Source organism: Sturnira hondurensis, unplaced genomic scaffold (assembly GCF_014824575.4).
Source record: "Sturnira hondurensis isolate 20B ecotype Veracruz unplaced genomic scaffold, ASM1482457v3 Scaffold0024805, whole genome shotgun sequence".
Lineage (NCBI taxonomy): Eukaryota > Metazoa > Chordata > Mammalia > Chiroptera > Phyllostomidae > Sturnira > Sturnira hondurensis.
Window position 1 is genome coordinate 7861518 of NW_028097436.1, and position 144179 is coordinate 8005696.

The 144179-nt window shown below is 34.1% G+C and overlaps 1 pseudogene; it reads left to right on the forward strand.

Annotated features, from left to right (window-relative positions):
• Positions 1-30931: 30931 nt before the first annotated feature.
• On the forward strand, positions 30932-104822 carry LOC118981870 (tropomyosin alpha-3 chain-like; annotated as a pseudogene).
• Positions 104823-144179: the final 39357 nt, after the last annotated feature.

Sequence of the window (144179 nt, forward strand, 5' to 3'; positions counted from 1 at the left end):
TTAAATGAGAGCATTCTAAACAAAGCAGGTTTCGCAGGATTTTTACATATTCTTTCTTAGGCCTGATCACCCTGGGAACCCGCCCTTTCTAGCACAGGGCTGCACTGCCTTTCCAGTCATAGGTTTTTAGGCTTAAGTGGATTAGAGCCAAGAAGAGCTTTTCCCAGACAGAAACGGGGACTCAGGCTATGTCAGAATAGCTGGGGGGCAAGGGTCCATTGCTACCTCTTTGTCACAGCCTCCTCGGTCCTTCCATAATGGCTTCCCAAGTGATTCAGTCTGGCTTAGGTTGCCCCTCCTGTGAGGAGTCTTATCTGTCATGGACGTGGACCATGCTTTGGGGGCAGGGGGTTGAAGCAGAACCAGCATTTGCTGCCAGAGACAAGCTTTGTTTCCTAAGTGGCTCACAGTCCAGAGGTTGCTCACTCAGGCTTAGCCATGGGGGGCAGTTACAATTCCTGAAACCAGGCAGAGTGGTTCCCAACAATTTTCCATAAGAATAATTGTAAATCTACTCTGCCCCATCCTGTATATATTATAGAAGGGCAAGTCCTAAAATTTGGAAAATAGTAGACATTGTAATAAATCATAGTGTGAGTGTGTTAATAAATGAAAATGGATCCTTGTCTCAGCTGATAAAGTAGATCACTTTCACATTAATCAATTACCTCGTTGTAAAAGATAAAACCATAGGGCATTAAAGATATACCATAAGATACTATCTTATGAAATCATGATAGTGAAAGAGGACTTTAATACAAATCTTAAAGTCATACTAACTTTTTGAATTTTATTTTTATTTTTGATTTTAAACAGAAGGGGAGGGAGGACAAAAGAGAGGGAGAGAAATATTGATGTGAGAAGGAAATATCAATTAGGTAAGGCTGCCTTTTATACATGCCCAACAGGGCATGTTCCCTTGGCTGGAACTGAAACACCAACATTTTGGTTCCTGGGATGACACCCAACAAACTGAGTCACTCTAGACAGGGTGGAATACTAATCTTTAAAACTGATAAGTAGAACTTTAAATTTAAGAGTTCAGATAATCACAAGATACCAAAAAGATAATAGAAATGAGACAGTGTTGTGGAAAAAAAATGTGAAGACAAAATGTGGAAGTGAGAAAGCCACAGTGTTTAAGATGGCATTTTCAACGTGTATATTACAACCCATGTAACTAACACAAGATAAACATCTAAACTAGACACAGAACTGTATATGAATCAATTAAAAATTAATTCTATTAACAATGGCCATTCTGACAGGTGTAAAGTAAGATCTCATTGTGGTTTAAATTTGCATCTCTGATGGCTTGTGATGTTGAGCATCTTTTCATATATCTGTGGGCCATCTGTACCCTCCTTGGAGAATTGGCTAATGAGATCCCTTTTCTATTTTTTAATTAGACTGTTTTTCTTCCCAGTTTCGAGTTATATGAGTTCTTTATGTATGTTGGAGATCAAACCTTTGTCCAATGTATCATTGGCAAACATGTTTTCTAAAATAATTGGTTCCTTTTTCATTTTGATGATGTTTTCTTTACCCGTGCAGAAGATTTTTAGTCTGATGTAGTCCTGTTTGTTTGTTTTTTTACTTTTATTTCCCTTGACCTAGGAGATACATTGGCAAAAATATTGTCATGTGGGATAAGTGGTATTTTCCTTCCTAGGTTTTCCTCTAGGACTTTTATGGTGTCATAGCTTATACTTAAGTCTTTTATCCATTTTGAGTTTATTTTAGTGTATGGTGTAAGTTAGTGGTCTAGTTTCAGTTCTTTTTAAAAGATTTTATTTATTTATTTACCTTTAGAGGGGAAGGAGAGAGAGAGAAACATCAGTGTATGGTTGCCTTTCGTGTGTCCCCTGCTGGGAGTTGGCCTGCAGGGAACCTGCCTGCAACCCAGGCAATGTGCCCTGACTGGGAATTGAACCGAGATAGTTTCAGTTTTTTGCATGTACCATTCCAGATCTCTCAACACCATTTATAAAAGAGGTATCTTTATTATAGGCTCATGCCCCCTTTGTCAAATTTGATTGACCATAGTGACTTGGGTTTATTTCTTGGCTCTCTATTTTGCTTCATTGATTATGTGTCTGTTTTTATGCCAGAATCACACTGTTTGATTACATAGGCCTTGTAATATAGTCTGATATTGGGTATTGTGATCTCTCCTACTTTGCTCTTCTTTCTCAAGTTTCCTGAGGCTATTTGAGGTCTTTTTTGGTTTCATATAAATTTTTGCATTATTTGTTCTAGATCTATGAAGTATGCCATTGGAATTTTAATAAGAATTGTGTTGAATCTATATATTGTTTTGGGTAGTATGGACATTTTAATGATGTTAATGCTTCTAATCCATGAGCATGTTATATATCTCCATTTATTTGTATCTTCCTTAATATATTTCTTCAGTGTTGTACAATTTTCCCAGTACAGGTCTTTTACTTCCTTGGTTAAATTTATTCCTAAGTACTTTATTTTTCTTGTTGCTGTCGTAAATGGGATTCTTTCCCTAGTTTCTCTTTCTGATACTTCATTTTTGGTGTACAAATCAGGCATTGATTTCTGAATACTAACTTTGTATCCTGCTATTTCTTCCAAATTCTTATTAGATGGACTAGTTTTTTGGTGGCATCTGTAGGATTTTCTATGTACACTATCATGTTGTCTGCAAATAATGACAGTTTTACTTCCCTCTTTCCAATTTGGATGCCTTTTCTTTCCTTTTTTGTCTTGTCACTGTGGCTAGCCAGTACTATGTTGAATAAGAGTGGTGAAAGTGAACACCCTTGTCTTGTTCCTGATCTTAAGGGGAAATTTTTTACTTTTTGCCTGTTGGGTATAATGTTGGTTCTAGGTTTCCTGTATACGACTTTTAATATGTTGAGGTATGCTCCCCCTATGCCCATTTTCCTGACTGTGTTCATCATTATTGGATTTTATCAAATGCTTTTTCAGCATCTATTGATATAATCATGTGATTTTTATCCATTTCATGTATGTGGTATATTATATTTATTGATATGCAAATATTGTACCATCCTTAGATTCCTTAGATGAATCCCACTTGATCATGGTGTATGATCTCTTTAATGTATTTCTGAATCCAGATTGCCAATATTTTTTGAGGATTTAGCATCTTTGTTCACCAGAGACATTGTCCTGTAGTTTTCTTTCTTTGCTTCGTCTTTACCTTGTTGGGGAATAAGGGTAATACATTATTAATAAATCAACAAACAACAAGTGCAGGTGAAGAAGAGGAGAACAGGGAACCCTAGTGCACTGTTGGTGGGAATGCAGACTGGTGCAGCCACTGTGGAAAACAATATGGAATTTTCTTAAAAAAATATAAATGGAACTGCATTTTGACCCAGCTGTTGTGCTGCTGCAAATACATTCTAAGAATCCAAAATCACCAATTCAAAAAAATGTATGCACCCCAATGTTCATAGCAGTGCTATTTACAATAGCCAAGTACTGGAAACAGCCTAAGTGCTCATCAGTCGATGAGTGGATCAAAAACCTGTGGAACATTTACACAGTGGAATGCTATGCAGCAGAAAGAAAGAGGGAATCCCTATTTTTTTTTTATAACATTGATGGAACTGGAGACTCTTATGCTAAGTGAAATAAGCCAGGTGTTGAAAGACAGATACCATATGATGTCACCTATAAGAGGAATATGATAAACAAAATAATGACAAACAAAATATAACTACAGACACGAAAACATGGAACAGATTGAAAGTGACTAGAGGGAAGGGGGAGGAGGATAATGGTGGTAAGAAGGGAAAGGGTATAGACAAAAAACATGTATGAATGACCCATGGACAGGGACAACAGTGTAGGAATTAACTGTGAAAGCAGGCATTGAGATGGGTGGAAGATGGCAAAGGGGAAAAATGGGACAAATGTAATGGAATAACAATGAAAGTGATTTAAAAATAAAAAATAAATGAAAATAAACTTGAAAAAAATGGGCAAGTGACTTGAAAAGCTACTATAGAAAGTGTGAATTCAAATTCCAATGATTATTTTAAAAATGATTAATGCCATTAATTCTACAAAAAATGAGTGTCAAAATGCAAAATGTATGGCTATGTTATGTACTTTAAAAATTTTTTAAAAATCTGATGATTTCAAGGTGAGTATGTAGACCAAATACAACTCTCAAAATTAATTAATTAATTACTACTATAAATTAATTTATTTGGATACAATGAAACATTATCTAGATAAGTAAACATATCTAAAACCTATGACTGACTCTTAAGAAAATACCTTGAAAAAACTCAAGTATTTGTGCAGTTAAAATATGTGTTCCAAAATGTTTATACCAACCTCCTGTAATGTTTCCAAACCAAAAAAATATATACCAATGTCAAAATAAATTCAAAATAAAATACAGTCTCTACATTCAATGGGATACTATTGAATAATAAAAAAATGAACAAATCCCAGGTGCAGAAGACAACCATGAAAAATAACATACCCACACACAAGAAAAAACTGAGGAAAAGACACAACACAAAAAATAAAACATACTGTAAAATTGAGATACAAGCTAAGCTAAACTATATTGTTTATGGTGGTCCATAAACATAATTGGTAAAGTTATCATTGAGAGCAAAGAAATGATTATTATGAAAGACAGAAAAAATGATTATTTCTATTACACTATTTTAAAATTTTATTTCATTCTATTTAATTTGTCTTCTTTACATTTTTTTATTTTCCAGTTCTTTCCTTATATTCACTACAGCTTCCGTCAATAAAGCATCACAATTACAATTAAGGAATATATGCCATCAGCCCATTGTCACTTCCTTTTAAGCAAAAAGTGTTTGTTGGATGAAAGTTATTTTGAAAGGGCCTGACACGAGTAAGGTCTCTTACTTGTGTGAGTCTAATTTGATTTACAATTTTCTCTGTCAAATAAATGAAACTACTTTGGTGCTTTCTGTTTACAGGATAAAGTCAAAAGCATTTTCCAGATAAAAGTAGCACACCATGAACCAGAGGCTAAATTTGCTTGCTCCAGGAAAAAGCCAATCTGGAAATGCAGTTGCAGAGGAAGACTCACCCGGGATTTAAACCCAGGTGCGGCAGCCATGAGGGGCTAACCAATTTGTTTTGGGGGCAGAGAGAGGGCTCTCTTTACCATGTGGCTTAGAAAGCAGGAGAGCAAGATGTAGCCACCACACAGAGCTCTGTTTTAGCAGTTTGAAAGAATGCAGGAGAAGCCTTGCAGGGAAGGAAAGGGGTGAAAGCTCTCTCACTGGTGGGCCCTGACAAGGTGACACATGGTTTGGGATTAAGAACTGGAGATCAAGGTGGCTATACAGCTAGTGGTGCTGGGAACCGAGGGAAGCCTGCCAGCCAAGCACAGATTACTGGGAGGAACCAGGAGCTAGCTGAGCCACAGAATTCTATTTTTTCCTGAGCTATGTACCCCTGACTGGCCTGACTGGGCAACGGGAGGGAAGGAAGGACTGTTTGAGTTTGTGGGTATTTTAAGGGACTTTGGGATTTTAACTAAGACATTAAGTCAGTACTCTAAATCTATACAACCTTTGAATAAATAGTCCCTTTCCTTTTCACCAAAGTCTGGCATTGAGAGCCATAATTCCAATTCCCCAGTGGTGGGTAAAGCGAATCAAGTACAGAGGGACCCCAGGGGATTGGGGGCCCATTCAGTAACAGTATCTTGCCTCCCGTAATAGTTGTAGTTCTTGTAGTAATTGTAGTTCTTGTAGTAATAGTAGTTGTAGTTCTTGTAGTAATTGTAATAGTTCTGGTTTGCCTGTCAAAGGGTGAAGGTTATGTTTAGGTTACTCCTGAGTCAAATGATGCTGACATGGAGGAATACAGTAAGAGTAGATGGACCCTTGCTGGGCAGCACATGCTTGCTTCTTGTTGTATGGATGTCATAGCTGCTCAACAATTTTGAGGCTTAACAGTACAAAGAGTACTCTGGACTCTGCAAACCTGAGTCATTGTTTTATTTTGGAAACAAATGTCCCTGCTTTTCAAACAGAAAAACAGAGAAGATAAAGATGCCAAGGTTTTGCAAATAAGTTTAATCAATGAATCCCCTAGATAGTTACTCCTGGGCAACACTGTATTTTGTGTCTCTATCAATTTTTTTTCTAGAGCTATTGTAGCACCAGGACCGAACTTTTCAGAATGAGTCTTTCTTGAGTTATCTTCTGAACTTATATTTATAAATTTGTTTTCCAGTGAATATGTTCCTATCAGGTTCCTATACTTCCTAGGGAATCTTCTTAACTTTTTGTTGATTGTAGCCACCTGAAGAATAAACTGGTTGTGAAACTTTATGTACAGTAGTATGCACACACACATATATTGTGCACTGAAAAACTAACTAACCTTGGCCCTCAGCTTCTGGAATGTAATTTCTAATCTCTTAAAATGTCACATCTGATTGAAATATCTTTGCTTGCTTGAGATTCGGGTCACAGTGAATAGTGTTGTACTGTTTTTTAGAATGGGTGCTGGACACTTCAGATAGACTAGGAGGGAGCTGGCCACACCACATAGTAACTGTGACTTAGCAATAGGCTCTGGGTCACAGAGATCACTGGACTCTCTTGAAGAACTAGAGGTTGCGATTAGGCACATGGGAAATCACATGACTTCCTAATGGCAGAGACTACCTGATGGAGCCACAGTAAACCTCTGATTGCTGGGCCCTGGGTAAACTTCCTTGGTTGGCAATAATTCATGCATAGTGTCATACAATGATGCAGGATCACTGGTTTAAAAACATAATGTGGATGTTGTAAGAAGTGTTATATTTTTTTGAAAGAAGAACTAAGGTGATTTGCTGAGAGAGTGAGTATAAGGCACAGAGAAGGTCAATTATAGCACAGTGTTTTGCAAAGAACAATTGAGAGAATAATGGTGCCATTTACATAGCTGAAGGATTTGGGAAAAGAAGTATAATTTGTTTTTTTTGTTATAATATATGTGGATGCCTATTAGGCTTGCTAGGGAAGCTATTGTGAGAAGGCAGTTGAACATATCAGTTTAAAGTTTAAGCCAAAGTTTCTACCATTGATTTTTAAGTTTTCATGAAAAAAAGGGCTTTGAGCTATGAGAATAAATGAGTTCACCAAGTAGTAAAAAAGATTAGAAATCGTTTAGAGACTAGATCATAGTAACCAGCAAAGGAACCTGATAAGCAGCAAGTGAGAATTAGGGCAATATCTAGTAGAGTGTGGTATTCTGGAAGCCAAGTGATATTAGTACTTCAGGGGGAAAAAAAAGCATGATCAATGGTTTCTAATGATGCTGATACATCAAATAAGATAAAGGCCAAGAGGTCTGGCCTGGTGGCTCAGTTATAGTTAGCTTTAGGTTTTACTACAGTTTAATCATTTCTTATATAAGAGGTTACAATATTTCAGTAATTTAACAGAGATTTCTTCTATATTTAGTGATAATTACGGTGTTATGATATTTCTATTGTTCATTTGTATATTTTCATTTGCTACTTTCTAATGAAATGCAAGAATTTCACAACACAAACTCTGTTTGAGGTGTTTGAAACTTTTCTTGAATAATCACCTATCTATTATTACAAGAGATCACTGACGTACAGATGTTACATTCAATATCATATTGTTTTGGTTGTGTCCCTAGCAATTGCATACATGGAAATAAATAACTTCTGAATTTTACGAAAAATGGATAATTTGTCCTAATGCAGGTAGTAAAATTTGTAATAGTAATAGCAAAAGTACTGTAGGACAAGAATAGAACTTGTCCCAAAGAATGTCCCCAAAGAATGATATTCTCAAGGTTCATCCACGTTATCACAAATGGCAGTATTTCATCTTTTGTTATGGCTGAGTAGTACCCCATTGTATACTTGTAAATACCACGCCTCTTTGTTTAAATCACTTAGCGAAGGACATTTTGGTTGTTTTCATGTTAAGCAAAATCAATCAGGCAGAAAAGTGAAGAACCATATGATTTCACTTACATGTGAGATATAAAACTAAAAGAAACAATTGAACAGAGCAGATGAATAAAGATATAAAACCTCATAGACATATACAACAGAACAGTGGTTACCAGAGGGAAGTGGGTGTCTGGTAGTAAAGGGAGTCAAATACATGGTGACTGGAGATAATTTGTCTTTAAGTTGTTGGCACACAGTGCAATGTGAAGATAATGTATCGTGGAAATGTATGCTTGAAACCTATATGTTCTTATTAACCAATGTCACCCCAATATATTTAATAAATATAAGGAATGAGATATAAACTTCTTTAAGTTGTTTGGGTTAACTCATGGCTGTTAACACAGTTAGGACAAATTTCCCATGATCAAGGTTAAGGGAAGTTTATACCAAGATTTCCTTTGTGGTCTTTTTATTCTTATGGTTTTTAACATAAAGCTTTAAGATTAGTGTATATGATTATCACCTCGGCACTAATATTTTGAGTAAGTTAATTGCTCATGGATGACCTTTGACAACGTTATCCAGGATGATTTATAAAAACACAGGTCCTGAAACCTCCCAAGATTCTTGATAGTTCCAACCCGCATTTTAACAAGCTCCCCAGGTGATGCTTCTACTCCCAAAATTAGAGAATAAATGGTAAAAACATTCTGTGACATATTTGCAAACTTAATTATGTTAGAGACTGTGAGAATATGGCAAACAATCTTTTATTTCTCTGAGCAGTGTTGTCAACATGAACACGGATATTCATTGAGATGGAAAGTTAAAAATAAAAGTCTCAGTAAACCACATATACATCATATGTTAGTAGCTCTCCATTAACATGAAACAAACATGCCAGATGGTAAATGCCCTACTTACAAAACACTGGGAATTGACTGATCCCCAAGCAGAGATCCCTGGAAAGTAATTTGTGTCACTCAGTGCAACAAAACATATTGATAAATTGTGCACAGTGTTCCTGAAAATGATTGGATTCCAACTGAGGTGCTGGAACATGTGGCCTTGTGCAGCAAACAGCATGTTGGTTAAATAAAATGCCTCTCACCGAAGTCTTGAGCCAGAGAGCCAAAATAAAAGTAGTGGTATCATGACTTTCTAAGATTAGTAAGTATGAAACTTAACATTTGGATATGTATCATGATTACAACCATTATAATATTAATATAATATATACTGTTTATATATATACAGAATATTTTTAGCTACTATAAGTGACTTGAGTGAGAAAACATTTGTGCTCAAAATCTCCTTATATGTTTAGATATTTCTTGGAACTAATGTAACTTTCCTTACAAACTTTATTAGGTCTTCAGGTGGCTCAGGTATCACCACTTAAATTATTTTAATTCTGAATGGTGAATGTACGTTTCCTTTAAAAAAATAATTCCAAATTGTAGGTGTGTATTTTTAAAGATCTGTAACAATCTTACCAGTAAAATGTGATATTAAATCAGAAATAATACTTATTAAGCATTTGCCTGGACATTTACATGGATTTTTCTCTCACTTCTCATAGACTCATGAACCAACTGACTTAGGAGTGAATTGTCAAATAAGGGGATAAAACACCAAGCAGGAGAAGGCTTAAATAATTCAAACCCATGTTTGTCTGAGTGAATCCAAACCGAAAACTTTATATTTGACACTAAAATGTCATATATTGCCAATAAAATTTATTTTGTATTCGATTTATACAATACAGACAGTTACATACTCTTTCTGGATTTAAACTTAATACTATTATGGTAGAAATTTGCTAGATGCAGAGGCATTCTCAAGCCACTATCCAAAAATAATCAATTATAAATCTTGATGTGTGTACATGCACGTGTGGAGATATTTTCTCCATGCTTACCTATGTATCCATCTATATATACCTATGTCTCTACTGTGTATCTGCTATCTGTCTGTCTGTTATCTATCTATCTCACCCTCGCTCTGTGGTTGCATTTCTCTTTTGTTTTGTTTTTGTTTTTAAGCATCCTTCTTTCTTTTGGAAATAATCCTTGTTTTTTTGAGGTTCTGCAGGCTCTTCTTTAAAGATGTTTTCATGAGAGTTCTAAGTTCTCATCTGGTTGATTGGTGCAGGGGTAGGCAACTGAAACTTTCCAACAATCCTTCAGATTGAATTAAGCAGAAAAGTTCTTTATGCTGTTATAAATTATAAAATATAACATGGAGCATCTGTCAATAAATATTTGTTGTACAACTTGGAGAAAGGCAAGATGTAATAAAAATAATGAAATCAGGTAAAATAAAATTTGACTAATACTAAATATACAATATTTAAAATTTTTTGCATTTCACTCTGAATTTAATGTTGTAAAATTAATATTTAGATGTCATAAACAATTGAAAACTTTTGATATGGGGGAATATTTGAAATTAACAAAAATAATAAATAAATATTACTTTTAAATTATAATAAATTCTTATAGTATGACCAAAAATCAGCAGTTGACAGAGTTTACCTAGAAAACATTGGATATTTCAAGTATCTCATTTTGTAGAGAGGGAGAGAGAAAGAAAGCAGCTTTTCTTAACACACTATTCCTGCAGATGGCAGAGACTTTCCGACACCATATATCAGAAGTGACAGAAAGACAGAACACACCTGTTCCCAGAGAGGGTCGTTACTCTTTACCTTAAAACCTCCAAAATGGTTTTACAGATTCTACTCAGTGGCATATAACAAGGAAAAATGGCAATAACATCTCCGCTTTTATTATTGTTTTGTACAATAAAATTCCCTTTCTTCTCATTTCATTATATCCTAGGTGAATTACATACCATCCTGGACCCTTTTACTCCACAAAAGTTATGTTCAGTTTGTTTTTAATTTTGTATTTATTAATTGTTACTAGTTTTGTTAATACCATTTCATTTCACAAGAATAAATACATGTATTAGTTTATTCGCTATCCTCCCAAACCTATTGTATGACAAGCATTAATTTTGCCCATTTTTTCACACTAGTATGCTATACACTGGTTTTTATTTGCGTATATTTTTGGAAAAACAACTTTTAGACTAAATTAAAAACTACTTTATTCTTTTAAAGGATGCAAATTATTTTATTAATGAATAAACCATGTAATCTCACTAGTTTTCTATTATTGGACATTTAGGTTTTAAAAAATATTTTACTATTAAAATAATGTTGTAAGATACAGTGATTAACTCTGCAGATGTAATTATATATTTATTTCAATAAATGAGTAGAATACTTTTCTAGAAGGATAAATTTTAGAATGTTTATTTTTATTTTGACAGATATTGCAAACTTACCTTTCATAGAGATTGCAAACATTATAGTCCAATCAGAAATTGCTGAACTATGTTTTCTTTATATACTCATAAACCTAATACTTTATATAACTTCTGGACCTCTGTTAATATCATAGGTAAAACTGGTGTGTCTATACAATTTTAAATTTATTTGGCTTATCAGGAAATATTTTTATTTTGTATGATTATAGATCACTGTCAATTATTTTTCTGAAATTGTCAATTCATATTCTTTACTTGATTGTTTATTTCAGTATTTCACTGGCCAGTGGGAATTTGATATTAAGAAAATTAGGACTATTTCTTGATATTAAGTTTAAATATTTAGAAATAATTTTGGACTTTGTTTTTAATTATATAATTTTATGCAAAATCTTTTAATATATATTTTTATCTATTAATAATTTGTTATATTACTTCAGAGGTTTTATGTTCTACCTAAAAAAGGGAACTTTTTTAATGCTGAAGTTGTAAAGGAGTTACTCCATGGTTTCTTTTAGTATATTTATGATTTGCTTTCTTAAAATTTATACATGTGGTTTATGTGGAATTTAAATTTTGTGAGTTAGAGGTAAAACTTTTATTTAAAATATTTAGATTGTTGTTGCTTTAAAAAGTAAACATTTTCTTATACATTTGAAATATTAATATTTAAATATATCAACATTATTTTGTTTATTTCTAGACTTTAAGTTATTGTCATATATATATATATGTATATATATATGTATATATATATATATAGTCACATGCCAGTACTACACTGTTTAATATAGTGATGCTCTGCAGTATATTTTAATATATTATAAGAGAATGCATCATTGATTTTTTAAAACATTTTCTCTTTGTACTTTTTTATATCTATATGAACTATAGATTCTTCTTTTTAGTTCCAAAACATTCTATTCACATTTTTGTTTAGACCATCTTAAAATTATACTCAAGCTTAAGGAGGTTTGCCTATGTGCTAAGTTGTGTAACTTCCTATTTAAACAAGTTTTGCTTTTTCATTTGTGTAAGTTTCCTTCAGAACTTTTGAAAACATTCGTTAACAATTACTCCAATATAGACTTTTTCATTACTTTAATTATTTTTGCCCTAAATAGTATTTTTATACATATTATAAAATTCTTCCACTGTGCTTCCTTGAGTTAGTTGTTTAAATATGTAAACTTCATTTCTGCATGTTAATTAGATATCCTACAAAATCTTAATTAAGTTCCTGATCCTTTGATGTTTTCCAGGTAGAAAATTATAATATGTGATGCTTTTAATTCATCCTTTTAAAACTTACAGTACCATATACATTCTTTGACATTTTCCATATTTATCTTTTTTTATGCTTCTTAGCACATTTACCATGCATTTTATCTTGCTCCCTGCTGTCATGTTTATTCACCAGACCTCCAGTACTGCGTTTCTCCTTGCATCCTTGATTTTGCACATTACTGATAATAGACTGTGGCTAATAAATTCACATAGCCTATTCCCAATACACATAAATATGCAACAGTTCTTGAAATTTGTTTTTGTCTCCAGAAATGTATAAAAGCACCAACAAGTTGTTAAGAATGATTGTTTTGGCCTTCTGAAATTAGAATGTTATATAATATAGTTTATTCTATGTATTAGTTTTACATCTCTGCAGTAGTCATTTACAACAAACACAATGATTTAAAACACACAAATGTATTATCTTATAGTTTTGTTGCCAGAAATTTAACACGAATCTCACTGGGCTAAAATTCATGTCAGCAAGGCTGCAGATTTAAGGGGAAAACCCATTTTCTTGTGTTTTCCAGCTCTTAAGAGAAGCCTGGTTCTTGCACCTGATGCCCTACATTTTAGAATCTGAGTGAGCGATGAATCCTCACGCTGATCTCTCTTTCTCTGTCTCTGTCTCTGTCTCTCTCTAACTCAGCTGGGCCAGGTTTCCATTGTTTAGAGATTGATATGATTAGATGGAGCCTCAGTGGGTAGTCTAGGATGATTTGCCCATCTCAATGTTCTTAATCTCAGTAACACCTGCAAAATACGTTTTGCCATGTAAAAATAACACATTCATAGTTTCTGGGATTAGGATGTCAACATTCGTGCTGGCGGAGTTGGTTAGGGCAGTTGGGAATCATTCATCTGGACCATTTTGTCACTGCAGATCCAGAGCTCAGTTATGTGGTTCATCGAGTCACATGCTGTTCCTTAACATTCTCAAGATGAGAGCAAACAGTACAATAATTATATGGTGCTCTAAGTATATAATTAACAATAGAACAAGCAAACTATTACATAAAATAGATTTTATCCTCTTACTATGGTAGTTATATTTTTGCAATGCTATGGAAGACTAATGTCATGGAAGACCAGGTTTGAAGTTCTAATTTTGGTTACCTCCAAATTTCAAAGTGCAATGTGAAGCATCAGAGGGCGCTAGCTACCAATCACTTGCCTCCAGCTATGGCCCACTTCTTTTTCTCGTTTCTAACTACCTAGGGATAGCCCAGCTCACACATCCAAACTCTGGCTACTCCTCCTTCCAAAGAACCACCACTGCGTCAGTCCTCAGAGCAGTATAACTCAACAGGGATGGTTTGGCCACCCAGGAAGACAGTTAGCAATATCTGGTGACATTTTTGGTGGTTATAGTTTCTTGGAAGGGAAATACTACTGGTATCTGGTGGGTGAAAGTTATGGATGCTGCTGAATAGTCAATGCACAAGAAAGTCTCCCGTAACAATATATTATCTGGTCCAAATGTCATTAGTGCCACAATTTATAAACCCTCAGATACAAAGTGTCAGATATAGAGGTTTTAACCCAGGTGGAGTTGTCTAATATTTGGCGCATGTACCAAGGACAGAATCTCAAAAAGGCCCTGGAAGTGGGCTCAAATTTTTTTGACTGGGTATACTGGCTTCCTAGTTATCTAGGATGCATTTGTGTTGGAAGCAGGGTGCAACGAGATCTAGGTGAGCATTTCACCTGCAGAGTAGCATTTGCCCCACAGATTCACTCCTTTAGTGTCTTTATGAAGGCTAGATCAATGTCCTCTACAATTATGCACCCAGGGTAGAGAATCCTATTGTCCAGATTTAAGAGTGGTACCAACCACTTAAAATCCTAAGCATACACTCTTGAAACTGGAATACTTACTATTGAAAACACAAAGAAATTCTGCCCAATCACTTGCCTTATGTCTTTGAAGGAAAGACTACTTGGTTTCACAGTAGAGACTGTGTAGGCTGAGTTGCTCCTGATACGGAGATAAATATTTCTTTAGAAGGTAAGGATTGGTAGAAGCACTTAGGTAAGAGAAAAGACAAATTAATTATTTTCCCAAGTTGTTCCACTTAGATTCTTATAAAGTGAAAGATAATTTCCTAGTAGTATGAAAAAACTAATTTTTATACACACTTTGTGTTAATATTTATGTATCCAAACATTATTTATGTTGGATACATATTTATGATGGACAACATTATTTATGTTGTCCATCAGCCCCGGGTTGGTAGTGGTTGTATATGGTGTCTGAGGAACAAATTGCAATATTAAATAATTTATATTACACTTACACATATAAACATATATGTATATTTATGACTATATTGGCAACAAAATTGGATAAATGTGTGAGAGACTTGTAAATTTTTTAAAGTATTTAATGTTATTTAATAAGTAATGAATATATTAGAAGATAAATAAAATCCCTGATTGAATTCAATATTTTTGATGAGTAATTCTGATATTTATAATTATAATATAAATTTATATCTTAAATTCATATTGAAAATTGATTTTTAAATTTATTTAATTATTTTTCAAGTACAGTTTTCTGTCTATTACTCCCATCCCATTCCATTAAAGTCCCATTCCACTCCCCTATGCTCCCCCCTCCCTCCCATTTCCACCCTTCTTAGTTGTTGTCCATGTATCCTTTATATTTGTTCCTCTAAATCCCTCCCCTATTTCCCCTGAAATTCCCTCCCCTCTCTCCTCTGGTCACTGTCAGCCTGTTCTCTATTTCAGTGTCTTTGGTTATATTTTGCTTGCTTGTTTGTTTTGTTGTTTAGCTTCCTGTTAAAGGTGAGATCATATGGTATTTGTCCCTCAACACCTGGCTTATTTCACTCAGCATAATGCTTTCCAGTTCCATCCATGATGTTGCAAAAGGTAGGAGCTCCTTCTTTCTTTCTGCAGCATAAAATTCCATTGTGTATATGTACCATAGTTTTTTGATCCATTCATTTACTGACGGGCACCTAGGTTGCTTCCAACTCTTGGCTATTGTAAATTGTGCTGCTATGAACATTGGGGTGCATAGGTTCTTTGGGATTGGTGTTTTAGGGTTCTTAGGATACAATCCCAGCAGTGGAATTGCTGGGTCAAAAGGCAAGTCCAATTTTAGTTTTCTGAGAAAATTCCATACTGTTTTCCATAATGGTTGTACCAGTCTGCAATCCCACCAACAGTGGACCAGAGTCCCCTTTTCCCCACACCCTCTCCAACATTTGTTGTTTATTGCTTTGTTTATAATAGCCATTCTCACCAGTGTAAAGTGGTATCTCATTGTGGTTTTAATTTGCATCTCTCTGATAGCAAATGATATTGAGCATTTTGAAAGTGATTGATTTTCAAAAGTGATTTTGAAAATTTTTGGAGATAACTGATATTTTAAACATCATGAAAATTTATTTTACTTTATATATTTACATTTATTATATTGTTTACTATTGAATTATAAAGAATAATAATATAAATATGTTGCACAAGAATAAATATAAAATATGTATTGAAATAGCTGAATAAATAAACAAAAACTCTAAAAACAGTTTTATTCTTCTATTTTATAAAAGCTGGGAAAGTGACAGACTTTTCTGTAGCATTACATACATAATATTTCCAAAAGGGACATTACATCTTATTTGTTTAGTGAATATTTATTTGCTAATTATAGTAATGAATATTTGACAAAACTGTGTCATCAAGTATACAACTGAAAAAATTTGATTAAAGTGTTCAATTTCAAATTCTTTGTTTAATGAAGATTTAACTTATAAAAGTTACTTATAAAAATGATGAGAATGCACACCAATATTCTTCCTATTATATGCATAACTTAGGTGCAAAATATGCAACTTTGAATTGCCCTGTAGAATATGAACATTTTTAGATTTATGAAATTGTTATTTTTAAACCAAAGACACTGAAATAGATAACAGGCTGACAGTTTCCAGAGGGGAGACAGGAGGGAATTCAGGGGAAAAGGGGAAGGGTTTACAGGAACAAGTATAAAGAACACATGGACAAAAACTAGGGGGCATGGAAATGGGAGGCAGGGGGAAAGGCTGGGTGGGTGAGCTAGGATGGGAGTAAAAGACATAAAACAGTACTTAAACAACAATTAAAATGAAAAAATAAATAAAGTTAAAAAAAGAAACTGTTATTTTTAGGTGGCAAATTTCAAACTTCTTGTCCTGGGTGGTGTAACTCAGTTGGTTGGATTGTCCTCCTATAGGTGAAAAGGTCAAAGGTTGTGGATTCGATTCCACATTGTGGTACACACAAGAAGGCAAGCGATTAATCTCGCCCTCTCTCTCCTTTGCTATTTTGAATGTAATGTGTGTTTATGGGTGTGCTTTCTTATTTTAACTTTTTGTTTTTTAATTTAAAAGTTTTGTTACTATGATGAGGCATGATTTTTTTCTGTTCTTTCTTCACATTTCTAGTGCTCTTTAAAATTATGTTTTGTTATCTCTGAACAATTTTGAAATAACTAAAAGCATTCAATCTTCAAAAATTGCTTCTGTGTCAGTATCCCTTTACTTTCCCTCTGGACTTTGTGTATGTGTGTATTTCAAAATGCTCCATATGCCTCTTATAATCTTCATTTTCCTTTTTTTATTTCTCAGTGTTTTAATCTGAATATATTTTTGTGATCTCTCTCCCAATTCATTTAGAATCTCTTTTGGTGCATAGATTAGTATCTGCCATCAATTAAACCATCATATGAATTCTAAATTTTATTCTTGTCTTTTTTTAATTTTAAAATTTGTATTTGCAGTAGCCCCCCTTATCCATGCTTTCACTTTCTCTAGTTTCAGTTACCCACAGTCAAACATGGTCTGAAAATATTAAATGGAACACTTTATAAGTAAACAATTTATACATTTAAATTGAGTTTTAAATTCTAAGTAAAACGAGCTCTTACACTTCCCATTCTATTTTTCATTGAATGATCCCTTTGTCCAGAGTATCCACACTGTGTACTCTTTCTTCTATTAGCCACTTGGTAGCCATGGCAGTTCCACAGTCCTTGTGTTCAAGTAACACTTATTTTACTTAACCATGGTCCTAAAGTGCAGGAGTGGGTTAAACTTTGTCACAGATAGGTGTGTATCAGAGGAAAAACACAGTATATGTACAGTTCAGTGCCATCCATGGCTTCAGGCATCTACTCAAGGAGGAGGAAAGAATCCTTCTCTTGGATAATGGGGGAGGGGGCATGACATCCTCTATATGGTTTTCCAGTTTATCTTGAAATTCTTCTTTATCTTGACTTCTCAACTCTAGAGTAAATTAATTATATCTAATACAAGACACCACAGTACTGTCTGTATTGTATGTGAACATTCATCTAATGTCTGCTTGTCTCTAACTGAGAAATCATTTGGTCTTTTTTCCTGGTGTCTTGAGTAATGTTTTACTACTTATAAGGCATTGTATAAAAATTTTTAGAGCAGTATATGTGATTTTGAAGGATATTAACTTCTTCTAGTGGGGAATTTTTTGTTCCTTCAGGCAGAAAATTAGCATGGGTGAAAGATCATCTCATTTCTATTACAGATTCAGCTGTTTCAATACTAGTATTTAATCTTTGTGAGAGTTTGTCTCTGTATGTTTTATTCCCCCTCTTAGAGGGTGGACCTTTGTAATTCTGAAATGAAAATGTGTGGAGTTGAGCAGTTCCTCCCCTTACTGGTGCACTCTGAACTCCAGTATTTTCCTCATTATCTCCATACAATGGCTGCTTAACGTAAACTCATGGCCATAAGTGGGGATCCACAAATTCCTCAAGGAGAGAGTAGAAATTTCCAGACTCATCTCTCTTTGATTTCTTTCTTCATTGGATCTTGATTCTGTGAGTTCTCACTTTCTTGATAGGATTCTGATGTTTTTTTAGGTGTCCTGTTACATATTTGGTTGTGCTTTCCCTGTCGGTGAGTTGTTCAGTAGCAGACTATTCCACCATTATTGGAGACACATATCTTCAGTGAACTTTGGACAAATATCAACTCCCTCTTCACTCAAACTTGGCTGTAATGGTTAACCAGAGTCGCATAGATAGATACATCTCTGCTGGGATCTATAGTAATGATCAGTTTTTGTTGATTTCCTTTGCTTAAAATATGCAATATTTTGATTAATGCAGGAGGCTCTATGACAAACTATCTGGCTTTGTAGCTTAGCTCCTGCATTTGTTCACATGTAGCTGTGACACATTGCTTTATCTCTCTCTCCTGTTTTCTTTACTAAAGGAAGTAATATAATCTTAATACAAAAGTTGGTTTTCATTATGAAATAGTTACTTGTATAAAATTCTTGGAAGATACATATTCTTAATGATTTAGTTTCTAATTATTTAAAACCATATGAAACATCTCTCAATGTTTGCATCTCCAAATGCTTCCACTTCCCTAGAGATATAATCTTTAGCATTTCATTACTTAGAAAGATTGCCTCATGCAACAGTATCTGCAAAATGTAAGCCTCATGTATAATTAATATGAAATGGTCATTCAATGGTGTGCTTATGGACTCCCTGTAATTCTCATGAAATAGTGTGCAAAATTTTGTGTGCGTGCACAAATTTACATTAAAGTTTTGTGGAAGAGGGTTATAGCAGTCATCAAATGTTTAACGACATTGGATGTGTGTAAACTGAAAGTGTTCCAGGCACAATTCACTGTATCCTCTGTGAACTACAATAAAAGGAGGATTGCTTTAAACATGGTTGTTGTTGCTGTTGTGTTTGTTGTTATTTGGGAGAAAAAATGTTTAAATAGGCTTTAAACATATTTTTTCTCCATTGCATGATACTAAGCCCCATTTCAGTGTTATGTCAGAAAACACCTCTCCAGCTGCAGAAATCAAAGAATATTTCCATCTATTTTTCTCCTATCTAATTATGTATGGATTCTATTTGTGAATAATATTATTTCTGTCTGTCATTACATCTTTCCTCTCCATCTAACTAAATTTTACCGTAAAGGCCTCTCTATAATGTAGTCCTATCTCTAAGATTTGGCCTACTTAAGGCATAATTAATTTGTGACTATTTAAGTTATGTGGACAAGGGCTGTTATCTTCTTTATCCTAGTTTTTTTTGAACTTCGTACATAGTGGGCATGCATAAAATATTATTGGACATGGTAAACTTCATTTGGAATATATGATCCTTGAATATCAGCCATTTCAAGTAGCCAAGTGGCCTTTTATATGACAGATTGTGGGGCAAATTTTGCCAGCAAGTCCCCCCCATCCACCAAGGATAAAAATGATACTCCCAAGACATGATGTGCTTGTGGAGGAAAGGTAGTCAATCTCTCAGAGGGGAAAGACCAAGAGCCCCTTGCTTAAGGGGCTTTTATTGGATTTGTTTGCACAAGAATACAGGTAAGGATCAAACAATAGATAGCATTCAAAGAACTACGAGGGCTTATTCTGAGTCAAGGTCAGACAGTTAGTGAGCCATAAAACTTTGAGGAGCAAACTTCTTGCTTGGACCCTTATCATTTAAATGAGGGCATTTTAAACAAAGCAGGTTTCACAAAGATTTTACGTATTCTTTCTTAGGCCTGAACATGGAACCCGCTCTAGCCCGCAAAGAGCTGCACCACCTTCCCGGTTAGAGGTTTTTAGGCTTAAGTGGATTAGAGCCAGGAAGCACTTCTCCCAGAGGGAAATGGGGACTCAGGCTATGTCAGAATAGCCGGGGGATGGGGGGTGGTCTATAACTCCCTCTTTGTTGTAGCCCCGAGTCCTTCCTTGAGGGCCTCCCAAGTGATCGTGTCTGAATTAGGTTGCCCCCCTCTGAGGGGTCTTACCGGTCTCTGACTAACCAACCAAATGTTGGGGGCAGGGGATGAAGCAGAAGCAGTGCTGCTGCCAGAGACAAGCTTTGTCTCCTTAGTGGCTCACAGTCTGGAGGTCGCTGACTCAGCCTTCAGGAGTTACAACTCCTGAAAAGGCAGAGCGGTTCCCAACAACAGATGTTACTCGAAGAAGTGATGTTTATTTTGAATGTACAGTGTAATTGTTTGGATAACTTATGCTTCATAACTCATGATTCAACATCCTCTCATTTCCATATAAAAACCAGCATTGTTTTTCTAAAATTCCATAGCAAGTTAAGCAGCCATTCATAAGTAATGTCATTTTTAATCAATAAATATTTGTGGATTACATTACAGGTATTAGACATTTTGTAAACTCTGGGATTTTGGCAATAAAGGAAAGAGACCAGGTGCCCATGATACTCCTGAGTATGATGAGTACCTAGGTACTCATGATATCACTGCATGTATGGCAGAGAAATATGAAAAAACAAAAAAAAGTTTCCTTAATATCAAGTTATATTTAATGTTACTTCCCTTTGTTACATAGGTGTACTATTTTTTTTAATCATTTGGATGCTCTCTTCTACATCTAGACTGCACTTCCTGTCTTCAGAATTCGCAGCACGTCCTACCTCCAATTTTGAGTATAAATCTTTAAAAGAGTTGTCTTTATTTCTTTCTCTCTTAGCTCTACTCTCTTTCCTGTTGTATCATAAATGTTATCGCTGTAGTTTAAGCCATCATTTCTCTCTTGGATTATTGCAGTACCCTTCAAATTCTTTTCATTTCTACCAATTTCACCTCACCTAAGGAGTATTTTAACACATTTGCCTGGATGATGCTGTGAAAATGTATACCAGCTTATGTCTTTTCCTGCCTTAACATGCTTCAATAGCTTTATATTTCACTCAGAATAAATGCTGAGTTTCCCTAATATCCTGAGAGGTTCCATATGATCTGCCATAATGCCTCTGACTTCATCTCTTAACTGTCTTCCCTTACTACAACCTGTGCTCCCCCTCAGCATGAGTATATCTAATAAGTGGATTTGGCAAAACAGCGGGGTACAAAGTCAGTATTCAGAAATTGAAGGCATTTTTGTACACCAACAATAAAATATGAAAACATAAATAAGGAAAAAACCCCATTTGCTATAGCCACAAGAAAAATAAAGTACTTAGGAATAAGTACTGAGGAAAAGTACAGTGGAAAAGTACTGTAGGAAAATAAGTACTTAGGAAAAGTACAGTGGTCTGTACTTTCCTGTACTCAGAAAAGTAGAGACCACTGAAGAAATACATTAAGGAAGACACAAATAAATGAAAGTGTATACTGTGTTCATGGACTGGAAGAATTAACATCATCAAAATGTCCATACTAAATGTCCATACTAAAGCAATTTATAGATTCAATGCAATCCCTATTGCATTGAAGTTAGTCTGGTACTGGCATAAGAATGGACACCTAGATCAATGGAACAGGATAGAGAGCACAGAAAAAAACCTTATCTCTATGGATAATTAATATTTGACAAAGCAGGTAGGAGGATAAAATGGAATACAAATAACTTCTTCAACAAACGGTGTTGGGTGATATGAACAGCTACAGGCAAAAAAAAAATGGAACTTGATCACCAAGTTACACCATATACAAAAATAAACTTAAGATTGATAAAAGGCTTAAATATAAGAAATAACATCATAAAAGTCCTAGAAGAGAACATAGGTAGGAAAATTTCAAATATTCCAAGCAGCAGTACTTTCACCATTATGTCCCCTAGAGCAAGGGATATAAGGGACAAAACAAACAAATGGTACTACATCAGTTAAAAAGCTTCTGCACAACTAAAAAAAAAAAATCAACAAGATGAAAAGGGAACCAACCCATATAGGGAAAATATATGAGAAAATATATTTGCCATTGATACCTGGGACAAGTGCTTGATCTCCAAAATATATAAATAACTTACAAGGAAGACAAACAATCCAATTTAAAAAATGGGCAGAAATAAGTCCGTTTAACATTTCATATAATATTGCTTGGTGATGATACATCTTTAACTTAACTTTATTGGGGAAGAGCTTTATCTGCCCTTCCATTTGAAATGATAGCTTTGCTGGATAGAATAATCGTGGATGTAGGTCCTAGCCTTTTATAACTTTGAATACTTCTTTTTAGTCTCTTTTTGCCTGTAAGGTTTTTTTGAGAAGTCAGCTGATAGTCCTATGAAAAAACAAAAACAAAATGAGCAAATAACTAGAAGAGAAACAAAAATGGAAATCACATGGGGGGTTATCAGTGAAGAAGTGGAGCGGAAAGAATGGGGAATAAAGGTACAGAGAATAAGAAGCATAATTAGTAGGTACAAAGTAGATAGGAGGAGGTTAAGAATAGTATAGGAAGTGGAGAAGACAAAGAACTTTTATGTATGACCCATGGGCATGAACTAAGTGAGGGGATGCTGGAGGAAGGGGGTTATAGGACAGAGGGGGACAAAGGGAAAGAAAGAAACTGGACAACTGTAATAGCATAATCAATAAAATATACTTAAGAAACAAAAAAAAATGGATAAAGGACCCACACAGAAATTTCTCCAGGGAGGACATACACAGGAATCGTAGACACATGAAAGGATTCTCATCATTACTAGCCATCAGAGAAATGCAAATTAAAACCACAATGAGATGCCACTTCACATGGGTCAGAATGGCCATCATAAAGAAATCAACAAACAAGTGCTGGTGAGGTTGTGGAGAAAAGGGAACCCTCATACACTGCTGGTGGGAATGAAAACTGATGCAGCCACTGTGGGAAAAAGTATGTAATTTCCTGAAAAAACTAAAAATAAAATTCACTTTTTCCCTGGCAATTCCATTGCTGGAATTGTACCCTACGAATCCTGAAGCACCAATTCAAAAGAACCTATCCACCCCAATGTTCATAGCAACACAATTTGCAATAGCCAACTGCTGGAAGCAACCAAGTGCCCATCGGTAAATGAATAGATAAAAAATTGTGGTATGCAACAAGGAAAGAAGGAGCTCCTACCCTTCATGAAAGCATGGATGGAGCTGGAGAGCATTATGCTAAGTGAAAGAAGCCAGGCAGTGAAAGACAAATACCACATGATCTCACCTATGAGGGGAATCTAATGAGCAAAGCAAACTAATGTACAAAATAGAACCATAGGCATTGAAACATAAAGCAGATTGAAAGTGACCAAAGGAAAGAGGAGAGGGGGGTTAATGGTGGAAAGAAGGGAAAGAGTCAAGCCAAGGAACATATGTATAAAAGACCCATGGGACAAGACAACAGTGAGGGAGGATTGAATGTGGAATCTGGGGTGTGGGTAGGGCAAGGGAGAGTAACGGGGGAAAAATGAAGACAAGTATAATTGAACAACAGTAAATAAAATCAGTAATAAGACTCCAATTTTATTGTGTCATTTATCTCCATGTAAGAGAAAACAAATAGAGTTTAATCATACTGTAGGCTATCCTTCTGATACAAGGATGTCCATCTTGGACATGAGATTCTTTAAATACTCTACAGAAAGATATATCATTTTCAATTTATTTCTGCAGGTGCTTTTTTTCTTTATTAAAATGTATTTGCTATTTTTTCAATTATAATTGATATTTGATTTTATTTCATAGTATTTTTAGGTGTACAGCATAGTGGTTAGATATTTACATAATTTACAAAATATCCTCCTGATAAACCTAGTACTTATCTAACACTGTACATTGTTACTACAATATATTGACTGTATTTCCTATATTTTGACTATGATACTGACTATATTATAATATTGACTATATTTCTGCTTTATATGTCCTTGACTATGTTGCAACTACCAATTTGTACTTTTTAATTCTTATTTTTCTTCAGAGAGCTTCTTAAATATATCTTCATATGGAGACCTGTCATAACATCTATGCTTAATATTGCAATACTTCTTAGACAATATCTTCAGTTCCTCTTAGAAATCTCTTGGTTAGTCCCAACATTGTTTTTTTCTGTTTCTCAAATAGAAAGTTTGTATGGAAATATGTGCCTATTTATACATTGTTGTCAGAGAAAAGATCAAGGTTGGGTTGACATATAAATGGAGAACTGAGGTGAGTGCGTCCTCGGGTGTGGGGTAGGGGGAAGTTCTACGCATGGAAACAAGCCAGAGCATGGCCCTCTGGCATGAGAATCCTTAGTATGTTACAGGAACTGCAATAGACTGATCTGTCTGGAGCCCAGGCACTGGGGAGAAGAGCAGGAGGTAAGACTAGAGAGGAAATGAGGACAGATCATATCAGCTTTCATGTCATTCAAATATGATTGGAATGCCATTAAAGGGTTGGAGCAGAGGACTGGCATAATCTGATTAATACTTTTAAAGCATATTTTTGGCTAAAGAGAAGAAGTTTTTAAGGATAGAAGAGGGAATCTAATGAGAAAGCTTAAAAACAGATGAGGGATATAATGGTCAGTGGTTGACAGAGACTGGTCAGGTTACAATTTCAAGATGGAGCTAACAATATTTTCTAATTGATTGAATATGGGAATATAGAGAAAGTTGTTAATCAAAGATGATTTCAAAGTTTTGATGTAATTGGAAGGACAGAGAGGCCATTAATTAAGATTGGCAATATATGAAAAAATTTAGTGAAGATATGAAATTTAATGTTGGAAAGATCCTTCTAACATTCAAATCTAAAGAAGAAAAGTTTAGGATAGAGAAGAATATTTGTGAAAGTGTAATTTCCATTTGATTCATGTCAAGTTTAAAAGTAATAGCAAAGAAGAAGAAAAATAGTTGGTTTATGAAAAAGATAAGAAACCAATAGAAAGTATTGTCCTGATATGATAGTCAAGCAAAGAAACTGTTTAAGAAGTGAGTGCTCAACTATCCTAAATGAGAGTGATGATTAACGTGACAAGAAGATAAAAAGTAGTTGCTCATTTTAGGAGTATAAAGATCACTGGAGACCAAGTCACAAGTCATTAGCTGACTAAGAGAAAATACAGCCTGCAGAATTTCAGAATGTCCTGTATCTACAGTGAAATAGCAGCAGTTCTGGAAGAACAGCTATCGCAGTCGTGACCTCTGTCCACAGTGCTCCATCAATTGACAAGACATACCTTAGAACCCCAAGATGAACTTGCAATTAAGGGATGTAAACATAATAATATTCAAACTTTGATATTTTAATTGAGAGTTATTAAGTAGAAAATAGGATGTTTTGAACCTATAAATTTATATGGGGAATATTGTGAAAACTGAAAATATTTTTAAGCCTATACACAAAGGTCCAATATTTTAAAGGCACAATCTTACTTCTTAGGTTGTTTTATTTTGTCAAGCTACTGAGAAAAAATAATAAAGAAAAAACCTTAAGTGTCTGAATCCTATAAGTCCTTTACCTTGTTTTTACTGTTGAAATTTATAGGGCCTGTCAGGAGAAATCATTTGATTCAGCTATACTATTAGGTCTGAAATGTCATAAATGCTTTCTACCCTAAGAAATTTAGTGAGACCATAATCTATTTCATAAATATGTCTCTTTGATTGTTTCAGGATATTAGTGGGAAGACAGGTTAGATACAGTACAGAACTATACAAAAATCAAGAATACTCATTTCTATTGAGTTTATTTTTTACCATACTCTAATCTGTGTTAAATTTTCAGATAAAGTTTTATAAAATTAAGCCAAACTTAAGATATTATAGAAGAAGAATAATTTCAGCAATATAGGTTTCATGCAATAAAATATGGTGTAATATCATTTTGCAAGCAGTAAGATATAATATAAAATCAGAAATTAATTAGAAATATATGTTATATCAATCATTTACTTTGTCATTTTTAGCTTTCTTTTAAATCAAATTGTCTAAAACTAAGTTATCCTAAATATCTTAGATGAATGATCTATCCCTCTGGTAGAATTAATATAAAAAATAAAAATGATTTGCAAAGGAAAAGGTTTGAAAAGTTTAATAACCTATATTTAAAATGTAGCAAGACTTTTAGTACTTCCATCAATTTTGGTATTAAAGTCTTCCTAGTCATTTCTAGGCTATAATGTGGCCTTAAATAATGAATTCCAAACTTTAAAATGTTGTTGGTGATCTTTGTATGAGAGCAAGTGTATACTTTTATTGACTATAATTAATTACTCAATGAAATGTCTTGAATGTTTAGAGTTATTTACTTTATAAGTTACTCTCTCACATATACTGAAAAGTCAAAGATGTCTTTTCTACAAGTCAGATATAGCATACCTTGACTTGTAGGTCAACAGTTTGTGGTATTACAGACAGCCAAATTAAATTCAATTTAATTAAGTGGTTTCTAAGTAGCTAATTTTTATAAGAATTATTTATCTTGTTGATATTATGAAGTAGACATTTTATGTATTATTATAAATTTAATTTCTTTTCTATCTTTCCAACAATCAGAACCTTTTAGAAACCATCTTCAGCCCTGGCTGGTATAGCTCAGTGGACTGAGAGTGGGCCTGTGAACCAAGGGATCCCAGTTCGATTCCCAGTCAGGGCACATGCCTGGGTTGCAAGACAGTTCCCAGCAGGGGACCCACAACGGGCTGTTCCCATACATTGCTGTTTCTCTTCTTCTCTCTTCTCTCCTTCCCTTCCCCTCTAAAGATAAATAAATAAAAATCTTAAAAAAAAATTTGACATACCTTAAAAAAAAGAAATCATCTTTGCATTTAACTGAATTACAGTTTAAATTAAAAATTGTATATAAGTAGTTTTTTGTTTATTATTTTTCAATGGTAATGACTTCAAAATATTCTGCATAATAATATGCAAAGACCCATGTCTGATATTTAAGTAGTAATATTACATTATTTCCATAAGTTATACTTACTTTTCACCTGAATGAAATATAATTAATTTGATTTCAACCATAAATGAAACTTTATGGCAAAAAGATGATATCTAATTTGTTATTAATGCCAGTTCATTGAAAAAAGGTGAGAATACCTGAAGCATTCAAAAAATAATATTTTAATTCAACTTCTAAATTAATATACCAGAAAAAGAATTATGTGCCTTTATGGCAAATATAAAATAACTATATAATTTATGCAAAATAAATATGCTAATTAAAAGGTACTCTAATTCCAAGAACATTTGAAATAAACTGCATAATATTTAACTAGTTTATGTCTTATATTATTTTTAAGTATCTTATTTATTTACTTTTAGAGAGAGGGGAAAGGAGGGAGAAAGAGAAGGAGAGAAACATCAATGTATGGTTGCCCTTCAAATGCACCCTACTGGGGACCTGGCCCACAATCCAGGCATGTGCCCTGACTGGGAATCAAATGAGCAGCTCTTTATTTCACAGGTCAGCACTCAGTCCACTGAGTCATACCAGCCAGGGATAAATTATATTATTTTTAATAATAGATAACATATTTTTTTCATTTGATACTTTATCATTATATTTACACCACTTTTCGCTACATGAAAATTTATTATGTAATATTTTCTTAGGAAAATCAAAACAGTAAATTTACTTTTTACTATACCGTATGGGCTGGATATATACCTATTTGTAAAAATAATTTAAATTAAGTTAGAAATGGTTTGTCTACTACATATGGTGCTTCAAGCCTATAAAGTTTCACCAGAGAATTTCAAATATATTTTGTCTGTATAGGGGTAAGATTTATAGCTTCATAAAAGTTATTAGTGTTTTGGATGCTTCAACATTAGTGGGAACATTAATGAATCATCTTTTCCTTAATGTCTGCCAGAATTGATATGAAGTATAGGCCCAAAACTTCCCTAGATTTGGACCTGGTCTTCTTGTCTTAGTGAATTACCAGAGTGGCCAGGATCCTGTGAATGCAGGTATAAGAGAATGGGATGGAAGATTGCAGAATACAAGAGGAGTCAATAAAAATACTCCTTCAAGACTGACAAGTACCCCATGACTTAGGTACCTAATATCAAGAATCTTCACCACTACAACAAAGGAACGATAGGTGGTTGAGAAATTTGTAACCATGGAAACCTGATGAATATTAGAACAACTCAAGGATACATTCCAAAGACCACTATCTAAAACAGACACAGTTTTTGAGATTCCTGGGTGTCTAAGTGGGTTGGAATTGCCTTGGAGGGAAGCCTGGCTTCCAGCTTTTGTGCTGATTGGAACCATGACAATGATTATGGTGAGTAACTGTTCCTGCTGTGCGGTCATGAGCCACATTTCTTGACTGGCTTCCTTGAGTCCATATTCATAGATCCTTCTGTCTAGGTGGAACCTAGTCATTGACTTGTTTTACCTCTATTTGAGCCACTTAAAGGAAAAAAAGAAGAGGAGTAAGATTTAAGGAGTAAGAGGAGGACAAGAGGAAGAAAGAAAACAAATAAATGCAAATGACTAACTTTTTATTTCTGGAAGTAACAAAAAGCAAACTAAAAAGAGAGTTTCTGACACTTAGAAATAATACAAATAACTGACAACTCATTATGGTTATATTAATAACTGCAATTTTTTTCCCCTGGCTGGTGTGGCTCAGTGAATAGAGGGCTGGCCTGTAACCAAAGGGTTGCCAGTTTGATTCCCAGTCAGGGCATGTGCCTGGGTTGTGGGAGCAAGTGGGAGGCAATCATATATTGATATTTCTCTCCTTCACTCCCCTCTCTCTACAAATAAATAAATAACATCTTTAAAAAAAATTTAAAAATCACTGCAATTTCAACTTGTGTAAATATTTTTATTGAAATCAGAATGCACCTCTGCCACAGATAATGAGTATGTTTTCTTTATTTCAATTTAGTATTCTCTGAAGAACATTATTTTATATATCACTAAGATTGAAACTACATCTCTGATTAAAAAACAAACAAATCAAATATCCAAAGGATTATCAAATGATAAGGATTGAACACTAATAAAATATACATTACAATTGCACTGTGGCTTTATATTGAAAATGCATTGTTAGAGTGGAAATTTACATAAGACAAGATAAAAGAAAATAAAACAAGACAATAAGACAATGACCATAATTTTTATCATTTTTTAAAGAATTTCTTTTCTTTTTTTAAAGATTTTTTAAAATTTATTTATCTTTAGAGGGGAAGGGAAGGACAGAAGGAGAGAAATATCAATGTATGGTTGCCTCTCATGAGTCCCCTACTGGGAACTGGCCTGCAACCCAGGCATGTGCCCTGACTGGGAATCAAACCTGGATCATGTGGTTCACAGGCCCCTGCTCAGTCCACTGAGCTACGCCAGCCAGGGCTTTTTATCTTTCCCTGGAACAAACATCCTCAGTTTAGGTGAACATCATTATCTCTTTGTCTATATATAGAACTATATTTATAAATGTGATAGAACTCTTTTTTAAAAAATATATTTTATTGATTATACCATTACAGTTGTTGTTCTATTCTGCCCTTCATTCTCCTCCACCCTGCACACCCCTCCCCCACTATTCCCCCCCTTTAGTTTATGACCACGTGTCTCAAGTTCTTTAGATTCTGTATTTCCCCTACTATTCTTGCCCTCCCCCTATCTATTTTCTACCTACTGTCTATGCTATTTTCTGTACCTTCTCCCCCCTTCTCCTCCTCCCACTCCCCTGTTGCTAACCCTCCATGTGTTCTTCATTTCTATGGTTCCACTCCTGATCTAGCTGTCCTCTTGGTTTGCTTTTGTTTTAGGTGTGGTTGTTAATAACTGTGAGTTTGCTGTCCTTTCACTGTTCATATTTTTCATCTTCTTTTTCTTATATAAGTCCCTCTAACATTTCATATAATAAGGGCTTGGTGATGATGAACTTTTTGAATTTGATCTTATCTGAGAAGCACTTTATTTGTCCTTCCATTCTAAACAAAAATTTTGCTGGATAGAACTCTTTTTAATAACTCTTAAAGGATTTTTACATGGTGTATATTCAACACTACAACTGAAAAACAGTGAAAAATCAAGTCTCAATTTACATTACTTTAAAAGTATCTCTGGCTTGTATTTAGTAGAAACCTGTAGAATATAAAAAATAAATGGAAATGCACAGCAAGACGGGTTTGCCTTTGGACAGTGAGAGCTTCCAGAACCTTTGGGCTTCCTTCTATGGGCATCCATTTTGTTTTTTCAGGCAGCTGAGCTCAGAGCAGGCTGGCCCTTACTGACTCTTACTTCCACAACTTTCTAGTGGTTATAAATGTCTCTATTTCCCTGATTAAACCTTATTCTTGTACTAAAAAGAAAACAAAACTTGAGAGGTGTAATGTGGTTGGATAGTGTTTCTCCAATCCCAAATTTATATTCTTTCCAGAACCTCAGAATGAGACCATATATGGAAATAGGGTTTATAGGTGTATTTAGTTAAGATGAGGTTATACTGGGGTAGGGTGGGCCCTTATTTAAATAGGACTGGAGCCCTTACAGAAAGAAGAGGGACACTGTGACAGAGACACACAGAGAGAACATCATGTGATGACAGTGACAGAGATTAGAGTGGTACAGCCCCAAGCAAAAGGAACCCAAGGATGGTTGGCCGCCACCAGAAGCTAGAAGAGGTAAGAAATTGTTCCATCCAGAGTCCTGAGGGAGCAGGACCCTGTTGAAAACCTGATTTCAGGCTTTCACTCTACAGAACTGTGAGGGAATACATTTCTTCATTTTAAGTCACCAAGTTTGTGGTACTTTGTTATGGCCTCTCTAGGAAAATAATACAAGTGGTTCCTATTTTCTGAATAAATGCTGATAATTATAATTTGCATGCATATACAATCATTAAGGAGCCAGACTTCCCAGAAAACAGGAAGCACACAGATTCCTCAGAAGAATATTTCCCAAACCTTAGAAGCATGCATGTGTTTTAGAGGCTGAATCAGTGCAAATCTCAGTGCCATATAAAAAGCTCATTTAAACCTAAGTTTCCCAATATCTTCTGGTGAAAATTGGAATCTTAACCACTTGAATGAAAGTTTACTGATTCTTGTGATTCTGAAAATTTTGGACAGGTATAACATTCTTTCCATTTAAAAAAGAACAATAATGTGAACTTTGTGGGGCAAATTCAGACAGCTGAGTTTATCTTGGGAATGTAAGGCTGGTACTACAAAGGAAGTGGGTGGAAAGTGGGAAAAAAACAGAATAAAACAAAAACAAAATCCTGTTAATAGCATGGGTTAAGAATGTTTATATAAAGTTATTTACAGTCAAGAAAATGCATGTTAGCCCTGGCCAGGTAGCGCATTTGTTTATGGCCTCGTCCCAGTACACCAAGGTTGCAAGTTTGACCCCGTCAGGGCACATACAAGAAGCAACCAATGAATATATAAATAAATAGGACAACAAATTGACATTTCTCTCTCTGTCTTGATTAAAAAACAATAAAAATTTTAAAAAGAAAGTGCATGATAATGCATATTTAGCACACACTAAGACTGATATTCTTTTAAGCACCTGCTGCTGATTAGTCTATTTGACCTCACAACAAATTTCTAATGTAAGTACTTGAATTATCTCTATTTTACAGATGGAAAATATTGGCAGCAAGACATTAAGTTACCCTGCAAATGTCACCTATTGAAACATGGATCACCACTGGGCTACCGTGCTCATTGCTGTATCCCCCTCATTGCTGTATCCCCGTCATTGCTGTATCCCCCTTTGTCTGAACAAAGGGGCAGAGTTGGGGTTTAAAACCCGATGCTCTGGGGCAGAATCCTCACTTCTTCTTGATCTTGGTTTCGGGCTAATTCAGCTGAAGGAGTAACCAGCTGAAGGAGTTAGTTATTCCCTTTCCTTCTAGATCACACTTTCCCACTTTCCTTGGCTCTTAAAGTTCCTTGGTCAAGTTATTTCTGGTTTTCTGTGTTCCAGACTTTCCTTTTCCTTTAGATGCCAGCTACGTTTGTGATACAAATCTCTAATGGCATTTAGATTATCTGATCCCACAGAAATAATGTTTTTCCTGATAGTGAAAAGAGGTCATACTAATTTCTGGTTATTTGAAAATTTAGAAAATTATTTGAGTGTATCATTTCACCAGTTATATTAATAATGATGAATAAGAAAATGAAGCAAATACATTTGATTTATAAAGGATTCCCAGCATTTGTTGTTCTATTGTTTGTATTTTATATCTCTCAATTGAAAGAACAAAAGGCTGTCTCCTTCAGTTGTTAATCTAGTCACTCTGTGCTCTGCAGTCAGGCTTAAGCACCACAATTGTATCTGAACAATAATACAAGAAAGAGAGAGAGAGAATAAAGAAAAAAAATCTAAAAAAAAAAAAAGAACACAAGCCTCTGAGGACCTAAAAGATAATAGTATCTTCAAAACATGTATTTCCAAACACCCAAAGGAGCTTTGACATTGTTAACTTGTCACAAAACAAATACAGAAACCTTTATTTTACTGATGAAAATTTTATTAATAAATAAGATAAATCACAGTGTCAAGAAAATCTCATTTATGTTTTTTTTTTCTTTTGGGCACTGTGCCTGGGAATGCTGCCCTGTAACTGAGAGAATGAGAGGTTTTTGTCTTGTTCAAATATGATTCCCATATTACCTACCATATTTTTTATTCATGACATTAGTGGTAGTGCTGTGAGATATGATTAAGTCACTCTCACTAATACAATGAAATATGGGAAAGAGACTAGCAGAATCAAGTTCAATATTTGAAAAATCAATAAGCCTCCCAGTGGTTAGCAAATCCAGGGAACATGATGTTCGGGAGAGCTACAAAAAAACCTGATTGTATAAAGAGTAGCTTTATTTGTAAGATAAAAGTAGTGGAAGAAGCAGCAATAAACACAAAATTTATAGGCAGTCATGGAAGAAAAGCACATGACTGTCTTAGTCCAGGATGCTCTAACAGAATGCCATAGATAAAATATCTTAGAAACAAAGGAAATTTATTGTTCACAGTTTTAGAGGCTGAAACTACATGGGGGTCAGGGTTGTGTTTCAACACATGAATTTTGGAGGCAAATAAACATTCAGGCCATAACAAATACACTCTCAAACACCTGTCATTTTGATTTTGAAAAACATTGTAAAAGTAAACTAGTACTTTATTAGGACTATCCTTTGAATTTAACAGGAGAATTTTTACTGCTAAATTTTGGAGGACTTATTTATCGAAATCTAATACTTAAGAGATATTTGTTAGCCTTGCTAAAAAAGAAGAGCCAACTATGTTGAGTGCTGTCAAATCAAACTCTGAGACTTTCATGGTTACAAAAATCTTATGAACCAATTTGGAAAATAAGAGTTCATGATCTGAAAATTGTGCTGTAGGTAACAAAACAGAGAAAGATGCAAAAAGCCTTTCTAAAGACTGACAACCAGTAGATAGGAGAACAAAAATCATATTAGGCCTTTTAACCATATACTTAGTTTTTTTGGTAAGATTATTTGGTAAGGAAGTAACCCATTATACTTACAGACATGATGCTATACCTAGAGGTATACCCTTAATATTAATACTTAATTCTAGCTTGTTTTTTAAATTATTACTTAAAAATCAAGGGACACAATTTCTTAAATTTAATTGAAATTTAAGATATGATACTTTTGGCAATGATGAGAGAAACAAGATTTTAAACTAATATCTATTGACCAGGCAGTAAGTACAAAAATCTACCAGCTCTTATGCTTGTAAATATCTCAAGGTTAAGTCCATTTCCAGTCACCATACTTAAGAGAGCTGACCTTACGATTGATTTACAAGGACGTCTTCATTTCTTTATAGGATTTTATGAGTATTTATACAGCTTTGATACTTTACGCAACAAAATGAAAATGGTAGAACTGCCTTCCAAGATTTTTTAAAAGATATTTTTAATTTTTAATTTTTATTTTTAGAAAGAGAAGGGAGGAAGAAAGAGAAGAAGAGAAACACTGATGTGCAAAAGAAACATCATTCAGTTGCTTCTTACATTCCCCCAACTGGGGACCTGGCCTGCAGCCCAAGCATGTGCCCTGATTGGGAACTGAACTGGCAACCTTTTGGTTCACAGACTGGTACTCAATCCACTGAGTCACACCAGCCAGGGCAAAATTGCCTTTTAAAAATATATTATCACCCATTTCAAAGAGAAAAATAGTTCAGACATAAAGTTCCAAAGTTCCAAAAAGGAAAGGAAGATAAATGATTTAAGACATAATGGACTACAATAAAAATACTTTAAAAATACATAAAGTATAAAATAATAATTAAAGGAAAGAAAACATACAGAGGTAAAATATCTCCAAAATTTTTAAGAATAAATGGTTTGGACTTCAAAAACTTGTGTTTTTCTAAATACAGAAGATTAACTTCTGATTTTAAATGAAATAATATGTTCTTCAATAGTATATATTACACACAAAAACAAAAAGCAGGTAAAATTGCTATTTGTCATTTGAAAGAGAAGATGCAGTTTTCCATCAAGGGTATACTATTAAAATTTTAAAATCTATTGAAAACTCAACTCTTTTTTTTTAACAATTATATGCCAACTTCATACACACCCATACATTTATAAAACCTTCAAGGGTACAAAATTGTATTACCAACACTATATAAATATTTCATTCATAAGTGATGTAGGGTTACTACAAAATGACAGATGAATGGGGCAGGATGTGATGTCTCTCTGAGAAGCTTAAGATGTGTGAGGACATAGGTCATGCATGAATATGCAGTATAATACTTTAATGTGTTTAACAATATGTATCTTGACACATATTTTATTTAACAGAAGAGTTTTAAAAAAGATGTTATAAGAAGCTATTAATTTGATGTATACTGGAAAGTTCTGGTAGGAAAAGGGAGTGAATGCATTGTTTAAACACAAAACATCAAGGCTAAAATTATGTCTGTCTATTGACCATGGAGAAGGTGGCTCCCTCCATCCATCACATCAGGAGTCAGAGATCTAGGTAGAGTGTAGAGATCTTTCATGAAAATATCTGGTGTTCCTGTCTACCTGTATATGTCTTACAAAAACAGGGGGGAAAACATTAATTGCTTGCTATAAATGTCATGATTATTTTAGAGAGTTGGTCTATTAGATAGCCTTGTGAGAACTGTGTGTGTCTGCTGATATGGGTGTGTAGATGTATGTATATTTTGTGTAATGTGCTTGTTTCAGCATTTATTTGTGGATGTTTTGTCCTCTGTATATCATTATTGGATCCTGTTTTCAAACTCAAGCATTAGAGCGGAAAAAAGTGATAGCGTTCCATATAATTGAAGAGACTGAGAGTATATAGAAATTGATTGAAAAAAAATACGAATTTGGGCTGGGTGCATTTGGGAAAGAATCAGAGAGAAAAAGTTCAGTGATACTGAAATGCTGCTGAAAAGGGCCAAAGAGGAATATACCTATCTAATGGATATTAAGTTGTGTTTTCTGTGGCTTTTTAATGTAAGTATTTTAAGGAAACTTAGAAGTGCAGTGTCCTGTGTTCAAGTTAATGTGGGGATAAAAATATAATCAAGGTAGAGCAGACAGGAAGGCATGGAAATTGGAAGAGATAGGGGTCTTAATGAAATGGGGGACCCCCCCCAAAAGTCAGAATTATCTTCAAGATAGCACTCCCCTTGCAGTACAGGCTTCCCATGCTGAGTGTTCTAGGAACCTGTATCAGTGCACTAGCTGGCATTATGGTGAGAGGCTGTGCTCTGGTTTCAGTGAATTTTGTTTTTGAGGACTCTTTCAGTGTGTTTGTTTGCCCATTTCATGATGGGTGATTTATAATTGCACTTGCCCACATTACGCTGAGTGTTCAGCAATTTTTGACCAAAAACATCAGGACTTCTGTCCCCCACCCTCCCTATTAACCAGATCTTGCCCCAAGCAATTTTGTTTTTTATTTTCCTTGGTGAATAAAAGTCCTCAAATGGAAATGTTTTGCTGGTATGGAAGAGGTGAACAAAAAACCAGCGGAAGCCTTAAAAGGCATCAAAATAGAAAAGTTCAAAAATTGTTCTGAGCAGTAGGAAAAAGTCTGGGTGGGTGTATTGTATCAAGTGGAGAGTACTTTGAAGGTGACTGAAGTTTAAACATGTAAGAATAAAAACACAATATTTTAAAAAATAAATTCTATTTTGTGTTATTTTGGGGGAATCAGAGACTATGAAAGACACTTGACCAATAGCTATAAGTGTCTAATCAAACATCATGTTGGCTATTAAATTAGGCTATTCGTGGTTTTTACAATGATATTGTTTAGACTATAATATTTCCTCTGAATTTGTACAAAATGAAAATTTGAGCAATATTTCCAACTTAGCTTTCATTTGCATCATTGAATTACAGATAAACAAAATAAAATTTTTCTTATCTTTTTAGATTCTTTAAATGTCCCTTAATGTTTACTAAAGTAAGTTAACTCTTTCAATCTTTTCATCCTTTTAAATAACATACATATTCCTGAAAAACAATAAGAACTCAAAGTTATATTAATGAATGAATCATATTAATCAATAAGCATTAAAGGACATAAATAATTTTAAATTATATGAAGCTATTAAATATTTCACATTTTAAAAATATATTTTTAAATCAAATATATTTGAATCATTTCATTTAAATTTACTATCACTTTTACTTGTCTTTGCCCATATGCTCTAAAAAATGAATCAGGAAGCTCTTTGTAAATATTTTCTATCAATAATTTAAAGATATATAAATGGAGATGCACATTAGGAATGTAGTGATACCTATTGGTAGAATTTCCATACAGACTTTTAAATAATTTATTTGTTTAAAATTCCAATTTTTGCCTCCTGCTTCTGCCATATGTATATCTGAGACCAGAGTCTATCACTTATTTCTTGTAAAAAGTGTGCCCATTTCTTTGGTTGCCCATTAATAAGTTTTGCACCTCTAGTTTTATATATCAGTCTGTTTTTACTTTCATCTATTTCATCTTAAATACAATTTCAGGAATGATGTTCATATGTATGCAACTGAATGCATTTTCACAAAGAAAATAGTTGCCCAGGTAAGCAGCATTCAAACATTGAAACAATAGATATCACTTTATGAAATTGCCAGAATGACCATTTTTTAACACAAAAAGGATAGGTTTATGTTTCAAGTTTCTACATTATGAGTATTCCAGTCGCTGCCTAGCGTACACTCTCACTGATGGTGCTCCACCTAAGACAATCATTCCCTCGTCTTCTAAAACACTGTGTGGTTTTTGTGATTTATGTAAATGATATCATGTATATAAATGGCATCATTCTTTCACTCAACTTTATATCTGTGAGATTTAATTTGTGGATACATGTAAGTAAGAGTTCTCTCATTTTCATAGCTACATATTTTCCATTGCACACAAATCTATGCGTTATCCATTTTACTCTTGAAGAATATTTTGAATGTATTTTTTCAGTCAGGGATTACTACAGTTGATGCCATTAAAATTTTTGATACATATCTCTGAGTGAATACACATACTCTTTTCTGCTTAGGATTCTTCTAAAAGAGAAATTGACATATAAGACAATATGTATTTGCTGGGATTTCTTAGGTGATTTTCCAAGTTGTGTGTACCAATTTACACTCACAGTGGCAGAGGGTAAAAGTTCTTGTTATTCCTTATTCTAGCCGTGTTTTAATAGTGCTATCCTTTTTAGTGTTAGCTTTTCTTTTCTTAATATATTTTGTTGATTATGCCATTACAGTTGTCCCATTTCCCCTCTTTATTCTCCTTCACCCTGCACACCCCCTCACCTGCATTACCCCCCTTAGTTAATGTCCATGGGTCATACATATAAGTTCTACATTTCCTATACTCTTCTTAACCTCTCCCTGTCTATTTTCTACCTACTGTTTATGTTACTTATTCCCTGTTAGCTTCTCTTTTTTAAAAAAATATTTATTTTATTTTATTTTTTATTTTTTTATTGTTCTATTCCAATTGCTCTCATTTTCCCCCATCACTCTCCCCTGCCCCTGCCACATTCAATTCTTCACCCGACCCCTGCCCCTGTTGTCCTTGTCCAGTTGGCTTCTCTATCACATCTTATTAGATTACTGCCTGGAATGTTTGGGTGTCTCTGATCCTTATGAAATTGAGATCTTCTCTTGTTTCCTAGACAGTGGGTCTCTTATTTTGTAAAATATTTATAAGTATTTGCTCATTTTATTTTTGAGTTGGGCTCTCTATCTTTCTAGTATTACTTTTTGAGAAAATTTTACATGTGTAGCAATAACTACTAAAACTGACATAGTTATTTTTAGTTGTGATTAATGCCCTCAAAATTATATATACTCATGCTTAGAAATGCATAACCGAGAATTTTGTGGTGTCATAACTTGCAATAGCCAAAAACCTTAAAGTAATCCAAATGTACATCAACCATTGCATGGATAAATGAAATATAGAATATTCATATAATACAGTATTATAAGAGTATTGAGGATAAACTGTGTTATAATGATGGATCTTTCAAACACAATTTTGCAGAAACATACCTACACAAAAGCATGGAGGTCACTTTTCCACTAATAGTCTGACATACAGGTAAATTATGTTAGTATTAGAAGGTACAACAGCAAAGTGCTTAGAATAAATGATGAGTAAGACGGTGTACAAGGGGGAACTCTGATATGTTGGTCATGTTTTTTATTGCAGTCTTTGAAGAGAAATTTATTTGAAAATAGTAATAAAGGTTTGGTGTTGAAATTTACTGGTTCTTAAATAAAATTTCTATAGAACCATTAATTTATAGCCAAATAAATTCCAAAGCCAGTCTGTGCACAAGAAAAAAAAAAAACAGAATAAGTTGGGAAAGATTTTCAATGGATTTGACTAGACATACCAAGGTGGTTTAAGCCAATTACAGAATTTATTGATACACATAAGATCAATTGCTTCACGCATTGTTTGTGGAAGCAAAGAGGTAACTTTTATCATCAGCAAAACATAATCTTAGAATAAAAACACTGGGATTCTCTATGGTGTTATACGAACAAAACAATATCAAAACTTTACAACTAGATTTTTAATTGCCTCCATTACTTACTTTCCTTACCAATAGCATGCCACATATTGTTAAAATGTATGATTAAAGTAATTGGCAATAATTACCTCCACTTTATATTTCCCCTCAATCACCTCAGATATAGTAAAAATAATATAAGTAATTGATTTTTGGATAGTCATGTGTTATACATATGAAAACTGAGAAACATTCTTGAAGAAGATGTGTAATTATTTGAATGTTCATAAGCATAACAATAAAGTGTTTATACATTTTAGTTCTGGAAATGAAGAGAGAAATAGTTCTCTGAAGCATACAGTACATGCAATTTTAATGTGTTATATTGTAGGAGAGAATTACAAAAAATAATAATTCAAGTTATAGGCAAGAAAAACCTCACTGAGAATAGTTAAAACAAACTTAATATTGTACTACTGATGATAAATTCTGGTGTTCACTAAGTAATAATCTAGAATCAGTTGCTTCATTTAGCAGAAGATAACTGCTAAGTCACTTAAATACATCATTTGGTCTGTCAGAAAGCATGTAACACTTATATTGAACTAACAATACATAGTTTTGTATCACAGAGAAATAGTATTGCTTCCAGCTACTGCTAACATGGGACTATCACAGGCCTTTGGGTTCCTTTCCTCAAAATCAATCTTGAAGAACTACAGATGTAAAAGTAAATATAAATTTCAGGAATTAAGTATTGCACATTAGCTAATTTGGTTAGGCGGAGTTTTTAGTTTCTTTCAGTAAACAATTATGCAATAATCCTCATTTGACAACTTTGATAGGTTCTTGGAAACTGTGACTTTAAGTGAAATGACACATAAAGAAACCAATTTTACCATAAACTGATTGATACAAATAAGAGTTAAGTTCCTACAGCATGTTTCTGGTCACAAAACAACCAAATGCCTAAACAAACATTAAATATGAAACAAATCAGTAACAGTTCATTCAGAACTACAAGTGCAAGTGACAAAGAAGTCTGGCTGCTGAAAAATAACCGCTGGGTGAAATGAGTGGGAGACTATCTCTGTACTTCATTTCTTTAACGTTTAAAAGTGAAATTCTGACTCCTGGAAACGCCCGGTCAGGTGCCAGCCAGTGGGATCAGAAGTGCCTCTGGGTGGACTGCTGGTTTCAGCTCTGCCATGTAAAGGGCTCAGAAATTGTCACTCTCAATCTTCCAAGAGGAAAATACGAAGACAACTTCGAGTTACTTTCCTTAGGGCCACCCATGAAGAGATCCCACCACAGAAATATCAGAACGGCTGACATACATAACCTGACGGTAAAGGTTGGTGTGCATGCAGGATATTATAAACTCTCCTTCATGGCTGATGGGAAAAATGGCACAGACCCTTTATATGATTATTTGGTATTTCTTATAGAGTTAAACATAATCTTACTAAGTGCGATAGCACTTCCGATTTCTTTCCAAATCATTGGAAAACTTACGTTCCCAGAAAAGCTTGATGTGGATGTTCAAGCAGTTTTATTTCCAATCACCAAAAACTGGAACGGGAAAAGATGTCCTTTAATAGGTGAGTTCATTGGTAAATTATACGACATTATGATCCCTTTAAATGCTATTTACAGGTAGAAAAAAAAGTAAAAATTATCAAGCCATTGTTAAATACTAATGCATATTACTAAGTGAAAGAAGCTAGTTTTAAAGGGATAGATATTGCATAATTCCATTTCTATGACACCCAGGAAAGGGCAAAAATAATGAGACATTAAACAAGTTGGTTACCAGAGGTTTGGGGAGAGTGGAGGTTTCCGTGGAAGAAGTATGAGGTGTTTTTAAAGTGCTGATGCTGTTCTGTACGGTACTGCAGTGGAGGGTCCCCTGCTTTACATCAAAACTCGCACCACGAAGTGTAAACCTACTGCTGTGCAAAAGTTTTTTAGTTTGATATAGTCATATCCATTTTTTCACCTTTACTTTCCCTGCCTTTGTCATAAAATCTTCTCTAAGACCAACATCTGTAAATTTAGTAATTATGTTCTCTTCTGTGCAATTTATTGTTTTGGATTTATATTCAGATCTCATCCATTTTGAGTTAATTTTTTATATAGTGTACTGTAGTCTACTTCCATTCATTTGCAGGTGGCTCTCTAATTTTCCCAGCACCATTTACTGAAGAGGCCTTCTTTTTTCTATTGTGTGTTTTTGGTTTCTTTGTCACAAATTATTTGCCCCTGTACATGTGGGTTTATTTTTGTGCTCTCAGCCCTTTTCCTCTTGTCTGTGTGTCTGGTGTTTCTTTTTCATTTCTTCTTCTTGCTTTTTTCCCCCCAATATCATGCTGGTTTTTTAAAATACATTTTTAAATTGTTGTTCAAGTACAGTTTTCTGTCCTTTACCCCCATCCCAGCCCATCCCCCCAATACTCCCTTCCTCCCTCCCATCTCCACATCTCCCTTTTATTGTCCATGTGTACTTTATACTTGTTCCTGCAAACCCTTCCTCCCTTCTCCTGAAATTCCCTCCCCTCTCCCTTCTGGTCACTGTCAGCCTGTTCTCTATTTCAGTGTCTTTGGTTATATCATGCTGTTTTGATTATTGCAACTCTGTAGTACTATTTGAATCCAGCTTCATTCTTTTTTCTCAATATTGCTTTGGGTATCAGGGTCTTTTGTGGTTCATACCAATCTTATGATTGTTGTTCTGTTTCTTTAAAAATGTCATTGGAATTTTGATGGGTTTGTATTAAATCTGCACATTGCTTTGAGTAATATGGACATTTTAACTATGTTGATTCTTCTAATCCACGAACATGGAATATTTTTCTAATTCATTGTGTCTTTTTTCATCACTCTTTAACAATGTTTTGTAATTTTCCATATATAGATCCTTCATATCCTTTGTTAAGTTTATTCCTATTTTTACTAAGTATTTTTACTAAGTATTTTACTATTTTTGTTGCAATTGTAGGAGGAATTTTTTCCATTTCACTTTCTGAAATTTTATTGTCAATATATAGAAATGTATTGCATTTTTATACATTAATTTTGAATCCTACAACTTTACTGTATTTCTTTATTATTTCTAGTAATTTTTGGTGGAGTCTTTGGGGTTTTCTATGTAATCACGTCATCTGCAAAAAGCTACAGTTTTCTTTCTTTTTTCCAATATATTTTATTGATTATGCTATTATAGTTGTGCCATTTTTTCTCCCCCATATTCCCTTTCATCCTGGACTCCCTCTCCCACCAGCATAACCCCTGTGCTTTAGTTCATGTCCATGGGTTGTATATATAAGTTCTTTGGCTTCTCCATTTCCCATACTATTCTTCATCTCTCCCTGTCTATTTTGTAGCTACCATTTATGCTTTTTAGTCCCTTTACCTTTTCCCCTATTCTCCTCCTGACCCCATTCCCTCTGACAAACCTCCATGGGATCTCCATTTCTATGATTCTGTTCCTATTCTATTTGTTTGCTTAGTTCTTGTTTTTTCAGTTAGTTTTAAGATTCAGTTGTTGATAGTTGTGAGTTTGTTGACATTCTAGGGACAAAAAGCAAACCTAGCAGGACAAACTTGGTTTCTAATAACATTTTTCAGTAAAAGAATTTAGGGCTTCTTAGAAAGTGAGTGATTATTGGGCTGGTCAATGAATGTACAAGATGAGCTGGAACATCTTATAAAAATATACTCAGAAAAAAAACACTACAATATGGTACATTAAAAGGACAGAGCTAACTGAAAGAGCTTATAATGGCCAAGGCTGGAACAATTTGAATAAGTAAAGTAGTGTTAGATTTTTAACCCAATATATAAAGTGAATATTTATGTGTTTATTTTGATATAAATGTGTTGTTGAATTAATAAATAGGAAGAAAACACTAATGTCCTTTATGTAGAAGGATTCTACATAGTAGAATTCTTCTAGTAGAATAGTAGAAGAATTAGTAGAATTAGTAGAAGAATTAGTAGAATTCTTCTACTAATGTAGAAGAATTCCAAATAATTTCTACTGATTCTCTCTGTTCTTGAGGAGGTTGACACAACTCTTGTGTATAGTGAATTTCTTCCAAAGAGTAGAATATAAGAGGGAGAAAATAGAGTAAACATATACATGAATTAACTTAACCTTGTAACAACTGTGGTTTTTAGTACTATTTGCAGTTTATAAGTTAGATATTTGGATAAATGCTAGAAATACATTATTTTCAAGAAAAATTATATTTTGCTGAAGGACATCTTCAAGTTTTCAAAATCTTATTGTAGGAACATTAATAAAATTCATGAATGTATTGTGAAAATTCATGTTTTAATCCCCATGAAACCCAATGAGGTATGTAATAATATTTTTCCTATTTTACTGAAGCAGAATTGATGAACTTTTACATGCCCTGTCACGTGTTGTAAGTGGTATATCCTATCAGCAGTGTACTTTGAATAGTATAAGGAACGGATGGCAAACACAAGGCCTGTGGGCTGAATCTGGCCCTCCACCTGGTTTTATCTGGCCTGGCACCATGTTTTTACCTGGTAGCAGCACAGGGGTCTTGCTTAACCATTAAGGAGTAGTTACATTTATACAGTTCTAAAATTACAGTCGGTCCTTTGAAGACAACCATGAGGCTGATATGGCCCTCAGTGAAAATGAGTTTGACACCCCTGCCAAAAAGGATCTGATTCAATTCTTATGTGCTTAAATGCTATTCTAGCATGTTCTTAAACTTCATCTCAAAAGATTCCATAAAATAAAAAACTGTCGATAAAAATAAATATCATTCCCATATATAATATATGAAATTAAAAATCAAACTTACTCTAAGAATCACTGCAACATTAGATACAAAAGACAGGTTTTCTCTTTTTTTTTTGCAGGAAAACAATTTTGCATGCAAACATTTTATTTCAGGTTTTCATTTACTTTTTAACTAACAAATAGCTAATCATCTAGACAAGTCATCTTGGTATTGCCATGTAAAATCTATGCTGAAAATATTTGAGAGAGACGTTATTAATATTCAAAAAATCAATTAAGGAAATGCTTGAAGAATTATAGAAAGTAAGAATGATAAAATAGTTTGGTATTTTATATTGTATTAAAGCACTTTGTTTCAAACCAAAGAATAAATAATATTATTTCATACCATGTTCCATTGTTATACTAAGTAAAAAAACAAGAGCATTCTAAAGCACTTTTTTTGTGAGAGCGTATATGCATAATGTTTATATGTGAGTATGTATTTATGACATGTGTATCATATTGATTAAACAGTCAATTGGTATAAATCAACATAAATGATTTTCTACTAGTTAAACATCATTGGCATGAAGAGAGAATGCATTTCTATTAATCCAAGAGAGGAAACTTGGACTTATTGTAAAGAAGTTGAGGTAAGAGAGAGCTAACAAAAAGGACACTGTGAATGGCAAAGGTAAAATAACATGATAGAAAAAATATCTCAATAATCTCTGTTAACATAAAGTTAAATGTGTTAAGTACAATTAGATCCAAATGTTTTTCTCAGATCAGATGTAAAAGATTTGCCTGTGTATTATCTAAAATTAACAAGAAATGCATATTTAAACACACACAAGTACACATAAGTGCACACACAAGCACACACACACCAAGTACACACACATAGAACAGATAGGAGATGAGAAGTAATAAGACAAAGACAGATTTTAATGGTCAAAGTGTATCTTCAGGTACTGATAAAATCAACAATGCAACAAGAATGTATATCTATCATGTTTTTTAAGCTGACAATAGATCCACAAAATATATTAAGCAAAGCTGACAAAGTTGTGAGGAGATTTTGATAAATAAATATGGATTTAGAATCTGTTATGATTTTAACAGAAATTACAAATATAGAATTATAAAGTTAGCAGATTCATCAAGTCTTTAAATAACACATTCTTTATGTACAAATACATATATAAAACTTACCACAGAATAATAGTAAAAAATGAATGAAAAAAGTAAATAACATATTAGGAAAAATAGTTACAAGAGATAAATAACATTCATTCAGTCAATAGCTATAGACAAAACGTGAAAAATTAGATTTTAATCTAAAACAAGGGATATAATACTCTTGGAAGAGAATATATTTCAAATAATTCTTGGGGCATAAATAAATAACAAAAAATATAAAGCAAATATAAAAACAGCAAATGCAAAAAATTATTCAGAGCTGCTACAAGTGCCAAGTAAAATATACATAAGGGATTAGTTAAATAGAAGTTATAAGGCATTGAACTATAAAATTAATCATTGTAGTCATATATGCCAAAATAAACATATTAAGTGAGACAAAATAATAGAAATATTTGCAGGAGATTTTTCACAAACAGCCTGTGAAGGACCATTGTCATTTCTATTCCAAAATAAAATTTTATAGGATAAACATTAAACATATTTTAATTTCTTCTTTTATAATATAAATCCCATGACATTTACATTTTATTAACACATCAGTAAGTGAACAATTATTGAGCAATTTCATAAATATATTTTATTTTTAATTCAATCTTTATAGTATATTTCCATTACAGTTTAGTCCCCTTTTAACACCTTCCCCGCAGCGATCACCACACTGCTGTCCTTGTCCATGAGTCCTCGCTTCTTTTGTTCAGTCCCTCCACCCCTCGCCCCATGCCCCACTAGCTGTCACCCTGCTCTTCATCTCTGATCATAAATATGTTTTAAAACACAGGATAATAAACATAAATGATTTTCTAAATAATTCATCCAAAATAAAAAGCACTTATTTAGTTCATTCATTTTTATATTATTTAATTTATTTTACATTTTCGCCAAATTTTTTCAACTTATGTAATAAAACTTTCCTTTAGTTTACTTCCATATCAAAGCATTATAATGCTTAATTTTTATCGAATACATCTCTATATCATCATTTCAGCTGTATTTCTTTTTATGCTTTCTAGTGCTCGCATCCCTACAAGTCCTTTCTTCATCAGAAGAAATCCTTACCAGTTGGTTCCATGGGATCTTGGGCAGAAAGAGCTACCTAACAATATTTCCTTTTATACTAAAGTCTACAGGGATAAAAGAGAAAATTGAATGTATTAGAATCTTTTATGTTGTATTTATATTTTTTAAACCTTTCCTGTCTTATTTGAAAACTTGTATTTGTGTTAGAATTTTTTTCAGTAATATTTTACTGGGTTTAAATATTTGTTCCAGATCTTTGTTTTTGCTGAAATCTTATATATACTTATAAAATGATGATGACATCTCTCAATTTCCACCCTCTTTATTGGGGAGTTATATCACTTCTAAATAAGGGAAGAGAAAATAATTTGGCTTGGTTTGACTGAACAGTGAAAATTACTGATAGAGAGGAGGCAAGTGTTTCACATGCCTAAGACTCTTAATTCCAGTAGATGGAAAAAATAACCACAGCACAGACTCATCTGTTGGGTAGAAAATTATACTCCTGCTGGAATTTTTACTTGATAAGATTAATCTATGTATTGTCAAAGCCTCCAGTTAACATTTGTTATAATTCCCACTAGTGATATCATTCAGAGTGTACAATGGAAAATTAACAATAGAAAATTTTGATGGAGCAAAGACATTTATAATTCTTGGAAAAATTAGAAGTGAACTATAGCCATGAAAATCAAAGCTTCAGTGAAAGACTCTTGAGTGACAGACAGTTTCAGAGCTATCAAGGCAAATCTAAAAAATAAGATACAGTACATAGAAATGTGGCAGTTTCATAGGATTTGAAATATAAATTTATATTATCCCAATTTAATGAAAATTCTCGCCAATAAAGCACCTCTACAAACATGTAAATTTTCACATCAACCATCTCCAGCCATCAGATACTGGAAATATAATAAAAATCTGTAAAATGTATTATTCCATTTATAATAATATATATTTATCCATTAATTATTCTAAAACTTGTATGCCTGGGACAACGTTTCTCAGCATGTGCTTTGTGGAGTGCTAGTTTTTAGATGATAATAGGCAGTGGTAAAAGAAAGCATTTGTGATTAAATAAAATCATGATGCATGCAAGTAAGCAAACGCATTTGGTTACAAAAGCAATTTATTTATTCACTTTAGGAAATAATATTACATTTATTTATTTATTTTTCTTTTTAAAATTTATTTTTCTCTCTCTTTTTTTATTTGTCTCCATTTTCCCCCGACCAGTCTCACCTACCCCAGCCATTCTCACTTCCCACCCAAAGGGATCCTACTCCCTTTGGGCTTATCCATGGGTCCTTTATACATGTTTCTTTCTTTTTTTTTTTAAAGATTTTATTTATTTATCTTAGAGGGGAAGGGAAGGAGAAAGAGAGAGAGAGAAATATCAATGTATGGTTGCCTCTCATCTGTCCCCTGCCGGGAACTGGGAACCAGGAGCTGGCCTGCAACCCAGGCATGTGCCCTGACTGGGAATCAAATCTCGATGGTGTGGTTCGCAGGCTGGCGCCCAATCCACTGAGCTACGCCAGCCAGGGCTATACATGTTTCTTGATGACCCTTCCCCCTTCTCCCCTCCTATTCCTTCCACCCTTCCCTCTGGTTACTGTCAGTTTGCTCTTTATTTCAAAGTCTCTGGTTATATTTTGCTTGCCTCTTTGTTCTGTTGATTAGGTCCCACTTATAGGTGAGATCATATGGTATTTGTCCTTCACCACCTCACTCACTTCATTTAGCATAATGCATTTTCCTGAGCCAATCCATAAGTCAATTCATTTGTTTAATAACTAATAATCATAACATGGTGAAGGGTATTCAAGGCCCTGTAGCACCTGAGTTTCAGCATATGCTCTAAAAATTTCTGACAAATGTGCTTCCTTATTGCTCTGAATGACTGTTTTTGTAATTTTATTTAAAGAAAAGAAGTGGCTTTCCACAAGACAGTTGTATATATTTGTTTATCTTAAAATATTTTTTATTTCAAACTTGTGGAAAATATTTTTTAAGATTTTTAAAAAAAAATTATTATTGCTCAAATACAGTTGTTTCCATTTCCCCACCATCACTCCTATTCTCCCCACCCATCCTCACCTCCCGCCCTGGATCCTACCCGACTTTGGCTTTGTCTATGTGTCCTTTATACATGTTCCATGTGTCTGTATGACTCTTCTGCTTCTTTCCCATGTAATTTCCCTCTTCCTTCCACTCTGGTCACTGTCAGTTTGTCCTTTACTTCAGTGTCTGTAGTTATATTTTACTTGCTTACTAATCAAGCAATGATCTGCACCTAAATGTGTCTTCTTATGCTAGTTTCTCTTACTCCATTCAGATGAATGGTCTCTCTACCTGTCTAAAAGCAACTTCTGTCTGTGCCCTTAATCTTATGCTTTTTTTCTTAAATCTCAAAATTCTTCATGTGCTCATATTCAACATTCTCTCAACTGTTGCTTCTCCTTTATCTAAAAGAGGAACTGAAAACTTTGAATTTACATATTATAGATTCCTTTTCTACTAGGATTTTCATATATTCTGCTAACGAAACACATTCATTTGAGATTTGAAAGGCAGAAGAAATGTAACAGGAGGTAAATTAATGCAGGTTCATGGTCCTTGGCAGACAAAGGTGGTGGAATTTGTCAGTGGCTTCAGAGAATCTTCCAGAGAACCACCTACTGTGAGTCTAAATAATTTCTGCACCCAGACTTAGAGGTTTCTAAAAATAATTTTTGATATGTGTAAGTCTCTAATCCTGTATTGCCTTTCTTTCTACTCAAAAAAGTCCTCGTGGTGCTACTGCTGCTGCCGCCGATCCTCTTCCTCCTCCCCTCCCTCCTCTTCTGCTCTCTTCTTCTTCATTGTCCTCATTTTATGTATTCTTCATCTTTCTCTTGTCTTCATCACCTTTGCCTTCTTCTAAGAAACCAAGGGAATTCAGAAACCAATCCAGACTTTCATTGATTGCTCATAAATTTTGTCGATTTGCCCAGCACATATTTCTTGCAACTTTTATTCCTTTATTTAATCTATTTGACAAGGAGATATTAGTTTCTTACTGTTTTTTGACAATATTCTAAGAATCTGGAATGCAGCATGGTGCCATATAATGAATGATGCTTTGGTCAACGATGGACCACATGTATGGTGGTGGTCCCATAAGATCACAATGGAATGAAAAAGCCATTGTCACAGCCATCATTATTTTATAGTGTAACAAGGTACAGTAGTAATGTGCTAGTCATTCACACCTACTCACCACTCACTCACTGACTCACCCAGAGCACCTGTCGGTCATGCAAACTCCATTTATGGTAAGTGCCTTATACAGGTGTAGCATTTTTTATATTTTACACCATATTTGCTGTAGCTTTTCTATGTTTATATACACAAGTAGTTACTATTGTGTTATAATTACCTATAGTATTTGTATAGTAACATACTGTATGGGTTTGTAGCCTAAGACTAGTAGGCTCTACCACATATCCTAGGTCTGTAACAGGCTATATTGTTTAGGTTTGTATAGGTTTGCATTCTAAGATGTTCACATTAATAACAGAATCTCCTAATGGTGGATTTCTCAGAGTGTACATATCCTTGGCATTAAGCAAAACATGATTCTACATTAGAAAATATGAAATTGGTGCCCCTACTCTTTTGGAACTCACGGAATGGGAAAGGACAATAAGTGATACATACTATTAAATAATTACCGAGAAAAGGAAAAGTCAAGCAAAGGAAGTTGAACTGGAAGTCCTGGTACTGTGGACCAGAATAGTGCAACGAGAATTGGACTCATTGAAAATTGATAATAGGGCACATATTTGAGCAGAATGAGGAATTCAGCTATGAAATCTACTAAGGAAAGAGTGTTCCTGGCTGAGGGAGTAGCTAGTGAAAAGGCCCTAAAGGGGGAACACACTGGCAGGTGAAATGTGTGTATTAAGGAGTTAAAGGTGGCAGAGGTGTAATAAACAAGATGGAGAGAAGTTCGTGATGAGAATGCTGAGATGAACAGAAAACCAAATCGTGAAATTCTTTGTGAGCCATTTTAAGGACTTCAGCTTTTACTCTTAATGAAATGGGGAGCGTTTACTAGGTTTAAGAAGACATTATATAATTTGTGTTAAAAACCTAAGCTGCTATTTTCTGAAGAGAATACATTGTCAATGGACAAGACTAGACACAAGGCCTATTAGTCTACTGTAATAATTCTGCCCAGAAGCTTGTGTAGGGGAAGTGGGGGGAAATGTAGACAAGTGCACTTGAACAACAATAAAAAATAAAGCCTAAAGCAGCCATAAAGAACAACAACAAAAAAGATAACAGCTTGTTTTATATACGTATGAAACACTTGTCTTTAAAGATCCTTGGAGCTTTAGTGTATTGATATACACAAACGTAACTTAAGACATATAACCATAATCTAAGCAAGTATCTGTATGTTCTAATAGAAAGTTCATGTTTGGGACAAAAATCCACAAGGTAAGTTACTTGAAATCAAACTTGTCATTATTAATATAAGCTGCTAAAATATATTTGTTAAATAAAATGTAATCAATTCAATCATCTGCCATGACTTATTGTCTATTTAATTTCAAAATTGTGCTGAACACAGTAGGGGATGTTAAAATAAGAGGTGTGGCTATTAAGAAACTTCCAAATAATAGAGATTTTAACAGCAATGTAATTAAACACCAAGTGTGTGTATGAGTAAATCAAATTTTGAATTATAAGATTCAAAGAAGCAATGAATCCACTAAAACTATATTTAAAAATCTTTATGCACAAATGTATGATTTCTTGTATTCTTGTCATCTAATGTATTATATACAGACTTTTCAAAAAGGGGTTGTAAGAAATATTAGCATTCTAAGGAATAATAAATCCTATGAGCACTTTTTTATGTCCTTAAATATCACTCATAAGTCTTAAGTAATATCGGCTTTGCATAGTAATTGTAAAGGGTTCTTATTTACAATAGATTGTACTTTTTATTAGTTACACATATTTAAAAATAAAAATATAATTTTTTATATTGGGATAATATCACTTATGACAATAATACATATATTAAAGTAATTTTTATTTTTGTGATTTCTTCTAATCCTTGCCTGCATATATACATATTTTAAGTATATGTAAGATTATATTTTTTGCTTTTAAAAATCTGATTTTTTTTACTTACCAGTAAATAAAAACATTTTTTACTCATTTCTAAATGTTTATGCATGTGCACAAGTGACTTTATGTGCATTATCTTCCATATTATTTTATTTCTGGAGAAATAATATTTTTTCTTGATTGGTTGCTTAGTTTGCACCACTCTTAAAGTAGTTATTTAAACTGACTGGAAATGTGCTGTTTAGAGCATCAGAGTGGTTTTCCCGCTGTTATTTCTATTTTTCTAAAAATATAACAATGCAAATTATTTTTATTTATTGTTTTTTTTTAAAGAGAGAGAAGGAGGAAGGGAGAGAAAGCAAGAATCATCAATTTGTCGTTCCACTTATTTATTTATTCATTGGTTGATTCCTGTATGTGCCCTGATAGGGGATTGAACCCACAACATTTTTGTATCAGGACAATGCTCTAACCAACTGAGCTAACTGGCCAAGTCCTCACAAATTGTATTTTAAGCATCATTTACTAAAAATAGTATTACTTTTTTACTTTTTATTGTTATTCAGGTACTGTTGTCTCTATTTTCACCCTACCGTGCTCCCTGCCCCACCCATCTCCACCTTACCCCGAAACCTACCCCCTTTGGATTTGTCCATGTGTCTGATGGCCCTTCCCTTATTTTCCCCCATTATCCCTCTCCCTCCTCCCCTCTGGTTACTGTCAGTTTGTTCTTTATTTCAGTGTCTGTAGTTATATTTTGCTTGCTTGTTTGTTTCATTGATTATAGGTGAGATCATATGGTATTTGTCTTTTACCACCTAGCTTATTTCACTTAGCATAATGCTCTCCAGTTCTATCCATGCTATCATGAAGGGTAGCAGGTCCTCTTTCCTTTCTGCTCCATAGTATTGCATTGTGTAAGTGTACCACAGTTTCTTGATCCACTCATTTACTGGTGTTCACTTAGACTGCTTCCAGCACTTGGCTATTGTAAGTGGTGCTGCTATGAACATTGGGGTGAATAGATTCTTTTGAATTGATGTTTCAGGATTCTTAGGGTATAATTCCATCAGTAGGATCACCAGATCAAAAGGCAGTTCCATTTTTAGTTTCCTGGGGAAATTCCATACTATTTTCCACAGGGGCTGCACCAGTCTGCATTCCCATCAACAGTACACTAGGGTTCCCCTTTCTCCAGAGCCTCGTCACCTCTTATTGTTTGTTGATTTCTTTATAATGGCTATTCTGACCAGTGTAAAGTGGTATCTCATTGTGATTTTAATTTGCATCTCTGATGGCTGGTGATGCTGAACATCCTTCCATATGTCTCTGGGTGCTCGGTATGCATTAATTTTTTAAATTAAAATTTATCATGGTTCTTATTTTTTAGAAAGCTGTCCATGTAGAAGCATTCTATCCTTACTTAATTTAATTTTAAAGGTGGCTATTAATATGGGTAGGCTAGTATATCTACTAGATTAGCTTGGTTATGTTTATTAACAAAAACCAGAAATATCTCTGGCTAAACACACAAAAATTGTTTCATACTAAAGCAACTTTACCTTAGGTCTAGGTAATACTCCATATGGGTCATCCTTTGTGTATTGGCTCAGTGATATTCTGATCGCACATCATAGCCATCTCAACGTATGCGTCAGCCTCACAATGTCAAAGGAAGGGAGTGTTAGAAAGTCTTGAAGCACCAATGAAATACTTTAACTCAGAAATAATCATTGTATTTATTTCTACACAAAGTTCATAGGCCATAATTAGTGAAATCAATCTAACTACAGGAAGGGTGAGGAAGTGTGGACCTTCCATGGGCCCAGACAGGAAGAAGCGCCTTACACAGACTTGACCCAGGAAATCTCTACCATGGCAGGGTAGCTCCAGTCATATCCCAGAAGGGGTATCTAATCTTTCCAGGTTTAACAAGACCTTATTTCAGGTGTTGTTTTAAGAGAATTCTCAATATCTCTTCTCTTTTTCCTGAGATATTGATATATTCGAAATGTCATCCAGATTTTCTGTGAAACATGGTGTAATGAAAGTTTTACTGAACATGCCACCCTTTAGTTCCCACAATGCAATTCCTAGTTCTAGTTAATGATCTCTAGTCTATCCTTTCAGAAACTCCAGAGATCTCGACCCTTCCTTAAATTCTAGGCATAGAATCACTTTCAATCTAATCACAGAAGTCCTACCCCCTAAAATCACAAACAATCAAGAAGGTGGAAAGACACAGTGAAAATCTTATTGCCGTGTACTGATTCTCAATCTTCATTCCATCTCTTCCAAATCCCAAATCGAAAATACTGTTTTAGAGTCTATGAACCTTTATTCAAGGTACTGAGAATACTTCCTCCTCAGAGTCAGTAGTTTCTATATACCTATGCATCTGTTTGTTTTGTAAATAAATGCCATACATGTAGATACCAGAGCAAAAGAGAAGATTCTGATGTTGGTTTCTTTAAACACTTCAGATGATTTTCCTTATGCCTATAGCCTCCTAGACATTTCAGATAATCAATGAGTTACCTAGGAAGGAAAAAAATAAAGTGGTAAGCAGATAAATATATATATAGTATTTACATAAAAACAGAAGATAATTCAAATGCATTAATTCTCTAAGTCAAAACAAACAAGCAAACAAAACATCCTCTAACATACAGAAGGCCCTGAATTCCAAAAATGTTCAAGAAGGCACTGTGTTTACTCATCTTTAAAATTAATAACATTGATATAGGTTTCACTGTGATATATTTAACTAGTTTTCAATAAAACAATACATTTTATAACTTTAGAACAAATTTCAAATTTATATGTGCCTTAAAGTATATAATTTGAAATTATAAACAGTGTATTTATTTATTTTTAGAGATGAGAAGGGAGGAAGAAAAAGAGGGAGAGAAACATCAATGTGTGGTTGCCTCTCAAGTGCCCCCTACTTGGGACTTGGCCAGCAACCCAGGCCTGTGCCCTGACTGGGAAAGGAACCAGCAACCCTTTGGTTCACAGATTGGCAATCCACTGAGCAATCCTTCAGGCAGATTGGATTGGTTCAAAGGTTGGCAATCCTTCTTAATCCACTGAGCCACATCAGCCAGGGCAATTATAATTCAATTTTAATGTTCAAGAAATGTGCATTTTTAAAAAGATCTAAAATAAATAGAAAAAATTGAAAAAAATAAATTCAATTAATGAAGAGTATCATGTACTTCTTATTTCTAGAGTATGATGAAATAATACTTCCTAACTTGCTCATCTTTATAGCCGTGGAATGTCCATAACAACAATATTTCTGAGTAATACCATTTGTTTAGAAATATTTGGAGTCAGTTTGTATGTTTGTACACATATATGTACTTAAACTTTTAAAAAAAACATCTGTTAACCCAATGAGTTACTTAACATAGTTTGTTTTTTTAATATTTTATTTATTTATTTTTAAAGAGAAGAAAAGGGAAGGAAAAAGAGAGGGAAACATCAATGTGTAGTTGCCTCTTGCACACCCCCAACTGGGGACCAACCCACAACCCAGCATGTGCCCTGACTGGGAATTGAACCAATTATCCTTTGGTTTGCAGACTGGCGCTCAATCCACTGAGTCACACCAGCCAGGACACTTAACATAGTTTTTACTTCACTCGTTCTTACATTGTTCCTATAGTAGACAATGATGTTTTTCTCTTCATCACACATTACCATTTTTTTCTTCCTTAACAGACTTCAAAAAAAATGTGTCCAGTACATGATGAAATCATTTCCATGGTTCTTGAAAAAATATTCTAAGGGATAGACAGAGGGATATAGAAGTAGAACACTGGTTTTTATGGCAGTGAAACCTTCTGAATGATGTTACAATAGGAATATAAGGTATTATGGCTCTGGCAAAACCCATAAATCTGTATGACAAGGAGTGAACACGAATGTAAATGATGGATTTTAGTTAATAATAACACATCTATTAGTTTCTCAATTATAAAAAATGTAGGACACAAATGCAAGTTATTAAAAATGGGGGAAATTGAAGGTAAAAGGAGTATATGAGAACTATGGGCTTTCATCATGGCTCTTTCAAGTTCGTTTTTTGTGAAGTGCTAAATTTTATTATTTTTGTCTGTTACTTATATTTTTACATATTTAGTAAAATCAAATATGAACAGAAAAATACACATAGCAGAATATACAAAATGGAGATAATATCTAGTACTAGAATTTTTATAGTAAAATCCATTAAATCTTTATGTCATAAATTTATTATAAAAAGTATCCTCTTAATTTTTGTATAATTTAAAATAGATGCTATTTTTGCTATTATTTGAATTTGCCATGTTTGAAATCATATCATGACTATCAGACTATCTTCTTGCTTGGACATGGTAGAATATTATCTATGAATTTATATGTATTATTTAGATTTACAATTGTGATGAAACAATTCCAGAATAGAATATGCAGACAGGAAAGAGGAATTGTTTTGCTCAGTGAATTTTGCTTTCTTGAGAAGGCTTATTGAGTCCTTAGTGAAGTGAAAACTAAGTTAAATAACTCACTGTCAGGTAACAGATGTGAAAAAACATTAGGCACAGTAGTTAAATACACATGTAGCAAACACACATACATAAAACTTTTAATGATTCAGTGTGTATGTGCTGTTTTTAGTTAAAGATTCATATACTTTATGAATGTATATGTAACCAAACCTGCACTGGACAGAAAAAGCTAAAACAAACCATGTGAAAATTTTAAAAAATTGTTTTAATTAACTAGGAATATATCATATGCCTATTTTTTTCTGAAGTTGTATTTTGAGTTAACCTGCTTGTTTCAACATGACCACTGCATGTGATGAGCTACGGGTGCCTGATTTCCCAAAGGTAATGAGATCATTACTGCATTTAATATCAAATGAATTTGATGCTGAACCCAGAAATCAGAATCTTTAGATTTGAGGTATGGGCCAAAATTTTGCTGATCCACGATTTGGAGAAAGAAAATTAGGACAAAAACTGAATTATGAGTTGCATGAGCCCAGAAAATCTTTTTTGGGGGGGTTAACTTTTGATAAAATGACTGGGACCAAGGGCTCTCATTCCTCCAAGTGGGTGCTTTATAACTGAACTTACCATAGTACCAGGAGCTCCTGATATCCTGATATTCCAGTAGCTTCCCTAGGGTTATGAGCTTCCCTAGGGTTTTAAGTTGCTGGTGGCTGCAATTAATAGCAGCCATGTAAGTGGCTATTATTAAATCTTAGATTCTCTGGTGCCAAAATATAACTTTACCCCCAACCCAATCTACTAATTCTTTCTTATAATTATTCAATTAAAATTAGACAAGTAGATGTCAGTCTATTGGAGTGTGGTATTCCTTTGAACAGAAGGTGGAAAAATGGACCAAGTAGCCTATAGATTCAACATGTACAAAATTGTTCTTGTCAGTAAGTGCCCAATTCTATGGAATGGCACAGTATTTTAAATGTGTTCCCTCAATATGACTTGGATATTATTTGTAAAGTTATTTTTACTTCACTGGAAAGCATGCATTTTAAATGCTAAAGTAAAATTGAAAAAAAAAAAGTGAGCCAGCAGTCCATCTATTCTAACATAATCACCTAAATTTTCAATTGAGGTTGATTGTAATTACATATTATACCATTTGTACAATCTAGGAGATAGTTATCCTTTCCCAGATTATCAAAGTCACCTGTGGCTTCATGTATCATGCGGACTTTTGCATTATAAGAAAATATAAAATGCACTAATGTGAACATTGACTAGTGAGTGATATTAAAACAGATAAATGTAAAATAAACAAAAGAAAAATCACTCTTGGGAACCACTGGTTTCAGGAGTTGTAACTGCCCCCCATGGATATGTCTGGGTGAGCGAGCAACCTCCGAGGAACTGTGAGCCACTGGGGAGACAAAGCTTATCTCTGGCAGCAGCGCTGCTTCTGCTTCATTCCCTGCCCCCAATGCTTGGTCGGTTAGTCAGTGACATGTAAGACCCCTCAGAGTGGGGGCAACCTAAGCCAGCCACAATCACTTGGGAGGCCTCCTGGGGGGGGCTGCAACAAAGAGGGGGTGATGGACCCTCACCCCACCTCCTGGCTATTCTGTCATAGCCCGAGTCCCCATTTCCATCTGGGAAAAGCACTTCCTGGCTCTAATCCACTTAAAACTAAAAACCTATGACTGGGAAGGTGGTGCACCCCTTTGCCAACTAGAGTGGGTTCTGGGGTGATTAGGCATAAGAAAGAATTCCTAAAAGTCCTGTGAAACCTGCTTTGCTAAGAGTGCTTTCATTCATATGATAAGGGTCTGAGCAGGAAATCAGTATGTCTTCCAAAGTTTTTACAACCCCCTTACCTGACAGACACTGACTCAGATTCAGCCCTCAGATCTCTTTGAAATGTTATCTATTGTTTGATCCTTGCTGCCTGACATTGATTGATGAGCTTTACCTGTATTACTGTGTATTAGGAACCTAATAAAAGCCATTGAGGAAGGGGCTCCTGGTCTTTCTCCTGTGAGAGACTGACCACCTCTCCTCCCCAAGCGGATCATGTCTTGGTAGTTTCACTTTCATCCATGGCAGACAGGGGGACTTGCAGTTAAAGTTTCCCCCACAAATCACATATACAGTTACATGACAATTATAAAATGTTTTGATCTGTATGTCCTTCAATAATCATTTTTATGTACATATTACATAATTATAAATGTTATGTATATAGTTGCACAATAAGGATTTGTATTTCATATTTCTCATATGTATTCAGTGATGCACATGCTAACAAAGACTGTACAATATTCAGCAGAGTAGATCTAAATGTGTAAACATTATACTTTTGGTTCACAATACTATTTACATTTGCTTAGTATTTTTAAATTTGCTCACTTTTAACAAATTGCTCAGTGCATATTGAAATATATTTTGTAATTAATTTATATATTTCATCTAATAATTTAATGTTTGCCTTAGCTTAATAACTTTCTGGCAACAAAAAGAAACAGTTTCAATGCTGACTTTTCCTCCACTTACATACTGTACAACCTATATAAATAATAATTTGTTTTTCCTCAATGCGAAAATAACATCATACAGTGTATACTTTTTTCTGTTTGTGTTTTTCTCAGCCTAATGGCTCTGAAATCAATTTATGTTATTACCAATTTATTGTTTATTTATTTTTTATTTTTTAACTGCTGAGCAGTGTTCTGTGGTATGCATACCAGTTTGTTTATCCATTCATCTGTTCACGGATATCAGTTATTGCCAGTTTGGGCTATTATACATAAAGTTGTCATGACAGTTTGTATAAAAGGTTTTTTTGCATTATTATTGTTGTTTCCCTGTGTACATCTGTTTTCATTTCTATTTGGTAAATGCCTGGGGTGTGCAATTCTTGGATCATATGGTGACTGCATATTCAAATAAAGAAAGTGTCAAATTATTTTCTGAAGTTGTTGTTATAACTTAACAGTTCTAACAGCAATGTTCGAAAGCTCCAATTGTTCTCAAACCTTGCCATATTTTGTCATTACGATTCTTTTAATGTTTACATGTAATCACACTGGCAGGTACATACTACCATCTCAATGTATTTTTAATTTTCTTTGTTGTCATGACAAATGCTACTAAGCATTTTAATGTATTATGTGGCTTATAATCATGTCAATATGTATTTGTAAACACTATTTTATTTGATCTGTTAATGTTGTTTGATTGGTGTCTATGTTCATGAAGAAGAGCATTGTTCCCTCATGTAATATCTCTGTCAGCTTTTGGTATCCAGGTAATACTTTCTTTAAGAAATGAGAATAATTTCATTCTATTGTTTTATCATCTTGAAAGAGTTTCTATACTATTGATATTTCTCCCAAAATGTTTGCTACAAGTCACCAGTGAAACTATACATGCATTGAATTTTCTCTATGAGAAAATATTTGATTTAATATATTTACTAGCTATAGGAATATTCATATTTTCTTTCCTCTTCATTAAGTTTTGTTTTTAAGGGCTTGTTCATTGCCTTTATAGTGGCCAAATTATGAACATGAGTTTGACCATACTATCTCCTTTTCATCTTTTTAATGTCTGTGGAGTTATAGTGACGTCCCTTTTCATTTCTGATAAGGCACTTCATGCATGTATGACATGCACATGTGTGTTTCTCTTTTCCTCTCTATCACTATTTCTAGTGTTAACCATTTTATAAAATCTTTCTAGGAGCTCAATTTTGTTTTTTTTTTTTAAATATGTTTTCTTCTACTCATTTTGGTTTTCACTAGCTTTTCTTTTTCATTGACAATCCAGTACATCATGGACTTTATACCTTTCTTCTTTCTCAAGATGAGAAAGGATCTAATTTCTCCTCTAAGAATTACTTTAGCTACATCTCATTTACCTTCTACCAGGGGTACATATAAAGGAGTAAGAAACATAAAGGACTCATTTTCTTCAGAGGAGGCACAGTTTTGACCTAATTGAAGAAGTGAGGTAAATACCTTGGTCACTTCAAAGCTCTTCCCTAACAGCGTATAAATTTGAATCTGACCTTTATGATCTATATTTCATGTTTAACTGTGTAGCAGACACTTTCTGGTGAGCCTTGTGTCTTACCATGACAATGTATAGTCCTCACAAGCACTCACAGGAAATGGCCTTAAAGACAATTTTTTGACCCTCTCCTTCTCTTTCACAGCTCCTTCTGCTCTAGTCTCTATCCCATAGATCACAGACATGTCTCTGTCCCTAGCTCTGAGCTGTGCCTCCTTTGTTTCCGCCCTCAAAAGGGACTACACTTTTGAGCTTGGAATTTATTTATTTATTTTTAAAAACTATTTTATTGATTATGTTATTACAGTTGTCCCAGCTTTTCTGCTTTGTCCCCCTCCATCTGGTACCTCCATTACCTCCAGCAATACCCCCTTAGTTCATGTCCATGGGTCTGAATATAAGTTTTATAGCTTCTCCATTTCTTATACTGTTCTTAGCATTACCCTGTTTATTTTCTACCCACCAATTTCCTCCTCCTCCTCCTCCTCTTAACTGTCGTTGAAGTACAGTTGTCTCCACTTTCCCCCTACCAATCTTCCCTATCCCACCCTTCCCCACCTCCAACTCTCAATCCTATCCCCTTTGGCTTTGTCCCTGGATCCTTTGCATATGTTCCTTGATGAGTCTTCCTCTACTTTCCCCCATTATTTCCCTCCCTCCTTTCCTCTGATTACTGTCAGTTTGTTCTTTATTTTCAATGTCTCTGGTTATATTTTGCTCACTCATTTTTTTTTGTTGTTGATTAGGTTCCACTTATAGGTGAGATCATATGGTATTTGTCTTTCACCACCTGGCTTATTTGTACTTCATAATCCCTGCACCTTTCCCCCCATTCTCTTCTTTCTCCCAGCCGACATCCCTCCAAATGAGGGACATGGTGATTCTGGTTCTGTTCTGCTTGTTTGCTTGGCTTGTTTTTTAGATTCAGTTGTCGATAGTTGTGAATTTGTTGCCATTTTAATGTTCATAGTTTTGATCTTATTTTTCTCGTATAGTTCTCTTTAACATCTGATATAATAATAGCTTGGTGATGATGAACTCTTTTAGTTTTACCTTCTCTGAGAAGCACTTTGAATCTTTTACATCTAAAGACCTAATATTTCTGCAGATTGAGAGGCAGAGAAATAATGGGATTCTTTTCATCAGTTTTCTTCACTTATGAATCACATTTTTATATTTTCTGTTGATTCAAAGAAGTTATATTTTATATTTTGTTCAGTTTTGTTTTTTTAATATGGGTGCTAGCCCAATATTAGCTGCTTAATCATAGTAGGCCCAGTGCCTTTTACTCCTCATAACAGGAAACAGATGTCCCACTACATGACTTTGAATTATTTGAGTTAAAATTCTTTTAAAAGAAACTTAAGGCAGTGAGGTTAATTATGACTTAATTAATAGATATATAATAATCTAACCAAAACCAAGTTTTGGCTGCCTGCTACAAGGATAGCCAAATTTGTGAAACAGATGCTGGGGAACAAAAGGAGAGAGGTTTATTCAGGAGTCGCCAAACCTGAGAAGATGACAGGCTCATGCCTTCAAAGCCATCTTAGCATCTCAGGCGTCCTGGCTAGTTTATGAAGGGGAACTGTGGGGAAAGAGGTGCTAAGGGATTTCTGGCGACAAGCAGTTTCTCAGCTCTACTCTCGGGTAGTTTCAATGTCATCTGTGTGCATCAGCCTGTAGTCTCCTTGCTCCATCTGCAACTTCATGGCTGATATCTGGGAACAGGACTTTCAGGCACCATTTCTGCTGCTGCCGATAGGAGTCGCTGACACTTGCTGAGTTTGATGTGGTCAGGGCCATTCCTTGGTTAAGCAGGAGCTGCAACTGCTGATGTGTACAAAACACTTATAAGAAAAATTTTAATACATGCATATTCTACAGATTCGTTAGAATAGCCTATTCTACAATCACCATTTGATTAGTATACTGTTTATTTCAATTACTGTTATGTTACCAAAATTAATAAGTAGATAATTAGTATAATTCTATTGCAATTTATTTTTCCAATGTCTAAAATTTTACATTTTCCCAAATAAACAAATAAAATAATGGTACTATAATAATCAAAATCTTCTGTTTCATTATATGATATCACTGAGGAAAAAATGTTTTCAAGGGGAAAGAAAGTTTCATACATTTTAGAAATGCACTAGTATGGACTGTTACAGCTTGTATGAATGGTGATTTTCATTTATAAGTGGTAATTTGATTCTTCTACCAAGACTCTAAAATCTTGAATAGAGCTTGCTCTGTCATTACTATTCATTATTCATAAAGTAGTGTAAATGGAAATAGTGTTTTAAAAAGGTTAACACACAGATTAATTCATGGCCTAGAGAACTTATCATTTTAAAACCCTTCCAACAAGCTTCCCAGTACTCCACACCTGGACATGCAATAGAGCAAGAAAGCTGGTGACAGCTGTTATGTTTGCCATTAACAGTATAAAGTCTAACTAAATGGCAGCTTTAATATAATTAAAAGTGTGTTTTAAAATACAAAAACAAAACTTATGCTTGGATGGACCTCCATTATCTGTTCAGGTTTATAGCAGAATGTAACTATTAACCAAATGGTTTATGGTAAGGAAAAAGAGATATATTTTTATCTTAAATTAATGTTCAAACTTCTTTAAAAAAATACTGTGACAACTAGAGCAAGAAGCAGAGAAAGAACAGCTCTTCCGGTGCTTGCACCCTGGACCACGGTAAATGAATTTGATTTTTGCCCGCACTTGTAGAGCTTAATGAAGATCCTTTTTGCCCTTTTACTTACTGCTATTTTGTGAATTAATGCTCTCTCCAAGTAAATATGATGAATCAGAATAATTCAGAATTTCACAAAAGTTAAAAATACCTTGTTGAATATTGGAATCATTACAACTCTAAAGTTCAAAGTAGGATGAAAAAAGCTTTCTTACAAAACTTTAAGAATGTGGAAAATTATTTTTTCAATTTGATTCTTTTCAGTGAATGAGCTGAAAAAATTCTATTCAATGCTTTATTATTTAAGAATAATATTTTTTATATAAAATGTTTAAGTGGAGAGTCTAGTTTATCCTATAGCTACATGAAATTTCTCTTTCAGGAAAGTGCTAAATCATTTTTTGGAGTTACAAAGGGAGAACCAAATTATCACACTTCCTGTAGCTTTGAAGAGTTTCTTGGTCCATGGCCTCTGAGAGTATGAAAAAGACCTCTACCCCAGGCAACACAGAAAGAAGGTACAGAAGGCAGAGTTCAGGAATCAGTGGACAGAATCAGGCTTACGGACCACCTACTATTGTTTCTACAAAGAGTTGTCCACCATTTTTTCTAAGGGCATTCCAGGCTCCCATGTTTTTTATTCCATGCCTACGAGTCATAGTATTAACAATAGGGACCCTAACATTACTGGCTATAGTTGAAAATGCTTGTTTGATAATCAAAGATATTAAAAGCTTATGTTTCTATAATATATTGTAAAATGCAATTTCTTTAAGAATATTTTTAAAAGATTTTATCTATTTATTTCCAGAGAATGGGGAAGAGATGGAGAGAGAGGGAAGCATCTATCCATTGCCTCTCCCATGCCTTCATCAGGGGACCTGGCCCGAAACCCAGGCAAGTGCCCTGACAGGGAATCAAAATGCAGGGGGGGTGGGGCGGTCAGGGGGTGGGGCGAGAGGGAGGCTTTCCATTTGTAAGATGATGGCCAACCCACAGAAACACATCAGTCAGGGCTTTAAGAACACTTTTAATAAAATTACTTTGTGTTCATGCTGTCTTCACTGTATTCTTCTGGAGGGTTTCCTTCCGTTCAGCTGGTGTGATAAACTGGGAATAAAGTTTCTTTTAACTCCAGAGGGCTCTCTTAAATAATGGTGGGGAATTTAGGCCAGCTGTGTGCTAGTATTAAAAAAAATACCTTGGAGCTGTATTCCTGAGGTTCTTTATTCTCCTCTCCATTCTTTTTCTGATCATAAAGTCGCAAAACTTCAAAGGCCAAGATTATATAGGACTATTGAATGCTTAGGACATCAAGGTCAGAAATAGAATTGACTATGCTTGGAGTTTTCATGCAAGGTTTAAGGATAAAGCATTCTAGTAATTAACAGCATACTTTTGTTTGATATATCCCTAGGCTGTTGCGTTCTAAACTTGTGATGGATAGTGATAAACAGATAATTCAGAGAACAGAGGATCCTCACATTGCTAAAATTCCTTACTGTAGAAAAGCTAACAAGAGGATTCAGTGCAAGTTATTAACTTTCATGTTAATAGCATGTTATTTTAAACATTAGAAGTTTTTTTTCTAAATTAACTATGAGTCAAATCTATAGCATGGTGATAATATATACTCCAAAACATAACACTTGCCAAAGTTTTAAAAAATCATATAATGAGACCTTAGAATGAGGAAAATACTAAAGATGGCTTTATTTATTTTAAGGTATTGAGTCACATTATATATAATAAAACATGAGTGGCCACTATACCTGGCATAGTGATAAAATTAAGTGAAGGTAAATTATGAAACAATTCATGCAATGTGATATTTTTAAATGTAATTAAAATCTATATGTGTTATGCATACATTTTGAAGTTTTCAAAAGGTCTGAATATTGCAGTTTGTAAAATATTTGATATATAGGACTTTGTTGATTTTTGAACCTACATTTTCTAACTTTTTTATCATTCTTAATGTCAAGGTATGCTTAACAGTAGATAATGTATCATACTTTAGTACGTAGCACTTTTCTTTTTTTTCTGAATTTAATTTAGTGATTAAATTCACTAGATCTCATATAATGTTATTCTCAGTGAGAATTTCCCCATACCTACCTGATAGCAAAACGTGATCTAGTCACTTTTTCTCATTCAAGCACAATTATTTTTTTGTTTCTTGTTTTAGTATTTTCTTCCATGAAACCACACCAGTGCTTCTCATTGTAGAAGTCATTTTTCTCCCCAGCAGACATTTGTCAATGTCTGGAGACATTTCTGATTGTCAGTCTGGTGTCCCAAATTAGCTGGTTGAAAATGCCAACAGTGCCAAGGCTGAGAAACTTTGGCAGGAATCTTCTCTGCTGTCAGCAGCAAAATCGTCCCAACAAAGTCATCCAGACCCTGAGATATGTCACATATGTGAGATTACAGTGCTCTACATCTCCAGACAAAAACAAACAGACCCAGAGCACCACACACCTCTTACCTCCCTATAAGAGCAGTAAGATAAAACACGTAAACTGAACACCATTTTTCTTGGAAAGGGGGTTTTTAACTTTGACTCTTGAAAGAATCACCTGGGAAGGTATGAAAATGCTGATGCCTTGGTCCCACCTCTGGGCATTTTGAGGTAGTATAGTTATTCTGGGCTTTGGGATTTCTTAAAGCTCCCCAGGTGATAATGTATCAAGATTAAGAAACACACCCTATAGTCTATGTTTTATAATCAGCAGGAAAATATGTTTTAGCAGTTAACTGTCTTTTGAATTTCATGTAGTATGAGGATGACTTTGGAACCTATACGCTTATACAAATGGTATGTGTTCACCAATTTTCTGAAAACTCCGTAGTGGAAGAGATGGTAGATAGTCCGGATTCCTATAGTCTAGGAGAAACTCTTAGTAACGAAAATGTGGATTTGCTACTCTATGTGTTGCTGCCCACAAATGCCATACAATTAGTGGAGTATAAAATGAAATGTCTTATTTTTCTTAGATAAATGCCCAATACCTGAGAAGTTACTATGACTTTTGAGCAGTGCAATTTTTTTCACCATACATTTTTTAATGGAAAGTTATGCAATAATGTGATCATTTTAGTAATTGGTGTCTTAGTAGAATTATTCTCTTATAGTTAAATATTTCACACTTCTGAAATCTATATGCATAGCCTTTTTTGTGTAAATGGAAGATTTTGAAGAATATATATATATATATATATATACACACACACACACACACACAAGTTGCTATGTTTACATGGAAAAGATTCAATATTTCATGCATTGATACCCGAGTGAATGACAGTGTTATTAATTAAAAAGTAGAAATATGATAAATAGGAATTACATGATTAATTCAGTATTAGCTATATTGTCTTATTTGCTGATAAGATATTTTATTGAGCAGTAACATTAGGCAGTTAGAAATTTGTTTATGTATGTTCACATGATTAATATAAATTTGGTAATCTTTTGTAGTCAAATGATGTTAACAGCTTAACAATGAGAGATACTAGTCTCTAGAGTGGCAAACACAAAATGAGAGAGGAGAAATGATAAGGGTAGTGATTCGGAGGTCTCACTGTATTTGTGTAGTGGAAGGTGGAGGAGAAGTCAACATAGAAGGGACACTCAGAATTCAAGGAACGTAATCTGTTGTCACTTGCTACAGAGGTAATGAACAAATGCTAAAAGGAAATCTAAAATGGTGATAAAGGAAGTTAGGGGATTGACTTTGGTATGTGAGAAGTTGTTGGTGACTTTTGACATAATAGCTCCATAAATGGGTGAGTAAAACTGAAATGGCAAGAGAAAAAGAGTGACTAAATGGAGTTCCTCGGTACAGATTTTGGTAATCATGTCTGATGATTAAAAAGAAAATAAAAAAAGGAGTGGGGCCCACAGAACCTATAAAAACTAAGATTAAATGGTTAAATAAATACTTGATATGTATATTCCAAATGCACAGGAGATACCAAGGGCTGCTATTGGGTTGTAGTGAGAAGATTTGGGGATGCTTTAGCTTTGGTTAGAAGTAAAGTTACTTCTTTGGAAGGCAAAAATACAGTGAAGATGCAATTTGAAATGTTCTTTGAGAGGCAATACATTCTTCTAAAACTGAGCGACTTGGTATCTTTTTATGGACTGTGCTTCAAGTTGATCTGCTTTGTCCACAGATGCCATGTAGTCTGGCAGAGGATAAAAAGAAGTGTCTATTTTTTTAAAGATAAAGTGTCAGTGTGTGGACTAATATTATGATTTTGGGATACATTGATAAAATAGACTTACGAAATGAAGTAGAAAAGTTGAATTTTTGAATCAATCCATACTAAAAATAAGTTAAGTGTTAAAACCTTGCATCCATACATAATACTCCCAAATAACCCTTTGGAAGCATTTAAGATTGACTAAAATTTATTTTTGTGTAGTTAAAGAATTTCCTCCCTATTCTCATTTATTCTACTATAGGAATGAAAATATTTAACAAATTTGGGAGGAAAAAAACTGAATGTTTATGCTCCTGGCATTTTAATTTTCCCAAAATCAGATTTTTCAAAACTAGAAAGTAAATGATGAATCTTAATACATTTTCTCTCTTGGCAAGTAATGAGAAATACAGTTTTGAAATGTTTCCCTGCTGTGTGAGGCAAAGGCTTTCCTCCCATGCGGGATCAGGGCTGAGGTTTTCAGAAATGCATAATTAACTCAAAACACTTTAAAGAGGAAGCCAAACTAAATTTTGATAGACTTGTTCGTGGTATTTTCCCTCATGTGCCCCTGTTCTCCTACCATGTAAATACTACTTACCATTTCCTTGGTTGCCTATGGGAAATAACACTCAGCTGCTGATCAAGCTGAAACTAATTAAACACTTCTGTCTGAGTCTATAGAATCTAAAAGAAAATTAGAGGAGACAGATAATATTGCAAAGTATGAAGTCTCCAATATATGTCTAAAAACACAAGCCTAAAATACCAAATTATTGGTTTATTTCCTGTATTTAATATTTAATGAGTTTCATTTACCATTGTGTTTGATCTTGGAGCAATCATAGTTTAAGATTACATGTATTCTAACAACGTGGATAAAACAGTGTAGAATAAAAGGACAAACTCTTCATTGGTTATAAAAAAGCAAGCAGTGGTACTCAGACAGGTTTTAAAGTCAGAGTAACTGGCATGTGAGCACTGTCTTTCCACATCACAGGTTGTACGTGATGAATAGTTTCTATAAGCTCCCTGGTGTTTATGCTTTTCTCAGAAAAAAAAGAAAGAAAAAGTGAGATGGTGCTGATCACCAAGGACATTGTGTTTTGGAGTGTCCATATAATCAGCCGTGTAAGCAAATAGTAGGTGTTAACATTTATAATAATAGTAACCATAATAATGTAGACAGTAATAACAAAACAAAGCTTTGCTTTCTTGCCATATGCTGGTTAAATGATTAAATGATGTAAAACAAAGATGGAGGATTTGTCAGAAAAGGTTATTTATAACCTTATTTGAAGTTTCTTTTGAAATTGTCATTCAGGTTGACTTAATTTTCTGTTTGACTAATTGATCATTTAACCTCTCAGGACTCCGCCAATGCTGCTGCAGCTTTTATTTCAAGACCACGAGTGAAGAGAAACAAGCGCATGTTCTCCTGAAGTAATATAATCTGGCTACGGTGCCTGTGTTTCCCTGCTCACTGATGTACGAGGAAACACGAGTGAGGATAGCATGCAAATGGGTTTTGAGACAAGTTTAAGTAATCTGTTCTCAGGTGGAAGTATTCCATTGCCTCTAACTCAAGCCAGCTTTAAATATAGCTAATGTAGATAATTGTATAGAGGTTGAATTCTGAAGGAAATTAATAATTTCTCCAGGTAATGCATCATTGCCAGCCTGGAAATAACACTTTTACTGATTTGCAAAGCTGTGGTTCATTACCGGCCAGTCATTGGAGTGTTGTGTGTTCAATATCCTGTGAACTACTTCTTAAATTATTCTCCAGATGAGAATTCCCAGTATATTGTGTGGTTTTAATCCTCCCTTTTGAAACTACTAAAGATAGATTGTATTTCTGTATATATCCACTGATAATAGCTCAATCTCTAAATCCCTTTTTAAGATATTTTAGAAAAAATCTTTAAATACACTTATCAGAACCACACTTCTAACATCTGATATATTTATATGAATTACTATATACATATATAAACTATGTATAATATACTATATATATGCATTCTTGCACAGAATACAGAAGTATACGAATACTAATTTTGGATTTTCTAAATTTTTAATATTGACATATCCTTCAAATTAGTTAGAAAATCAATAGCTCATATTATAATGTTCCTTTAGATTTAATTTCAAGTTTGTGCACCATCCTTAGGATTTTATTGGGCAGATCTGAAGTCAGGGTACAAAATAATGATTACTTTAAAACATATTTAACTCTTTATTTTTTTTTTGTTGATAGCCTTATTGCTCTATGTGATGAGGTTCTAATAAAGCCTGCCACAGCAGATTACTTGTAAAGATATTTCAGAAAGAATTGACAAAAGATTGAAAATTTTTGACGTGCGAGGATTGGAAGTAAAATATATGAGACCATTGGTGGGCAGCAGAAGGTTACTATAAATTGAGTCTAAGATTTTTATCTGGTGTATGAGTCTTTATGGGTAACTCCATCTTGTTTTCTAAGGAAAAAAAGCTCAGAAAATATACTACTGGAAAATATACTACTGCTGATTACATGGGCATCCGATTCCTCCGCCTTGAAGTCAGAGAGACCCGAACTCTACCCTCTCTGTACTGCATCTCCCCTGCTCACTCAGAAGTTTGTTTTCTCCTAGGCCCAGCTAATGCCACTTATATGCTCTTCCCATCAAACACGTGTGAATGGATCTGGCTGAACTGCCAATCTCAACGAAATCAGGTCGTTCTCAGGAATTTTCCTTCCATTTCCAGAACTGAGTCTTAATTTTCTTAGTCTGTTTAAAAATAATTCAAATAATATTTATCTGTATTTTAAAACACAGGTTAATATGTATCAAATTATACAAATCAAAAATTAATGAGTTTTCTGTGCTGAAGGCTGAATGTAGTTAAGTTGGTAGAAGAAGCTGATGATCCTATGGTTCCTATATGTCAGGAAATATTATGTCATGACATAGAGCAAGCTTTTAAAATACAAATTAGACTTAGGTAAAAATCAGGTATAATTTACATGCTGTAAAATTTACCATTCTTGCTGTACCTTTTATACATTTTGATAAAAAAAATTGTGTAACAACTAGCGCAGTTGAAGCATAATATACAGCCTTAAAAAGTTCCCCCTTGTAATCACTTCCCACTTCATTTGCCCTTGGCAAGCATCGATTAATTTACTATTACCGTGAGTAATTATTGCCTCCTACAGAGGTCATAAAAATGAAGTTATGCATTATCTAGGCTTTGTATATGCCTTCTTTTACTTTTAATTATGGTTACTTTTTGTTATTAGATATAGAAGTAGTTAATTCCCTTTTATTGCGTGGTAGTACTTTATGGTAGGTATATACCATAATTTGTTTATCCACTCACCATTTGAAAGGCATTTCTTTTATTTCTAGTGCTTGGTAGTTGTGTATAAAGCCACTGTAAAAATTCACATGTGGGTCTTTGTGTATGTGTATGTGTGTGAACATGTTTCAGTTTTACTGACTAAAGGTCTAGGAGTGGGTTGCAGAATGTATGAAAACCATCAAATTATTTTCCCCAGTGGCTCCCAAGTGCCATGCTGCTCTTACAAAAGTAGCATTTTATTTTTGCTTGTTTAACATTTCTAAACATTCTAATGTGCTTTATTTGTGATTTAAATTTTCATTTCCCTGACAGCTAACCATGTTGAGTACCACCCTATGTTTGCTTTCTGTGTATCACCCTTGGGAAGGTGATGGATCTCTTCAAACCTTTTCTCTATTTCTCGACGTACATATTTTAATTATTAATGCTAAGTTGTCATAGTTATTTAGATTTTTCTGGATATTGATTTTAAATATATATGTTAAATGTCTATTTGTTAAATATGTATATGTTTCTTAAATATATGCATGTCTTTGTTGAACATATATTTAACTATATACATATACACAACAAAACAAACAAAATAATTTGGGTTTCAAAATGAAGGCAGATTTCTTTCTGGGATTAAATAATAACTTTTATTATTTAAAAAAAAGTCTCCAGTCTTCAAATCCTCTCAAATCTTTTTTTCCTGTGTCACATATAAACTTTTGATCATAATATGAATTATCACAAACTCCAGATTTTCAATAAAGGAACAATTAAATCACAAAAAATTATATACATGCACATATAGATTTCAAGCAACTTCTAATGAAAGTATATATATATATATAAATATATGATGAAAGAATATATATCTATATGTATATTGTCATATCCAAAGTCACAAAATTTATCTCCTATATTTTCTTTAGAACATAAATAATTTTGGATTTTACATTTAGCATGTGATCCACTTCAAGATAATTTTTTTATATTGAAAGTATGGATCAATGTTGATTTTTATTTCATAGTACTATGCACTTGTTTCTATACCATCTATTAAAAAATTATCCTTCAGAAAACTGTACTTGAACAATAATTAAATAAATTTTTTAAAAATTACCCTTTCTGCATTGGATTAAATTGCATTGACATCTTTCTCAAAAATGAATTGAGTCTGTGTATGTGTGTGTGAGTCTATTTTTGGATATCTATTCAATTAATGAAATAATTTATCTACCCTTTTGACAATAACACACTAAATTTGTTTCTACAAATTAAAATTAAATTTCCCAATTTGCTCTTGTTTTTTAAAATGTTGGATTAAATCTTCCTCAGAAGCTTCAGGGTACAAACTGAAACTGGACTGCACATGTTGAGTACAGGAAGAGATCAAAGGAAAAATGCAGATCATTACATTGGGAGGTGGCAATTTAATAAGTAAGGGGATTTAATTCGGAGGCTTGTCTTGGTTAGCCACGAAATGAGTAGTTTTCTGCACCCCCCTGCCAAATCATAGAGTGTATCTAGATGACTTATATAGAGGTCACGTGCGCATAGGACCTTAGCTGGATTCAGCTATTACACAGGGGGAATGAGTGACATATTCAGTCCAGACAATCTTGTCACCATAGTTTCTATCTCAATTTTGTATCCATGGGCAACTGCTGGCATAGAAAGCAAATGGAGCACCATTTCTGAGTGCACAAAAGGACTTCGGGGGGCTCCAGTATCCTGAGTGCAATTCATAGGTGAAACTGGGGGTTACCTTTTTTTAAAGATTTTATTTATTCATTTTGCAAAGGGAAGGGAGATAGAAGGAGAGGGAGAGAAATATCAACGTGTGGTTGTCTCTCCTGTGCCCCATGCTGGGGTCCAGGCCAAGACTGAGGCATGTGCCCTGACTGGGAATTGAACCAGTGACCCCTTGCTTCACAGGCCAGCACTCAATCCACTGAACCACACCAGCCAGGGGGTTACCTCTTTCGATGACCTCCACCAAAGCAAAATCATTTAAGTTCTCCTTGTTCCTTTGTTTTTCCATGCAAATTTTGTAATTAACATGTGAAAACCAACAAATCCTGCAGGGAACTTGATTTATTGTCTTCCCACTTGACAGCACAACCAGCAGAGGGCCCTCTCTCTCTAGTCTCCTGCCCTGTTCTCACCTGGTTTTGAGAAGCAGATGGAAGAGTGAGAAAAAGAAGCCTATGAGTGAATGAATGTAAGCTTCCTTTTTTTTTTTTTTTTTTTTTTTTGTGGAAAGCCCAGGGTTGCTATAATATTGCATTAGTCTATCCTTGGCTTCTTGATAGTCATTAAAATTTTAGGATATTTCTTCACCTACTTCCCTATGATTGTGTCTTTCTATCCTATGATCTGGCACAGGTGAGACAGTCATCATTGTCTTGTCTGTCTGTGACAGAGGACTGCCTGTCTTTTCATTGCTGGCTGCTTGGTTGCCCTGGGATCTTGTCTCCCTGATGGGCTCAAGACAAGTTATAATTTAGTAGTTTGTATTACTTTTTTCTCATTTATAACCATAAGCATTCTATTCTTCTTTCTACATACTACATGGAATCAGAAGTTAGTTGTCCTTTTACTATTGTTTTGAGAGACTAAAACTATTAATTGCTGAACTGTGGAGTTAATATTTTTTCAAAAAACACTTTAAGAAGAGACTCCGGTGGTAGGGAGAAGTGGTTATCAAAACCACAAAAGTTCCAGTTTTGCATTCAAAAGCAGTGTCATTATTGACAGGTACTCATTATTTTCATTAAAATCACATGCTATTGAAATGATTATAGTTATCACACTTGTGTAAATAGGAGACTGATAGGTTAAGAAGCAGAGGTGGGGAGACAGCCCTAGAGGGACCACATTTATTCACACAGGTCTGCCACCCATAATCATTCTTTTCTATCCCTTCCTCTTTTCTTTCCCTCCTTCCCTCCAACCTTCTCTCCCTCCTTTCCTTCTTTCTTTCCTTCCTCTCTTTGTGCCTTCTGTCTTATTATCTTTACTCCTTTCTTCTTTCTTTTAGTCCCTTTTTCATGTTTGTTATTGTTCCTTTTCATTCTATTATCTAAAGTAGTTCTGAAATCTTTCTATATAATAAATATTTCCTTAATAGGATATACAAATATTTCTAATATTTTGAATATCAAGTAGCTCAAAGGCTAATTAAAACATAAGTAATTTGATAAATTTCATAGTGTAGGTATGAATAATGTGTTTGGAAACAGAACACAGTACAAGAGCGACCATCTTGGAGTGAGATGTAGGTTGACAGTTATTTTGAGGAATTTCCAGAGTTTGCTTCCTGGAGATTATGGAAAATGAAATATAGGAAGTTGCACATGAGGACCTAAATTCAGAAATGCAATATGAATTACATGGTTACCAAAGTGGTAAATATTTTTGATCTTCCCATTAAAATACCCTGAAAATATATAAAAATACAGTAATTGACCTTGAAGTTTGGCTAGAAATAGCTTTTTAAAAAAGATTTAGAAGTGTCTAGTACTATGAACTCTGAAAAGTATACAAATTCTACTATTCTTCACAAGTTATATTTTTATTGAAATAGGCCATGATGCATAAAGTTAAGATAACTTTGCTACAATTCTCTAATTAGGAATTAAGAAACTGTTTTTCTTAAGTATACAAATTATGTCATACAAATCCCTCTATGATTTACCACAATTTCTCATTTCTATATGTCTAATCAAGAAATTGTGACTGTATTTTTAATCAAATATTTTAACAAATTATTGTAATTATTGTAATTTCAATTTTGCCTAAGAACTGAAATAAATTTTCAAACAATAATCTCAAAACTCACTGTGTAAAACAATTTCTTTTATGACTAGTTACTTTTCTTGAAATACAGTTGATATAATTCAGATATATTATTTAATTATTAAAATTTGAAAGAAAAAGAATGCTGGATATTTAAGAATGGAAAGAGGCCCTGTGTGGTATAGCTCAATGGATTGAGTGCCGGCCTGTGAATCAAAGGATCCTGGTTCGATTCCCAATCAGGGCATATGCCTGAGTTGCAGGCCAGTTCCCAGCAGGGGGCAACAAGAGGCAACCATACATTGGTATTTCTTTCCCTCTCTCCTTCCTTTCCCCTCTAAAGATAAATAAATAAAATCTTTAGAAAATGAATGGAAAGAGATCACAGATAATATTAGTATATTTATATAGCATCAGTTTCAATATTAATATAAATTAATTAATTTTTATAGCTAGATTTTATTTTACAGACATCTTTTATACAAATACATCTAATCGTAATTATATCATCTTGATTTACACATTTTTTCAAAGAAGTTAAGTGATAATTTGAAGTTCCTCAGCTTGTAAATGACAGCGATGATTTAGAATTAGTGATGCATTGTCTACGACTATAAGGTGAGGAGCAGTAAAGAGACAAGTAAAAGTAAAATAAGCAAAGGTTTGAGACAAACGAGTCTAAGATTGAGTGATCTGAATACCGTAGATAAAAATCTGTGTCATTATAAAAGTCTTACTAAAATCACAGTTGCTCATAGTTTGTCCTTTAAAATAAGTTCACACTGGTCTAACCAGGATCATTATTTTAAACAAGACAAGGCAAAACAAAATAATTTAATTTGTATAAAGTACAAATATAAAACATAATCTGACAGTGATTATAAGTACCTAACCTTTAGTGTTCCTGAAATATCAAATAGTCTTAGTATGTAGACTCACATATGAAAAGCCATGCCTCTCTGTTTATTTTATTCACAGTTTAAATTTTCAATTTCATTTGGTACACAATGAACACAGATGGTTCTAAATTTGCTTCTAAGTTATTTTCATGTTCATATAATTTTGTTAAAAATGGTACCCCATCAGAGTGGCAAATAATTAAAAAGTAAGTTTTGCATATATGTGTGTGTTTGTTATATATATGTATACATATATACATATATATAGATGCCTCTGTGTAGTTAATTATTTTTAGTATATTCATTTAAATAATAATATCATCTCTCATAATATTAATCTGATAATATTTAAAAACCTATTGAACAAACACGTTATATTTTGTTAATCTTTAAATGTTTGATATTAATAATGATAGATATAAATGAAGACTTCTTCAAAGTTAACCTAAAGTCATAATATAAAAAGAACCCATCATAGACAGATGTACGCTCTGAAGGAAAGAGTGATTATAAATTGTAAATTGGCAGGAACTGTGAATTGGAATTGAAGAGCATCTTTTAGGAGTAGTTTCAACTATGAGATTCTATATAAGTTATGTGACTTAGTACTGCAGTTATATGACAGTACTGCAGTTGTCTCCTATATTCTGGATAGTTTTTATAATGTACTCTGTTTTTTTAATTAATTAATTAATTAATTTATTTATTCTTAGAGAGAGAGAGAGAGGAAGGGAGGGAGAGAGGAAGAGAAACATCAGTGTGTGGTTGCCTCTCACATGGCCCCCACTGGGGACTGGCCTGCAACCCAGGCATGTGCCCTGACTGGGAATCAAACCGCGATACCTGGTTCGCAGGCCCAAGCTCAATCCACTGAGCTACACCAGCCAGGGCTACTACTCTATCTGTTTTTGACCTGAGTATTTCTTCCAGCCTCAGAATCATTTGATTGCATTACAAATATATGACAACTATCTCAGGATTTCTTAAGTACTTGTTGGTTTTAAATTAAAATATTAATTTTTCAAACAGTAAGATTGAAATATATTAGCCTACATACACTCTCAGTTAGAATTAGTTAGAAGAATAACACAAAGTAAGAGAAAACCTATTCTTATGTGGGTTACTCACACTAGTGATAATTATTTTCATTCAATAAAAGTACATCAATATGTATTTTTATATAAAATATTAACCATGTTTGTTTTCTGAAATACTTAAAGAATCACTTATTCTTTATAATGCAAATTATAAAGCTGCTTTATGAGGGTTTGTGTTTGTGCATAAAATATTATAATTTTATTTGTAACCACTGTTGCATATTTACATTGAGACTGCATTTTCATATTGGGTGGTGAAAAAGCAATGGCATTGTCGTGAAAGTCCAACTTTTAATTAATTCATCTTTAAGGGAAAAAATGATGTTCATAATTGTTAATGTAATACATGTACTAACATTGTATTTTTGCTATCAATTTTGGGGCGATAATAAAGATAAATAGGCAGCTGACACAGCTTTGAAGATACTATTTCCAAATGCCTGGTTTGTAAAAAATTCATCACACTGTCTGATACTTACCAAGGAAAGTAATTCAAGGACAGCTCACCCTCTACTAGCACTTCATCATTTCAAAAGCTTACCGCCAGAGGATAGTTTTAATTGTTTATGTGATATATGAGTTAATCGTCTCCTTCACTCTGCACCTTGGAAGAACAGGGTAAATTAATAATAAGCTTAGACACACTGCACAAAAGCTGCAAGGGATTTCAAGTGATTTATATCACGGATGGTGATACTAGGACGTTAGATAAATAAATAAGGAATATAAGTTTTCTTCAATTCTGAAATCAGAATCTGAATGTAGGATTCCAAAATTTCAGTTGAAAGAGCCGTCTTTGAACTATGAAGTTTAGGAAGAATATATGTGTGTGTAAACAGTGATGGGAAAATAGGAGATGAAAATTGAATGACTTTTAGTACTATGCTCTTTAACTTTGTCACACATTTATATGAAGCAGCAGGTACCAGTTCCTACAAAGAAGTAATAATGAAAAGTAATGCAGACAGAAATAGACTGCTTCCAGCTAGATTGATGGCAAATTCAGAATACATCAATTAAATCTCTGACTCTCTAGGTTAAGGTTTACTAACACACTCAGGAATTTTATTTTTCCACGTAAATGTCTACTCTTATAAGTAGAAGAATTTCACTGTACTTTCATATTGTTAACAAATTAAGATGAAACACAGTAAAGGAGTAAAGAAAAATAAGAATGGTAATATATATGTATTATACACATATACATATATACATGTATATGTATATATACACACATGTGTATACACACATATATATGAATATATATTCTTTATTTTTGGGGAAATGACATTTTTAGGAAGCTAAAATGTAGGACACGCTCAATGTATTAATAAATGCCATTACATTTATTAATATATGGAATTTCTAGTAATCGTTGAGTTTTATTGTTTCAATTTTTCTTTTAAAAATTAATAGTAAAGAAATGATCCTAAATCTTTGCCATGAAAGTATAATTAACACTCTTTTTAAACATACAAAAAGTTATAAAACTTCTTAAGTTTGGAGATAAGTGTGTACTTATGAAACCATCACCACAATATGTACCATAAATATATGCTAATTCTTTCCAAAAGTTTCCTCCTGCTTTATTTATTTGTTTGTTTATTTATTTATTATAATTTTGTGATGACATTTAACATATGAACTATTCTCAAGAAAATTTAAGTATGCGATACAATATTGTTACTACAGGGAATGTACTTCAGGGTTCTATGACCCTTTCATCTTGCATAACAAAAATCTTGCACCCTTTGCCTAATACCTGCCTGCTCTCTTCTCCTGGTGCCAGGAAAACACCATTCTACTCTCTGCTTTTATGAGTTCTACTATTTTATACATCTCATATAAAAGTTATCATGCACTATTTATCCTCTGTGTCTGGCTCATTTCACTTAGTGTAATGTCCTCCAGGCTCCACCATGGTGTTACAAATGGTGAGATTTACGTTTTTGTTTTTGTTTTTTGTGGCTGAATATTATTCCATTGTATGTTTACACCACATATTCTTTATTCATCCATCTGTTAATCGACATTTAGTTTGCTGCCATATCTTGGCTAGAGGTAATGTGAGGAGTATCATAGCCAGGTCATTTAAAAGTGTATTTTCTTTTTCAATATTACTTAGATCACATTAACCATTTGAAATATACTGTACAGAGTTAAGAAACAGAGTATGGACAAAAGGTATTGGAGTAGTATGAGTTTAAGTAGTGTAAAATGTTTTTACTCAAATAATATTTTTCTTAATTAAACATAGTATTTCACTTTTATAATGCAGAAAATAAGATTTCTAATAATTATTATGCTTTATTAACAAGCCTGCATAATTGCCTGCTGTATGCAAACCTGTACAATTTTCTACTATAATCGATACAGAATAAATGAAGATGGACTCCTATTGTTGTCATATAGCTTATGAAGCAGTGGGCAAAAAGAAAAATATACAAATAGCTATTCTACAAGATAACGCAGAGGTTTCAAGGTGAAAAGATGGTCAGAAGTGATGATTTTCAACTAAATCGTAAGTGAAAGAACCTAAGTTTGAAAAGTTACATAGACTGGGATGCTATTTATATGTGACTCTTGCCAAAACAAAAGTGTAAGACTGGACATCAGTTCATTGGTTGCCAGAGGCCAGGGTTCTGGAATGGGTATTACTACAAAGGAGCATGAGAAAACTATTTGCTATTGTGGGGTAGCTTTATATCTTGATTATGGTGGCCATTAAATGCATCATTTAGTAAAATGACTAGAACTACATTTAATAAAGGGCAAACTAATGAAATGATAAATACATCTCAATAAACATGACTCCTGAATTCATATACTAAATAATGAGAAATAAGTTCCAATTTTCATGTAGTGAAACATCATCCCAGGGTATAAGAGAAGATAAGTAAATATAGATGAGTTTTAATGGATCAAAGATTAAAAATATAGCAAAAAATAGAAATGTTTACCCTAGACTCTCAATGCCTTTTATAACTTAACTTGAACTCTATATTAAACAAAAGAATGCCAGAGAATGGGATCTGGAAAAATACAAATGAATAAGTATATAGCCGACATTTCAATTACCTAAGCAGAAGTAAGCACTTATAAACCATTTCTGATATTCTAGAGGGCACATATTTCTACTTAGACAATATTTTTATTCATTAAGGCACATGTATAACTTTCTTTTTCTCTAAAATAATGCTAAGTATGCAAACAATTGCATTATCTTCTCATCCAGTTGTCTTAAAGAACACTGCCTTTGCATTGGTAAGCAGCTTCTGATATCTACTTGCATAAAGCATGAGGTCCATCATAAAGATTTCATAATATTTATTATTTTCATTGGCTTTTACTGTAACTTATACAATAAAAGAAAGTATCATTATTCTGTCATTGAAACTTTTTAAAAATTAAATTATTGGCTATTTCAATTTATAAAGTTTTAGTATTGATGTCTTAATGTCTCTGATTTGGATATTATTGTTTATATCTGTCATGGAGGTTGGCATTTCCTGATTTTCTTCTACAACAAAAACATTTGGAAGAATTGCTGGCAGCCTGACAACTCATCTCAAAATCCCTCTCAAGTAGACTGTTTAGTAATTATTAGTTGAAGGAATGACCTAAGCATTTACTCACCTTCATGTAAGTTATGTTTAAATATTTTATTAAAATTCATCATCAATGTTCAAAATACAGACTTAAAGCAGACTATCAATTGTCTGACAGTATTTAATTTTATCCTCTGGTTTTATTGTTTAAGTTTTGAAATTTTGCTTCATCCACAGAGTGTACATACAAGTCTGTGTTTCTAATCTCCAAAGTAAACAATAAGTTTTGGTCCCATTAAGAACTCCAATTTTTAATTATTTTTTTGAGGCACTAACAATAACAATTATAATAAAGGTGACTATGTCAACCCCTCCCCCATTTTTCTTCTCCTTTTTCATATAAATATTTGGTGTTCATTCATTCAATAGTAAAACTTTCAATGACTAAACAAGAATTGCAATGGAACGATATTTCAGTACTCATGAATTATACATTTACAGTTATGATTATTTCTAGCTTTCTTATTTTTTTCTGGGAGAACCACATCGACGACTTCTGAGTATAGAACATGGTTTCTGCCACTCTGCCTTGTGAATATACTTCATAGTGCTACACTAGGCCACAATTATTCAAATGTTTGAATAATTAGACGAATGTTAGATATCGATATTTAAGCCTCTGACTTAAATATCGCATTTGACCCTTATTTGCAGAAAGAGTGCATGCAGCCAATGGCTTACGTTACAAAAAGAGGTTATACTGAATTGTGCGTATAATTCCTTCTGAAATATTTACTGGATGTGTTTCTTCCTGGGAACTCATGGCTATGCTATTTGCCTACAACGGAAAATAAAGGAAAAAATAGCGGGAGTTGGACAGAGGCTTGCATGCTTCAAATAAATGCTATTTGTATTATGAAATAGGTTAATCAATTTTTGTATTACAAAAAATGAAAAATATTGAGAGATTTTCAACTGCTGTCTGGAGGTAGGAGTAGCTAAATCCACATGCATTGCCATGTCATGTTCTTGGGGGCATTTTCAGTTCAGAGAGGCGTGCATTCAACTCATGCTCGATACACCACTGAGTCTCATTTTTATTGGAAGAAAAGTGTCAGCATTTTATAGATTCCAAGACAACAGAAAAATATTCATTCTGTTTTAATACCAGAAGTAAATAATATTAATCCGTGAATCAATTAAGATAACTTGTGATTACTAATTGCTACAATATTAACTCCTTTTAGTATGTAAATTCTTCAGTTGAAAATTGCCATTAAGCCCTCTCTTGAAATTGCTTCCATTTATAAAGATGTAAGCTTATAGAAACTGAGAAAATAAAATATTTAATATTTCTAAATAAAAGAAATGTATGTAAAGAACTGCTTTTTCATTGAGCATGCAATTATCATTATTAATAATGCAAATATGTTTTTAAGAATCAAAGCACCTTCTTTAAAATTGTATTAGTTTTGAGGGAGAAGTCCTTAAAGTTTGTAGTTTATCTGAAGTCACTCTTACAATGGTGTTTCTATCACACACCATTTTTATCACATTTCTACTTTTTGAATTTACCTGATGTTGAGAAGTTAAAGGATATATATATATATATATCCTTTATATATAAGAGTATATATATAACATACTCTTATGTCCTATAACCTCAGTAAAAATTCTGTTGCAATTTTAAATATAAGTGCAAGTTTAGTACGCAGGAGGAAATTCAGGGTGTCTTATATGTTTTGAACAAATAGACGAGTAATGATGAATTACCAGTAATAACAGGAAGCCATGATCTTCTAACAACTTTCTGCTGTCTCTCAAGTATTAATTTTTGTTTTACTGTAATTGTTGCTCAGCTTCCTATATCGTGTTAAGTGTGTATCATTTCTCTAAATGGTTTCAGAGTTGTCTAAATTGCCAGCTTTCATTCAGTTCTCACATTGTCCTTGACCATAGAAGGTAATCCCTGATGCCATGAGGCAAAGCTAAAGTCATACACAAATCTGAAATGGGCTGAATATTTAATTTAAATATAAATTATAATATCTGTTACTATATTTACAAAATATAAAGATCTCCCCCAATACATACCCTCTGAGTATGTTTTCAATGATCACTAAACTTGTTTTTCAATTTCTCTCAAAATGAAGTGATACTCACTTATCTTCAAAAACAAAAGAGACCCAAATCTCTGCTCTCCACCTCAGGGCCTCTTTATATAGCCCACACTTGCAAGGAACTTGCAGTGCTTTTAATACAATTATATTACTTTCCGGTTTGAAAAAAGTATATTAAGGATGGCACAATGAGTACTCTCAGGCCTATGAGCTCATGGTATGTGAGCATGTTCTATTTTTAAAGTAAAGCAAATGCTTTTTAATAATGAATTAAAATATGAGCTGTGGGATGCAGTAAATATGTTTTTTAACACTGGGTATTAACCTTGGAAGTTAATCTGCTTTAATCTAATATTTTTATCTTCAGAACTGCATATTTAACTTTTTAATTTGTCTTAAATTCATTTGAATTCACAAATAGTTTCATAATACTGGAATTGTATGCAAGGTATGTTAGCAACTATAATCTAAATAAGCAGGTTAAGCGGGTTAATTGGGTTTTCACTTTCCCAATTACATTCATGCTTATTTTAATGAATATGGTTAAAGTATATTGATATTGTATTAGCATCTGCTATATAATTTTCTTTTATTTATGGGCAATTTATAATGTTTGCCCTTTATTTTGAAGAAGCCACTGTTCAAGTAAAATTATATTTCCCAACTATGGGTGCCTTTTTTTCCTCTACATCTCTTTTTAAATGTCTCAGATCTAATTAAATGTCTTAGAAAGTTGTGAGTTCTGTTTAAACACAATTGGCTGCATCCTCAGTGGTACCTAGTGATTTATTGGCCAGAATTTCCATAGTTTCCTATCTTTTATCTCCTACTGTCCCTGAGGAAATTCAAGACAGTAAGTATAGGATTAATAATGGATGTTATCACTTAATGTCAAAAACCTAAATCAAAAACTGTGATTCAGTCGGCATTTCTAAAGGCTTGTTGTTTTCTTTCCCGTGTCAAAATGGTCTCCTTCATACAACTGATACCATTGTTCTATGGCATAGATGAACTCTTCCCATAGACAAATTAGTGGGTGTATATTTGTTTTTGTTTTGATAAATATTTTATTAAAGTGCATAAGATAAATGTCTACTCAGCTTTCTTTCCTCCACATTCACTATTTTACCATATTTCTTGTCATTCACTCATTGGTTATTCGAGTTTCTTATTTGATATTAGCTCTGCATGTTAATTGATATTATTTATGATCTCTAAGAAAAAGTGAATTATCCAGACACCAAACATAATGTTGGAGCGCAGCACAGAACAACAAACTGCACCCAAATAGAGTCCATTGTTGTTAAGAATATACTTTAAAAAACTAGAAATCAGAGTTCAAATCCTCACTGTTCTTTATAGCTGTGGGATTTTAGATCATTTAAACACACTGTTTTAATTTCCTATTTCAGAATGTCATAGCAATATTACCTTTACTTGAGATTGTAAGCAGACAGGATGAGTTGTCATATATTAAGTGATTAGAGGAAAGTCTGTGACTGAGTGCTAATTGAGAGGGTACTTCTATCAAAACCACAAAAAATTGTAGTGAAAGATCAATGATCTCATACTCTATTATCTGGATAATTTGTTCTTGGGGAGGCCATAAATCCTAGTTTGCTTGAGAAGGTTCTGTTTTCTCCCTGTGGTCTTGCTTTAATAATGTATTCACATGATAATAATTCAGTGCTGCTTTTTATTCTCAGTAGTCACCCTGTGAGAGCTCAGCTTCTACGGAGAACTTAATATTTTTCAGCTACTTCCTATACTTCTCGAGTAAAGTATTCTGAATAAGGTCACCAAGGATTTGTTATACGGCTCTCATTTTACATTTCGTATTCTTTTCTGAATGGAGTTTTTTAGAGCACATAACATTGTTGACTACGTCTTCATTTTTAAAGTCATCTGCTCTCTCAGATTCTGTGTCTTTCCTATTTCTTGGATAGTTCCTCTTATTTTCTTAGGTGGGATCCTTTCCTTCCCTCATCAGTTATACATTTTTATTTGCCCTTAATTTTCTTCAGTTTCCATTTTCTTTTCGTTCTGTATCTTGTCCCCAGACACCTTATTTATTAAAGGAGCTACCTGGAGGACATCAGACCAAGTGAAATAAATCAATCATTGATGGACTACATGATGTTACGCTTTTATGACTTACCTAAAAATTGTTAAAATCAGAGAATAAAACAATGGCTGCTGGTAGATGGGGGTTGGGACACGAAGAGTTCTTCAATGGGTATCAAGTTTCAGTTATGCTAAGTAAGTAAATTATAGCGATAAGCTCTACAGAAGTGCCTATAGTGAACAATATAACATTGTGCACTTAAAAATATGTTGATGATAGGTCCAAACCCATAAAATATGTACAGTTCTTTGTATATCAGTTATATCTCAATACAACTTTTTTAAAAATATTTTATTTATGTATGTATCTTTAGAGGGAAAGGAGAGAGAGAGAGAAACATCAATGTATGGTTGCCTTTTGTGCATCCCCTGCTGGGAGTTGGCCTGCAAGGAACCAGCCTGCAACCCAGGCATGTGCCCTGACTGGGAATCAAACCACGATCCTCTGGTTTGCAGGCCTGTGCTCAATCCACTGAGCTACACCAGCCAGGGCTCAATAAAACTTTTAAAAAAGGATCTGACGTGTGAGAAGTGCTATACAGTATAAGCATTTGCTTATATTATAATTTATTGGCTATCTGCACTTTTCCTATAAATCATCTGCATAGTTTTTGGTTCTAAAACTTTTATTTTCAATTTGTATGAGTGACTTATAGATTAAATATATTCAAGATGTTATAGAATTATTTTAGCTTGTCGAATTTTAAAGTCTGACCCAATCAGTCTCCTTGAAGGCTTAAAATCCAGTATAGTACTATTCATTTGCGTGTACCACAGATATCACAACTATAATCTATTGCTCATTTAATTTTTAATTTACCTGCTGCATATCTACCTGTACTCTATGTTCATTATCTCGATGTTTCATGTCATTATTCCACCCAATGCCCTCAGCCATGACTCTGAAAATCATTTTTGAATCCTCTTTTCTTATTGAAACCAAACAAAAATATTTCTCTTTAAATATATCTCTAAGCACTCTCTGTCCTGTTATCATTTTTATTGTACTATTTGACTGTGTATTCTTGCTGAAACTAACATGACAGCTTAGAGACTGGTTGTCCAGTCTCTATTGTTGTCCTTGCATGGTTTATCTTTCCAAATGCCAATTCATTCATATTATTCTTCTGTTTGTTTTATTAATTTTCATTGCTTTCAGAATCTAACAAAAATGAACTACTTTACATCAAAGGCCTTCTGCTCATCCTCTAAGTTTACCCTTAATCCACTACTTTTATAAAAATAGTATTTTAACTGTGTGGCCAATGGTGCTAATTATTAAATGCTCTCATCCAAGGCTGCAATTGTATTTAGTATAAATTAAATATTTTCTCTTGTATTTATCTTTTATATTTTAGTCTTACTTAAAAAATTAATGTCTACCTCTCTTTGAAGATAATTTCTTTCCTTTAGAAAAATTTTTAAACATGTGGACACCTTTCATATTGGGACATTCTGAACCTTTTGACTCATATGCATTTACAGCCCTTCCAGTATAACCAGAAGAGAAACAATGCATATGAGGCTAAGGATAAATGAATAGGGGCAGTTATAAGTGATTCTAAGAAGTCTTTGTTTTAAATTATTTAATCCACTCTTGCAAATAATCTCAAGAGTTTCTAACAAACATTAGTTTTCAGGGGCTTATTACTGTATGACATATGAATGTAATTCTTCAAAGGCGTGGCACAGCAGTGACAGCTTAGCTGCAATAAGTAATTTCAGTGAAGATAGTTTTCATAAAAACTACTGAAAACATCTTCCACATATCATCAACAGATTGCTTTTGTTGATGTTTTTCACTATAGTCACATTTAATAAAGTACACAAATATTTGTCAAACATCAGTTAATTGAAAAGTTACATTATGAAAAGTTAATTTCTTCAAGAGTTTCCTATTTATAAATTTCTGTAAGGTGTTGAATAAATACCAGAGCAATATAAATGATTAGCAATGAGCCTTCCCATTCATTCATTGTGATAAAAAGAGAAAATTTGTTGTATGATTATGTGCTATTCTGAAATTAGTAAACAAATGTAACTTTTTCATATTGTAAATGCCTTGTAGCTCATAGAAATATCATTTTTGATAAATTGATTTTCTTTTATAAAAATCAAATATACATCTCAGTATGAAAATCTCCATGGTCATAAGTGATTTTTAAATGATTTTGCTTCTTCAATAGAATAGGACCTAAGTCAATTACAGATAATGCTAACATCAATCTATTATGAATTAATTCACTTAGGAAAAAATGTATTGTAGATGTTTACTTTACACACCAACAGACTTATACTGAAATCCTTAATGACTCTGCGATTATTATGCCATGATTTTGAAGAATTGCTCAATTTTTGTTACACTTGGCTGTGTAAACATAGACTACCATAAAGAAAAAAAGATTGTTGCACATGAACAAGATTAATGGATATAAAAAAAGAAAGAGAAAAATGAAAGGGAGGTGGAGAAAGGGAAAACTGTATGAAAGAAGGAAGGATAGGAAAAATGATGCTAAGGGAAGTAAGCCAGGTGGAGAAAGACAAATACCATATGATTTCACCTATAAGTGGAACCTAATCAACAAAACAAATGAGCAGCAAAATATAACCACAGACACTGAAATAAAGAACAAACTGGCATTAATCAGAGGAGATGGGGGAGGGAAATAATGAGGGGAAGGCAGGAAAGGGTTGTCAATGAACATGTATAGAGGATGCATGGACAAACCCAAAAAGGTAGGATTGAGGGTGGAAGGTGGGGAAAAGGGGTGGGGGAAAACTGTATTTGAACATTAATAGAAATGAAAAAAAAGAAAAAGGAAGGAAAAAAAGAATGAAAAAAGGAAGGTCAACTGTAACAGAAATAACACACTCACACTCTAAGCAAGACCACTTAGATACTGAAGTTTACAAAGAAATGCTTCTGGACAAAAATGTTGTAGAATTCTAGCTACTTTCACGCACACAAAATTCGATGTCTGTATACTTTCTTCTCTTAAAGAATAATTCATGTTTTTGGAAAATGTTTTTAACGAATATAAAATGAACAATATACTTAATTCAAAATCAAATTTTGGAGAATTACTTAACATCACATGACAGTTCTGGGTGGGGCTTCTAGTAATTCTAATAATAAACCTAATTTTCTGTACAAACATATGAATACACACATGTATACTACACCCTATTGTGGATGAGTATATGTTTTATACATGCATGTTTACATATAATATATATACATACATAAACATGCAGGGTCTAGCACAAATAATGTCCCTTTTTTATTTTAAAATATTTTATTATGAAATTAGAAGCATGTAATTCTGTAACATAACAACATCACACTCCGACATATCATATGATATTTTAGATGACATGTTCAAATTAAAACCATAAATTATTACTCCCACATTATTACCCTAACAACTACACTCAAGCAGGTGTTACTTCTGCCAGATCCTGTATATAAAACATGTACATATTTAGGGGACTTTTTGTTCTGTGGTATTTTTACACTAGTCACTTCTCTAGCATGCATTTGCTGTATCTCGCTTTTGATTTTAATCTTTAGTAAAATCACAAATATCATTCAGATAAAATGCATAGTATCTTAATATGTTAGGAGGGCTATGCAATACTATATAGTAAATTAAATCTGAAGAATAGCCATTGAGCTCAAAAAGTCCAAACTGTTTTCTGTCAAAAAATGAGGGACTTGTTTCCTCTTTCCTTAGATTATTGTGCTATAGATGCTCAAATTATACATAAATATATAAACATATATTTGTACATACATATGTCTATATCTAAAATAGCTCATGCCATTTTTATAAATTATTTATTTCACAACAGCTAATAATGAATCCAAGAGCTGAAACTCAAAAGTAAACTATATGAGGTTTTATATCTTATTGTTCCTTGTTCACCATCATAAAATGTTGGCATCAAAACCAAATGCCATTGATATGCCTGGGACCTGTATTTCTTGCTATTCACCAGTGTTTGTAAGTAACCTTGTTAATCTGGCTTGGAGATCTCTAACTACGTCTAAATTTTTTCTCTTATGAACCAGAAATTAAGATGTTATCATCAATGTAAGCATTTTTGGATCTTATTATTAATCTTTTATTTCTCAATGAGTTTTATTTACCTCACAAATCAAATTTGCTCCCTGGGTATCACTGTTTATCTTCCTATTATTTTATGCATTAAGTTCTAAGTCCAACATTATAGCAAATATTGTTATGAGCCCTGAAGCAGGAAATATCAATTATCATGTTTTAACTGTTATAATTGGACTAATTTCAACTCTCCTCTGGGTACAAACAAATTAAGATTTAAAAATATGCTACTTTTTTCAATAGCAGATGTTTTGAGGCTGCCAGCTGCATAGTACTTGCTCTACTGGAAGGAGTATGCAAAATAAATATAATACGCATTTATGAAAGTGTTTTTCCAATGTTAAGTTGTTACAAGTAAAAAAAAACAGTCAGTTAACCTGATTTAATTAAGAACTGTGAACACACAAAGCATCAGCAAACAGCACATGTGTTGTAAAACAATTACACTGGGAGTGGTAATTTGGGGAAGGCAAGGTGGATATTAGATGATAGAAAGATAGATAGATAGATAGGTAGATGATAGATATAGTAAGAAAGATGCACATACACATCAATATATATAGTAGTTTTCTGAGAAGAAAAAATTATGACCTCACTGTTGCGAAAGGTGATTGGTGCTACTTTATTTCAACAGAACACATGTCACAGAAAGGTAAAACTAAAAGAGTTGCAGGACTTCCGCCAAGACGGAGGCATAGGTGGAAACACTGTGCCTTCTTCCACAACCAAATTTGAATACAACAAAGGTTTAGTAAACAAAGATGCAGCCAAAGAACAGAAAATTGAATTATATAGAAGTCCGGGAAGTCCTACAACAATGAACCGTTCAAAGGGACCAGTAAGAGGGGCGGAACCAGCATTGGAGCAGGGTTGGGCTGGAAAGATCCCCCGACCCCAAGCTCTCAGGCAGCCGGGGTAGCAGCGCGGACCCAGTGATGGTACAGGCAGGCTGACCGAGGTCACACATTCGCTCACAGATAAACCAGCAGAGCAGTGAGCAGTGAGATGGACCACGCAGGCCCCAGCGGGCGAACCCAGTGAGTGAGCAAGGTGGCAGACTGATCACAGTCGCACATTCGTGCACAGTGGGACGGACTCGCAGGCCAGCAGAGGGAGAGGGCAGTGCCTACCGCCATTGCTTTCCTTTGACCCCGCCCCCACACACAGGGTCAAAACCCAGCGACTGAGTTGCTCCACCCTGGTGAACAGAACACCTGGGGCTCCGCTCCTTCTACATAACAGGCACAAACAGTCCAGAATATGACTCAAGAAGAACTCAAAGCCCCAGAGCCGATAACTCTAAGTGACTAAGAAATAGCCAGCCTATCAGATGCACAGTTTAAAATACTGGTGATCAGGATGCTCACAGAACTGGTTGATTATAGTCACAAATTAGAGGAACATATGAAGGCTAAACTAATTGAAATGAAGGGAAATGCACAGGAAACCAATAGTGATGGAAAGGAAATGGACTCAAATCAATATGGTGGACCAGAAGGAAGAACAAAACATCCAGCTAGAAGAGAATGAAGAAACAAGAATTCAGACAAAATGAGGAGAGGCTTAGGAACCTCCAGGACATCTTTAAATGCTCCAACATCAGAATTATAGGGGTACCAGAAGGGGAAAAGAAACAGCCATGAGTGGAAAACTTATTTGAACAAATAATAAAGGAGAACTCCCCCCGTCTGGCAAAGGAAATAGACTTCCAGGAAATCCAGGAAGCTCAGAGAGTCCCAAAGAAGTTGGACCCAAGGAGGAACACACCAAGGCACATCATAATTACATTAGCCAAGATTAAAATGAAGGAGAGAATCCTAGAAGCAGCAAGAGATAAGGAGACAGTCACCTACAAAGGAGTTCCCAAGAGACTGTCAGCAGATTTCTAAAAAGAAATTTTACAGGCAAGAAGGGGCTGGAAAGAGGTATTCCAAGTCATGAAATCCAAAGACCTACATCCAAGATTGCTTTATCCAGCAAAGCTTTCATTTAGAATGGAAGGACAGATAAAGTGCTTCTCAGATAAGATCAAATTCAAGGAGTTCATCATCACCAAGCCCTTATTATATGAAATGTTAAAGGGACTTATCTAAGAAAAAGAAGATGAAAAATATGAACAGTGAAAGGACGGCAAACTCTCAGTTACTAACAACCACACCTAAAACAAAAGCAAACCAAGAGGACAGCTAGATCAGGAGCGGAATCATAGAAATGGAGATCACATGGAGGGTTAGCAACAGGGGAGTGGGAGGAGGAGAAGGGAGGAGAAGGTACAGAGAATAAGTAGCATAGACAGTAGGTAAAAAATAGATAGGGGGGGCAAGAATAGTAGGGGAAATATAGAATCTAAAGAACTTGAGACATGTGGTCATAAACTAAAGGGGGAATGGTGGGAGAGGGGGTATGCAGGGTGGAGGGGAATGAAGGGGGGAATAGAACCACTGTAATGGTATAATCAATAAAATATATTAACATGTTGATAAAAAACGAGAAAATGATCAGACGAATCCAAATGGAGGAACATTGTACTCTGGCCTGTACTCTTCAAATGTACCAATATTATGCAAACAAAAAGTTGGAAAGTTTTTATTTTTTGAAAGTAACTAAAGGGACATGGCAACTAAATGCAACGCATGATCTATGGCTACATCCTGGATCAAGGGTAGAGCTGAAGAAGAGCTATTAAGGTCATTACTGGGACCACTGAGAAATTTTCAATATGCACTGGATATTAGATGATAGAGCTGCATCCATGTTAAATGTGGTCATTGTACTGCAGTCCGTAGGACACCGTTGTTCTTAGAATATGCAACTAAGTCTTCTGAAGGGTGAAGTATCATGGTATCTGCAATTCACTTTTATATGGTTCAAGAAAAAAAATGTGTATGTGTAAGTATCGATAAATGTGGCAAAATGTTAACAACTGGTGAGTCCAGGTGAAAGGTATAAGTATATTCTTGAAGTATTAATTATTGCAGTTTTCTGTAGGACTAAAATTTTTCAAATAAAAAGTTGAAGTAAAAATGTAAAACCTGACCAGGTTGGTGTGGTTCAGTGGATTAAGCACCAGCCAGTGACCCAAAAGGATGCTGGTTGGATTTCTAGTCAGGGCCCATGCCTAGGTTGCAGGACAGGTCTTGAGTTGGGGGCATGTGAAAAGCAACCAACAGATGTTTCTCTCACATATAGACGTGTGTCTCCCTCTTGCTTCCTTCCTTCCCCTCTCTCTAAAAAATAAGAAAAAAAAATGTAAAACCCCTGCACAAAAAAAAAATTAAGAGAAACTACACAGTGAGAAGATATATGCAACACCATAACTGAGGGAGAATTAGTATAAAGTACAGAGTGAGCTACGGACCTGGCTGGTGTGGCTCGGTGGACTGAGCGCCAGCCTGCAAAGCAAAGGGTCACCAGTTCAATTCCCAGTCTAGTGCACATATGTGGGTTGCAAGCCAGGTCCCCAGTAGGAGGCACAGGAGAGGCATCCACACACTGATGTTTCTCTCCCTCTCTCCCTCCCTTCCCCTATAAAAATAACTTTTTTTAAAAAAGCACGAAACTGGAATGTTTAAAAAAAAGAGAGCTACAAGCCAATGACAGACAAGCAAACAGGCCAACAGGAAAAACGGAAGATATAAATAGCAATTTGCTGAAAAAGGACCTTACAATAAATGAATATAAAGAAGTTCAACCTTGCTTATAATCAGGGAAAAACAAATTAAAATGTAATTTAATTTTGCTTTAAAAATTAAAAGTCTGCTCTGGCTGGTGTGGTTCAGTGGATTGAGTGCCAACCAGCGAACCAAATTGTCACTGGTTTGATTCCCAGTCAGGGCACATGCCTGGGTTGTATGCCAGGTCCCCAGTGTGGGGGTATTCAAGAAGCAATCATACACTGGTGTTTCTCTTCCTTTCTTTCTCCCTCCCTTCCCAAGAGTAAATAAAATCTTCAAAAAATTTTTAAAAAAGAGTTGCAGTAGCAGAAATGGGAGAATATGACCTATCATAGAAATAGGACTGTGGGTTTTTTAAAAAATGGGTATAGTTAAAGGACAATATACAGGAAAACCTGGTGATACATTATTGGTTGGGACATAAAAGTGATGTATTTAAGATGAATTCAGTTCTCTTTAAAATAGTTTGTTAGCTCATAAATATTTTATTCATCAATTATTTATTGAAAACCAGCTGTGGATAAACATAGTCAGGCACTATGTAAAATCTGTGGTTACAGTGTTTAGTGAAAATATAATGTCTCTGCTAAAATGTGAATTATAGTCCATTGTGGAAAGACAGAGAAGTTTTAAAAATACACTTAGAATATTATTAGATTGTGTTTAAATAATGATTAAAGAGGGGTTGTTTATAGTTGTTCATCCAGATAGGCCTCTCTGATAAGGTGATGTTTGAAGAAAAACAAAGTTAGGTAGCAACCGTCTAGAATAGGTTTTGAATTTTTAAGAAGCAAAAAGAGAGCCATTAATATATTATTTTAGTAATGCTGAGAAAAGTTCACAGAGACAGCATGGGTAGAGTCATGCATGCCTTGTAGGCCATTGGGAGAACTTTGGATTTTATTCTGAGATGTGAAGATAGTTGTACTTCCTAGTATAGGAGTGATATTATCTAGTTTAAGTTTAAAAAGATCATTCTGGATGACTTGTTGAGAATAATCTGTTATGGGAACAAGATTGATGGAAACGTATCAGTAAGAAAGCCATTGAATTATTTGAATTTCAGAGGAAGATTGTTCTGAATATAATTCAAACTAAAGGTACACTTTGCTAATGAATTGCTTGTGTGTGTGTATGAGTGTGAAAAGAAATTTGACGCTAGAGATAACAATTTGGAAACTGTGATAATATTTGAAACCATTGCATTGAATATAAAGCATTCATAGAGTTCAGGGTATAGACACATTTGTAGGCATTCATTCATGCTAGGTCTCATGGAAGATACTGAGGATATGCTGAGAATTTGTTATGAACTCCTACCTGTGTTGCAAAAGAGAATGCATTTAATAAAGAAAATGATGTATTGGGTTGGAACAGAACGACACTTGATACTGGGCTAGCGTGAATCCCTGTGTACGCTAGTTAGTTACTGGATACCAGTGGTGTTACCCAATCTCTTGTTTTAATTTTATTATTTGTATATTGTGGGAAGATATTAATATATATTTCCTAGGTTATATAAAATTTAAGTGACATAAATAAAATCCAATTGGAAATATATATTTATTTTTATAACATAAATATATACAAAGTAAAGTGAGTCAAATGATCACCATAGGTATTAAGAGAAAAGTCTTCTATCTGTGAATCTGTCTTTATTCTGCTTGCATAAATAGAGAGCAGGCTGATGTCCCAGGGGTGGGGGTTGAGGGGGATGGAGGGATGAAGCAAAAAAAAAAAAAAGGAACAACTCATGGACATTGGACAGGGGTGTGATGATTGTCAGGAGGTGGAGACATGGAGGTGTAAGTGAGTATAGAAGAGATAAATTGTAATGGAAAAAACAATAAAAATCATGTAAAAATAAATAAGTACATTAATAAATAAATGTAAAGAGTCCTGTTTTCTAAGGAAGGAGAAACTTTACCAAATAGGTTGAAATTAAACTTAGCCCTGACATTACGGAACAGAAAGTGTGTCAAGCTTTGACTTGATAGATACAAAGCACAATCTTAATGTTCAGAAAAACATCATTTATATATTTTTTAACTTCTTAACTGCTTGTATGTTCATCTTTTTAATATTTCTTCTCCCCCCCAAAAAAGTCAAAAGGTGAAGTTTTTAATCTGAGTGAATAACTTGTATTATTTTTTTACTGTGTTGTTTTTTACTATTTTGAAATAGTTTTAGTCTTAGAGAAAAAAGGGCCCTGGCTGGTGTAGCTCAGTGGATTGAGCACGGGCCTGCGAACCACATGATCGCAGTTCGATTCCCAGTCAGGGCACATGCCTGGGTTGCAGGCCAGTTCCCAGCAGGGGACTCATGAGAGGCAACCATACATTGATGTTTCTCTCCTTCTCTTGGGGGGCAGGGCTGGGAATATAAGGCAGAAAAATATAAGGCAGAAAACTGTACTTGAACAAGAATTAAATGAAAATAAAAATTGAATAAAAAAGAAAAAAGGCAAAAACAGTGTGGAGTTTCCATATACCATTCACCAAATTTCTCTGTAAAGTTAACAACTCACATAGCCAGAATGCAATGATCAAAACCAGAAAATCAACATTGTTATGTAATTTTTAATTAAACTACAGACATTAATGAATATGTAGAACTGTGGGCACGGATGCTTAGGAACTGGCAAAGTTCCTAAGTGACCAAGAGGTTACTTAGCATAGGAACTTTGCCAGTTCCTATGCTAATCTTTCATCATCAAACCCACTCTTCTTAACGCTAGTTTGTGATGCTGATGCTGAGACACTGAAATCTACATGTCTGATTTGACAGCTGTTTTCTTTTACAATTCAGTCGGTAGTGGGTGGTACCGGGTGTGAATGGGATTGCCAAGGTGGAGTAATTCACATCCCGGGAACCAAAATGCCAGGAGGCTATGAAGAAATTTGTCTTACATGTGTTTCACCCTTCACGTTTCTCCCTGAACTTTAACTTTCGCCCATCTCATTTCTCTCTCAGCTGTGCCTGGTCTTTAATATTTTCCTCACCATGACAACCAGACCATCTGCATTCTTTACCTTAAAGGGAGCCAAATGATTTTGCCAAACAGCAACATTTGTTTGCATATTGGGCTCAGTCAGTCCCTAATAACTTAGTCAGAATCCTTCATTTATATAAAGAGGACTGGACTAAGGACAGCAAGGAGTGGCCCTAGACATTATAGACCCTGCTTTTTCATGTTGCTACCTGAATCTGTGTCTCTTGGTTGCAATCTCTGACTTCAAATAAATGCTTTTTATTTCTCGTTCAGCTTTTGTTCTATTTTGGTTAACAAGGAAAACTGGAAGGCTGGTGGAAGATTTATCACTTCGATGTCTTTCTTTCTCCTTTTTAACTTCTTGTGCCCTGGTCCGATGAACATTACCCTAGCAAGTCTTCCTCCTGAGAGCAGTGATGTGTTTTAGTAACATTACTTGAATCCAGTTCTTAGTGTTTTCCAACACTTAGAGAAGCACCTCATGTTGTTGCCAAAAGACAAAAAACGTGTACTTGTGATGTTGCAAGGAAAGAATTTCAAGGGGCACAGACATAGGGGAATGTAAAGCCTAACAGCAATTTATTGGGATGAAAAGGAACCAAACGCCCTTGGGGACGGAGAGAACAGGCAGACTCTAGTAGCAACTGCTCAGAGGTCCTTGCTAACACTCTGTGTATTTTCTTGGTTTGAGGAACATGCAGGCTGTCTCTCAAATAGTCTAATCTGTTTCCTGGGCTTTTTGGACACTTTGCTGGCCTCTCCCTCTATTTAACTCATTTCCTGGACTTCTGAGGATTTCATGCTCTTATCCTGTCTGATCCCTTTCCCCAATTTTCTGAGGCTAGGCTCCTCCCCTTTATGGTCACCATTTTGGCTCCTATTGCATATGCCTCAAAGTTGTGCTTCTTGATCTGACGTCTACTTACTATGCATGTGCTCAGCTGTTGAGAGTGTATGTTAGTGATATAGTCTTTCCTATAAGTCGGCCGGGCAATTTCTCGGCTAGCTGCCTCCTCAGCCACCCAGCACCAGGGAATAGACAAGAGTCACACAAGGTAACTATGCTATTCATTCAACTTTTATCCACTGCAGGTTCACTCAAAGTACAACATCAAGATACACTAATATTCTACTCACACTGTAACAATCTCTGGGGACTATAACACTCACACACAGAGAATAATCAATGGAGAATAACAAATCTGTGTCTCAGTCTCAGCCTGAAGATCTGGGGCCTGGGAGAGAGCACAGTGGGCAAAAGAGTGGTCAGCATCTTGCAAGGAAGGATCTCTGGAGCCAGGTGGGCAGCAGGGCAGACAAAGTCCAGCAGGGCAGAACCAGCAGGGCAGATAATGCCAAGGGAGAATTGTGTGGCATGGAATGTCAATCTGGTGTGTGGAACTCAGCTGTCTCAGCAGTGATGTGGGACCTGCTTCAATTATACCTTGAAAATGGTACACTCCACCCTTCTGGGGCTCGTGATAAGTGTGTTGGCACCACTGATGCCAAGTGGGGAGCTTTCCCAGAAGCCTATCTATGGGTGGTCTTGCTGTGCAGACACTGTTACTCTGATCACATGTGTGATCTTAGGTGTGTATCCTTGCAAGATGTGTCTGCTCTGACTTAGGTAGTTTCTCCCTTGAACCAGAGTATCACGGCTGACTGACAGCCATCTTGGGTGACATGAGTGACTCCATTTTATCTTATATTCTTTATACTATCTTAACTGGACCAATGCCATTTCATTGGTCTTGCTCTTCACACCAGCAAAGAAATAGACCCTTCACTGGTTGCCCCCCAACTCCTAACAGGACAGTTATTCCTTGGGAAAATTGGAAAGTCAGTCTTCCTGCCTGCTTAAAGATTAAGTCTCTTTGGCCCTTTTGCGGACTACGCAGCTGTCCCCTGGGAAGTTCATGAAGTTTCAGCTTCCTACTTAATCAGACTTAGTGTCTGGTTCCATTTATTCCTTCCTTTGTTAATAACTACCTACCTATTATAATAACTTTGTACTCTTAGCAAAACTAGCCTCAGGGGACAGCACTCCTCTCAGAGTTCTGGGTTTTCTTGGATCCTTCTTTGAATTCAAAGGCAAAAGCACCAGTTGAGAATCAGCTCTTACTCAGATATCTATGAGCCCTTATTATTTCTCTTTTGTTTTTAAACTTCATTCGATACCTAGCTTAAATTCCAGGACTGCTGCAGGAAGTACACAGGATACACCTGTAGTAACTGAGATGCCCAAAATTAAGAAAGTACAACCCCCAAATCACTCCTCCATACACACACCAAACCATATAATTATGACAAAATAATAGAAGATCAAACTGAGAGAGCACCCTCTATCCAAAGCTAGAACATTTTGAGAAACAAAACAAAGTAGTATTAGATTTAACCCAATTATAAAATAAATCTTCAGAGCCCATGCTGATTTAAATAAATGGATACCACAAAAATGTACTCTTGAAACAGCTTATTAACCAATGTCACCCCAATGAATTTAATAAAAATAATTAAATGAATAAAAACCTACCTACTTACATACAAAAGTGAAGGAGAAGGAGGAATTTTTCTATGCAGAATAATCCCGAGTAATTTATGTAAGTACTGTGCTGTCAAAGAGCACAACATCACTCCTTACTCTTGGACTGAATAGGGTGCCTTCCTGCCAAAGAGTACAATATGGAAAAGTGGAAACAAAGAATAATTTAAAATGCACAAGCCTGACAAACCTTACCTCAGCTGGGTGATATATGCCAACATCACAAAAATAAGACATATTGATAAGATGTACATTTCATGAAGGTGGTACCTTACCTCCAAAGTCTTCCTCACATAAATGCACAGCCCCAGTCTCATTGTCAGAACAATGTATTGAGGACGTTGTACCTGATTAGCGCTCCTCAACTCTGTCAGTGTCATCAAAAACAAGGATAGCATGACAATCATGATGGACAAGAGATGACCAAGGAGAAATAACAGTCAGATTGAAAGTGATATCCTGGCTAAGATTTTGAACCAGAAAATGAACATTAGGTGAAAACTAAGGAAATTTAAATAAAGCACAGAGTTAATTCATCATAATGTGTCAATATTGGCTCAGTTATTTTATAAAATTTATCATACTGCTGTAGAATGATAATATGAAAAGGTGCAGGGAGACATGGCAAATTTTTGTGCTATCTTTGTAGTTTTTCTGTAAATCTAAAATTGTTTTGTAAAGTTTAAAAGAAATGGCATTTTAAAAAGTTGTATAACTTAAAAATACTATTTTAAACTTGCACAAGAGATTCAATTAATCTGTTTTCTAAGGAAGAACTCAATTGATTAATTTTTCTCATCTATACAAGGCACTTCAACTCTATGAACATTAAATTTCTCATTGGTAAAATTAAGATATTAATTGCTTTACCCTAAGGTTGTTGAAAAACCTAACAATATAATGAACATTAAAATACTTTGGAAAACTATAACATGGTATACAATTTGTATGTGTAATTACTCCCCTCAGATTCTTAACAATGATAGGTTATACTTAATATTTATTACTATTATATGAATATTACTAAATGTTTAGTCTCTTTATGAATATACTGAAAGAATTTAATATGTGTTTAGTGTTGAAATCTTTATTACAAGAAATTCATAATACATTAGTAAAGCAGCTTCATTATAGAAACTTTGGCTTTCATCATAGTATTCTTCTTGTTTTTTCTGAATCTAAAAGTTTCCCTTTTTTTATCCATCTTCCAGAATACTAAATGAAAGAACCTTTAGGAATCTGTTTTATTCCTTGTTTTTCTACTTGTGCATCTCACCCATTTCCATAGGATTATTAAAATCAGTGTGACTCAGGTGGTTGGAGCATCGTACCGTACAACAAAAAGGTTGGAGATGCCATTCCCAGTAAAAGTACATCCCTAGGTAGTGGGTTTGATTCCTGGTGGAGAAGAGTATGGGAGGAAAGCAGTCAATGTTTCTCTCTTATGTTGAGGTTATTCTCTCTTCTTTCCTCTCCCTGTCCCATGTCAATAAACATATTTAAAAAAATAAAAACGCATCACTTGTTAACTCCTAAATACAGCTTCTGCCTATTTATCCAACTCTGCATGTCCCATCACTGCTTTGATATCTATAAGGCATCTCAATTTAGTATGTTCAAATTAAGCTCTTAATGCTCTCTCCAATTCATTTCTTTTTTTTCAAATCAAATACAGTTGTCTCAATTTCCCCTCACCACTTCCCTTTTACCCCAATCCATTTCTTATCTTATGCATTCTCTCAGCTCAACAAACAGCATGAAAATGCACCATTACATAATAACAGTGGAAATAATTTTTTTCCTTTCCTTTACAATGCCCTTCCCAATTTCCGTAAGTCTTGTTAGTTTTACTTTCAGAACTTCTCGAATTTGATCACTCGTCCACAGCTCCAATTTCATCATCATCAGCCATTTACTCGTTCTCCAAATACTCTCTCCACATTCTCTCTGCCCCATTGTCCCAAAGCTCATGCAATTGTGCATCATTTCTTCTCAACACCATCAAAGCTTTTCCACAATTTAATTCAAAATCTTTCCAATGACCTGTAAATCTTAATAGTATTGGACCTTACTGATTTTTTTCTAATGAAAATCTTTCTTTCACACATTCTTTTTCAGATATACTGACTCTCTTGTTGAACTCAGAAAATTCCAGATTCATTTTTTGTCTCAGATTATTTGCGTTTTAATTAATTGTGCTATCTTGTGCATTTTCTCCCCCCAATACATAATGACGTTTTTTTGTATTTTAACAAAATTTATTCAGAGTGCTTTCTCAGTTCATCCTATATAACACAATGTTCCACCCACACAATGTAATTATCTTCCTTTTCTTCTTCTCTATTTGTGAAGATAAAAGGAACAAACTCATGTGTTTGTTTGGAATAAGCTCTATAAAATTTGCATAAAAAGATTAAATGAAGAAGCACACACATAGCTCAAGACAATTGATAAAACTCCTTAGTGTCATAAAACAATATATGCTATTAAAATATTTGGTTGACTAAAAAGTTCATTTAGTTTTTAAGTAAGAGTAAAAGACACATTTTTCATTTTTGCCAATAACTTTATTGAACAGCATGTTCACCATTTTGTTCCACTACCTTCTTGCACCTTTCAAGCAACTTCATAATTCCATCTTCCCAAAACTTCTTTTCTTTTTGAGCAAAGAACTGTTCTATTTGCCTTTTGCAGTCCTCTGTGGAATTAAAATCTTTTCCATTAAGAGAATTTTGTAAAGGCCAAAATAAATAAAAATATGAAGGTGCAATGTCTGGTGAATACAACAGATGAACCAAAGCTTCCCAGCCAAGCTGTAACAGTTTTTGCCTGGTCATCAAAGAAACATGCAACTTTGCATTATTCTGATGGAAGATTATGTGCTTTCTGTTGACCAATTACAGACATTTTTTGTTGCGTGCTGCTTTCAGTTGGTCTAATTAGGAACTGCATATGTTGGGATTAGTCACTTGGTTTTCCTGAAGAAGCTCATAGTAGAGGACTCCCTTCCAATCCCATCACATACACAACAGCACCTTCTTTGGATGAAGATGGCCTTTGGTGTTGGTGGTGGTTCATTCTACTTGCCTCATGATCTCTTCCACTACACGTTATTGTCAGATATCCACTTTTCATCACCCCTCAAAATTTGTTTTAAAAATGGAACATTCTCGTCACATTTAAGTAGAGAATTGCATGTGGAATTGTGGTCAAGAATATTTTATGCCCTTAATTTATGTGGAACCCAAACATCAAAGTGATTAACATAACCAAGCTGGTGTACATGATTTTGAACACTTGATTTGTATATTCTGAGTATGTCGGCTATCTCCTACATGGCATAATGTTAGTTGTGCTCAGTTAATGTCTCTGTTTGATGGCTATCAACTTCAACTGGTTTACCCAACCCCAGAGCAAATCTCCAGCATAAAATCCCACCAACCACATTTGACACATTCAATCCATCACAGCACCTTCTTCATACGCTGAACATATCTTTTTTGCACTTCAGTGGTCTTTATACATTTCTTGAAATAATAAAGCATAATATGCCTAAAATGTTGCTCATACTCTTCCATCTTCAATATTAAAATGGCTACACAAAAATTCACCAGTTTGGATGAGTTTTTATTAAATGCATGCTGACATGACAATACGATCCAACAAAATTGTTTTAAATGAAGTTTAAGACACCTAAGTGCTAGTATAGTTATCTTACAGAAAAAAACCCAAATGAATATTTTGGCCAATTCAATGTTATACACATGTATAATATATAATAGTAAAGATTTTAAAAACTCTATGCAGAACAAATATGCCAGGCAGGTTGCATAAATAAGCATGTTTTAAGGGTTCTCTAACTATATATTTTTAATCAACTTTGTTGAGTAATAATTTACAAAAATAAACTGCATCCTTTAAAAGTATACAGTTTACTAAGTTTTGATGTTACACACACTAAGGAAATCATTACCTCCAATAAGATTCAAATCTTTCCCATTGTTTCAAAAGAATCTTCATATGCCGTGTAATCCATCTGTTCTACTCCCTCTAGCTCTAAGCAACCACTACACTAGAGATCAGTTTCTAATTCATAAAATAAATTGAATAATTTTATATGTACTATATTGTGTTTGACTCTATTCATTAACCATGATGAATGGAAGATTCATTCATGTTGTTATTTCTATCAATAGTTTATTTCTGTTGTCAAATAGCATTCTACTATGTGGACATACCACATGTTTATCCACCTGTTGGTATACATACGTTTGGGACAGTTTCAGGTTTTCTCTTTGGGGAATAAAAATGCTATACATATTTGAGTGCAAGCATTTGTGAGAATACTTGTTTTCGTTTCCCTTGTACCTATCAAAAAGTACAATGGCAGAGCTGACAAAGACGTTTACAAAGTTTTACCATGTCCCACCTCTAGCCCTCTGTGAGAGTTGCAGTTGCTTCATGTCTTCACCCACCCTCAATAATGTCAGTTATTTTAAATGTAACCATTCTAACAACATTTCATGGTATTTCCTTGGTGAGTTTAATTTTCCTTTCCCTGCTATCTAGTGATGTAGTGATGTTAATTTTGTTTTTTGCTTAGGAGTTATATGTTTTCTCAAAAATTTTAGCAATTCTTTATATAACTTGTATTTTTAATATTGGGTTTTAAAATGTGCTATATATTTACACATTATAGCTCATGATTAGGTATATGTATTGACTGTTAATGTATCTTTTATTACCATGTTTAATGGTATCACTCAAGTAACAAGCGTGAATGTTTAATTTTTATGAGGATCAAAGATTTAATTTTGACCAGATCAAAAATATTTTTTACCTTAAGTTTCACAATTTTAAGTGATTTATTCTGTAAGTTTTATGTTTTTAGTTCTAATATTTGGGTTCATGATCCATTTACATTTATTTTTTAAGATGCATGACAATTATTCATATTTTCTCTTTATTCCCATAGACCTTTTCAGTTTTCCTAGTACTATTTGTTGAAAAGTCAAAAGTCAGTTATATTTAAAAACAATTTATCTTGTTTCAATTATCTAAATGTCAATCATTCTACCATTATAACACAGTCTTAATTACTCTATAATTAGAGTAAACTTAGAAATTATTTAGTATTTGTCCTAAATTTTTGATAAATTTCTTTAAAATTTCACATTTTTTTATAATGTCATTCCTATGGTGGGTGAAAGCATGAAGTAGCTGCCTGCTGTTAATCCACTTTAATGTCCAGATTTTTTCTTTTTAATGTAGGATCATTTGCATGTAGCACCATTTCATACAGGCTGTAGATGAAAACGATGTCTACTCACTGAAACAAGTGGGTGCCTTACATTAGTCTGCCTTTAGTAGTCCAGTCTTCTTCCAAGTGATTATTTTTAAACCACATTATTAAGGTATGATTGACCTGCAAAGAACTGTGCATGTTTAATGTGTATGATTTGATGAATTTGAAGATAAATATTCAGTTATGAAACCAACACCTCGATTCATGCTATAAACAAATCCATCATCTCCGAAGTTTCCTTCCCACTGTTTATTTATTTTTGTGATAAGAACACTAAATATAAGAACCTTTTAGAAATTTTTAAAATATATAATACAGTATTGTTAACTATAGCCACTCTGTACTATACAGTAGATCTCTAGGACTTACTCATCTTGCATAGCTGAAACTTAGTAACCTTTAATTAACACCCCCCATTCCTCCTACTTCTACCCATGGCACCAACCATTCTATGCTCTGCTTCTATGGCTGTGACTATATTACATTCCTCATGTAATTGTTATCATGTAGTTGTCCTCTGTGAGGACAAGCTGGCTTGATCTAGTCTTGAGTAGAGCAATGACCTGATCATATATTAAGATACTTAGTTATAGTTTATTAGTTTGCTACCTCAATCCTAAGGTAGTATACTCTATGGCAAACATCATTGTCTGAGCCCAGTCCTTCTGTTAACTGCTGTGGAAGTTAGTAATTCGCTGTTATTACGTCACATCTCCAGTGGCATTGTCTTCTTCTCTGACGCTTACTCTCATCAATATGGAGGTTTCTTTATGATAGTCATGATATAAGCAAGAGTTTGGCAAACTGTGCACAGCCTACCACATGTTTTAAAAACAATGTGTTATTGATACATAGATATGCCCATTCACTTGTGAACTCTCTATGACTGCTTTTGTACTGCAATAGCAGCTTTGAGTTGTTTCAACAGACATCACATGGCCGGCCAAACTTAGAGTGCTTATTATTAGAACATCCACAGGAGGAAAAATGACGTTTTTATTGTACAACACTGGAGAAAGGCATTTCTATAGCCAGCAAATGATTCTTATAGCTGGTTGAGACTTCAGAGGCCAGGCTAAACTTGTGATTGGAGATATTATTCTATTTTATAGAGAAGCTTTTCAAAGCTTATTCTACTCTGTGAGATTCTAGTTCAAAGGGAAAACATTGCAAGATAAGGATGTCTGGTCAAGTTATTTATTTTCACTACAGCCCAACAAGATGGTGGTTTCCTTTAAAAAGCATATATATATATATTGACATATAAATTTATATGTATGCACACACACATAAATTCCTTTAAAAAGCATATATATATATATATATATATATATTGACATATAAATTTATATGTATGCACACACACATAAATTTCTTTTTCAATGGCTGGAAAAACAAACAAACAAAAAACCCCTCCTTGTTCAGAAACCAAAAGTCTAAGGAATTCCAAAAAAAATTTTGTTGTCAGAAAGTCCAATCAGATGTCTGATCAGTCACAGATAATTGTGCTTCCAAAAGATATGAAGGAGAGGAACAGCTGCTGTGCAGAAAGCAGGAGGCAGGAAGCTGAGCAGAAGCAGGAGCTGGGTGGGCACCAGGACCGGAACTACCACCATGGAGGTGGTGAAATTCGAGATCCAAATTCTCTAGCAACAGACCCAAGATACATGGGAGAGGGCTGACCAACTCCAGCCGGAAGTGGAGGTAGAAAGGCAGGCCTGGGAACAGGCTGAGGCTGTGGTGGCCTCCTTGAACCATGGGATCCAGCTGGTTGAAGAGGAGCTGGACAATGCTTGGGAGCACCTGGCCATTGACCTGTAAAAGCTGGAGGAAGCTGAGGAAACTGAGAAATCTGCTGATGAAAGTGAGAGAGGTATGAAGGTCACTGAAAACCGAGCTTTAAAAGATAAAGAAAAGATGTAACTCTAGGAAATCCAACTCAAAGAAGCTAAGTATATTGCAGAAGAGGCAGATAGTATGCAGAGGCAGCTTGTAAGTCAGTGGTTACACAGGGAGATTTGGAATGCACAGAGGAATGAGTTAAGCTGGCAGAGTCCCGTTGCTGAGAGATGGATGAGCAGATCAGACTGATGGCCCAGTGTCTGAGTGCTGCTGGAGAAAGGCACTCTCAAAAAGAAGACAAATATGAGGAAGAGATATTCTTACTTAGAAACTCAGGGTGATGAAGATCCATGCTGAGTTTTCTGAGAGATGGGTAGTCAAGCTGGAAAAGACAATTGATGATTTGGAAGATGTACTGAAATGCACCAAAGAGCAACATCTGTGTACACAAAGGATGCTGGACCAGACTCTGCTTATCTGAATGAGACGTAGAGCAACTCAGTCCTGCCCTGCCCTGCCCTTGCTCTGCCCTCTGACTTTGATTCTGCCTGAGGCCAGCCTGCCTGAAGCTGACCTTTAAAATTGAGGATGGATCTTTAACTGGAAGGCTGCTTTCTCCTTTTGTTGCCCCCCACCTCTTCTCAGTATCTTTATGTCATACTGTCTCTACCTCTCCCAGCGATTCCGCTTGGGCTAGAGGCTTAGCACCTTTGGGAACAACATTTAAGGAATTGTGAGCACAATGCAAAGTGTCTATAAAAGCATGTTGTGACGAGCACATATTGTAATTACCTTGTTTTTGCTGTAGCAACCATTTCTAAAGCATAATTCTAATTTCTAAACCATTTCTAAAGCAAATAATTCCACAGTTCTCAAGCAGCCATCTCATCCCTTTCTGAGCTTTAGGAGGTAATTCAGTTTACTCCATATTGCCTTCTCCACAGAGGAGTAGGCCTTCCTTACTGAGAGCCAAACAGAAACCAGCAAAATACTCCACTATTGGGGTCATTGCCTTGTGCACAGTACTGTACCAGCCAAATAAACAAGGTAATTCCAGGAGGAGTTGCCCCCACCCCTCCCATAGACAAAAAGATGTTCAAGTTCCACCTTTAAGGTACTTTGGGGTATTGTTTTAATTCAGAAGTGACCAAACAAATTAAAATAGTGATACCTCTCTCTTTGAGACCAAATCCTTGTCCCTGCTCTACGCCATTTTCCATGGTTCACCAAGTGGATCATGTGCCCCTTATGTTGAAATGGCCAGTCATTTGCCCTCACACTTCCTTGAAAGAAGTTTATGTTTTTGCCACTGATTTATCCATATGAAATCATCTCATCATCCTATTCTGGGTCTGAAGCTGCTCTCTCTACAAGTAACATCTCATTGTGCTTTGTATCAGTTAGTGTTGGAGAAATCTTTTTTTTTTTTTGAGAAATCTTGAATAGTTTATGTGCAAAACATTTTTCAGTTTTGTATTATTTTGAACCTTTGCTTCTTTGGGATTGGGGCTCACTGGCCACCCCACCTGGCTGTGAGAGCTCTCTACAGTTCGGGCTGTCAGAGTGCTGATCTTTAAGTTTCTGTTCTTACCTGGTGCTCCCTTACTGGTGACGGTTCTGTGAGCTCTGTGAGGTTCGCATCCCGCCCCTTATTGGGTTAAAATGCACTCTCCTTTGGTGTAGTCCCTTTGGGGGCTGGTTGACAGAAAGAGAAACCAACAGTGCAACTATTTTGATACAGAACATTGGCAAATGTGGTTTTAGAATAAAGAACCAGTCCCTCCACAAAAAATATGAAGGAGGAGGGACAAAAAGGCAAGGCCTGCTGTGTTGCTGCCTGTGGGCTTCTTGTTGCGGAGTCTGCATGGTAAGCTTCTGTAAGGACTTTCATAAATCTCTGTATATGAGACATAGTCTTCTGAATATCAAAGAAGTTTGTCAAGTGTTTTTAAAAATCAGAATATTGTTGCCAGAATCTAAAAACAATAGCTTGACTTTGTGAATAAAAAAAACCTTAAGGATAGAGTCCCTGAATGGAGTTGAGAATTGACAAAGGAGAATAGCAATGCTTGAAAAATATCTATCTTCATTTGAAAATAACATATTTTCAGATTTTGGTCGTATGGCTCTTAGGTTAAATTAATTAAGTGGTTAATGGAAAAATGGGTCTTTTACCTACTAACTTCTAAGTGACATTATTAAAATAAGTTACTTTGTCCTGGCTGGTATAGCTCAGTGGGTTGAGCGTGGGTCTACAAACCAAAAGATCGCAGTCGATTCCCAGTCAGGGCACATGCCTGGGTTGCAGGGCAGTTCCCAGGAGGGGATGCATGAGAAGCAACCATACATTGATATTTCTCTCCTTCTCTCCTTCCCTTCCCTTCTAAAGATAAATAAATAAAATCTTAGAAAATTTTTTTAAAAGTTAAAATAAAATAAAATAAGTTACTTTGATGGTATATTTGTCAATTGCTCCTTGTAGTGTTGTTATTGTTGAAACTTTATGAGTTTGAGTTTGAGTTTTTTAAATCTATTTAATTATTGTTCAAGTACAGTTTTCTGTCTTTTACTCCCATCCCAGCCCACCCCCCAGTGCTCCACACCTCCCTCCCATGAGCTTTAGCTTTTGATAAATATAAAAACTGATGTCATGGTGACAAGAATTTAATTGATACTATTTTTAATTCCCACTACTCTTTTGCCAGATATTCTATTTTATATGTGTATCAGTTTTCATTACCTGACAAATATGAATCCACCCTTAAATACATGCTCTCTGAAAAACTACAGAATTCCACCCTGGCTGGTGTGGCTCAGTGGATTGAGCACAGCCTACAAACCACACGATCGTGGTTCGATTCCCAGTCAGGGTACATGCCTGGGTTGCAGGCCAGTTCCCAGCAGGGGACTCATGAGAGGCAACCATACATTGATATTTATCTCCTTCTCTCCTTCCCTTCCCCTCTAAAGATAAATAAATAAAAATTTTAAAAAAGAATCTTGTTAAAAAAAAACTACAGAATTCCCTTAAACATTTCTCATTTAGAGTGGATACCATATGAATCTGTCTCTACAGAGTCTCTTTAGGAGGGATATCACAAAAACAGCACCTTCTGCACTTTTGGATATGGAATAAGAATCAACACTGTTGGTGTGAGAACGTCCAGTAAAGCCTGATGCAACCACAGACCTAGAATGAATGTGATCTCTTCGTAAATTTGTAGCCCAGCACAAGCTTAGCCATTAGCTTTTCTTTGCCCTCCTGACCTGGAAACCATGAGCAGTGGGCTGTCCGAACTTCCTCAAGAATCTTCTATGCGGCTTATACTCAAAGAAATTGTCTAATTTCTGCCCAGCACCTTCAGACCAGCTGTAAACTGGCTTAACCTGCAAATTTCTCTTCTATCCAGGGTCAGACCACAACTGCCTCACTGAGGGATGAAGCTCTTCCAAATTTGCCCTTCCTCGATTACCTCCTTCAGTCCTGATATAACACAAAGAGTTTCTTGGATTTTGTATGTTTTTTTTTTACCATAGGTTATAAATGTTTTATATTAAACCTTGTCCTGTTTAAATTACTGAGTGGTTTCTATCTCCCGACTGGAGTCAGATGACTACATACATAATCAGGAGTGGTCCCAGGAGATGAACCCTAAAGATGAAATTTGTGAATTTGTGTTTTTTTTTTTTTTTTTTGAGTCCATCTTTCCTCTGCTGCTGTTAGAAACAGGATCCTGGTAAACCATGGAATGCAGTGGGATCCTAATTATCCAGGCTATCCTCCGTGGTTGATTTTGATAATGTGTCAATTGAAGCACAAGCCTTTAAAGCTCAAGGGGCTGCTACAGTTGACCATCACGGCAGTAATTACAGCATAAAGGCCGCAGCGTGGCTTGTGTTGTTTGAGTGCACTCGAGTGCTTACAGGGAGAAAATGAAAGCTCAGGTCTCTTATCCTTCACCTCCAGTCACAGTCTGAGAATTAGGCAGCTTCTGTTATAGCCCCAACGGTGTCTCTCATTTCATGTATCTACAGATCTGATATGGCTGAAAATAAAAACTATATTTAATTGTGTACAAGCATAATCATAAAGATAATTAAATCCTGTTTCCTGAGATTTTCATGTGAAAGTTCGGGCATTATTTGGTAAATAAGTTATAATGAAATATGAAATGGAAAAATGTGGCTGGATCCAAATAAAATTAACAATATCGATAACCCAATTGATCTTCACCCTTATTTACCAGTAAAAGTAACTTACCTTTCAGTATTTAAAACAACTGCTTTTCTCTGATCGAAAACCCTATAATACTTTCAGTTAGAGAATGTGCCGTGAACGTGAATGCTCGTTTTCCTCAAGACCCACTCTGACTTCCTACCATTGCCAATGTAATATAATTTATAGTATAATATAATATAATTAATGTATAAAAGTAAAATATTAGCATAATTCAAAAATCAGGTAAACACTCTGTGAGGGAAATAACTTACACAGAAAAGAGTTGCAAAACTTTGGTAGTACATATCACCCAAAAACATTGGGAACGTATACGGCGATATAATTTAAGGATTTTAAAAAGGTAAGGCATAATGTAGATGGACGTTACTCTCATAACTTACTTGTTGGGTTGACTGAGGTTTATCTATATAGGTGGGTTAAATTTAATTAGGTTAGGATGCCATTGCTTTCCAGAAGATCAGCATCCAAAAATTAGGGAGTTAGGAGACGTGGACTGTGTCTATTATATGTGATGTGCACAGTCTTCCACCCCTTACAAGAAGGTTCTACAAGAGGACCCATAGGAAACTACCTTTGTTAAGGCTTTGAACAATACATTATTGAGGGCAACACCTGCATCACTGAATTGTGCTGTGGTGCTCATTTTTGAAGGACAGGTATGAGTACACGAGACAATGCCACTGAGACGGTGGTGCAATTTTAGGGGATGATGGGATCCCAGAATAGCGGATACCAAGTAGCACCACTTAATCATCAAACATACAATATGTGAGTTAGCTATAAAGGAAATACAAATAAAATACAACCAGAATGTTTTGATATAAAACATTTAGGTGGTGGCTGGTTTATTGTGGTATCTCTGGGAATGAAATAGACAGGAAGCCTATTAGTACATTTTTATCTGTAGAATAAAAACTCTAATTCTGTTAAAAAAAATGATTCAGGAAATAGGAAAAGTAGTTTCAGGTCTAACTAACAGATCCAGAGCCCCTTGGTTAAAATGGATACTGAGCCGCCTTGAGGAAGACCCTGCACTGTTGCCACAAGTGCACAGTGTAAATCCTCCCACAAGCCTTCCCCAGAAGGACCTTTGGCCATTTAATAATGTCGATATACAATGGGGAAAAGGGCATACCAAGACCTTTTAGAGATAAGTGAACATTGGCTTCAAATTAGTAGTAATTTCTGTTGACACAAAGCACCACTGTGACCCATGAGTCAAGGGGCTTTATGGTGGTCATGTGATAGATGGAATTAAGTCTGAGTCAGAGGTTCATGAATCTACGTGTTTATTTCCTCAGTTCCTGAATGTATAATTGCAATAAATATACTTAAAATTGGCAGTGTCTTCACACTTGACCTGTGGGGTTAGACTATTAAGACTAAATAAAAGCTCCAGTCACTTTCCCATTCTTGCTAGATAATAAACTAAAGTGATACTGCATCCCAGGAGAAATTTCAGAGATTAACACCACCATCAAATAATTGAAAAATGTAGGAATGGATTTAATGATCACGTTCCCGTTTAATTTACCAGTTTGGCTCTTGCAGAAGGCAGATGGAACTTGAAGAATGACTATGGACTATTGCAAAGTAATGAGGTGATGACTCCAATTACAACTGCTGCCCTAGATATAATACTTTTAGTAGAGGAAACCATCAGAGTTCCTGGTATTTGGTATGCAGCTATTGACCTGGCTAATGCTTTTTTCTTTACACCAATTTGTAAGAACCACCAGAAGCCATTTGCTTTCACCTGCTGGGACCAGCACTATATTTTCACAGTGTTTCCCTGGGGCTGCATCACTTCTCCTGCTCTTTGCCATAGCATTTTCAATGAGATCTTGATTGTCTTGACATTTCACAAATCATCCATGGGTCTGTTAAATTGATGACAGATAGGTGCGGATGCACAGAACTTAACAAGTACTTTAAATGTTTAATAAATTGTATGTGTATAAAAAATGGAAAGTAAACTCCACAAAAATGTTTCCCATCATAACCTCCATAAATTCTCTGGAGGTTTAGTGGCCTAGAGCCTGATAAGATATCCACCCTAATGTGAAAAACAAGTCGCTGCACCTCCCTTCACTTAATACACAAAAAATAAGCGTATCACCTGCTAGACCTTTTTGGATTTTGGATGAAATACATACCTCACTTGAGTGTGTTACTTCTACAGACTCATGCATTAGGCTACCTGCTTGAGTAGACCAAGATTAAAAAAAGGAACTATAGAAAATTCAAGCTGTAGAAGAAGCTGTTCTCTTCCCAGTTCTTAGGATCCAATAGACCTTACAATACTCAATGGTACTTAAAATGTCTGTGGCAAATAAGGATGTCCTATGAAATATTTTGCAAATACCAGTAGGTGAATCATAATATACATCTCTAGGGGTTTGATACTGATCTATTCCTTCTTCTGCAGAAAACTATTTTCCCCTTGAGAAAAAGTGTGTGTTTTGCTCCTGGGCCTTGGGAAAAACTGAACACTTATTCATAGGCCATCAGGTCAATCATGTGGCTTGAGACTCCCATAATTAACTGGATATTATTTCATCTAACTAGCCATTGGTATAGTATGTGCATCAGACAAATGGGAATGATGTATTAAAGACCATTCTTGGGCAAGTTGAGAAGGTATAAGTAAATTGGAACAGGTGACCTAGACTCCTTCAACACATCTTATGTTTCACTGTCTTCTCTATTAGATGCAAGCATGTAGAATCCTGGGTGTACCTATGACCAAGTGAGGGAAAAAATTGAATATGCTTTGCAGATCAGTTTGCACATATGCAAGTGAGATCTGAAAGTGGAGAGTTGCAGGACCAGTGCTCAATTCCAAGTGACTCTGAAGGACGGTGGTGATAGAAACTCTTTCCAGGGGACATGGCATTACTACATGGAATGCCTTTTAATAAGGCTGACCTAGCTATCCTTACCGACAAATGCATAATTGCCCCCAAACAGAGAACATCATTAAGTTCTAGATATATTGTTATTCTCCTCAATTGTATCAGACCTTTCCATCATGAAAAAGGCAAATATACATACATTCTGGACAAAATTTCCCTGCCTTAGCCATAATTCTTTTCCTAATACCCTCATCTGTTTTCTAATAAAAATGCTTGTTTCAGTAGGTAGGCGAAAGGTTACAAACTCCCAGTTATAAGGTAAGTATCAGGGACGTAATGTACAACAGAATGACTACTTAACACTGCTGTATGGTGTATTTGAAAGCCAAGATTTGAAAGCAGCACAAGTGCCCATCAATAGATGAATGAATTTAAAAGCTGCAGTATATTTACACAAGGGAACACTATCCATCCATGAAAATGAAACTATTATCAAAATGAAAAGGGAACCCACCATATGGGAGAAAATATTTGCCAGTGATACATCTGATAAGGATTTAATTTCCAAAATATATAAAGAACTTATTCAATTCAACACCAGGAAGACAAACAATTTAATTTAAAAAATGGGCAAAGAACTTAAATAGACACTTCAAAGAGGACAAACAGATGGCCAAAAGACATGTGAAAAGATGTTCAGTTTCACTAATCACCAGAGCAATGTACATGAAAACCACAATGAGATATCACCTCACATCTCTCAGAATGGCTATTATCTATAAATCAATTAACAAATGCTGTCAAGTATGTGAAGAAAGGGAGACCCTTGTACACTGTGGGTGGGAATGCAGACTGGTGCGGCCACTGTGGAAAGCAGTATGGCGATTCCTCAAAAAATTAAAATGGATCTGCCTTTTGACCCAGTGATCCCTCTTTTGGGAATACATCTGAAGAAACCTGAAACACTAATTCAAAATAACATAAGCACCTGTATATTCATTGCATCATTATTTACAATTGCCAAGATATGGAAGTAGCCCATTTATCCTTAGATGTGTGGATAAAACAACTATGGAACATTTATACAATGAAATAAGAGAAGAAGAGTTTACCCTTTGTAACAGTATGAATGGACCTAGAGAACATTTTGCTAAGTGAAATAAGCCAGTCATAGAAAGACAAATACCATATGATTTCGCTCATATGTGGAATCTAATGAACAAACGAGAATAACAAGCAAAATAGAAACAGACTCATAGACAGAGAACAGGTTGAGAGCCAACGTAGGGGAGAGGTTAAGAGGTGGAGGGAGTGAACAGAAAGGAAAAGAGGACTCATGGATATGGACAACAGTGTGGTGATTGTGCATGGTAGAGGAACATATAAGGGAGCTAAATGGTAATGGAAAAGTACAATAAGAAATTAAAGTTGACTTCACAAACTAGGATCCTAAAAATTTGTCTTTTATTTTACAGGATGCAGCTTATGGTTTCAATCTTAAGTCATTGTATGGTGCTATTTTCCTATAGCCAGGACACATGGATCTCTATACAAGGGGTAGAAGTGGCTCTTCTCACTACAACACCTAATAATCCACTTGCAGCACCTCTGCCTTTATCCCAGTAACTCTGAACTTTGCTAGCTTAGAAATCTGATTCTTCAAAGAGGGAAATATTCCACAAGGGAACATGCAATATATGCACCCCAGTGTTCATAGCAGCACAATTTACAATAGCCAAGTGCTGGAGCAACCTAGGTGCTCATCAATAAATGAATGGATCCAAAAACTATGATACATTCACACAATGGAATTTTATGCTGCAGAAAGAAAAAAGGAGCTCCTACCCTTTGCAACAGCATGGATGGAACTGGAAAGCATTATGCTGAGTGAAATAAGCTAGGTGTTGAAAGACAAATGCCATATGATCTCACCTTCAACAGGAAGCTAAATAACAAAACAAACAAGCAAGCAACATATAACCAAAGAAATAGAGAAGAGGTGGACAGTGACCAGAGGGAAGAGGGGAGGGAATTTCAGGGAAAAGGGGGAAGGATTTACAGGAACTAGTATAAAGGACACATGGACAAAAACAAGGCAAGGGGGTGGAAATGGGAGGGAGGCGATGAGCACTGGGGGTGGACTGGGATAAAAGTAAAAAAACCAGAAAACTGTGCTTGAACAACAATTAAATTAAAATAAAAAATAAATATATTTTATTGATTATGCAAAAAACAGAATTAAAAAATGAGATTTCCACCTAACTATTTTTCCAATGAACTACATCTCCAACCCCCTAAAAATGTATACATCCTGAAGTAATTGATCCTACTCTAGAGTGAAATCAGGAGCTGCTACACAACAGTATCAAGGAGGACTATGAATTCAGGGAATTACCTAGTTGCCTTTTAGTACTTGCATGCTCAGTATTAGAGGAACTGATAAAATGCAATCAGTAAGAAGCAATGTGACTGAGGACTCAGGCCCCGTGGGAGTGAAGGCTTGCTTACTCCACCAGCAAAGAATCCAGAGCATCAGGGAGGCTGTCCCTGTGCACTCGAGCCTGCTAATCAGTCACAGAATGTGACCACGGTAGCAGCACGCATTTTCTTTATGGTTGCTGCAGATTGTTTGTTGCACAAAGAAATCATTCTCTTTTATTTATCTTTCTTCCTATTTCTTCCTCTTTGTTAAAGTTTGTGCAAAAGTCTCTGGGGTTAACTTGAGAATTTAGATTTTCAGTAATAGGAATATTCAGTGGAACTCTAACTAACTTTGAAGAGTAATGAATGCAGCCCACAGTAGGTCTGAAGACTGTTAGGGCTCTGTGTCTCATTTGGGGAAAAGTGAGATTTTCTTCACTATTAAGACATATAAACATGACCTTTCAAATGGAATACTGTGATTTTGCTGTTACTTGTTCAATGTGTGCAGAAAGTACATACGGGAGCCGGGTCATCAAATGGGTGGGCAGTGCCTGTTAGCAATTTGTTGCCTCTGAGCTCCAAATGCACTCTTCAGTAAAAGCTATAGGATAAATGATGGAAACTTTTAAACATTTATCATTTTAAGTGAGCATAACATAAAGCTTTCTGAGAAGAAGTCACTTTAGAAACAATACAGAAGTGTCTCCCTACGTTTTCTGGTGAATGGACGAGCATCATTGGTATGGACATGACAATGTCTGGTGGACACTGCCCCAGACAGAAGCTAAATGCAGTAGCTCTGCGATGTTGCAGCCCAGAATCCTCATGAAGTTTGCCTAAGCCTTCTGAATGTGGTAAACAGGGCTTCCTGCAGCCTGCAAACAGCTACCTGCCCAGACTCCTTGGGCAAGCTCCCTCATGACCGCACTCAAGAGAACTGCCTACTGCTTGTCCACCAACTCCAGCCCAACAAGTGGCCTAGCTCAACCGGCAAAATTCTGTTATCCAGTAGATGAACACACCTTCCCCCAAAACGGATTGACCAGTTCTGAGTTCATCCTTCCTCAGGTACTTTCTTTCAGCCCAGGAACCAGGTACCACAGAGAGTTTCTTTATATTTTAGAGTTACTCGTTTGTCAAAGTTAAGAATATATTTATATACTTATATATACACACACACATATTCATTTTCTTTTTAGTAATGCAACTTGATACTAAAATTCTTTATATTAATCTACCCCTGTTTATCTTACTGTATTTTTATTTCTTGATTAAATCCAGACTAATATAATATGATATTAATACTTTATCATAAGAAGGTTTTCTTTATCATTTTTTAAAACTTACAATTATTTTTTGTTATTTTTCATGTCTTTTATTATTTTCATTGTATTTTTCCCATTACCATTTAGTCTCCTTATGTCCTCTCACCGGCAATCTTTGCTATTTCTTTGAATAAAGCTTTTTAAAATTATAATTTTGTTTCCTTAATTATTTCCATTTACTTATATGTAAATGAATATATTTTAATAAGTACCTACAGGTAATTTAAAATATATATTAATATTAACTCAATAAGTAAGTCACTAATTTACTCTTTTCTGATTAGTAGCAAATTTTAAAAATATTAAAAATAATCTTAATTATGCACCTTTTAGCATATTCCAGTTGTAGAGCAGTATTTCAAGTTTTTAATATTTTAAAAATATTTTATTATTTATTTATCTTCAGAGGGGAAAGGAAGGAGAGAGGAAGGAAACATCAATGTCTGGTTGCTTCTCGTGCATCCCCTGCAGGGAACTGGCCCCTGCTGGAAACTGGCCGGCAACCCAAGCATGTGCCCTGACTGGGAATAGAACCCCGATCCTCTGGTTCGCAGGCCCACGGTCAATCCACTGAGCTACACCAGCCAGGGCTCAAGTTTTTAATATTTTTAATGAATTGTAAATATTTATAGCTTTACCAGTGTTTTTAAAATTTATTTGTGCATTTACCAATACCTTCTTCACAATTCTTTTATGATGTTGAACTATATTACAGAATTATTATTACATTTTTGTCCATAAAAATACTAAGAATTTGTTGCTGTTATATGTGCTTTTCCCCATACCTTCTTCATTCTTTAACATGATTTCCTGTGCCCTGCTCTTGTTTTTGTATTTCTGTATTATTTCTTTAAATACATAAAATGTGTTCATTTTAAATTTGAATCTGGTAGTTTCTATGGTTCATTTTCTATGTCTCTTCTTTTCAGTGGTTCTGATATATACATCATAAGATATATTTTTTCTTAAGCCATTCCTGATTATACAAGTCCACATTCCATCAAACTTTATATGCCTCTGAGACCTCTGATTGAAGTTGCTTTCCTCATGAGAATAGTCGCCTTAGTTTCACCCATTTACCTTAATTAAGCATGACCAATTATGAGGGTATATTAAATAAAAATGAAATTCTCTGTTTCAATCTTCCTGAAACTTTGTGGCCCACACAGCATGAATCTGGACTACAAAATATATGTGCGTGGGTGGTGGTTATGAATTCTCAAGAATGATTGTATCCTCTCTCTTCCAAAACGAAAGTGAAGAGAAGCAAGTTTCGTTGTATCTCCTTCTGTATACTGAGTTTGATTCCAAAGTGTAGCCTTTCACAATCATAGTATTTGTGGGACATTCATATGAAATTATTCTACAGAGGCAGATCCTACACCTTCTCGCCTCCCCTTAGAACTTGGAGTCTCAAAGCAGAAGTCAAGTTTTCATATTGGACAGAAACTCTCAGGGAAAATAAATGTGTAACTGGTTATTCCAAAGATTTTTCTGATTTTTTTTCTTCTCAGATTCTTTGATGTTAGGCTGTACAGATTTCTTACTTTCAATCAGGTTACTGTTGCATGTAAAATGATTTCATTTGAGTTAAAATTTTATTGTTGAAGCTAGGAGGTTAATTCCATCTCTTACAGTGCATAAAAACAGTAGATAATATAATATAATTCACCACTTTTAAGAAATGATGAGTACTGCTTAAAGTTATTTCAAAAATTGAGCAGACATTAAGCTGATAAAAATTCTAAGTGAATGGTTACAACCAAAATATTAAAATAACTCTTTACCTTACTTATCAGCAAATACTATTTTCAATGGTAAGCAGTAAAGCTATTACCATTAACATTTTAATTTCACATTCAATTTTAAGTTATTATAAATGCAACAACAACAAAAGAAAATAATCAATTATGTTGGAATTTTCTTCTTTGCTGATATTGTGATTTGAGATGATGAAATCCAGAAAACACAGGAATTGGGAGATGTAGAGTCAGGGTATGGTATGTGACTACAAACTAAATGTAAAGTAATGACAGTTTCTTCTACAGTAGTAAAAGTTGGTCAAGGTTCATAAAAAACTGAAATATTTAAAAAAGTGAATTTTAAAAAGGTATTTGAGGATTTTTTTAAACCACATTGCTGCACATCTGAAACTAACACAGAATAATCTGAAATGTAAAGTGTAATTGAAAAATAAAAATACTTTCAAAATAGGAATGTATAAGTAAAAATCTAATATCTTTCATAATACCACTCAACAATAAAAGTGAATGGATTACTTATACATGTAACAGCTTGAACGAATCTCCAGGGAATCATGCTAAGTGAGAAAGCCAATCCCAAAATATCGCATACTGTGTGATTCTATTTATTTATATAACATCCTTGAAATGACAGTTATTGAAATGAAGAACAATTTAGCGATCGCCTGGGTGTTAAAGAGGAGACAGGGCCAGAGGGAAGTGCTTGAGGCCATAAAAGGACGGCACCAGGCACCAGGTTTCCTTGTGGAGATGGAAATGTTTTCTATCTTTACACTATCAATGTCAATTGTTTATCTGTGATAGAGTGGTATAGATGTAAGATGTGACCATTGGAGGAAACTGAGTAAATGATACATGAAGGTCAAAAAATAAAAATAAAAATAACACCATCACACAAGTATAAAAAAATTGAAGCATGTATTTTGTGTTTTAATTGGCAACAAAGCTGATTTTTATGTAGATCTATCTCTCTTTCATCTATTATCTATCATTTTCCTATTTAGAATGAGTAGAATCATAATTTAAAAAAATAATAAATGCTGCAAATTATTTAAGAAATTATTTTATAATATTTATAGTGTACCTTTATTACCTAATATTACTATAATACAAATCTCTTTTAATATAGAAAATTATCTCAGGGATAGACAAATTAGTAAAATAAACTTCAGAAAAATAAACTCATATATAGGGATTCATTACATGGAAAAGTTAGTATTTCATTTTAGTTATAAAGGGCTTTTAAACAGTTCTGACTCATGTAGTCTCATAAAGTAAATATATAATTATAAGAATAAACATATATAAAAATAAATTCTAGATTAATTAAAATTTGAAAAGGAACACAAATGAGAAAAACTTATTTAAGGACTCTGGACAATCTGGAGATCCAGATTTTTTGTCAAGGGGAATAAATTAAATATTTAGAAGAAAAATATAAGCACATATTTTTAAATTATATTGTAATAAAAATATAGTAGAGAGAAATGAATAGAAGCATATTCTAAGTGGCTATTAATTTAAAATGTTAAAATCTAAAATAATAGAATTCAAATTAAAAAAGGAAAAAAGTTATATACAAAAGTAGAAAAGCATATAAACATTCAGTTTACAACATAGCATACCCAAATTACCTAAGAAGTGAAAGAATGCAAAATTAGCAACACAAATACATAATTTTATTCTAGTAGATAACAAATATTTTATTTTAAGTACAATTATGTATTGATGGTTAATGAAAAAGGGGAAATGATCTATTTCCTAATAAAAACGTGTAATTCTTGAGCACAATTATGAGTCATTCTAGCCATAAGTACTTAAATAAGAATTGAAAAGTAAAAAGCACACACATTAGTCCATCAATCTCATTCTTAGGAATACAAAAATATTTCAGTGAAAGCATCAGTACTTAAATGGAAATGTAATGACTGTCAACCAATGGAGGAGGAAAGTTCCAGACTATAGCTATCTGGGGAGAATGAACACAGTGATTAGAGGGAACAACGTAACTCCATGCAGTGAACTTTGGGTAGTTTCCCTGTTATATTGTTTTGAAAACAGTTTCCGTATAATATTTCTAAATATCATGACATTTATAAAACTGTGACCAGTAGAGTGTCATCTTCAATTATATAAAGAGAAATCTATGGGCATTCATCTTACAGGATGGAAATGGAGACAAGCAAAGCACACAAAACATATTAGTTTCTTGTTTTATAACTTAGAAATTAAAAATGTAGACATTTAATTAATTTATTAGCTAGAATCTGTGATAAAGTTATGGTCCAGTGATCTTACAACCTCACTGTCAAATAATATATACATATATGTATATATATATATATAATATATGTCACGTACATCCATCTCATATTTGTTAGATTGGATGTTCACTAATATTAAAAGGAGTAAAACAAACAGAACTTGGAAGAACTCAATCTACTTTTCTCATATATTTCTTCAATAGAGTCTAGAAAGGTGAGGAGTAATTAATCTATATTTACGGAGAGCGAGAGGATGTTTGAGTACTTTATGCAATTTTATGGTTATTTCTATCTCAAACATTTTGCGATTTTTTAATTTGCAATAGTTATTGCAAACGATAAGTTTTCTTTATTCATAACGTTTGCCAATATATCTTTGTTGAAGAAAATATATCAGTTTGTGATATCCTCTCTGAATGGTTACAGTTTTTATCCTTGATAAGAAGCTTATTTCATTTGCAAGTATATAATTAAATTCAATTTTATCTTATGTTGGTTTTATAACCATGAACTTTAGGTGTATTTTCTCAAAACATGACACTGCAAATTAAATTGCAATATATCTCAGTAATCTTGCTTTCTAGTCCATATCTTTCACTTCTTTATTACATTACTACTGATTTTTTAAAAAATAAAATCCATTTTTTAATATGTCACCAGTGTTTGGTAGAAGATTCTAGATTTTGGTATTTTCAAAAAAATCTAATATTAATACATAAGAAGTTTACATCACTTTGTGCTATTTGCAAAAACACAAAATCTTATTTCTAAAATTAGAAACAGGAAGACAGAAAATCAGCCTAGTTTTAATATACTTTCATTTCTATCACTTAATTTTATTAAAACATAAAATGAACTTTTCAAGTTTATGAACAAATATATATATGCATTGCAGATTTGCTCTTATTATAGCATAGATTTTGATTTTAAGGATCCAAATAAAGTAATTGTGTGTATCATATTTGTGAAGCATGCAGACTGAAAATTAAAAATAACTTTTATAGAATATGAAATAAATCTATCAGTAGATATAATATGTGAATATCTTATACTTATAAATGGTATAGTAATATATTTTGTATATATCTTAGGTATGTATACCTTATATACCTATTTTTTACCACAGATAAAAAATAGATTTTTAGTAATTATTTAAATGTTTCCTTAGTAATTATTTAATTAGTGTTTCCTTAGTAACGATTTAATCTCTGCAGCATTTATAGGTGAAAACCCATTATAAGTTATATATCATATTTTTTAAATTTACAAATATACAATTCAAATAAAAGCAATACAATATTATATCACTAAGAAAAATTAGTCTTTTATTAAAATCAAATAAAGCACTGAGTTCAAACTATTAATTAGCATGTTTCATGTCAACTGAACACAGATGCTGAGACTACGTGGGTATTTACCCACACACATGAACAAATATATATTATATATACAATAATAAATTATAATATATACTATAATGCATGATATAAAATTAATATAATGTATAATATATAATATATAAAACATATATGAAATACTACCAAACAAGGACAAACACATACATTTCAATCAAGCATCTATCATATCACCATATAATTAACATGTTTAAAGGTCAAAATTATAATAACCTATATAACAGCATGCCCAGAAGATATATATTGAAGGCAATTTTATCTTTAGTAAGGAGGTTGTTGTTTCCCTTTACTGAATTTTTACTAATGTACTACTTAATAAGTGCTATCACTGTTCTTATTCTACAGAAGTGAAAGTGGAAATACCAAAAATATATAAAATTATATTTAGAATTGTTGAGAGTTAAAGTAGAAGACACAATGCCTGAACATACTTTTTGGTCTCTTAAGCCCATGTTCTCACACATCCTGGTACTCATACAATAGGGGCTGCATTACCCATCAGTAACCTGAAGCTTGTTCATTTCATAGGTTCTGTGGTCAATTGTAGGACTGGAGTTAACAGGGGATTCTGTAACTAGTGACATATGTTCTAGAAGTAAATCATGAAATCATGGCCAGTGAAATGTCTACTTCCAGAAAAAGTGGATTAAAAGAGAATAGAACCTCCTCAACCAACCTCCTATCAACCAACCAAAAAGCAAACCACCACCAAAATAAAGAAAAAACGTCTAACACAGGGTTTTCACATATTATATATAAGGCAGCATAAAATTTATTTAAGATAATGACTAATTTATGTTTTAAGGACACTCAGACTGATTTCCATAGTGGCTATACCAGTTTATATTCTGGTGCACCAACAGTTTATACGGGTTCTCCTTTTTCTGCATCTTTACCAATACTTCTCATTTGGGGGGTTTGCTAATAACCATCTTAATAAATATGAGGTAATATTTCATTGTGATTATATATATATATATATATATATATGACATATATCATATATATCACTGTGAATATATATATATATATATGTATATATATATATATATATATATATATATATGGTAGGCATTTACATAGTTTCTTTCAAGAAATGTCTTTTGCTCACATTTAATTGGGTTATTATTATTTTTTGCTATTATTTTATGAGTTTCTTTCTCTCATCCCTCTTCCTCTCTTCCCCTCATCATTGTTTTCATTGGTACAAAATTGTTTTATAAGATTAATATATGAAAATAAATTATTTGTCTATATATTTGAACTAGTATCATAAAGATGGTACACTCATCATGAATCACAATCAGACTTTACAAAAAATGAGTGAAACCTAAATATGGAGGCATTAAATGTTTATATTCCATATCATTAAGATTAATAAAAAGCAAGAAGTTCCAGAAAAATTTTAATTGCATACTTCTGTTTATTATCAAAATATTATTATATAAACATACAGATTATATACACATATATAATTATGTTATAAATCCTCAACCAAGGATATGTTTATTGACTTGAGAGAGAGAAAATGGGAAGGAGAGAGAGAGAGACATCAGTGTGAGGGAAACATGGATGAGTTGTTTCAGCAGATGCTGGGGTTATTAGCTGCTTTGAGGCCTTCCTGAGTTTCAACCTTAAATTAAGTCCATCTCTTTACTTAATTTCTATAAGTAGCTGTAGGTTATTAAATGTAAATGTCTAAGAACTATGTATTGTTAAGATGTTGATAGTTTCTTATTTTCACATTTCAGAGATACGAAGATTGGAGTAAAATTCAATGTTCAGACTTATATTTATAGAATCGAGATGACTACTCTAACCCAGAGACTTAATAATTATATTTTCAATGATCCCTTGGTACTGCCTGAAATTAAGGAATAAATGAACAATTATTTGGGCCTGAATGCTGAACTGCGTTTTACAGTTTATAGACGGCCACTGGGAGTCTGCAACACGGCTCTCTAGTGTGAGGCTAATCAGCCCTGCATCAGGGAAACCGCTCAAGTACTGACTAAGGAGACAATGTAAAAATAACCATATCCATCAAAGAAAGTAAACAAAAAAGACATAAGAAATTGTTTCATCCAGTGGCTCATACTAATGGCTGCAATCAAAATAATTCAAAATAATTTCAAATTTCAGATATGTCATAAAACTGTTGTATAATGATCAATCGATTACAAGTGAGAAAATTGGGAAGGGAATACCTGGACAGCCTATAAAACTTAAAATATAAACTTATAGAAGAGTTTATGCCATTGAATAAATTACAGTAATAGAAGCTAACATTCTTACGTTTGAGGCCAATGAAGACAAGCCTTCATGTATGTCACATATTATCAAGTGGCTGCTGTGATATCTTTCTTATTTTAAGTATGATTTATAAGACATCCTCACATGGCATCCTCTATCATGCCACAAAAGAACTGGGCTTAATGAACACATCACTGATCTTCAGACAAAGGCAAATAATCCAATATATGTTGTGGCATCTCACGCATGTTTAATGATGTAATAATTTAAATAAGTTCATGTATTTTAAGCAAAGCTTCTAGAACTTGGTAACAGGAAGTTAATCTTTCAGATGCATGTATTCTGAATTTATTACAAAAACCTTGGGTGGGAAAACCTATGCTTATAAAATTTTGACTGTTAAAGAAGTCATTTAAGTAGAACATATATTTCATAGATGTCTAAAAGTAAAACTATTTCTTCTCTTTAATCAGGTGGATTGATCACTTAGGTCTCAGCACTCTGATAAATCCTAGGCAACTACCATGATTAGCACATAGGCCACCAAGTCACAGATATATCAAACATGTAGCTCCATCAGCTGCAACTAATAAACAAGCATATATAACAAAAATGAACAATAAAATCAAGAATGACTGAGTATGACAGGTCTCACTGCAAATATAGACAAATACAATGAGCCTGGTAATGTCTCCACTGTGACTCATTCAAATAATTTAAATCAATTTTCTTCATTAAATTTGTTCTGTGATTAACACTTTACTCTTGCCTCACACATATAACAATAAAGCAATTAAACAGTGGTATTTGCTTTACGACCTTCTACAGGCTCAATTGGGTTCCTCCAAAAAGTTATATGTTACAGTCCTAGCCCGTTGTACTTCACAGTCTGACTGTATTTGAGGCTGAGGACTTTGTGGAGCCAGTTAAGTTAAAATGATCATTAGGTGATACCTAACCCAATGGCTGGTATCCTTACAAGAAGTGGATGTACAGCACAGATACACAGAAGGAAGGCTGTAAGAAGACACGTGGAGAAAAAAGCCATCTGCAAGCCAAGAAGAGAGACCCCAGAAGAAACCGACCCTTCCAGCACTTTGACCTCCAACGTCTACCCTCTATAGCTGTGAGAAAATGAATGTTTGAGATTTAAGCTACACAGTCTGTGGTGCTTTGTTTTGGCAGCCTTAGCAATTAATACCAATTTGGACTCAGAAGACACTACTCTGCATGAATTGTGGTGCAATGATTTTTATTGACCACTGAATCTATGTGGGGGGAAAAACTTGTTTGAATGGGCCTCAGGGGAGCATGATTCCATGATATTAAAATGCGTTAATTATTCACTAAGCTGCTAGGGGATTTTAGAACATGAAAATTTTTACCTATAAAAATGTTTACATATAAAAAGTGATACATGTTTATGTCATGATATACATCATCATTTGGTACATGCATGTAAAGATAATTTTTTAAAGATTTGTATTTATTTATCTTTAGAGGGGAAGGGAAGGGGAGGAGAAAAATATCAGTGTGTGGCTGCCTCTCATGAGTCCCCTGCTGGGAACTGGCCTGCAACCCAGGCATGTGCCCTGACTGGGAATCAAACCATGATCGTGTGGCTCGCAGGCCCACACTCAATCCACTGAGCTACACCAGCCAGGACTAAAGATAATGTTGAATATTAATTTTTGATGTCCCTTTGATTTTTAAACAAAATTTACATAGAAAAAAAACGAGCAACTTAAGCTTTATGTGATATTTTTGATATTATTGTTTTTTAGGAATATAAAGCAAATCCAATTTCAATATTTCCTATCTGGAATTACTTTCTGTAGAAATACCATCAGCATTGGTCTAATATGTCATAGAATTTTGGAGATGGTACTAATTCCTTAAGATTTAGAAATTCTAATTTTTTCAAATGTTTTCACTGCTAAAACCTTAATTTAAAAATAACTGAAAGGAGTACATGAACCCCAAAATTGCACATTAGTGGGAAAAAGGATATCCTCTTTGTTTTTCTGTGGCACAGTGGTTGTTACTATGGTACCTGTTTATACTTAGAATGACCATTATGTTTGAGATGTGATATTGTATGCAAACTATCCGGATAGATTTCCACGAGTATATATTTGTCTCATCATTTATACTTCCAGGTTTTAGAGACTGATATACACAAAGTCATTTTCTATTAGTGGCTGGTAGGTGAGTAATAGAAATAGTTCCAAAGCTGTTCATAAGGTACAGAGTCACAGTTTTAAGTACCAGGATTAATGTACAGTATGAATAATATAGTTAACAATGCTAAGTAGTATATTGGAAACTTACCAAAAGAGTAGGTCCAAAAGTTCTCATAACAATAAAAATATTTTAACATACACAAGAGGATATAAGACTTATTACTTAATTAGGACTTCTAGGAAGATCAGAGTAATCCTGTAAAGCAAGTCCAAAATGGCTTGAGGAATTAAGAAATTGCAGACTAGCTTTGGAGTATTCATTTTGTTGAAAGGTGGGGGGTTGGACTGAGTTTCTCTGCACAAAAATGCTTTTATGGATTCAATCTCATACTTGTACCAAATAAAGGAATACCTAGAATCCCTTATCAATGTCCCCAGGTGTGTATATGTGTGTGTTACAATAGCAAGAGGAGGGATTAAGGAAAAAGGCTATCGGACTATTAAAAATAATAGGGTCATTAGTATTTTGATAGGGATTGTGTTGAATCTCTAGAATGCATTGGGTAGTATGGACATTTTAATGATGTTAAGTCTTCCAATCCATGAACGCAGTATATGCTTTCAATTATTTGTGTCTTCCTTAATATCTTTCTTCAGTTTTCTGTAGTTTTCTCAGTACCTCTTTTACCTCTTTGGTTAAGTTTATTCTTAGGTAATTAATTTTTCTTACTGTTATAGTGAATTGGATTTTCCCTAATTTCTGTTTATGATATTTCATTGTTAGTGTAAAAATGCCTTTGATTTATGAATATTAATTTTGCTGCTATTTTGCCAAATTCACTTATCTGGTCAAGGAGTTTCTTGGTGGAGTCTATAGGATTTTCTATGTACACTCTCATGTCATCTGCAAATGGTGACAGTTTTACTTCCTTTCTAATTTGGATGACTTTTATTTATTTTTCTTGTCTGATTCAATGCTACATTGAATAGAAGTGGTGAAAGTGGACACACTTGTTTTGTTCCTAATCATAGGGGGAAAGATTTTCGTTTCTCCCATTGAGTATTATGTTGGCTATAGTTTTCTCATATATTGCCTGAATTTACTACATTGAGATATGCTCCCTCTACTCTTGCTTTGCTGAGTGTTTTTATAATAAATGGGTGTTGTACTTTATCAAGTGGTTTTTCAGTATTTATTAATATGATTATGTTGCTTTGTGTTTCATTTTGTTTATGTCATATATTACATTTATTGATATAGAACAGATATTTCAAAAATTTATTTGGAACCACAAATGACCCAGAATAGCCTCAGCAATTCTGAGGAAAAAAGTACAAAGTAGGAAGGATCACAATACCTGACATCAAACTATATTACAAGGCCACTGTAATCAAAACAGTCAGGTACTGGCACAAGAACTGACACATAGATTCATAAAACAGAGTAGAGAGCCAAGATACAAACTCATGTCTCTATGGTCAATTAATATTTGACAAAGGAGACAAGAGTGTAAAGTGAAGTAAAAATTGCCTCCAATGGTATTGAGAGATCTAGACAAGTGCATACAAAAACCCCCCAAAAAACCACGAAACTAGACCAACAACCTACACCATGTACCAAAATAAACTCAAAATGGATAAAAGACATAATATAAGATGTGACACCATAAAAGTCCTAGAAGAGATCATAGGTAGGAAAATTTCAAATATCTTGTGTAGCAATATTTTCACCTGTACCTCTGCTAGGGCAAGGGATATAAAGGAAGGTATTAATAAACAGGACTTTATCAAAATAAAAAGTTTTTGAATGGCTAAAGAAAACATCAACACAATGAAAGGAGCCCACTGTTTGAGAAAAATACTTACCGATGTTACCTTAGAGAAGAATTTGATCTCCAAAATATATAAAGAACTCAAATGACTCAACACCAGGAAAACTAATAATCCAATTTAAAAAAATAGGCAAAGGACCTGAATAGACACCTCCAAGAGGACATACAGAGGGACCATAGACACATGAAAAAATGCTCAAAATCACTAGCCATGAAAGAAATGTAAATTAAAACCACAAAAAGATACCACTTCATACCCATCATAGCCATCATAAACAAATCAACAAACAAATGCTAGTGAAATTGTGGAGAAAAGAGAACCCTAGTGCACTGTTGGTGGGAATGCAGACTGGTGCAGCCACTGTAGAAAACCATATAGAATTTCCTCAAAAAACTAAAAATAGAACTGTATTTTGATCTAGTGGTTTCACTGCTGGGATTATACCCTAAGGATCTTGAAACACCAATTCAAAAGACACAGTGCACACCAATGTTCAATGTTATTTACAATACCCAAGTGCTGGAAATATCCTAAGTGCCCAAAAGTAAATGAGTGGATCAAAAACGGTGGTACATTTACACAATGGAATACTGTGCAGCAGAAAGAAAAAAGGAACTTCTACCTTTTGTGGCAGCATGAATGGAACTGGAGAGCATTATGCTAAGTGAAATAAGCCAGGTGGTGAAAGACAAATACCATGTGATCTCACCTGTAAGTGGAACCTAATCAACAAAACAAACAAACAAAATAGACCCAGAGACACAGAAATAAAAAACAAACTGATAGTGACCAGAGAGAGATGGGGAGGGAGAAAATGGGGGAAAGAAGAGAAAGGGGCAGGCCAAGGAATGTGCATAGAGGACTCAGGGACAAGGACAATGGGGTGGGGATTGACAGTGGGAGCAGGGAGGGCAGGTAGGCAGCTCAGGGGAGAGCAATGGCGAAAATGTGAGACAACTGTATTTGAAGAACAGTAAAAAAATAGAGTCCAACACTTTACACACACACACACACACACACACACACACACACATATATATATATATATATATATATACATACATACATACATACAAATGTGTGTGTTTATCTTATATGAGACAAGATTCGACATGCAATATAATTTAACTCATTTATTATAAACCTAAATAATAATAACAATATATCACTCCCATCAAAACAAAGAAGTTGAAGTAAGCAAAACCTCACCAATTTAACAAAAAACAACAGCTAAATTTTACCTTCAACCTCACAACTAACAAAGGTCCTTTAATTCCCTTTTCAATCCTCTTTGGCAATATTTCTCTTTCTTAGAAAATTTGAGCAAAATTTTCCAGTATCTCTCTAACCAGTGTTCAAGTTCACATGCTAATATATGTGGGACAAAATTTCACAAGGTCCAAGAGACAACAATGTTCATCCTTAACTTTTCTGTAAATATTTGGATCAGGAATGAGACCTTCTGATTTTTGTACAATAATAAGGTATTGAAATCACGGTGTTGGCAATATAGTTATATGTGGGAGCTTAACATAAAAATTTGTTTCACCATAAAAAACATGGAAGAGAACAAAATCTCTTTTGAGAACACTTTTGATTAATAGTGTTTGACTTACATGAGATTTAGATGTTCATAATGAATTTTAATTAGTAATTCCATTAGGAGAAATGCATGGAATAGCCCAACTTGAATTTTTACAACTCATGAAGTCCATGCATCAACTTGCATGAAGTCCATGCAACTTGTTGCTGCAGCTTTCTTGCCTGCCTTTATTATTCCTGCTCATCTTTTCTTCTTCAGACCTAGACCAACACCCTAGGTCTTCTCAGTGGCATATATAGACAATATATTTTAGTCTTCCATAAAACAAAATGCAGGAAAAACAGGAAATGTTTTCCAGAGGCAAACATGAGTAAATCTTACATTTTGGATAATAATAGTTTCATGCTTTTTGTCAAAGAAAATTGCACTAGATGGATTTAAACTGGCAAGGAAGGCTTTATGTAAGACTTTTGCAGAAGGGGAGAGAGATTAAACCCAAGTTCACTGATATTAAAAGCAGGAGAGTTTTTAAGTGCTAAGGTTAGTTAAGCGAAAACAATTAGGGAAATGTTGGTCAAGGTGATTAAGCCATCTGTATTGTCAATTATAGAAGTTAGGACCTGACCCAAAGTTCCCAAAGAGACTGGGAGATAGGGCCACAATCTTTTTTGATGATTAAGTTCAAAGGAATCCCTCCCTGATCCCTGAGAAAGGCATTCCTGTATTGTAAAACTGGCAAGCAGCTGATAGATTTATATCTCAAAGGTCAGAAGAACTGGCAATTTAAAATTTTCTAAAGTAACTGCTTTAAGAAAAGGGAGATTAGGGACCTAGATTCAGGTCAGGAAGAAAGAATCCTTTTTAAAGTTTACTCAAGGGGAGGAATGATAAGACTCTTTTGGTCACTTGACAAATTTTTAAAAGTACAGCCCTGTTGATTAAGAAATATCCAGAGTAGCAGTTATGTTGCAGATTTGTACATATCCATTTTGAAAACCATATGTTGTTGGGACTCTGAGAGAGAACCGATGTGCTGCTGGAGAAACCAAAGCAGCTGTGAAAAATCATCACTCTAGGGATGGGAAAGCATCACAAAGACAGAGAAGTGGCATTTTCTAGGATGCAGATTGCTTCAACATAAAGGAAGACTCTTATGGAAGTCTTCTAGTACTTCCTTGATTGATGGCTGTATACCTATGGGTGCCTGTCAACTGAAACACTTCATTGCAAGAGAACCAATACAATGTGGGAATGTTACTAGCATATAATGACAAATGATCCTGATTTAAGTTTGGAAAATTTTTAAAGTGTTATTTTAAGTACTATGACTAATGGTTAGCAGATCAATAATTAACATGCTTTATTTTGGACTGAGCCTAAAATAATATTTCTGTTAAATATTTTAATGTATTTTATTTTTTAAAGTGTACATTTTTGTCTATGAATGTCAAAGTCCATATGCTTTTAATTACATCTCAAATATAGCTAGATATTATTCATGATATATATGGGAAAATGCATTGCTCTGTAGGAGTGAGTAGGGCATGTCTACTTCTTAAACGAGCCAAACAAATGCCTGTGTCTTTGCATTCATCATCATCTTAAAGAAAATTTTGTTGTGGGATTGACTTTTAATATGTAAGTTTAAAATAATCAGTGTAATTTTGAAACATGTACATTCCTTTATCCTCACGTGATTGCGAATGGAATTAAAGATGCCCTATACCAGCTGTCTCCAACATTTTTGGCACCAGGGAATGGCTGGGCCAACTCAGGAGAGCTTTGCTCACTGTGGATGGATAGGGTTGGGGAAGAGAGACAGGAAGCAGAGCTCAGGTGAGCTTCCCTGGCTGCCTGGTTTCTAACAAGCCACCCATCCGTGGCCAGGGATGTGGGGACACCTGCCCTATATTAACAGAAGAAAGAGAGAGCATAAGCAAATAAAAAATTTATATTTTGTGTTGATTTTAAAGAGAAACAAATGAATTTGCATTGATACTTTGGAATATAAAATGTGTTATGTAAATACTTTGTATTAATTTTTATTTATATGAAGTAAAATATATTTGTTTATTTTATTTATGAGTCTTTGGGGTAATTTTGTTGTGTGTTTGATTGTTACTTAATATTTGTAAGATATACAGGGATGGGAAAAAGTGGGTTTAGAATTGTGAGTATGTGAAACCAAGTTTATTCTTATATTATTTTTATTAACTATTGCATTGTTTATTTATATTATTTGTATTATCATTATTGATGTTGTTATTACCTCATAGCTTTATATGATTTATCTTTTAGGCAATGTTTTTTTCCCACACAAACAACTGTAAACCTACTTTTGCCAACCCTATATATAAAGATCATATTAGAAGAATTACATTACTTCTTTTAATATTATTGTACCATTTAGAGTTCAGTATTGCCAAGATTTTTAAAAAATATTATATTTACTTATTTTGAGATAGCAGAAGAGAGGGAAAAAGAGAGGGAGAGAAACAACTGGTTGCCTCTGGTATGTACCCCAATCAGGATGAAACCACAGCCCAGGCATGTGCCCTGACAGGGGATCAAAAGGGTGACTTTAGTTTGTGGGATGATGCCCAACCAACTGAGCCACATGTTCAAGGCTAGTATTACCATATCTATCTATCTATCTATCTATCTATCTATCTATCTATCTATCTATAAATTCATTCAATATATATATTCAATATATATATATTCATCATATACATATATGTGATGAAATTTAGGATCCGATAACTTGAGTGATTTGCATGAGATTATAGGATTGGTGATATATAAACTTATTATAGTCATTACAAAATAGGAATCTTTCTTCTGAAATAACAACATAAGGAAGAAAATGAGGATTAAAAATGTAGAGAAATTAAAATTTAAGAAATCAAGACGGAAAACCTGAGGTTGTCAGGTTAACATGGCTAAGGGTTCGTTTACACAGAAACTGGATTACAGTTTCTCAAACCCCAAGGGAAGAACTCAAAACAAACATACAAAAAACAAACTCCAGGATAGTCAGTAGTGCTGGAATCTGATACTATGAGGAATTATCAAGAATTTTTGCTTTAAAAAAGTTTTGCTTGTTTTTATTTGTGCATTCCATGAACAGTGGTTCTAGAAAAGATTTTCTAGACTTACCCTGGCTGGTGTGGCTCAAGTGAATTGAGTGCTGGCCTGTGAACCCAAGGGTCACCAGTTCAATTCCTAGTCAGGACATAGGCCTGGATTGTGGGTCGGATCCCTGGTAGGGAGCCTTCAAGAGGCAACCACACACTCATGTTTCTCTTTCTCCCTCCCTCCACCTCTTTCTAAAAATAAAAAAAGTAAAATGTTAAAGAAAAGATTTTCTAGGATTTTCTAGGCTTAAAAGTTCATGCTAAATTATGACCTCATCATTGTCAGGCACACTCCACCATGGTCAAACTGCAAATTTATAGCTGTAACTGTATTTAACTGGTGATGTTTAGCAATAGCTCCAAGGTGTGTCAAGCACTTTATTTATACTGTACCAGGCTTCTCAGTGCTGCTATTTAGGGTTGAAACTTAAATGAAGGACAAGATTTAGGTGGGTCAGACACAGAAGGCAGAGGAAAACATTTCTGTATTTGGGAGTAGTTATTGGAGGTAGAGAGACACATTGCTACGATTTCCATGAATTGGAATGACCTGCATCCCACAGTACTTGAAATTTATTTCCCTTTCCATTTAGTGAAATTCTTGCAGTCAAGAATACTATTTAAAAATGGTTGACAAAGATGACCTCTTCTACAATTTTCACTGAGGGATCTGAGTTATGTGATTATTCTAATGAATGAATGTTAGAAAGTTACTTGTAATCATGGTTGGATCTTTCAACAGAACTCTTAAGAGAACATATTTTGATATAATTCAAATAGAAAATTTCCATCCCTGACTGGTGTGGCTTGGTTGGACATCATCCAGCAAAGCAAAGGGTCACCTGTTCGATTCCCGGTCAGGGCACATGGTTAGTTTGCAGATTCAGTTCCTGGTAAGGTCACATAGGAGAGGCAACCAGTTCATGTTTTTCTCCCTCTCTGTCTCCTTCCTTTCTCCTCTCCTTAAAAATAAATAAATAAAAACTTCAAGCTTTTTTCAGAAGTATATGTACACAACTTTAATGTATATAATCATTTTAAAATATAAAGCTACACAAAATCCTACTAAGATAATAAAAATATAAGGTAATACAATAAGACAAGTGATACCACACTGTACTAGGAAAAATAGGTAGCAAAATTAATGTTTTTGGACACCCCCACTGGAGAATGAGATGAAAATCAACAATAAATTAACACTTGTAGATTACGAAAACCCTGCTTTAACTCTTGAAATTAGAAAATCAGCAATGGCTGATAAAAATTTACCAGTGTTTTACAGCATATATATTAGTGGTATCGTATAATCAAAAGAAATCTTGTACATTATTATCTATTTACACATTGTCATTTTAGAACTGATAAATCAAAGACATCAGTGTTTAAGTGACTTTACCAAGTTCCAATAACTACAGTCATGGGCACAAAATGATTGAAACGGTGCATAACATCATTATGAGTAAAAATATCATGCAGGAGAAAATCTAGATCAAATACTATTAAAAATAATATTTGCAAACCTTTAAAACAAGTTGTGTTTGTCCAGGAGCCTATTAAAGTAAAAGCAAATGGAAGTCAGTAAAAATTTTAATTTAATTACAAAGTTATTTGATGCAGGTTTACAGAACCCAATCATATAAAAATGTTCTTGACATTTAATTTCCAATTTTCCTCATGATTGAAAGTTACCTAAAAACTCTCTTGCTATTGTACAGCTAGTCCTCTAACTTAAAAAGGGGACTTATCTACCCAGTCTATAACTTGTAATATCTATTGAAATGAATTACATTGAAAGTAATTGAAACAATAAGAAAAAGTCAAATACGAAAATAATATAAAGTTTATGTCATTTAATATTTTCCTGAGAAAGATATTTTTTAATAATTTTATGAGACATAGAAATACCCTGGGCTTTTAAGATTAAGCTTTGTATTTATGTCTCTTCGGGCCTACAGTGTGCACTCTAGTTTTTAATCAATCATGGGAAAGAAACAAATAGCAAATACAAGTGCAGTTTTGGGTTTCTCTTAAATGATTACGCATTTTTAATGCTAGGAGCTTTTTTTTGTATCTCCCTAATTCTATCTATACACTGCAGAAGTATCCCCAGATTCTCATTTTCTCATTCTACAAAAAGGCAAATCTTTTGCCACAAATGTGCGCGTATTTGATATTTGCCATTTTATCTCTTACCAATTGCTAGTCTTTTTACACTTCTGGTGCTTTTTCTGTCTTTAAGTAATCTAAATAAATAGTCAAATAAAAATGTGTAAGTAATTAGAATAAATAAATAAAATTATGTTGTTATCAATAAGGGAACAACCATAATATACAATAATGTTAGCTTTTGCTATCGAACACCTACTTGATGATAAGCCCATTAAATTTAATTTTAAAAATCTTACTTAGATATGCCCTGGCTGGCATAGCTCAGTGGATTGAGCATGGGCTGTGAACCAAATGGCCATGGTTCTATTCCCAGTCAGGGCATATGCCTGGGTTGTGGGCCAGGTCCCCAGTGGGGGCCATGTGAGAGGCGACCACACATTGATGTTTCTTTCCTTCTCTTTCTTCTTCCCTTCTCCTCTATCTAAAAATGAATAAATAAATAAAAATAAAATCTTTTCTAAAAAACTTCAGTATTAAGAACTCTTACTTAAATATTAATTTTCAATTTCTAAGTCCTGAGAAAATGTTTTTTATCTTAATGTTGGAAACAGACATGTGATTTCTGTCCAATCTATTTTAATTAACTTATATTTTAATATTTTAGAAATTTACTTTCCTAAGAAATAAAAATTCTCCCTTCCTTTTAAATACATGTAACTTCTCTGTAGATATTTTATAAGTCAACTGTACATTTCTATAATTATCTTCTATTTCAATTGGAAGAAACTCATGATTTGTTGTAAAAAATATTTATAATATATGTACCAGAATGATTACAAATATACTTTTGTTCTACATTATTCTTAATCGGTAAAAATTGCAGTTATGATGGTATCATACTCCATCAAAATACTATTAACACAAAAACTAGTGATTGTATTCCACTTAAACTTCTTAACCGAATTTATAATAGCTTTCACAATGATGTCAGATGTTTCAACATTTGCAGAATAAATTTCCTAAGTTTTATTTAGATTGCCAAAATTGGATGGGAAATGCAATCATTGTAAAACTTCACTCTTTCATCTGATATTCCCTTGAAATATTTAATTAGGCTGATATAAAATGCCATCATTTATGTGAACTTGAAGTTTCTCTTCTATTAGCAGAACTGTCATATTAGCAACCATTACTTCACTTTTCATACCTGTAGGAGTAAATTTGAGAACAAAAATGAGTTAAATGAAATTGGAAGAGTCATTTGATCTAAATGAAAAGTTAGGCTTTCAGAAAGATATAGGATCACATCTTCTGGAACTGCACAACTTACGTTACACACAAGCCTTAACAATCTCTACCTACTACTTTGAAAGTAGATGCCAATGTGGTCAAAGATAGTCCTTAGTTTAGAAAGTAAATTTAGAAAAACATATTGTGCAAGTTTACACATTTATCTTCGATTCCTTGAAAAACAAAGTTCAGTAACTTTTAAAATAAATATGCATTTTAGCTCAATGTGATTAGAAATAATTATTGTGTGATACAAAAATAATTGCTTTGAAGTAAAATATTTACACTATAGAGTAAATGACAAAAATCATTGCAGCAAGAGTGTTTGGACAACTCTCTTCAAGTTCTATAGCAGGACTGTTGATTATAAGCACCTATCTTGCCTATAACCCCTTTCCTTTTCCCATTGCACCTGTCTGTTGGTGCTCTGGAGGCTTCATGCCTCTGAAAGGCTACAGCACTAACATTATGCCAATTGCCTGGTGTAACAATATTCCAGCAAAGAAGTAGTTGTGAATGTGTTTCCCACTACCACCCATAAATAGAAAACATTGCATCGGATGCTTTTATCTTGACACACTTTGAATTATTGAATGCCATTATGCTGTCTATGAAATTTGTCTAAGTTTTTCTTTCTCCAGATAGGATGAGGAAAAGGAAGGGTATTATTGCTGATTAATTTTAAGAAAAATAATTTAATAAAATGGGAAGTCTGTCTACAACATACACATATCATACATTATTAGAAAAGATGTTGGAGAATATGACCAGATATCTACTAAATCTTTTCTGATTCATTTTATGAAACTAGTTATTATTAGCCTTTTAGAAAACAACAACAGCAACAACAAACCTCTAGGCAAAGCTAAACCAGACTAATTCTAGGAAAATAGGCACAAATTACAATTATGAAACACACTATAAACTGTTTAGGTCTGTATTAGGTATTTGTATCTACCGTACAGAATAGCATATAACCAACGCTCCTAAAGTGGGGTTTATATGATTTAAAACAAATATTACTTTGTGAATGGCAAAGAACTATTTTCCAAATAATTTAAATTTGAATTTTTATCAAAAAATTTTAGTATTATTAGCAATTTAGCAGCTGCTGGGATTATTTTAGGCAAAGGAAATTTGCACCTCTAACTGTGGCACAATGAAGTCACAGTTACATGTATGTATTATGATGGCGTTAAGTTTGTATACTTTTTTACCACTTAATAACAAAAAACTTGAATTCGTGGCTGTTTTTCCCTATTTGTACCACTTGTTAAAAAATAATACTTATAGCTTGAATCAATATGAGGACAATACAAATGTCCAGTAGCTTTTGGCCCATATTCGCCCTTAAAGTATTGGTTGGTAAGTAGATATTAACGGCCAGAAGACCTCAGGAGACGCATGCATAGCACTTGTGTCATTTTTTCTAACATACCATTTTATCCTTTACCTTCTCAAATAGAATGTACTGTAATTTAGGGGAAGCATTTTGTTCACGGATGGTTATTTATAACCTAAAATTTATGAAATAAATATTTATTGAAAGAAGGAAATTGGCTCTTAATTTAATGGTTCATTTTGATCCTTTCCTAATTATACCACAGATTGTCTATTACATAAGGTATTTGAACTAGGAAAAACATAGGCAAACTGTGACACTGTAAAGCTAACTCAATCTACAGAAAGTTCTGTCATCCCCTCCTCTAAACCGACCTACACACCTATTATAGAATCATGGGTCAGTACAATTTCCTAAAAAAATTTGTAGACTTAAGTTTACCTGTTAATATGTGTTTATTAATATTTATTGTGAAATTTTTATTTGTATGTTAACAACTTTTTATTACTACAGTATTCTCCATATTCATTTTTAATAATTTGAAATACAGAAATGCATTCAATAAAAATAAAAATGCCTTATCTATATTACTCATTGTTTTAGCCTTTTCTTCTTAGAAATAAATACTATTTCTTTGGTATATTTTCTGTTCTTGTTTTTCATATTTGAACATGAGAATAATTATAGTACCTAATTCATAAAATTTTATAAGTAGCAGTGCTTTGGGCATTATTATCTTCAACTAATAAGTATCTTGATTTTTCACTTTTATTGTACTTTTTCATATTTTCTTACTGTATTTTGTTTTGTTTTTTTAAATATGCACTCAAGTTTATAATGTTGTTTTTCTAAATTCTGAAATAATATGCCTGTTTTCTTTAAAATTATATTACTCCAACATTTTCCACTAAAACTTTCATGGGGCTTATAGAAATCTATATTCTGCAATGCTTGAATTGAAAACCTTGATTCCTGAATAATATTTTGACTAGATATTTCTAGTTCATTCCTTTCTGCCTCATAGTAACATAAAGAGGGTTTTCTGGCTTTTCATGCTATGAAGTGAAATCTGGCTTCGAAGACAGTTTTTTTTCTTAGAGAAGCATTTTTAATACTTTTTTTGATTAGATCATTTTACTCTATAACTTGGTAACTAATCAACGTTCTGTGGCCATAGATACCGTCCTTTCAGGAACTTCTTAGCAGGTTCAAATTAATGTTTGAACTATCAAGTTGGTTTTTGTTTCACTGATTGTGATAGTCCTTTGCTTCGTTCAGAGAACCTGATTATACCTGATATAAATTCTGATACTGGACCAATTTTTTTTTGCTTATTTATTTATTGCAAAATACTAACTTTCCAAGGTTCTTTGGGAGGTGCTGGGACAAGAGGACATTAGACATGTCTGGAATGAAAGATTATCACAATAAGTGAAGCTTTTCCTAGACTGTGGCACAGGCAGTGAATTGTTTTCAAATCTGAAGAACAATAATAACTAAGCAGTTATTCTGATTCTGCTAACACATTTTACTGGAAAGACTGATATACGTTCAAAACTGGGGGCACGCCAGCACTGCACATGCACCCTTTCATAGCTGTTCATTAACAGACTTGTAAAGACACCAAAAGACCAGTGCATTGTGATGGCAACAGCTGCTAAAGGGATGAAGAAAACTATATGACAGATGCTAGGAACAGTTTTTCAACTGCAGACTTAGGTCATACATTTTACTTTATGATATAATAGAACAGCCGTGGCTGGTGTAGCCCAGAGGATTGAGCACAGGCTATGAACCAAAGGGTCACTGGTCCGATTTCCAGTCAGGGCACATGTCCAGGTTGCGGGCCAGGTCCCCAGTGGGGGTCACCAACCACACATTAATGTTTCTCTCCATCTCTGTTACCCTCCCTTTCCCTCTCTCTAAAAATAAATAAATAAAACCTTTAAAACATTTTTTAAAGTGTATGAAAAGACATCAATATACAATAGTATATGGACTTAAGTGGAAGTAGAAAATTTTTCTTTATCTATTTATTTGTTTGCACCTACTCAGGATACGAAAGCTTCTTGGGCTTGAGAAACATACTACCTTCACTCCACCACATGGGGAATGTTTGAAATGTCAAATATATTGTCTCTTAAACCCTATTCCTCATAGATAGTGTTGGGACCTATAGTTCCATGAACACAATAAGCACCCAGTAAAAGGAAAAGCCTGGCAATCTCCCCTCCTGAGGGGTGTGCTGATGTCAAGGGCATCATTCAATGCAGAGTCAGGGATTATTTGAGCCTGACAAAAAAAGCAGAATGATAATTTTAGTCCTTAATCTAAGTCAGTTTACTAAAAAGAACCACAAATGCTACCATTGTTCCATGGCTTCACAGGTTACACTACACCCAAATGATCAAGTGCCACACATTAGAAACTGGTACAGAGACTAAGCTTTCCACGCTATGCAGTGAATCCTGATTGTGGTGGAAGTATCTTTAGCACACAAATGAATGATGTGTGGATCAGGAGCCCTCTACATACATACCTGATAAACAAGGGCTAAGAATTCATAGCTGTTGATCTCAATTCAGAAAATAGAATAGAAAATAACAACAACATCAAAAACATAATACTTTGGGGATTCCAAGGGAAATTTTGTGATGACGAAATAGGCAATGTCCTAACCTGATTGCTTGAAAATAGAGAACCCAAGACAAAGTGCAGATGTTGATATTTCAGAGGAGGGGTGCAATTTCTAGAAAGCAAAAATGAGGAAATACGGGAGACAGGGAAGCAGGCAGGCCACAACTTCACAGGTAATTACAGCTGAGTGCTTTATTGCAGGGGAAGTTTTACATAAACTGTAGGGAAGCAACTCGTCTCAGAAACAGGCAATTGAGTACAGAATAGATAATTATCTGAGGCCTCCTTCCCATTCCAGTTTCTCCTTGGGCAATGTTTGCCCCATAAAACATCAATCTCTTTATGTTTTGGATTTTGTTCACCAACACTTGTGGGCAGCTGCTGTGAAAACACAGCCTCTATGGGTCCATTCAGATGCAAACCAACTGGATCTGCTCCAGCCCCTAATGTTAAGTGCAGTGGATAAGATATTATATACTTTTATATGCGTATAATGCGTAATAAATATGTAATAAAAATAATTTGGAATTTGTGTGTCATTGAGTTCTCTTACCATTGAAGCATAAAAGAAAAAAAGCAGTCATAAATTAAATAAAAATAAATGTGTGTAGCTCTGCTCAAATGCAATTTTATTTAAAAACAGAAGTAGGGTGGATATACCAATGCCATGGTTTGACAAACCCTACAATAGGGAATGCACTGAGGTCTTATCGCCCCCTGGAGGAGGCTGAGGCCAGTGTTGTGGGAGAGAGGTGACCACCCTGGTATCAGAGATGTCAAACTGTGAATACAGACCACACTATGCCAAAAACTTAAAAAATAAATTTTATTATAATGTGATAAAAAATATAACAATATATTTTGTGAACCTTAATAAAATAAAAATGAATATAAATTATACTTAAAATCAGCAACAGAAAAGAGATGCATGTACCAAAGGGTAAAAAGAGGATACATGTTTTAAAAATGAAAAATTAATTTGAAATGCAAATGAAAAATAGAAAATATGGTTTAGATCAAGTAAGAATAAGTAATTTGGAGGTCTCTGAAAATCATTGTTATGGTAGGAAAGCACTGATAAATTTCAAAATGTCAAGGCAATTGAGGAAAATCAGAAGAAAATGGTTGTTGAAATGGAGGTAGAATAATGTGCAATAAAACTTTTTGGTTTCTAGTGTGAAAAAATGAAACCTCTCAAAATGAATAAAAAGGAAACAGAAAACATAATATGAATGATGCTTTTCTGTAACTAAAGTGGGGCCTGATTCTTCAAATCTAAATAAATCAAAGTATTTCTCATGACTTTTTGAAAAATAAAGTCTGAAAAATTTTCTTAAGAGAAGCCAGACAGTATAAACTGGGAACTCACAACACAATTCAGGACAGACTTTCATAATCCTTCACATGTAAAACTAAATATAAGAAAATACAGCAAGTTTTGTTCTAATGATGGTGGAATTGTTCTGACTGCTATAATAAATACGCCCAAAGAGAATGGGTGAACTCATTATAAACTGCCATTAATGAATTTAATTCTTATCACTCAGCCAACTTAACGTTTTCTCAACACTTGCACCTAGGGAGACATATGTTCATCACAGCCATGGTATGGAAGTGGCACATGCAGTTTCTATTTATTTTCTCATATCAAGAACTCAGATAATTGGTCACATCACAGTGCAAAGGAGTCTAGAGATCTGTAGTCTAAACAGTGCACATAGGACTATGAGGAGACTGATTAGACCAGCAAACTGAGCCTCTGCCCCCACATCTTCAGCAGATTTGATGGAAGTACTGCGATCTCTGAGGTTTAATTTTGTTAAAGCAACGTTGCTAGTCTGCTAGTTTTCTGTTGTCTAATTTCTGTGTTTTATAACACTACGTTTAAAAGTCCAATCTCTCAGTCTGAATATTCATAAACTATGAGTTAACTTTTCTATTCATTTGCCTTATACTTTCTTATCTATATTAACAACTATGATCATGCCATAAAACTCATCTATTCAAGAATGGCTTTAGGTTTTGCGATTGTCATCATATCCTTATAATCATATCATACCAAATACTATTTATAGCCACACATAAAGTAAAGCAATCCAGCACTGTAGCTATTGTTTCTGAAGATGAGTCTATAACTCTTCAAAAATCCCAAAACTTAAGTGAGGTAGATGAACAGAGAAATGGGATTAATTATTTTTACTGATCTTAAAAAATGTAATACTCTATACTAAAAAATTCCATAACATGTTGGATTTCCAATGACAAATCTGAGTGTAGATGGTATTAAACAGTTCAATTTAAATTCAGAGAATGGAAGAAAATAGAAAAGAAATAAAAATAAATTGTCTAATGTGTTTTGCATTAAAAATGGCATTTATTTGTGTACAAACTTTCTTAATTGTATTAATAAATGTAAGACATGATTAAAAACAAATCAATCATATCTGATACAGAAGATATAAACCACTATTAAAATTCCTTTGGAAAATGTATTTAATTCATAGTTATTAGTTTATAATAATTGCATGCTATTATTAGGAGAATATTTGTTAACCTGAAGACTATAATTACAATGGCTTGCTACTGATTCTCTGACAAATAAAGATAGATTGTGTAGCTGATCTTTAATTTTACTGGCACACGATGTAACAGTTAAAAGTGGATTAAAAAACCAAGCTACACTTCTCATAATAAATAATCACAAAAATCCATTTTAAGTGGTGTTTTCCAGAAGTCAGAACTTTTATTTATTTAACATGTTTCTATTTATCATGTCATATTTGTAAAACATAGTTTTAATCAGAAAAAAATTACAATTGAATTTTAGTTAGCAATAAAAATAAGCTCTGAATACATGCTACAATATGGATGAACATGGACAAAATTAGGCTAAGTAAAAGTAGCCAGGCTCAAAAAAGTATGTTTTTTTAATTACAAATTGACATGAAATACAGAGACAGAATGTAGACTACGAATCATCAGGTTATAAAGGTAAGACTGAGAAATGACTTCAAAGGGGTGCTTTGGATTTTTTGAGTGGTGAAAATACTCTAAAATTGAATTGTAGTGTACAACTCTAAATTTTGCTTAAAAATCATTAAATAATGCTTTTGAATGAATGATTTTTTGTGTGTATATTTTACCTCAATAGAGCTGTTAAAAGTACTCTATTTGACCATGTGTGCTATGTGCCATTGAATTAGCTTCCACTCCCGCAACCCTCTAAATGAATGATGTCCACCTGTTCTGTCCTCCACACCCCTACCCAGCTTCTTCTTTTACTGCTGTCTTCTGTTTTTCTCAGTGTTGTGAGCCCTCGGTAGAACAGCTCCTGTTCTGTCACTTTTGCTTCCAGCAATGTTTCAGACTTAATTTGCTGTAGGCCTCACGTGTTTATCTTTTTGGAAGTCCAGGGTATCTGTAGAGTTCTCCTCCAACACTGTATTTCAAATAGACCAATGTTTTTCCCACCAGCCTTCTTCACTGTCCAGCTTTCACATCCATATGCAGTAATTAAGAATAGGAGTATGTGGATGATTTTAAGCTTGGTCTCTAACAGCCCATCTTTGCTCTTGGTGATCTTTCCTAATTCTTTTCTTTACTGCCTTTCTGAGTCACAACCTTCTCTTGATTCCTTGGCTGCAGTTTCCATTTGAATTGACGACTTGGTCCATTTGAATGGACCAAGATGAACAAAATCTTCAACAATTGAAATGTTTTTATTATCTATGTTGAAGTTGTAAGAACTTACAATTTCTGAAGTTGTAAACTATATAAACCTCTGAAGAAATTAAGAAAATGTTACAGTTACAGTTTCATATGTATTAATCTATAAACTAGAAAAATAAGTGTTTATCTTCAACCAAATAAAGAGCACCTGAAAAAGACTAACAACATATCTAAAAATGAAATACTGATTGCTGATGTTTCCCATAAGCCAGGAGAGGGAAAAGCATGTTTGGCTTCACCAATTGTCTGTAATAATGTACTGAATGCCTTAGTCAGTGCAATAATGTGAGGAAAGAAAAAAAGTGGGAGACATATTAATTGTAAAGAGGGAAATGAAACTATTTGTAATCATAGGTAAAACGTGACTATCTTCATTAAATATACCAAAGAATTTACTAAACTGTTAATTGAACTAACAAATTAATTTTAAAAGTTCATAGGATTCAAGGCCAACACATAATTGTCAGGTATTTTTTATGTACTTGCAATAGACAATTGTTAATTTAGATAAAAGTTAAACTAACATTTATAATAGTATGAAAAATTTTTAAATATTATGTATAATCTACAAAGCTGTGTGATGTTTCATAAGCTAATAACATGAAAATGCTGAGGAAGCAATCCAAATAAAACCTAAAGAAAAAAGAAACACCATCTTCAAGGACTGGAAGGCTCTGAATTTTATTCAGAGTTTTAGAGTCATGATCACAGTATCAGAAGTGATGTTGTAGTAATAAAGAAGCAAGTGTTAAATTTGTATAGAAATAAATAGCACAGTAGCCAAAATAATTCTGAAACAAAATGACAATTTGGAAACCTTATATTCTTTGATTTTTAGTAGTTTATGAAGCAATAGTAAAAGGCTAATTTAGGCATTATAGGCCAATGGAACAGAATAATGTCCAGAAATAGTACTAAATATGTACAGTTAATTGTTTTCTTTTTAATGAATAAAGCAATTATTAGAGAAAAGATATTCTTCCCAACAAAAGGTGCTGCAAAATCAAATATATCTGTTACTCATTGTTCAGAGCATGTGAAATAAATTCAAATTATATTATGAATAAAAAGCAACAGTCAAAATCATAACATTTTCTTAAGAAAATTCAGGAGAATATCTTTGTAATCTTAAATTTGTGAAAGACTTCTTACACATCAAAACACAAGCACAATACATTAAAAAACTATACATTGGATTTCATCGAAATTCAAAAATATAATTCTGGGTGTTTTTGAAAGCTTATTTTAAAAAAATAGTGAGAAGAAAACCCATAAACCAGAAAAAATGTTTGCAAAATTTATACTTGCTGAAGAATCCATATTTATAGTATATACTAAATGCTCAAAATATAAGAATAAGAAAACAAATAATTCATTTAGAAATTTTAGCAAAATGTTTAAGAAGAGTATTCATCAAAGAAAATATATGAATGATCAACAATCACAAGATAAGATGCTCAATATTATTAATCATTAGTGGAATGCAAGTTAAACAC